Source organism: Primulina tabacum, chromosome 1, assembly GCF_025594145.1.
Source record: "Primulina tabacum isolate GXHZ01 chromosome 1, ASM2559414v2, whole genome shotgun sequence".
Lineage (NCBI taxonomy): Eukaryota > Viridiplantae > Streptophyta > Magnoliopsida > Lamiales > Gesneriaceae > Primulina > Primulina tabacum.
This window is the reverse complement of record NC_134550.1, coordinates 46468397-46612214: the sequence shown is the minus strand read 5'-3', so window position 1 is coordinate 46612214 and position 143818 is coordinate 46468397. Positions and strand designations below refer to the sequence as shown.

Here is a 143818-nt window from a genome sequence, read left to right as displayed (position 1 = left end):
CAAATCGAGCTTTTCTATAATAGGTTGAATGGTCCGACACGTACAATAGTGGATGCAGCGGCAGGTGGCACAATCTTTGCCAAATCTCCTGCTCAAGCCTATGACTTGCTTGAGCAGATGACTATTAATAGCTACCAATGGCCATCTGAGAGATCATGAATTCAGAGGACTGCTGGAGTTTATGCTGTGGATCCTATCACATCACTCACTGCACAAGTATCAGCATTGACTACACAGATAGCGACTATGAATAAAGTGAGTACATCAAACACTGAGGGAGCATCGTTTATTGTTGAAGAATCGCAACCTCCTGAAGAAGTGCAATACATCAACAATAGGAATTTTGGAAGCTATGGAGGATATCGAGGTAACCCTCTCCCTAACACATACCATCCTGATTTGAGAAACCATGAAAATTTCTCTTACGCAAATAATAAGAATGTATTGAATCCTCCACCGGGGTTTAATACATCAAATGGGGAAGGGAAGCTATCATTTGAAGACTTGGTTGGAACATTCGTTTCTGAATCTGGCAAGAGGATGGCTAGAACTGAGTCTAGACTTGACAACCTTGAGACACACATGGCCAATATTGGAGCTTCTTTGAAAATCCTGGAGTCGCAAGTTGGGCAGATAACGAAGCAACTCACGTCTCAACCATCAGGTGCATTACCAAGGACTGCAGATCCAAATACGAAAGAAGTGAATGTTGTTTTCATACAACATGAGGAGGTTGGAATGATAGAAGTAGAAGAGAAAAAAGTGGATCATAAACCCGGCTGGGAAGATAAGCCGACTCCAAGCAAAGGGGATCGAGGTAAGAAAGGTAAGAATTATGATTTTGATCAATACATTGATATTTTTTTACTTCCCTATCCCCATAGATTTTTACAATTAAAGGCTGAATTTCAAAAGAAAGAAGGTCTTGAAAATCTCAAGAACCTACACTCTAACATTCAATCTGCAGAGCAGGAAGAGGTGGCATTTACTGGAGAAGATGATAAAGGAAAGAAAGGAAATCTTCCTCAGAAGCTGCAAGACCCCGGGGAATTTATTGTACCATGTGAAATAGGGGGTCAATTAGTGAAAAAAGCTATATGTGATTCAGGAGCAAGCGTGAATATAACGCCAAGTTCTCTCTATGAGAAACTTGGACTAACCAGGATAAAACCCACAGAATTAAACTTGCAGCTGGCAGATAAATCGGTGAAGGTGTCATTGGGCAGTGTGAAAGATGTTGAACTTAAGATTGACAAATTGAAAGTTTTAGCAGAATTCGTGGTACTCGATATGGAGAATAGTCAGGACGTTCACGTCATTCTAGGACGACCATTATTGGCTGCTGTTGGAGCCATCATTGACGTTAAACGAGGAAAGATGACCATGGAAGTTGAAGATCAACTGCTGGCAATAAGGACATCCAATAAATCATACGACCCATCATGAACAGGATTAGTGACAGTCGGGCTGGTGACAATAAACCAAGCGCTATGTGGGAGGTAACCCACATTTATTTATTTATTTATTGCATTCGTTTTGTTTTTATTATTTTATTTCATTTCCTCAGTTTATTAATTTTAACTTTCTCTATTCAAGTATTAATTTGCATTGTGTTATTTTTGCAGGTATTTAAAAAAAAGAAATATTCGAAAAGCTTATGAACAGTGAGCGTCGCGCGACACAGGCAGAAGACTCCGCGCATATGCGCGATTTATTTTCGCGCACATGCGCGACACAGGCAGAGGACACGGCGCATATGCGCCACTCAAGGCATGCACATGCGCGACACAGGTAGAGGACTCGGCGCACGTGCGCCACTCAAGGCGCGCATATGCGCGATATCCAAAGGCGAAATAAATTTTGAGGCAGTGAGTTACGCGCATATGCGCCGCTCCAAGGCGCGCATATGCGCGCAACCTAATTTAAAGAAAAAAAAAGGGCATCGCGAATCATTTTCTCAGAACAAAACACAGCCGCACCCTCCTCAGCAAGACATCAGCCGAACACCTCTCTGAAACACCACACCTACCGCCGCCACCTCTCACGGAAAGCCGCTGCCGCCACAATCTCCGACCACGTCTCCTAATTTCGGTCATTTTCTGGTACAAGTAAGGGTTTTAACCAAATCTTGTTCAATTCTGCGGCGTACTTGGAATCTTGTGTTTGATCTATTTGGGGAGTGTTTGATATCGTCAATTTGTTACTTCTCGTGGTTCTAAAGTAGTTTGTGATTGAGTTTGCACGTTCTATTGTTAACCGGATTAGTTGGTGGGTGAGATTATATCTGCTATACACATTGGGGTGCGATTACCAGATTTTTGCTCTTCAGTTGTTGAATTAAGTGTGTGGGTGTGGTTTTGCATTATTAATTGATATGGCGCCAAAAAATAAATCAAAGAAGGGTGCTTCGTCCTCCGCAAGTTTTGATACGCACCGATTTTGGAATGAGGAAGCCCAGCAAATTTATGAGAGCCCTATGACTCGGTCTATCATCCCGGAGAGGGGATTCAATTTATCGATTCCACGTGGTGTGATTGTGAATGAACTGGAACGAAGACAATGGGTTGAATTTGCTCACCCTCCTCTAGATGCTGTGATATCAGTTGTGCGGTAATTCTATGCTAATCTGCGGATACTTCATGACGAGTCGAAAGTATTGGTGAGAGGTAAATTGGTATCGTTTGACTCTCAAATGATAAACATGATCTATCAGATGCCTAGCCTCGACCAAGACGAGTACAGTGAGTTTCTGGAAGAGGGAGTTAATTATTCAGAGGTAATTCGGACAGTATGTCAGGCAGGTGCTGCATGGAAAATGAGCTCGAGTGGTCCAATTTCTCTAAAGAAAGCCGATATGGGCCCCAATGCAAGTGCGTGGACATCGTTTGTGTTGTCCCGGGTTCTCCCATCCTCGTACTACCACGATGTAACCAAAGACAAAGTTGCACTTGTCTTTGCTATTTTGATAGGCAAATCTGTTGACTTGGGGAAAATAATTTATGGATCGATTATGAGAGCCGGCACAGGGTTAGCCACGGTCGCCCGCCCATGCCCTCATATTGTTATCAAGTTATGCAGACAGGCCGGCGTGTCATGGTCGCCTGATGAGCAAGTGCTTAAGCTGAAGGCCCCCATTGTTGCCTTCTTTGGAGTTGTCTCTTATATTCCCACGAGTATCCAGATGAAGAGGATCTCCCATAGCCACATATTTCCACCACCACCACCACCACCACTTGAGGTAGCTCGACAGCGCAGGGGAGACCGATTTTGTAGACTTGAGACAGAGATGGAGGACCAGAGGAGGTTACTAGTTGAGCAGCGCCAGGTGCTGGATTCGCTCCAGCACCGCACCTACCATTTCATGGGATATATGATTGACTTTACTGTCATGCTTGCTCAGCGGTTTCCACCTATAGGTCCAGAGGATCCGACGTTTCCCCAGCCACCGGTTTTGCAACCACAGTACCCTGGAGCCCCTTACCAGCCCCCACCCCAGAACATGGACGAGGATGACGACGATGGTGACGGCGAGCACTGACACTCTTCGTGGGAGGTACGATTGTCCCATTCTTTCTTGTTTATACATTGAGGACAATGCATACTTTAAGTTTGGGGGGTGATTTGATTTGATTTGATGTTTTGATGTTTTAATTTTGATGCTTTAAAAAAAATAAAAAAAAATTTTACTTTAGTTTTTATGTCCATTTTTAGTCGTTAAATTGTTTTGTTTTCTAGAGTTGTGGACTTAAGGTAATAACCAAACAATGATGAGAGTTGACCCGAAACACATGTTGTTCCATGATTACGAATCTAAATGCATGCTATATTTACTTAACCGTTTACACATTAATTCACGATTGCTATGATTGTTAATACATTCGATGTCAAGAGAGTGTTCATGTGATTTGTGAATTGGAATGTATGAATGGACTCCAAAACCTGCATGTTGATTACTTGTTGTTGAGTTACATGTTCACTAACACAAAAATAATTCAGGCAATCTTTGAATTATGTTGGGCCTGTTTTTCCTTCAATAATTTGTCAATTGTTAGCCCTTTGAGCCTAAATGAGAATGAGATGTGTGATTTGTTCGGTTTGAATACCCGAAAACATGATCTATCTGTGTTTGTTGATTGGTAAATTGAAAGTAGTTTAGAACTTGGTTTGGCACTCTTCGAGGCGAGATACGGGTATTGTGTGACTTAGGGATGATCTAGGCAATTTTTGGAACGTTTGAGCCTTTCAAGCCTACCCATAACATCATATTATACCCTAGTGTCCCATGTTTGGGGTTAATGAAAATCGAATGGAGCATGCCAAGGCACACAAAAGCCCCCATTCGTATCAATTCTAAATCCCTACGTCAACTACCAATTTCTGAGCATATACATTAATACCTACCAAAAACTGAGAGAAAACGAACCTGTATATCACTACAAAAGTTCTTCTCCTTTGTGCGCGTATAATAATATCATCGAAAAAAGAGGAAAAAGACGAAAAGAAAGAAATGATGTTCTATGGAAAAAAAATGTTGAGAAAAGGGAGAAGGGAAAAGTTGAATAAAGAATAAAAGAGTATGACGTAGTGATGTGAAAAAGAGGACAAAATGGTGAATATGTTGTGGTAAAGCAAGTGGATGTGAAACAAGAGGAATGAGAAGCGTGTTGAAAAATAAATTGGTTTGTTTCTCTCATTTTTTATTCCCTATCTTAATTTGTTGCCATTAACCATAGCCTAACGTTATAAGCTTAAAAGACCTATTAACCAAGTCACATGTACCCAATATACTAGTGGAGAAGAGTTGCCAAAGTTAAGCTTATGGACACTTGAAAAATGCCGTCGATAAACATAGAATTTGATTGTGTACATGTGCGCATCTCATGATATTGAACTTTGTTTGGTTAATTATTGTCTTCAGATTACCATTTTGTTTAGCCAAATGTTACCCTATAAGTCATGTTGATTTGTGAAGGTAAATGTGTGCCTCAATGATTTTGCTAATTACATGTGTGTCGAGGAGTCCATAATTTTATGCGATAAAAAGTTATGAACTTATTTTGGCATATGAAGTGGGTAAACGAGAATAGCAAAACACACACGCACATGAACTGTGAGTAATGTGGCATGTGTTTGATTCAATATGATGGGGACTGTAATCTCTGAGGCTAGTGGTTATCCTTTTATTCCACAATTCTTGTTCGGTCAGTCAATTTTTTTAGGATGTGTTGAGTCTAGTCTAGTTAATGTTTTATTTATTTTTATTTTGCTCGGGACTAGCAAAAGTTCAAATTTAGGGGGATTCGATAAATGCACTTAAATTATCCTTATACTTCATATAGATTGTTAGTCTTTTTGGACGGAATTATGCGCATTTGTTGTTTTTTCGTGTGATTGCGAGAACCTAGGTAAGGCTGTCATTTGGGCGCGAAGGCAAGTGAAAATGGCACCTAGAAGAAAAACATGCAAGAAGTTCAGCTCTGAAGGCAGTGAGACTCGCACATATGCGCGAGTAAGAGTCGCGCATATGCGCGAGCGATGCACCAGCGAAGGAAACAGAAGACCCCGCGCATGTGCGCGGAGCAAGAGCGCGCATATGCGCGAGAGAAGAAGCTCAGCTTAGAAAGAGGCGCGCATATGCGCCGGTCTTGGGTGCGCGATGCGATTTCCAGAAATCGTAGGTTTCGACGTGGGCTTTATAAGGAAATTAAGATTCGGAAATTTGGGGCAGCCGACACAGTAGAAGAAAAAAAAGAGCGAAAAGGTCAGAGCACACAGACGACGAAACGCGAAGAACAGAGATAGAAGACGCTAGATCCAGACACGGAGACACACTTTCATCTATCGCCAACACGTTCCTAATTCGGTTCTTTACTTTTACGTTTTTAATGAATACAAACAGGTTTTGTATTAATTTAGATTCGAGTATGAACTAATTCTATTATCTAGAGATTGACGTAGTCGAGGTTGAACCTATGCTATTGACGTTTTGAATTTTCATTGAATTAATTCATCGTGTTTATTTGTGATTTCTTGGTTTTAATGTTGTTGGATTACTGGCCATAATTCGATTGATCAAATAACTGAGATCTAACACTCGACAGAGGGGATTGTAATTAAGACAGGGGAAATTGCATCGTCAGATGTTTATAACGTGCACAAGACGTATAACTCTGGTGAATCCATAAGAGAACCTTGTTTGCATTTATTACGTGTTACATGATTTTGAATGGACATATTAAAATCGGTAATTGGTAATACAGTTATATTTATCACTTGAAAAAGGGAATAGAAAATATTGTGAGTTCTTGGTTGATAAATATGGTGCGATTTAATTAAATGTTAGTCTATTTTAATTTAGCATAGGGGAGATTCGACAAAATCATATCTCTAGATTGCTTTACCCACTGACTCTCGACTGCGTGCATAAGATTTACATAATTTGTTCTTTTGTCTGAATTGATTATAAACCATCTCATTGATTTTTTTCTAAATAAAGTTGAACTATGTCAATTATGGTAATTAATATACAGTTTTAAATAATTACTCCTCGTGGAATCGATATATGTACTCTAACCAGTACTAAAACTTGACACCGTACACTCGCGGTAGTGAAAATACGCAACAACTTCAGAGCTCACCTCATCTTGGCTACGCCAAGTTTATAAGGATTTTCACCCGATCTCAATTCAGGAGTTTCATAGCTCACCTCATCTTGGTTACATAAAGTTTATATCGGTTTTCACCTGATCTCAGTTCAGGACTATCAGAGCTCACCTCATCTTGGTTACGCCAAGTTTATAAGGGTTTTCACCCCACCTCAGTTCAAGAGCTTCAGAGTTCACCTCATCTTGGTTACGCCAATTTTATAAAGGTTTTCACCCGATCTCAGTTCAAGAGCTTTAGAGCTCACCTCATCTTAATTACGTCAAGTTTATAAGGGTTATCACCCTATCTTAGTTATGGAGTTTCAGAACTCACGTCATCTTGGTTACGCAAAGTTTATAAGGTTTATCACCCTATTTCACTTCAGGAGCTTCAGAGCTCACCTCATCTTGGCTACGTCAGGTTTATAATGGTTTTCGCCCCTTCCACCCCCCCCCCCCCTAGGGCAGGAAATTTGGTGACGTCGTAGCATGTCTCACCAAAATCACGTTGGACATGTGTTTATACCGACCTCAGCTCGGCAGGAACTTTATTACTCACAAGGTTAATATTTCATTAATTGTTGGACCGAGCTCCAAAAGCCTAGCCGACCACTCTCAGTGTGACCTCATCAGGTTAATATTTTATTAAGTGTTGGACCGAGCTCCAGGAGCCCAACCGACCTCCCTCAGTGTGACCTCACCAGGTTAATATTTTATTAATTATTATGCTGAGCTTCCAGAGCCCAGCCGACCTCTCTCGGCGGGATGGTTGGATTATTATTTTATTAACTCTTGGTCGAGCTTCCAGAGCCCAGCCGACCTCTCTCAGTGGGATGGTTGAATTATTATTTTATTAAGTCTTGGGCCGAGCTCTGGACCTCTCAGCGGGGTGGATTATTGTTTTATTAAGTGTCGGGCTGAGTTACCAGAGCTCGGCCGACCTCTCTCAGAGTGACCTCAATGGGTTATTATTCATTGTCTTAGGGCCCCCTAAATATGTTTTGTCGACCTCTCACTGAAGACAATAACATAAATTAAATACAATTCAACGGAGGCTCAGTACAAAAAAAATGATGATATATATATGCAGATTTTCATACATCAGGTGGAAGATTTTCTTATATCTGTTTCACGCATAGGAAATTTGTCGAGGTGCCCTCTGGGGAATACCTGACGGCATTGAACTGATCCATGCAACCATTAAAGCCCAATTCCAGGAAGCCGAGGGCCTTTTCGTCAATAATGTCCCCGAACTCCTCTGAATTCAGGAAAGCCTCTTTGAAGACCTCCAAGCCCTTGTCCATATCAGCTCGGGCAGAAGCAGCGTCCTGCTGAGCCATGACAAGTTCCTCTCGGATAGACCTAATCTCTTCTTGAGAAGCCTCGAGGCGGACCTCAGTCACCCGCAGCTCGTTCTTTAACTTCAGGGCCTCAGCTGCAAATCCCTAGCGCATCTCACCCTCCTTCCTCTTAGAGTTGGCCTGTTCCTTCTCAAGTGCCGAGATGAGGTCCGCGAGCTTCCTCTCCAGTTCAACCGAGGTCGCCTCAAAGTTCCGGGCATCATTTGAAGTCTGCTTCCGGATATTGGTGGCTCGGAAGGTCACCTCGACATTTAGCAGAGCTGCCTGAATTGAAGATATATGTTAGCAAATGACAAGATTATGAAAAGATAATTTATGTTAACAGGTTCAGCTAGAGTCTTGAGGGACGTTACCTCAGCAGTGGCACTGTTGGACCTTATGACAAGATCAGACCAGCTCAGGTCGTGGAGGAACTCCGCATCGGCAGTTGAGGCGACGGCCCAACCACGATCTGAAGGTCTTTTCGATACATATCATAGAGGTTGGAGCGAAAGCGGAGGACCCGAGAATGGTTGTCTGGCCTGATCTGTCAGAAGGGCACAACATCAGTCTGGATGGATCCGAGCTCCCCACTACTTGCGGATTGAACATGGGGACGAGGTGTGCTCGGGGCTCTGAGTTTTTGGGACGAGTTCACGGGGGCCTCTGGGGCCTCAACTATCGTCACAACAGGGACTTGTTCCCTGTTTACTTCCACAGCAACTGCCTTGCCCTTGTCTGCACGAAAGGAGCTGGCCTTCTGCTGCCTACGGGCTTCAGTTTTCTTGATGAAAGCATTCATGACTCTATTACCTGAGACAAGAACAGAAGCTCGGTCAGACCAAAAAAAAAACAAAAAAAAAGCAAAAAAACAACAGCAACAAAGTGTGGGACATGTAGGGGCCGAGCTGAGTTTCATACCCTCATTGCCCTGGGAGAGACTTTGGCTGAAGTGAGCCCATAATAGCACAAGAGGTCCTCGGCTAAAAGGGTAGGAGTATGGAAACACCGACCCCTTGATGGCCCTAAAGGGCCCAAGAAAAGTGAAGCTCTTGCGGAAGCCCGGAGGAAGAGAAGGGAGCTCGGGGAGGGCGGCTCTCCATTGAGAGCTGATGTCCCACGAGTCAGAGGGTTTGACGGAAAAAGTGATTTTTCCAGAATTTATTAGAACTCGGAGCACCCTCGAAGAACTGGAAATTGGGGTGACTGATAAATAGAAGGAACCCTCTTTTGACCTCTTGGAAAGGTAGAAATGAGAGAAAGAGAGAGGGTCAACCTCAAAAGTTAAGGCTTTGAATAGAACGATAAAATTTCATAAGGTACGGAAAGCATTGGGGTTAAACTGGCCGAGGTGGGTCTAGTAGAACTTAATGAGCTGTTGAAAAAAAGAGGGGAGAGGAAATCAGAGGCCACCTTCTAGCTGGTCTTCATAGAAGGTATAGTAGACAGGAGGGGGATCACGAGCCTTCTCCTCAGAATGAGAGAAGGCAAATTCATAATCAGAAGGGGCACGGGAGAGAGCTCGGAGCCGACCCTCGTCTAAGGCATCTAACCATGAAGGGCAGAGCTCGAACCAAGGATCATAAGTCCTAATTGGCTTCTCAGGGTGATAGGGACCGAGCTGGTTCCGGACTGCACCATCATCACCAGTAGAGAGGCGGGAGCTAACCCCTCGGTCTCAAGACACTCACTTGACCCAGAGGCAGCCTCCGCGAGGGGATCGTACTGATCCACCTCACGGAAGATCTTCTCGGAGGTTGACTGGTAAGGACGGTTTGGAGAATTCATAAGAAGGATACCTAACTGGAGATTAGGAGATCGGGAAGGGGGGGTTGGGAAATTCCTTTTGAAGGTCGGAGCCGAGGTGAAAAGATGGAAATGTAAAAGTTGAATGAAAGGGGGCAGCCGGTATTTATAGAGGGACCAGGAGGAGATCGGACCGTTGATTTAAAATGTATTGAAAAGCCAGGATCATCTCGAAATGCGTGAAACTAGTCGTTTGGATGATAAATGATAGGTGACGTTTCATATTTAGGGTGGAAACCAATGTGGCCAGAACTTTGCCTATCAGAACCATCACCAAGAGCTCAGCACAGCAAAGCAAAGAACTTTGCCTCTAAGTTCAGAACAGCCAAAGGCTTTTCCTTTCAAGATCAAAACAGCTTTGAACTTTGCTTCCTAGCTCAGCACAGCAAAGGACTCTGCCTCTAAGCTCAGGGCAGCCAGCTAAGAACAGCTACGGGACACCGAGAGTTCAAAAAGCCACGAGCTTCTGGTCTACAACGTCAGCTCGACTCGATGGGGGGGACTCGTGATACCCCTGGACTCGATAGCCCAGAAAGGTAGGGAACCAGTATTCAGAAAGTCATGTGAGGTCATCTTCATGATAGAGCCCCGACAAGAGGTCATCTCAAACGCGCGAAGCTGGTAAGAGAGCATGCCGGAGGTCATCTCGGCCGACCTCCAGACGCCCGTAATTGTGACACATAAACCGGTGGCCGACCTCCCATGCCGATCTCACAGCATGTCCCGAGCTGACATCCTACATGATGGCATCTCGTCGATTGAAAAGGTTTTGGCCGAAATCTCGAGCCGACCTCCCATATGATCCAAATTGTAGACGGGCTCCGGCCCGTGAGAGCTCCTACATAGACACTAATGGGTAACCCAAAATCCATAAAGATTTAATCTAATTTCGTCCAAGATTCTTAGAATCTAGACCTACCAAATCAGGACTTTATTATTCTCCTATAAATAACAGTTTACATTCATTTTTTATTCATTCATATACTCACTCACTCTACACGCACAGTATTATCTTTGTTTTATATTCTCTGACTTGAGCGTCGGAGGGGCTACGTCGGAACAACCTTTCGGCCCCCTTCTAGCGTTCTTGTTTGTGCTTTCAGATTTCGAAGGTCCGATCCGAGTTCCCCAAATGAAGATCCCACCTCCCAGCCACCATCCCGGATTTCAGCAACATTACATTAGATATTTTATTAAATATTATAAAATAACAAAAAAAATCTTATCTTTAATCTCGAATAATATATTTTTCACATGTTATCACAAGCTTTAACAAAATGTGGACATATATTTATCTAGGAGTATCAATTCGGGTAGGTTAGGTCGGGTTGAACAATAGTACTATTCAAAAATTACTTAACCCGAAATCAACTCAACCCCGATCCAGCCCGAAAACTCTCAACCCGAACCCAAACCCGATCAACCCGATTAACCCGATTTTGAATTTTTTTTAAGAAAATTAAAAAAATTAATATTTTAATTTAAACACATAATAACAAAATCTCGTTCATATATATGATTTAAATTTGAAATTCTAATTGTAGAAAAATAAAGTATATTTACTAAATCAAATAAACAATTGTTTAAAAACAAAAAAATTTTAAAATAAATATTAAATTATGAAATTTTATGATATAAATATATAATAAATATTTTTCAGACATATAATGTATAAAAATGTAGTCAATATTTATTAATTATATTTTAAAAAAAACTAAAATTTTTGGTTCAATCCAACCCAACCCGATCATTTTTTTGGGTCCAACCCGACCCGAACCCAAACCCGAAAACTTCAAATACAAACCTAATTTTTTTCGGATCGTGTCGGGCTAGTGGGTCGTGTTTGATTTTGACACTCCTATATTTATCCAAATTTTGTGCACTCCATATTTTTAGGTGTTTTGTAAAACAAAAAAAACAAAAACAAAAACAAAATTTTGTACCTCCCTACTAAAGCTCAGGATACTCTATTTATTGAAATTTTAGAATAAAGAATAGTATTTTTTGTTATTTTATATTATATGATAAAAAATTATGACTATTTTTTAAAATATGATAAAATTTGGTTGTTAAAACAAATAATAATTTCATTTATATTTTATTAACTTTGTGTTATATTTATTTAAAAACATTTTTTTATAATATGTCGATTTCGATAGTTAAAACACATAATGATTGTATTTGAATTTTTGAGGCTTGAATCAAAATTTTATAATAAAAGGAAAGTGATGTATCGAGGTAGTCATGCCAATCATTAAATTAAAAAGTAAAATGGATTCCTATTAATATTTTTTAGAGTGTATTTAGAACTCCGGCGAAAGTCCAAAAGCAAAAAACAAAAAAAAATCATAATTACTACACAAAAACTAAACTTTGAATATGTAGTAATTAGTGGATCAAAATCCAATATATTACAAATTAATATACCAAAAGGTTATTTTCTCTTTCATTTAATTTATTTGTACTTTGCTTGTGTTTCAGATTTGTTTTGTTTCAAATCATTGTATTACTTATTTTAACCATTTTCTTTGAAAGTTATTAAGGTTATATTGAATGAGAAATATTGTGATTAAGATCTTATTTATCTATTAATAGTCTATGTTTATACTGTTGTTTATGGTTTACCTTAAAACTTGAGAATAACAATGAAAAATTTAAAGTAATTTGAGTTGAGACAAGTGTTCAACACTCTTTTCTTGAGAAGAATTTTGCCCTGTCTTGATGCTCTGATTATGGAAATTCTTCCCCAAAATACAACTCCTTGCAATAATATCACTGTAAATTGAAAGAATAATAACCAAAAAATAGAGTGTACTTTCTTTTAAAGAAAGAAGAATAAGATAAGGCAAAACTTATGCAAACGTGTGGAAAAAACATGATGATCAAAATTTTTTTCTTGTTGTCTTTGATCACATATTTATAGATTTCAATAATTAGAAACGTGTTATTTCATTTAAGAGGTGTCCATTCATCCAAAAGTTTGATGAAAAAAAGTCAAGGGACACCATTTAGATTTAATATATAATGAAAACTTGCAACTTTCTGTCAATCAGTGTCGCTAGGGGATTTTTTCAGGGCACGAATGGCACTTAGGTACCCCTCGCTGCTTGGGGAACTTCCTCGCAGCTTTTCAGATGCACATTTGAACATTTTGTTCAGTCGAGTTTTTTCTTTTCTTTTTTTTTTCTTAATTTTATTCATTAAGCTTAAACATTCCAACAATCCTCCAAATGAATGAAATTAATATATGAATGCACGTAATATCGAAAGGGTGTATACACAAAAAATTATTGCACCAGGATAGGTGGCTTTTGGCATTGAACTTGACGTCTTGTATTTGATATTTTCAGGGCATAAATTGAATTTAATGTCTTGAACTTCTTAGTAGTTTATGTAAAACTAGACAACAGTACCTACACGATAAGTTTTTTCCTTATCATTTCCATTTGATTCTTTATCGGTTGTGTTTGTTTTGACTATAGAACACTTTTTGGTTTCATAAGTATTTCATTGAGGTCGTTCGTTCTCATACTTATATAGATGGTATCCTTTTTAAAAGTATCATACTATACTCTTCTTTTTATAAGCTAAGGAACCATTAAAAGTCCTATACTTAACTTCACTATATTGGTAGACAATAACACTCGTCGTCCTAGGAATGAAAAGTGAAAAGTTCTCGAGTGTTAACTCAAGTTTTCATAATTTAATTTCATTCAGATATGTGATATTTTATCAACAGAAAATTGCTTGGTTTTTTTATACAACTAGAATGCACGTTCTTCTTCTAATTATTATTATAACGTAAATATATTTGATCATGTTTTTTCTATTTTATAATAATTTCATATGATGATTTAAGATAATTTGATCGGTTTTTTGTCAATCAAGAGATATTCTTTAACATGATATTGTATTGTTTCTTTATTTTTCGAGTAATTAAACTTTATATAACATATGTTCAACTTATTTTCTTTCCCCAAATTGGATATGTGAAATTGTTTAATATATTTTCAATTATCACTGTGTTAAGTTGATTTTATTTAAATAAACTACGTATGATTCTTATGGTTTCTCTATATTTAAAGTTTTATTTTTCAGATTTCAAATCTGTTTTTTTTTTCATTCAAATAAAAATGTATATATAATGATTATTTTATATTATTATTAAAAAATTATAATTTTGAGTTGTCAGTTGATAAGTTTTTTAATATAATTGATTCAATAAAAATGTTGAGAAATATGATGTATTTCAAAATAAAAAATATATAATTATTTCTTGGTTCTTAATTAACTTCATTCCTTCCTTTTTTTCCTTTCATTTCATTTTAGTTTATGATTCTAAATCAAAGTTTGTACCCACGAATAATTGGATTACGACGTCGAAGTAGATGTCATTTCTTAAAAATAAAAATCATACAAGTAAAAAAATTAATTTATATTTTAGATTTTCTATATAGATATGTGTTCATCTATGTTCATCTTTCTCACCTTTTACTATTTGTATTTAAACAAGATAAGATGAACTTTTATCCCCTGATTTTAAATAGTTAATTTATTATTTATTCATTGAATTTTTATTATTATAAAACAAAATTATCTAACATCTTTGAAGGAAAACTGAAATTACCATAATTTGATTTTAGAGTGATGTATAACCTAAAAATATAAGGTAATGTAGACCAGTTTTTTATGATTGTAAATTGTTTATATGTGTCCAAAGGAAATAGTTGAAAATTTATTTAATTACGAGTTTAGTTCATTTACAGGGAACATATATGTGTAAACTAAAGAGAATCAAATAAGAAACATCACAAGTTTTATTTCAAATTAGACAAATTAGTCACTAAAAACAATGATGTTTTGTCAATGGTGGTGAAAGATATGGAAAAACCAAGTGAGACTTCAAAAAACCAAGAGGAAATAAAATGGAGTAAGACTCGAATTGTCAACGACTCAAATAAACAAAATAAGGTCATAAGAAAAAAAAAATATCAAAGAGATTAATCAACATCAAATCTGATGATAAAAAAGAAACATGAAAATAAGATATGATTATGAAACTGCTGAATTTAATCGAACAAACAAGTGGGAAAAATTTTTAAAAAATTGAAAAAGATATTGAACGATTCCAAAATCAAACAAAGAAAAATTTGTATAAATTAACGGTGGTTATTTGAAATGATAGATAAATTGTGAATAATAATTGTTATTGAATAATATGTGAAAATTTATGTATCTGCATTGATTTGTAAATTTGCGACCAATATTCATAGCACTCAAATTCGTTACCAGCGTCCTTTGCTACCGGTTAACATAAAACTGTAACAAAGAAATGAATCTATCTATGTTAAAGGATGTATTGAAGTCCAAGCAGAAGCAGTGTACAGGCTAGTTCCCTTCCATCCTAGCCTTAATGTTCCATCTCTCTGCTCAAGGCTATAGCCATGTGCAGGCGGAAACATGTTCAGTATCAGCTGTGCTTGAGCCAATGAATTTTTGCTTATTGGTATCGGGATAAATCCATTCGTCGAAAGTTCGCTCCTCCAGTGCCTGAACTTGTTCTCCCCAGTTCTGGCTGGGCCCCCTATTGCCAGCACGTTGTTGATCTCCCCATGTAAGAGGCTGTGCTCCACTTTATGTCTGGCTGGATTGTCTTGGGCCAAGAAATTTCCCAAAGAGTCGAAAATGGTTGAGTAATAGTGAAGGGAGCTAACAAACCTGTCTAAAAATGAGCCCTCGAATGCAATCTCTTGCTCCACTAGTGTGATCACTCGGGGGCTGAGCCCCTGGAGGAGTCTCAGTGTCTTCCAGTCTTGCCCGGTTGTGTCGTATAAAGAGTGCTGCAGCCAGTGCACTGCTAATGCTTCACCTCTTCTCATATGAAGCTGAGAAATATCTGCTATGTCTCCACACTTCTTGTCTACTGGATGGAACTCAAAGTACATTCCGAGGCGCCTGGCGAAATTGGAGAGCTGATTTCCAGTCTCAACCAGTAGCTCCATCGAGCTCCCCAGACAGGTCATACGCACGTGAGGTGGGCCCTCAGCCCGAGTAGCCAGAATATGAAACAAGGCTGGCCATTGCAAGCCTTGCATAATATCAAGATCGATAATATGAACCTTGTCGTGGTGATGCAATGCCTCCAAGATTGCCTGGTTTGAAGTAAAATGAGCAAACTTTACAAATGGGGAAATATGGTTGTACGCTTGGAAGGCATCATGCGGAGAATTGAAATTGACCAGAGGTGCCCCCAGCCAAGAGTTGATCACCCTGCTAGAAATAGCCATTGCGAAATAGGCAACAACTCTTTCTGCACAGGAAGAACTATAAGGGGAAGCAGTTTGCTTAAGTTCAAGCAACATTCCGTGGGCTTCACCAAGATTATCCAGAGATATAGCAGCAGCACATTCCAACAAAAGACCAGGTAACTTTAACCCCGATTCATCGGCTGATCTAGCATTGATCATAAGCCCTTTACCGCTCTCAAAACCCAAACCCTTTTTATCTTCCTCAATCTGATGATCAGTGCACCATTGATGAGAATGGTGCCGCATGAATCCCAGGCTCTCACCAGAATCCTTTTTTGTTCCTTTTTTTGGCTGTAACTCATCAAACAGTACTGACGCCACACCCGCACCATCCTCCACCTGGAAGTTGATGGTTTCGTTTTCATATTCAGTCAAGTCTTCGATAAGCTGCTTAGTGACATGCTCAACCCATTGAGACAATTTGTTTCTCTCCGAAACGTTATCAGAATCAATCCCAGACATGGCATTACTGGGGGAGTTCATCTGCTCCTGATGAGAGCCTCCTCCAAGCATCAGAAAAAAGCAAAGAAGTGAAAAATGCTGGGGGAGGATGCAAATGGATGTGCAGGCAAGTATTTGAAGTGTGAAAATAATATAAAAATGAGCAAGGAATTGTCCCTGATGAGAAGAATTTGAGCTAGCAAGTTAAGATATTCCAATAGCTTGGCCGGCATAGTAAAGACGGATATATGGAGGTAAATAGCTAATTGCCAAGAACACGTCAGTTTAATAGTTATTTTTTAACTATTTAATCATGCAAATGTTTTTTTTTTAAGATCATAAATAACACAAAGTAGCATATAAGCTATCAGTATTTTCTTTTCCAATTACAATAGCGTGGGTTTTTTTTCTTTAAACGTGAGATCGATTATGTCACTACAGCACTAAAAATGTTGCAATCAGTATATAAAAATATGTTGGCAACGATCAGTCATTTTATATACTATACGGTTGAGCAAAAAATCTTAAGATTAATTATTACTGTGGCTAAATATGCGTCATCACTTATCAGAAATACAACTCAATGTACATGCTATGTATATGTCGCCAAAAATACCATTAAGTTACAAGAGAATAAACGAAAAATGTATAATCTATAATAAATAAAGTTATTTATTCGTTTATTAACGTGTATGCATACATAATGCAAGTGCCACGTTACCAGTAACTAACATACATTTACATCAGAGAGGAAACAGAAATTTGTCTAAAAGATTCAGTAAGATATCCATAGGTGATATACCAACTGACTTGTATAAAATTCCATCTATGTTCTGTTTTTAGTACATTACACTGCTGTTTGAGAACTAGATTAAAAAACAAGAACTACTTACAAGTAAATATGTGATTCTCACTCCTAAGTGATGGCTAAGAAGATAAAAGACTGGATGGGACAACCATTAGAAAACAAGAAAATTAAAGGTACTTTTTCATATCCGAGCCACACGTTGCATCAGGCTCAATTTGTTCAAATTTGTTGATGAACGAACCGCTACTCATAAACTAACAAAAAACAGTAGCATATTTTTGGAAGTCGATCACCACAATAAGATCAGCTAAATATACTCAGCCTTATCACTTCATTTCTCAAAGACATCATGTTGCGAGGAAAGAGATCTGCAAAGCTTCTTGGGACTTGATGATTTTTCTGCCTCTTATGATTCTGACTCTTCCTCTGTTGTAAAGATGAATACAGAAATGAGATAATAATAGGTCAAGCTTGACAATCACAGAAAAGTTGATTTTTACAAATGTACTACCATATTTGGATGCATAGATATTAAATGTGCAAAAAATAAGTAGATAAAAACACATGCATACCAAATAGTGACATGATTGTTGGCCTCTTTGACTTGGTATTTTTTTTCTTTATTTCCGCTGGAAAAAACAAGATCCATCATAATTCATCCTAAGATTTACACAGAATGAGTAAACAATTGAAGGTACTGAAGACAAAAATATAATAAGCTCCAGCCCTGCGAAAAAAATGACATCCAAACACTATATTAGAGAGAGAGAGAGAGAGAGAGAGAGAGAGAGAGAGACCCATTCCAGGCGTTTGATAGTCATTCACTATTTCAAAGTTCTTGTAAGTGTAGCCGACAAAATTGATGTCTTTGGAAGAAAGCATCTGGAAGTTGAAAAAGAAAATAAGCCTCAGTCCCGTCTCAAAATGCGTTTAAGACTGTAACAAAGCCAAGTCAGATAATAAACATAGCCCATATTTAAAAATTTGGAGAAGAGTATCAGAAACGGGCATGTGAAGAAATAATCATGGAATTTGCCAGACAATTAAGCAGGCTGCAAATACGCTGAACATGTTTCAACTTTCAAGCAAAAAAATCAATACCAAAAAAGTCAAAAAACAAAAGTTGTTAAAGCTGTGTGCCAGTTTGACTTCCATATCCACTTAGGTTTAACTTACTTGAAACCAGCCTTACATTTGTGAAGTGGAATTAAAACTGGAAACCCAAAATCAAAGTCAAGGATAAGAAACAAACCGATACTTTGAGGAATAATCATTGTAAGCCTAAACTTCCGACTGCCTTAAACTTCCACAAATGAAGGGACACATCACATCTCAAAGAAAGCCTGGTTTATTTTTTACCAATTATCATGTGCATTTTGACCACAAAAATTTTTTGCTCTACTCTGAGGTACAGCAAAGAATACAGAACTTTGCCTCAGTCAAGTATCCAGACTTCTAAAATAAAACAACAGACTACTTTTCCGCAATAAAAAGAACAAACTCAACAAATTTCAGTGATTTTCACTCTTCAGCATCACATCTGGAGCAAACCTTGTTTTGAGAAAATTCAACATCTGAATTATATATCTAATAAACATTCTTATTCAGATCTGACAGGCTCTAAGACCATTCCAACAAAAATGATAGTAGTTACAAGTCTCTCAGTAGGCAAAAGAAAAAATCTTCCAGTCAATATTTAGAAGCACTATAATGTGTTTTTATGATGTTATGGAGTTTCCAGCACAAGTACCTTTTTCCAGGGACCAGATTTTGATGATGCTTGATATTGGTGCTCAGACTGCAGCTCCCAAAAAGTTGAGATCAACTAGATATATATTTCACAAAAATATCCATATTTCAAAAATGCTACAGTGAAAAGAAATCAATACCTCGTCAAACTTCTCAAAATTTTGGGTGTCCAACTCATCATTGACTTCAGGAAGGAATGCAGCTTCCATATTATATATCTTGTCCCAGTTAATGCCCATAAACCAAGGATGGACCTAAATGTGCACACAATTATCATAATATTCCATGGAATCAATCCAGTGATCAGAAAACATGGTATAGAACACACAGCACAGTACCTTGATTTCACCCGCACCATTTGAACCAAGCCTTTGGTTGACATTGCAAAGTAGTTTACTTATCAGGTCTTTTGCTTCTGAAGAAAGTTTAGCTTCCTCAGGAAATTTTAAATGTGTTCTCCAGTTTACTATCTGCACGTACAAGCAAGAAATCACATTAACTTCACACGTGCTAATAATAATAATAATAAATGAAGTGTAACAATCAGAAATCACAATGCAACCCAAGAAGGCAAACATGTAAGAATAACAAGTAACTTTGATCAAATTTCATGAGAGAGAAGTTGGATATGAATGAAAAATTATTGATTCAAGGTAGCATTAGGTTGCCAGTTTGCCATAAATAATGCAACAAAACAAGAGCACCAATTACCAAAGAAAAATATAAACACCAAGTGAACACGAAATTATCAGAGTATATATAGCAAAATTTACTAATCCAGATATTCTGGAAAAAACAAATGAGTAGCCAAGTTTTCATGCAACACCCCAAACAGTTGGGAGGCCATTCTCTCATGTTTGACAAATTAAAAGAAGAAACCGGAATCTACCTTTCGACAAGTTGTCATAGGGTCGTCAGAATAGAAGGGTGGATACCCCACAAGCATTTCAAACATGATAGCACCAAGGGACCACCTGCACAGCGAGGACAAACCTCATTTCCCAACAACTGATGGCTTGAAATCAACTTCTCACTCTCTCGCCTAAAAAGCTAGAGAGGAAGGGGCCTGTTCTGAGATCTCACAAAGATTAAAAAAGAAATAAAAGAGAATGGTGGTTGCACCAAGGGAAAGGAGCAAGCTAGGAAAATTATTTTCTGAAAACACAACAATAAAACAGCAAAAGCAGGAGTGTAGAACTTCCCACAAGCAGGAGTATAGAACTTCCAACTATATTAGTTTTTAAAAGTTCTAGAGCAAACTCGCCCAAGCAATCAAAATCATTTTACTTACCAACATGCAGATTTAAGATATCGTTATTCTCTAAAAGGGGAAACACAAGAAAAATGAATGCAAGATCTCGCTACTGCTAGCAGAAGAGAGCTAACCAATCACATTCCAGTCCATAACCCTTCTTTAAAAGAACTTCTGGAGCAATATAATCAGGTGTACCCACAGTGGAATAAGCCTGAAAGACAAAAATTGATATGATTAAAAGAAAACATGGCTCCAGCCTCCAACTAGTCAATAATCAAGAGAAAAACACAATGAAAACTAAATGTTCAACATGCCGGATGGTGCATAGAGCACATGCTATTCAAACAAAATATGCTACTATCCAGCAACATTGAAATATAGTTGAAGAACAACGAAAACCTATTATTGCCTTTTGTCAAAATGAATCTTACAAGCATTCTCCTATTTTTCTGCCAATGTTGTAATTGCTCTTGTTGTGTGCGTTTTCGAGCTGCAACGCGTTCATCACTTCTTGAAGTTCCACCAAAGCTGTCTCCAACTGAAAAGTCTTCTTGAAGAGTACTACAGTCTAAAGGCTTGCAGAGTCCAAAATCTGATAATCTTAAATGACCATATCTATCAAGCAGCAAGTTATCTGGCTTGATATCTCTGTAACAAATCAGATGTTTTAAAAAAGTCAGAAGAACTGGAGTAGGTCAACAAGAACTGTGAGAAAAACTTAATGCTCCAGAAAAACTATAATTTAAATCAAACATATACAACCTATGTATATAATTGTGTTTGTGGATAGATTCAATGGCTAAAACTGTCTCCGCTACGTAAAATCTGGCCTCGTCTTCAGTCAAGGTATCTTTCCTCATCAGTAAAGTCATCATATCTCCACCAGGTAAATACTCCATGATAAGATACAAATATTCTTCATCTTGAAAAGAACAATATAGCTTAACAATGCAATTACTGTCCACCTCAGCAAGCAGATTCCTTTCAGCTTTCACATGTTCAACCTAAAAAATACACTATCTGAGAACCAGTGATACAGTAAACATTACAGCAAAACCATCATTATAAAACCACAAGCAAGTACCTGGCCTCTACGAAGCATTTCTGATTTCTTAAGCTTTTTCATCGCATACACATGCCCTGTAGTCTTTTCCCTACAAACTCTAACCTGTATTAAAAATCAAGTAATGTAACTAATTGGATTCACTTTGTAGATCCCCCAAAACATCTGATTCATCAAATAAGTTTACATGGATCATGGCTTAGATGGGTGATTGGGATCAAATCAACACCCCAATTTAGCTCCCATACCATATAAACTAGTCATAAACAGTGAAGCAATCAACTAAAGCAAATTAAGATAGCTATGATAAAACTATTTTATTATAAATCTTTACCTCCCCAAAAGCTCCTTTTCCAATCATTGTCAGTAATTCAAAGTCATCAGCACCCATTTTGTGCCTCTGAAGGCGCATATATACAGTTTCCTTCTTCTCTAAAAACTTAAGCTGGTTATTTTGATCTTCCTCAGATACATCAGCATCAGCTAACTTCTTTTCAAGTAAATTACGCCTGATACACACAAAATAAAGGAAACAACTTGAATCCAGAAACAGAAAAGTGGAACCATCTACCAGCAAATAATAGGAAAAAAATATAACCACAAAACTCATCATGTCACATATAAAGTCCAAAATGAATTCTTCTAATTCAAGGTACTTCAATTAGAAGTAATGAAAAATATCAAGGCAGACAGTTTTGCATTATAAAATACAACCTTAATCGTAAATCAGTTATGTTGTCCCAAAAAGAGGCTAGACATGTAAATATATTGTTATATTGTGGCCCTCCATGATGGGAAAGTACTAGCATCATTTGCTCCATGACCTAAGCATGCACAATTTTCAACTGCTATAGGCATGTTTTGTATATTAAAACCAAAAAATATCATCTCGCTGCTATTTGCAGTTTACTTTTCCAGAGTTTTTTTTGCTTAACTTTTTATTTATCCTCGATTTATCTAGACTTTTCCAGATTGTTATTCCGATATGTGCTTGAAAGTCGAAACAATAGATTATAATTTTTAACGAGCCCATTGCTATGCTATTCCAGTAACAACTTTAATAGTAGTATTTTATAATGAAGTTTGAGCCATTGCATGGAATTTAAACAAAAGGAAAGCCAAACATAAAGCAAAGGACAACTTTTAATCACGTGTCACCATTCAAGACAATAATCAACCTAAATCATATGAAGAAATGTAATAACGACCGTCAACAAATGCGTCCTGATTTCAAAATTGCAATTCAAGATAATGCTACCTTCATGCATTTTAGATGCCATAACTGTAAATAAATTTAATAGTCATGATGTTGTTGCAGAAGTTAACAACAGCAACCAGTAAAGGGAACCCAATAAGATGCATGATGTTACAATAAAATAAATAATACATTTATGATATCTTACCGCTCTCTTCTTTCCTGAAGATTTTTCTGCTGCTCCTTATAATGGTTTTCAATATATTGCTTCGCCGCAGCAACCCTCTGTTTTGTGAGATTTGAGGCTTCCTCAGCCGAAAGGGGTGCTGGATCTTCTCTTGCACTACCCATTGACTCCTTTTTAATGGATGACTTTGAGCGATCTCTTGGTTGAAACTTCTGGAACCAACTCTTCGCTGAATCCATTTATTTCCTACCTCAGCTTAATAGGTGATTTAAACACAGTTCTTCGGCCAAGTTTCCCATACTAAAAATCCACCATGCTCAACCACCAAACGCAAAACCTAACGACCAAACCCCAATTACAGCGCTATGATGTGTACGACGTATTCCATACAAAACAATAACAAATATTATGACACCATGCTAGAAATGCAGAAAACTAGTTCCAACAAAAAAAATAGTTGTACTATCTCTACATATATGACAAAACGGAATATTGAAGCAAAATAACCTTGGTTAAAGATTGTTTTTTGAAAATTAACCGTAATTAAGTATATTTGACACTCAAATACACTTGAGGGGGGTTATTTCCAAAAACAAAGTTTGATCAAGGAACAAATTTTGTAACCACGATAATTACACGGGACTTTTAAATTTCTAATCTTCCCGCCTTATTTATTTTAACAAATAACCTCCTTTTGCTAAAAAAAACATGTAATACAAACCGCTGCATCATGTTATTTTAACAAACGAATTTCATTTTTAGATATACATGTGAGAGAAGGTTATTATTCAAAATTTACCCTAGTTACACACTAATGCCTCATACGAAAAAAATTCAAAACCTTACCTATTCAAAATACCATTTAGAATCTTAGATTTAAGATCTATTGCTATCTTAAAAGGTATGAATGTTTGGCAATTATGAAACCATTTTATTTGTGCCCATACTATATCCAAACAATACTCCCTAGACACCATATGCCCTATGATGAGAATTTTTTTTACGATCGACGTATGAGCTTATGCATCCTAGGGATCAAATTGGTCTATCATACATCGGGACACACACCATATATAGCACATATTTTTGGATATGTATGAACCTGTACATGTAACGATAATATAATAGACACAAAATAGCATTATGAAATCATAAGGTGAATATGAGCGTAGCATGGTCAGCACCCATTTTACAATTTTTGCATAGAGCCCTTCAAATTGCGATTTTGAAACAGACACACAACAAATGCATAATTGTAATATCTTAATTAAAAATAATTCGCAGATATTGGATATCATGGTGTTCTACTCCTGAAAGTTATCACTCTTTAGTTTGTGATAGTTTCCTTCAGAGCCAATTATGCACGCAGATCGTGCAAGCGGCAATTACTAAAATATAGGCTGCGTAGAATCCCGGCTCATTATTTCAGAACAGAGAAGAAACTAAAACAAGAAAGTATTAACACAATATATAAACTACAGGGGGGGTCCTATCAACACCTCGAACTCGAAAATTAGCGGTCTTCAACAACCCTGCTGAAAACCCACGTAAAGTCAACGGATTAAAATCCACACTGTCCGAACAAAATCGAGGATACATGATTCGTGTTCCATAAGACAATTTTCAGGAGAATCAGATAACAAAATCTGGAGGGAAAAAAAAGGTACGACGAACAACAAATTCTGAGGAAAAAAAGCAGAGCAAATAGGCAGAAAGATCGGCGTACCTCCAAATCCGAAGATCGGCTAAATACAACCTTGCACGTATATTATTTTAATTTTTAAAACTCAAAAAAGAAAAAGAAAACCCACGAATGAACGGATGCCAATCTGCATTGAATGAATCAACGAAGCACTGTCCCGGAAATAATAATAGATTATTATTGTTATTTATTTTTTTTTGAAACAATAATTATTATAATTTATTAATTAAAAAGTTAAACGTGGGAATGATTTAATCTTAGGTTAATTTAATTTTGAGTTTATATTTTTATAAAAATTTACAAATAATATTTCGTGAGAAGTTATAATTTCTTGTGAATGTTATAAGAATTTAAATGAAAGTATAAGAAACTAAATAAGAAAGTAATATTTAGAACTCATTTAAAATACTAATATCAAAATTTTATAGTGTTTTTCAATTAATCATACGATCAACTTCAACTACGTTGTTTTGTGTATAAAACGGTATGTGTCATGTAAAATAAAGTAAAAATTTATGTGAGACGGTCCCACGAGTCATATTTTGTGAGACTGATTTTTTATTTGGGTCATTCATGAAAAAGTATTACTTTTATATTAAGAGTATTACTTTTTATTGTGAATATCGATAGGATTGACTCGTCTCATAAAAGACCTACTTTCGACATATCGATTCGTTAAAATGATATGACCGGAATTATAACAATCAAAATTAGTTAGATTCGTCCGGTCCCATAAAACAGATAAATTGGTTGATAATTTTCCAGTATATCTACTTGGTTGGTGGGTTGCAGGCCGGCCCTAACCTTGTGACTTTAAATGGCAATTATTTTCATCAATTAGTGATCTTATTTTGAGACAATGCAAGTCAATCGCTCTCTCTCTCTCTCTCATTTTTGTCTCAATCAATATGGGAACCTATGTGTGCACTTCACCGCACGATTAGGGGATATTTTTATTTTAAACGGTGACGATTGTCTATCATTTTCCAAACATTCCTTTGGAAATTTTGTGGTACTGAATAACTTAATTATGATATATTTATATTTAATAATTATTATTGTTATGATTAATGAAGATGCATTTCACGAATCTTTATCTATGAGACGGGCAATCCTACCGATATTCACAGTAAAAAGTAATACTAATAGCATAAAAAATAATGTTTTTTCATTGATGACCAAAATATCTCACAAAATACGACCTGTGGGATCGTCTCACACAAGTTTTTGTCTTATAGAATTGAGCCAATCATTCTTTGTGGCATCCCTCATGACATATTCATTAATTTTCCAGAATGGACATGGTATTTCATTTTGTTAATGTTAATTTTAGGGCAATGAAACTCGTGACTAGTATCTTTTAATTGTACAGTGATTAAACCTCTAACCCAACGTAGTGAACTGTAAATTACGTTAATCAAATAAATTACTATAAGCAAACTTATGTGTCCAAAAAAAATGTTAGTAGAGTAGTGGTAGCCATTACCATTTGCCCAACTTTGTTAATATTAATTAATTAATGAGTAGGAGACCATCAGTTGTTTTCATGAGCAGGAGAAACGTCGCCACGAATAAACTTGATCTTTACATTGTTGATTTTGCAAGTAAAACGATCACCTGCAACACACTCTACCCACCAACTGAAATTGATCAGATTTTAGTAGAATCTCAAAACAGGAAACTAAAATATATGATTTTGTGGTTCGGTAGGAGACAGTGTTTGGTTGGCATTTAAAATTCCTTTTTTAGCACCAAATTTTACACTGATTTGCTGAGCGAAATACACGAAGTGAGTCGACTCGACTCAATGCATTATGTTAAATAGTACAAAGTGTAGCAAATAGGATTGAAAGACGAGGCAAACTCTTAGCATTCCAGGTAAATAAAATCAGAACAATCAAGTATATATGTTCGTGGGCAAGTGTTATTTCCCCAATTTTGACATTTTGCTTCAGATTTCCTCGTTTATGTACTTTAATACAACAGTAACAAAGACATTGCTGTGTCATGATGCCAAATTTGTCAAAATGCTGCCCAGCCGGTTGCAGAGGTTCTAGTAGACCCTGGATCAGCCGCGGAAGGGAGGCTTTTCTGCATAAAAGACAATAATAACTGATAACGACATGAAATGTCTTGGCCGACTATGTTTCTGAGTGAAATAACGAAGCAGATTCAGTTAGTTTAAGCATTAAAAATTAAAAAGTGCCAGATACAACAAGATCTTGATAATATTGCACCAACAAAAACAAAACAAAAAACTCATAATTCAGAGAAATCGACATTTAAAAAATCTCACACAAATTCATTATGCATCGTATGTCCAAATCTGGTGTAGGTGGGAGGAAATTTAGCTTGGAATATGTGCTTGTGACATTGTAAAATTGCTTATAGAGAAAAATAATAACACACAAACCATGCCAATTCGAACTATAAATCAGAACATTGAAAATATTACCTCAAGATTAGAGAAATCTGATAGAGGATCATTTGAATCCCTAGCATTGTCCTTGCTTCCCTTCAGAGCAGACATATGACTGGCAGATGCCATCCTAGCAGCAGCAACAGGATCATTAGGTGGTGGAGGAAGAGGAGACCTAAGTTTCCCAGCTCCACTGGGCGGGGGAGAAAGACCAAGAGTTTTAGATTTTCCAGTTCCAATAACTGCTCCAGACAATCCTGCGGCAGAAAGCATGCCCGTTCCACCGGATGGCTTATTTTTCACATTTATTCGAATTGTTTCACCTTCCTAAAGACCAAATAACACAATATTTGGTCCATTTCAATTGAGAACAGGGAGACAAAATGATCGATACAAATGTAATGGAATTCAAAAAAAAAAAGGAAATTTCAGGAAAAAATAACATGATAGGAGATTGTAGAATGACCGACTTGTCTTGATAAATATGTAGAATGACTCCTATGTGGATTAGTTAATAAATTGGTAGTGATTAGTTTTCAGCATAATAATTCTAGAAATTATTTAGTCCCGAGAAAGAATACGTAAAGTCACTGTGAAAATTTGTATTTGTTTTAATTTGATGATCAATAATAATAATAATAATAATAAAATATCTTATTGGAAGTTTAATTTTTAAAAACACTAATTATTCGTAATACTATTTTATAGAAGCTGAGATGATTATCTAATGGAGATAACTTTGCTTATAGATTTTGATCTTGGCCAAAGATTTCTGATTTAATCTTCACGATTAAGCTAAATACCTCAGCTACGCACACTTATATTTCGACATTATTTCACAAAAGCTCAACAATAATGAATTTGGATGCATATTGTTGTTATTGGTGCTCTATTGATCTTTATATGTTGGAGTTCTATATTCGGTTATGCTTTGGTGATATTCTGGTTGATATGTAAGTCATGTAATCACATGTTAGTTTCTATGTGAGGATGCATGCGAGCCACCTCTTGGTTCACGTAGGTCAAAGTATTGCATGATGGGGTCCAATTGTGGATGTTGTTATGTTCTGTCTGTCATGTGATTCACATCTTGGTTCCTGCATGCCAAAGTGCTGCATGTGGGGAGCATATGTGTCACATCTTGTTTTCCTATAGTCAAAGTGTTGCATGATAGATATTCTGATCTGGATTCTGTTATTTTGTTATTCTTGAATTCTTCTTATATGCATGTGTATTTATTATTTGTCATTATCATTGAGATCAAATTAGTGGTTGGATGCAAGATTGTACTGAATAATTTTGGTTTCAGGTAATACGTAAAACATATAAAAGAGGTCAATGAGGATGAGGATGACGTGGAAGAGAATTTGTAGAGCTTGGAGACTTGAGTTCTTTCATTTTGAGTTTTTTTAGGATTCGTAGATTATTTCTTTTCAAATCTTTTGGCTAGTTCTTAGTGAGACTGATTTGCTATTCATTGATTTAACTGAGAGATTGACACAGTGATTCTTCCGATAAATAGATTATGGATATTTTAAATTTTTAGGCCTATAGGTCGGTTCGATCAGTTATCAGTATAATAAAGAGGACTTAAATTACGATAAATTATTGCATGTGTTTTGAGTGTGTAAATCCGGGCCTTACATTTGAGGAGAAACATTCAGAAAAACACACACAGACAAAGTTATATTTAACAACTATGCGACAATGTAGAAGCCAGCTAACACACACAACTGCCGGAACTAAGAGATACTAGCAAAAAATCGGCCATGACACAAAAGTTAAGCTTGCAAAAATGTGGTTGACAGCTGACTCAATAACAAGCTAAAGCATGCAAGGAACATTTCTTTAATGCCATCCTTCAATCAATGCATTCTAAGTTTTCATCGCACAATCAGCTTATTCAGAAATGTCAAATTCAAGAATTCAATAATTATATATCTATACACAGTATTTCCCTTAAAGACGTAGCTAATTAAACTTTCCATTTTGCAAGAAAATAAAAGGATAGAATTCATAAACATAAACATACAACAGTAAGCTTCAGTAAGTAACATACCGCAAAATAAACTCACCTTCAATCTGTGAACGGCGGGATGAATATCAATATTCCCCTCCTCAGCCCCTTCCCCACTACCACCACCGCTCCCAGGTTCATCCCCTTCCCTCTTCACGTACTTCTCATGATCCGACAACGCGACATTGAAATCAAACGCTTCGTTCCTCTCATTAAACCCTAAACCTATGAAGGCATGCTTCCCACCCCCATCCTCGATCATCAAAACAAAATATCGGGACGAATCCAGCACCGATTCAACCGCTTTCTCCCTCTGCCCCGGGTTCACGAAGCAGGCGGCGAATAACTCAGCTGAATTGGGATCCTCAAGCCGGATCTCACATCGATTTTTACAGGAAACGACGCGGAGACGACCCGACCAGATCTTATCGGACTGCAGCCACTCGCCGCACTTGTAGCCACCGCTGGAGGGTCGGGGAGGGATCTTGAAGACGGAGACTTCGCGGACAACGAGGAGGGTGTGCTCGAAGGTCTCGTCATCATCATCCTCGTACGACATGGTAGTAATAGTATTCAATCCAGTCGCATTGAGCTGAGTTCAGATCAGAGGTTTTTTATCCTGGCGAGGAAGCCCAGGGACGCGTGTGAAGACAATGGAATTTTTTTTTTACCCGAGCCATTGGTTGGTTCAAGTGGACGCAACAATTAATTATGTAGTGGATATCATGTGAGACGGTTTCACGAATTTTACAGATCAATATCACCGATATTCACAATAAAAAATAATACTCTTAGCATAAAAATTAATAATTTTTCATGAATGACTCAAATAAGTGATTCGTCTCACAAAATACGACCCGTGAGACCGTCCCACACAAGTTTTTTGCTTTAATTATGGAGAAGGTCTCTTGTGAGACGGTCTCACGAATCTTTATCTATGAAACAGGTCAACCCTACCGATATTCATAATAAAAAGTAATACTCTTAGCATAAAAAATAATATATTTTCATGGTTGACCCAAATAAAAGATCCGTCTCACAAAATACCACCAATGATACCGTCTCACACAAGTTTTTGTCTTAATTATGATATGATTGTTGATTGATTAATTTTGAAAATTTTATATTATTTATAATAATTTATTTTTATTTTTTTAGGATTTTGGTTGAGGTTTTTCATCGACAATATCCCATTTGATGGCATTTTAGATATGGTGGAATGGACCAGCTTGTTGGACATTGTGAACCATTCTTGCAAGGTGAATTACACTAGATAAGTTTTCTTCGTCCTATTTAAATCTACCAACTCCAAAAGATGGTGGGCGAAAATAATTGTGGATTGTTGACGGGTATAAAATCCTGATCCGATAACCAAAATCCAACTTAAATGAGTCCGGGATCCACGACCCGAATACTTGACTGTTGACGTAGACTATTTTACCCTCGCAATTTTTGGTTCATAAACCTAATTGGCTTGGAAGAAATCTCGCATCAGGGTTCTTGGTAAAAAGTGGTGGCTTGGAATCGGGTACGAGACCTCTGAAGTTTTCATCTTTATTTTCATCGATAAGAAATCACACTAGAATTGCACTGCGAAAGTCTCGAGCTTTGTTGGTTGAGTTTTTACGGTTTAGGGTTTTTTTTTTTTTAAAAAAAAAAGAGAAAATGGTACTGATTTGCTTAGTGCAGGCGTAGTTTGGTGAAGATTTATCTTCAATTTTACATCAATGAAAACGGAGACAAAGTTTACACAACAAAGGTTTGTTTCAAATCGATTCAGTGTTCGTTCTGTTTGGATTCTGTTCATCTTTTGTACTAGTGAAAAGATAAAGCTTATTCATGTTTGGAGCCTGATGGACTGTTTGTGCCACTATATCTCTGTGCAGAAGGAGTCGCCTTTAGGTTTGGCTACACAATCTGCTCATCCTGGTAATGTTGCTGAATCCATTTTAGGCTTTGATTCTTGTGTGATGGGGGAAATCATTCAATAATGGAGTGCTTTGAGTTTTTTTTTTCCTCCTGTCATCCTAGTGTAATGAAAAACTATCAACTAAATTCTTGTCTTTGGCGACATGATTCTACTGGTATTCTGACTTTGTTGAATGAGACATTCATGTTTATCGGTAAAATATGTTCTATTTGTATATAATTATTCTTGAGCATGAAGCATGTCAACATAAGCTGAGCTGAGAATATAGATTAGAAGGGGCGAAACAAGACAGGACTTGACATTCCCATTTATATGCAGTTCGTCTTTGTTATGTCGAAAACTTTTTGATTGTGCTCTGTTTTTTGCCCCCTGTGATGCAGCACGTTTCTCTCCTGATGACAAATATGCAAGACAGAGGGTTCTTCTGAAGAAACGCTTCGGTTTGCTACCAACACAACAGCCACCTCCTAAATACTGAGTCTTTGTTTTGAAATGAAAACATTTGGTATTTTATGTATTAGATTAGAAGTGTGAACTAAGACCTCGACTGGTAAAGGTTAATTCTGGTTCAGTTAATGGATTATTTTGCATATATTTTGACCCATTAAATTTTATTTTGATGCTTTAGTGAGGTGGTATGCACAAGGAGTATGAGTCGTATTGCTAAAACATTTGGTTCAAATCCGCTTAGTATTGCATGAAATGATTTTGATTTTGATTAGTTTCTAAATTGTCCAAAATCGGATCTTTTAAGTTATCACATACATCTACTTAAAGTTCATCAAATTTTATCCTCCTTTGGTTTTGGAATAAACATTCGTTCCTCTTTTTCTAAATTACTAACATCAAATTGCGATATTTGTGAAGAAATGAAGTAGCTTAAAACTCGGGATCTGTAGAAACTTTATTGTTCATCTATTGTTGGAAAGCCAAACATTTAGTTAAGAGTAATGGACTCTAATTTGATCCATCATTTCTTTTATAATCACAAAAACATGTATATGGAAAATCAAAGTATAGGTTTCTTGTGAGAAGATTTTATGGGTCATTCATGTATATATTTACAATAAAAAATAATATTTTTGGTATAAAAAGTAATATTTATTCATGTGTGATCTAAATAGAAGATTTGTCTCATAAAATTAATCAATTAGACCGTCTCACAAGAGTTTTTGTGAAAAATATACCAAAGAGTTTAAGAATTTGATGATATGGAAAAAATATGTGAAATGGTAGTCAGTATTCTAAATTGCGCCATAGACGTTAGGCGGAGGCTAGCCGCACCGATAAGGTGCTAGGCGGCGCGCCCAGGCCTGCCTAGGCGGAGGCTGGGTCTGCCGCTAAGAAGCTCATTTAAAAAAATAAAATTCTGGCCTCCTAGGTCTGCTGTTTTTCTTTCTTGGTTGCTGCATTTCTTTCTTTCTCGTTATTTGGTTTCTATTTCATTGCACTCCTCGTTCCAGAGAGGCACTATCTCGTTATTTTCCAGAGGCACTCTTCGTTCCAGACAACTGCTGCGTTTCTTTCTTTCTGGTTATTTTCCAGAGGCTCAAGTTATTCTTTCTTCTCACTTTCTTGCATATATTTTTTGTCCCTGATTATTGTTCCAACAATGCATCAAGGTGTTTCTTCTATAACAGACAAATGAGTTGCTTCTTAGTCGAAATTCTTGATAAAACATTGCTGGGAATTTTGTGATTTGTATAATTCTGGGTTAAAGAACTCAACATCATCTTGCTGTTGATGATTTTTTCGTGTATTTTTCCTCCTGATGATGATTATTTCGTTTATTTAGCTAAATTGCTGATGATAATTCTTTCGTGTTTTTTTCCTAAAGTGTAGATGGTAAAGACACATTGATTGAGAGATATTTTAACATGTATTTGAATTCAACACAATGTCATTCAAACATCTTTAAGAACTTGCTTCTGTTTTCTTCCTTTCATACTAAATGGAAACCGATTAATGGCGCTTAGTCCCCGCCTAGGCGTTAGGCGCTGGGCTAGCGCCCGACTGACACCTAGCGAATTCTAGAACCTTGATGGTAGTTATATGTGTCCGAAAAATTTAATAAAATACTGAAGTTTTTATGCCAATTTTTATTGAACGAATAAATGATTTATATTTTTATGTATTTATTTAACATAACTACAAACAATTAACTGAGAAGATTTATGCTGTGTCCTAAAAGGTTCGGTCGACCCTACCCCTGCGGGCACTGCCTGCAGGGGTCGATCCAACGGCTCGGATTTTTTCGAGCCAATTTTTTTTTTTTTTTTACATGGAGGTGGGCCCGGATCACTCATGTGGAGTGATCCGGGCCGTTCATTGCCCGTGCAGGCACTGCCTGCACGGGTAGGATGAAACAAACCGTCCTAAAATGGTCCTTTTTGTTTAAACATTTAACTTACTTAATTCTGTCTGAATTTTTATTTTATCTTTGATTTAATATTTTACTTACTTTTTTATAATTATTATTTTTATTCTATCTACTTCCGTATATTAAATTAAAATTTTTACGTTTCGACCAAAATGTCGTCAGGTTATACCTATTTGGTTATACAAATTGTTATTTACTATTTAACAACGAAATTGAAATAGGTGGATCTGTCACAGATTCCTTCTACGACGTTTAACACAATATTTATTTTGTTTTCTACCTAAAGACGTAGAATAACATATTTAATTTGTAAATAAATTAAATAACAAATGGGTAAGTGCCTAGTACTTATATTCAGACATACATATTATAATATCAATAACTTCTTATAACGGAAGAGATAATTTGTTTAGTTATTTATTATAGCTAGAAATATAATACACATAAAATAAAAGAAAAATCTTACTTAGTTTGTCTGAGAGAAAATTGAAGAAAATATTTGAGGCCTTCAAATTTATTATGTCTCGATATATAGAGGTCTTTGATGGATTTGAAATCCGAACTTCAGACTTGATTGATAGCTTCACATTATTGTTGTTAGTTGTTGTAAGTTATTGCTGACTCTCGAGTAGCTACTTGTAAAGTGCTTCGCTTTTCTTTTGGCTACCATTTTGGTAGTTGTTGAGTTGTCCCACTAATGCAGTGGTTGAATCACATGATTTCTTTAAATTTTTCAGGAAATATTTTATTTTCTATTGGTCCAAAAGGAAAACTTAATTTTTTGGTCCTTCGTCACTTTGATTTGTCTTTGCAATAAGCTTCTGGTCAGATCTTGGCAGAAAACATTTCCCGAATTCTGGCTTTTTTTGGTTTGGGCGTTCTAGGCAGATCCCTTCTAACCCTTCCGATGTGAGCAATGTTACATAATCTGACGAGTATCTTTGCTTCGCAGTAGCATGCTATTCGAAAAAATATTTATTTTCTTTTCAAATATTTCTTTTTCAAATCATGTAGTGTTTCATATCATTTTATTTAATAGGAAAGAAATGCCGAAAGGTGACAAGTGTTTATTTCAATTGTTGTGGATTTGGTCACATGAAGAGGGATTGTACTAACTTGGATGATCAGATTGGAGTCGAAGACTCTATGGTAGGGTCTTTTAGTGGAAAACAGTCTGAAGCCACTCTGCACCAGAAAGGTTTCCTGTTCAAGGTTCTCGTCATGGAGGGAAATAACAATTATCTCAGCAATGCCTACGAGTCCAAGGGCCTAAACCAATATCAAGCTGAGGAGGAAAACGAGAGAGTCATTACAAGTCATTTTCGTTTATGTGGTATTCGTGCCTATGTATTAATTGACATTCGGTTATCACATTCATTCATAGCATTAATGTTTGTTAAGAAGTATCAACTCTCCTATGTGTCATTAAATGGTTTAATGACGATGTCTACACTTATGGGACAAGAAATTTTAACTAAGAGGCTGATCGTAGACTGCATGTTAGAGTTTGAAGAAAAATAAATGTTTGCCAATTCGATGATATTGGTCATGGAAGATTTTTATTGTATTATGGGAATTGACTTATTGACTATGTATGGAGCGACTGTAGATTGTTATCTATGTCTTGTTCAATTTTGTCTAAAACAAGATGATATTTGGTTCTTCTACGGTGAGAGAGGTATTCGTTCATATGGTATTCGTGCCTATGTATTAATTGACATTGGGTTATCACATACATTCATAGCATTAAAGTTTGTTAAGAAGTATCAAATCTCCTATGTGTCATTAAATGTTTTAATGTCGGTGTCTACACTTATGGGACAAGAAGTTTTAGCTAAGAGGCTGATCGTAGACTACTTGTTAGAGTTTGAAGGAAAATATGTGTCTGCCAATTCGATGATATTGGTCATCGAAGATTTTTATTGTATTATGAGAATCGACTTATTGACTAAGTATGGAGAGACTGTAGATTGTTATCTATGTCTTGTTCAATTTTGTCCAAAACGAAATGATAGTTGGTTCTTCTACGATGAGAGAGGTATTCGTTCATATGGTATTTGTGCCTATGTATTAATTGACATTGGGTTATCACATTCATTCATAGCATTAATGTTTGTTACGAAGTATCAACTTTCCTATGTGTCATTAAATGTTTTATTGTCGGTGTCTACACTTATGGGACAAGAAGTTTTAGCTAAGAGGCTGATCATAGACTGCTTGTTAGAGTTTTAAGGAAAATATGTGTCTGACAATTCGATGATATTGTTCATGGAAGATTTTTATTGTATTATGGGAATCCAATTATTGACTAAGTATGGAGCGCCTGTAGATTTTTATATATGTCTTGTTCAATTTTGTCCAAAATGAGATGATACTTGGTTCTTCTACGGTGAGAGAGGTTGACCTTCAATGCTAATAGTGTATGTTGTAAAGGCACATCCAGCTTTAGCGAAAAGAGGGGATGAATACCTCATTTATTTTGTAGACATATCGAAAGATGTAATTGACGTGAAGAACATTCCAGATTTTGATGAATTATCTGATGTTTTCCTTGATTAAGTTCCTTATTTCCTCTGAAGAGGGAAGTAGAATTTGATATAGAAATGGTACCAGGAACCTCATCTGTCTCCAAAGCGCCTTATTGGTTGGCACTTTTGAAGATGAAAAAGTTGAAGCAACAGTTACAAGATCTTCTTGACAATGGCTACACTAGAATCAGTGTGTCTTCTTGGAGAGTACTAGTGTTGTTCGTTAAGAAGAAAGATATGTCTATGCGGCTTTGCATATATTATTGACAGTTGACAGAGTAACAATCAAGAATAAATATACATTACCACATATAGATTACTTGTTTGATAAACTATAACGGAATTCAGTATACTCAAATATCAATTTACGGTCTGGATATCATCAGCTTTGAGTTCATAAACGTGATATCCATAAGACTGCATTTCGAACAAGGTATGAGCATTACGAGCTTTTAATGATTCCGTTTTGTTTGACGAATGCTCCAACAGCATTTAAGGATATGATGAACCGAATATTCCAAGAGTATCTTGACAAGTTCATTGTTGTCTTTATTGACGACATATTGGTATGTTCTATGTGGTGCCCAAAAACTAGTACACGTAAACCTCATGCATTATTAAATTTATTTATTTATTTAATTAATAATTTAAGCAATGTATGCTGTGTGTTAAATTATTTTAAAAGCATATATTAATTTTATTATGCAGTTTTATTCTATGTAAGATGTTTTCATGAGTTTTATCTTTCAGAAGAATATTGGATGTCGAACCAGGAAAGGAGACAGGAGACGATTAAAATATTAAAAATTTAAGTTATATTTTTATTTTAAGTCAAGAATAGTTTTTTAAAGGTGTTATAAATTTTAGCATCTTTAGGGCTAAATTTAATTTATCGAGTGGAATAGAAATGTTAAATATTTTAATTAACAAAATTCAAAAGTTTAGGAATATTAAATACGTTCACTCGAAATAAATATTTTAATAATTATTTTTATGACTTAACTAATTAAACTAGCTAGTATTTAATTAAGGGTAGAATTTAAAATTTGTAGGATCCTTAATTTCAAAAGTTGGAAGGCTAAATTAGTAATTTAAATTGTAAAGACTTAATTAGTAAATTTAATTAGAGTTATAATTAAACTAAAACACCTAATACATATCTTAAGTAACATATAAAAGAAATTTACCCTAACACACATTCAAACCCACGTCAATCACACATAACACACACTCTCTCTGAAACACAACACAACTCTCGGCCATTTTCTTTACAAGGGAAAGGCTTGGAATTTTTTTATTCCTTCCACAACAGCCTAGCCGAACATTGCCATCATCATCCTTGATAAATTTAGCCGTTTTTCGAGCCATTAAACATAGCAAACTGTCTCCGTTTGGCCTCTGTATTCCCACACATTCGTTTGTCGATTATTCGTGTGTTTTAATATAAAGACATGTCTAAACTCTTCTTTAACGCATCAATCATGTTGTATATTGATATTTGATGATAAACGTGCACGAGAAACAATTTTATATGGCTGCATATGAATCAAAATCGGTTTTAAAAGAATTTTGGACTTTGGTGCATGCTAGTTCACGTTTTTCTTCCAATATTGTGGTGTGTACTTCAGCTGGACTTCCTGTGTCGGGCTGGAGCTGCTGGCTAGGTTTAGGGCTGAGTCCTAAGGTTGAAGTAAGGGGCTAGCCTGGTCGGGTTCAAGGCTGGCCGCGCGTGAGTTGTATATGAGGGATGAAGTTGTTCAATGCTTGTAGGTGGGGCTGTAGGTGGTTCGCTGGTGAGGTCCAGTGCATGGGTTGTTTAGGGGCTCGTGGATATGGTTTGGGGCATGTCCTAGGGTACTAGGGTTAACCTAGATGGGGTGGTTCATGGATTGGTTGGTTGGTTAGAGAGCAGAAGCCAAAAGCGCGCAGCTGTGCACAAGAGGGCTCACGTGAAGGAGCTGCACCGTTGTGGCTTGTTTAGGGATTGGGCTGTGGGTCTGGGCAGGAAAGGGCTCAACCAAGGGCTTAAGTTGTGTCTAGTGTTCGAGTCTAAGGCTTGGTTCAGGTCCGGTTCGCATTGGTTTAGGCATGGACTCTTACGTCATATTGCATTTCAAGGGGATGTTACTCATGTTTATTTTGGGTCTTGGTCATGGTTCGGGGATGTTTTAGGGGCTTGGACAGTAGGTTAGGATGTTGGATAAGTATGGTTCGAGTCCCGAGTCGTTCGGTAGATCGTAAGCTATTTTATTTAATTCGGGAATCTTACGCGTCCGAATGCATCTATGGGTCTAGTTTGGTTATTTAAATTATGATATAGGGGGAAGCATGTCCAGGGCGTTCCAGCAAAGTTCACGATTTTCGTAAATATGTATCCCGTGCAAAATAACTATTTTTGAGCTATGATAATTGTCTTGTGTCCATATTATGTTACGGGTTTGGAAGCCGGAGAACGTGTCTGGGGATCTTTCCAACCTCTTTGGAGGATTATGTTATGTTAGGGAGCGGACATCCAGTCCAAAGGCTATGGTGATCCCTATCGGTCTAGTACTGCAGTTTAGTTTGATCAAACGATTTATGTGTATCAGCCACTTGCATTGAACAAAACTCTACGCAAAATTATTTACGTTTACGATTATGCATGACAAGTATGAAAATATGATTTTAGGATTTTTATGAAATTTTTTATGCAGGAAAGTCGCGTTATACATATTTATACTTATAATATTTTATGTACAAGTTAAGTTTAAATTGCATTGATTTTTATTACGTATTATTCGTTATTTACGGTTTATGCATGCAGAGTCATTAGACTCACTAGACTTGATCAATGTTGTTGATGTAGTTGAAGAGAGGGGAGGCGGTGACCAGTGAGCAGGCTTGGGCCAGTGTTAGTGCAAACCCGAGGACCTTGTAGTTTAAGTTATATTAGCTCTCACGTTTTTAAACTATTTACTCTGACTATTTATCTATTAGTATTGGTGTCAAAAAAATTAAATTTATGGTTTTTGTTAGACTATTTTTAAATTAAATTAGTATTTATGGATTTTTAGATTAATTGGATATTGGTGATTTGTTTTAAATGATGAAATTTTAATATTAATTTTTTTAGTATGAGTGGTAACCATTATTTTATTTTAAAAGTTATACTTTTAATAAATTATTTAATAAGAAAATTTTAAATTTTTCCGTAAATATCAAAGTATTAATATTTTAAGACACAGTTCTTCACACTCTAGTAGTCTTAAAGAACATGCACAACATTTAAGGATTGTGTTGTTAACATTGAGAAATCACCAACTGTATGGTAAGTTGATCAAGTACGAGTTTTGACTCATTAGATTTGTCTTCTTGGGATATTTCATATCCAAAGAAGGGATATTAGTGGATACTAGCAAGATCGAAGCAATGTTGAGTTGGGCAAGACCTGAATCTACTCAAGACATAAGAAATTTTCTAGGTTTGACAAGTTATTATCAGAGATTCATCTCAAGATTTTATCAAATTGTCAAGCCACTTCGAGTGGACACGGTATTGTGAAAATGTTTTCATTAAACTGCGCAAATGACAATTGCACCAGTTTTAGCTCTGCCATCTAGATCAGGAGGATACATTCTGCATCGCTTAAAGGACTTGAGTGTGGTTTAACCCAGAATGGTCATGCGATTATACCCATAATGGTCATATGATTGCATATGCATGTAGATTGTTGAAGAAGCATGAAGAGAATGATCCACTTCATGATCTGGAATCGGCAGCGGTTGTGTTTGCTTTGAATATTTGGCGACATTATCTCTACGAAGAGATATTTGAAATTTTTACGGATCATAAGAGCTTGTAGTATATCTTCAGTCAAGAAGAGTTAAATATGGGCGTAATAAGATGGACGAATTTGTTAAAGGAATATGATTGAGAAATAAAATACCATCCAGGATCAACGAATCTAACAGCTGACGCTCTTAGTCCCAATGTAAGATTATCTACACTTCCGACAAGTCTCATCTCAAGTGTAATCCAAGATTATTGTCATCTAGTTTTCAATTACGTCAAAAGAAAATAACGGAAAACATTTGACTAACGAGCATTTTATCCGAACTGTCGTTGTATGTCATATTAAGAGAAGCTCAGTTTTCTGACCCCGAAGGTGAAAGTCAGTCAAGTTAGCTAACAGAGACAACACATCTGGCTTTGTGTTTCAAACAGATGAAACCTTGTGTCTGTCAGGGAGAATCGTAGTTCCAGAAGATTCTGATTTGATAGACGATATTTTATCTCAAGCCCATAAGAATAAGTAGAGTATACACCCTAGAACATGAAAATGTATAAGGATTTGAATACCGGGTTTTGGTGGAAACGTATAAAGAGAAGTGTTTACCAGTTTGTAATCAAGTGTTTGATTTGGCAACAAGTGAAATCTATGAATGGAAGTGGAAGCATATGACGATGAATTTTGTCACACACTTGTTGTTTTCTTCCAAGAATTGTGATGTCATTTGGTTAGTTTTAGATCTACTGATTAAGTCAGCACATTTCATTCCGTATAGTTGAGAATTTAGTTACGATCGCATGGCAAGACTATACATCCAATATATTTTTAAATATCATAGTGTGCCAACAAGTATAGTCAGTGATAGAAACCTACGCTTTACCTCAAGGTTCTCGAGATGTTTTCAGAAAGCATTGGGAACAACATTGATTTTGAATACTGTCTATCATCCAGAAACTGATGATCAGTCTGATAGGACTATTCAGACACTCAAAGCTATGCTACGTGCTTGTGCTATGGATTTTGGACCAACATGACATGATCATCTCCCGTTTGTGGAGTTTGTATATAACAATACCTACCATATCAGCATTTGTATATCTCTATTTAAAGTATTATATGGTAGACGTTACTGTATTCCATTGTTTAGGGACGAAGTAGGAGAACGCCAAGTGAAAGGACATGAATTAGTGCAACAAACGATTGACCAAGTGGAATTGATCAATAAGAGAATTAAAATTGCACAAGATCGTCAAGCAAGTTACGCGAATACCAAGTGTATACCCCTACAATGTAGCCGAAGGAAAAAGTATTCTTTTAAGTTTCACCATTCCACAGGGTGATAAGATTTGAACTTATGGGAAAATTAGCCCCAAGATTCATCGGACCTTTCGAGATCTTGGAATGTGGTGGGAATTTGACATATCAATTGGCCTTACCGCTGTATTTGTCTAGCATTCACATCGTCTTTCATCTATCATTGCTACGAAGGTATGTAGAAGATGAATCACACATTCTTGACCCGACAGATGTTCAACTTGAATAATACTTGACTTATGTCGAGCAGCTCTCTTAATTCTGGGTAGGAAAGAGAAGAAGCTCAAAAACAAGACCATCTGTAACGACCATGGGCAATCCCAATCTTGGGCTCCCTCGGGGGCCTTGTCCCGTCTTGGGTTCCCACAGGGGCCATGTGACATGTTTATATGACGTTTTAGTAGTTTTCTACTTACATGCATTAAAAATTTATTTCTAAGGATTATTCGAGTTGTGATCGAGGAACGGAGACCGATGACTGAAAAACGTGAAATGTTTTTATTAAATATTTTTTTTAATTATTTAAAATATGGTTGATGCTTTTTCATATTTTTGAAAATAAGGGGTTTTGAGGTGATTTTATACGCCGGTACGTAAATTTTATCTGTGTTGGTTTTTCAACAAAAATACAAACGTATTGGCAATCCGGCTAATAAATTCACAAACTTATGTAAACAAAATTATTTTTAAAATTTTAATTAAGCACTAATGGGCCTAATTTACCTACTTAGTGGGCTTAAGCCTTATTAGTAACTTAATTAATTATTTAATGTCCAAAACCCCACCCTTAATCCTTCATAACTCATGCCACTTTCAGCAATTCTCTCCCACAATATTCACGGCACACACACACCTTATTATTCAAGAGAAAAGTCGAGAACTTCAAAGGAGAATTCAGCCTAGGGTCTTGTCGTCCTTCTTTACCATCGTCAACGAGAATTCGTGCGTTAAATATGCAAAGGCACGCATATTTCTTGCTTTCAAAACATCATCACACCATAATAAGTTTTTATGTATGAATTGTATGAAAAAACAAGTGACACTTTTGTGTATTTTCGTTTTTGTATATCACATGAAATTTCAAGCATGATTTTGATTCAAACTTGTGTTGTTTACATTTATAAAGTGGCTGCCATGATTAGGGGTTGTCTAGGGGATGTTTTTACACGAGTAGAGTCCTAAGAACACCACCCATAGGCTGCACAACACGAAAGAATAGAAGCTGGGACCAGGTTGCTGTCATGGGGGTTTGAGGGTTTCGGTTTTGATCATGGGGGCTTGGCTTGGTCTTGGCTTGGGGCCAAGGCTCAGCTAGGGTCATGTTTAGTAGATGAAGAGTCCTAGCATCGAACACCAGGGGCTGAGAAGAGTCCTAGCCAACAAGGACTCCCACCCGAGAGCCCAAGGGGGATCGCGCATGGGCTGCGCAGACATCAAGGGAAAAAGAGGCTCGGCCAGGGGCTCGCGCTGGGCTAGGGTGACTCTTTGGGGTCCTAGGTGAGTACATAAGGGGTTGGTTCAGGGTCTAGGTTGGTTGGCTACGTCCTAAGAGAGCATGAAGAGTCCTACACCTAAAGGGGTTCTCGGCCATGCCTGTAGCTGAGGTTGGGGTTTTGTTTCCGAGCTAGGGGTCTGGTCCTTGGGTTCCAAGGGTCCAGAAGGGTGTCCAAGGGGGTTGGTCAGGGCTTGGTCCAGGATGGTTCGAGGGTGGCTCGTGAAAATCGATCCATGGCTCGGGACTAACTTTTATGGGTCAAGTTAGGGTTTTCCTTTGTTAAAAAAATTGAAACACGGCTAACGAGGGTCGAGTCATGGTTCACGAAGGCTAAAATAATATAAAAAGTCTAATTTTTAAATTTAGGAATTTCATATTAAAGTTTGGAATTTTTTTGGGATAAAAACGCCTTTAAAACGACTAATTACGAATTAATTAAAAAGCATAGTATTTAAGCTAAATAAAATTATGAAAATTTTAATTTAGGCTTAAATAATTATTTGGGACATGTTAGAGTCAATGAAATTAAAAAAAAGTCAAAAACATAAAATTCTACGTCTAGGGATAAAACGATAATTTTACACCCGAAAATTTGTAAACATCATGACAGTGCTCTGATTGCTTTTTATATGTTAATATGATTATTTTAAATGTTCATGGATACGTATATGTTAAAATGTTATTTTTAAAATGTCTATGGATTTCATGAGTTAACGTGGACATTTAAAAGACATTTTGCATGCTTGGTTTAAAAGAAAAACGTTATATGCATGTTTAAATTCTATAAAGTGATGAAAATATGAAACATTGAAGGAAGCGAAGTAATTGTGACTAATACGATGATATGTTGGAAATATCGTGAGGGTTATTGTAACGTACTGTATTTTGAACTACTTGAAATTTTGCGGAAAAATAAAAATTTTCTTAAATATGAAATAAACTTTCAAATTGCGATCATCCATAATCCGTTCTAAAAAATAACTGCAACCAAACGTTCGAAATTTAAAATTTTGCTAAAGCATTTGACTAAACATCATGACAGTAACATAAAATCAGAGTATTTGAACATTTCATAAATTCTTAAAATATGGCGGTCCTCGGGTTTAGCCTCCCGCTCAGTCCAAGCCAGCTCACTGGTCCCCACCCCTTGTCTCCTCAAATTCATCCTCACCTACATCGATCAAGTCTAGTGAGTCTAAAGACTCAACATGTATAAACTGGAAGTAACGAGTAATACGTAATAAAACCACATGCATCTTTAAAATAGAGCATACATACTTGAAACTTGAACTTGCATACTTAAAAGCTTGAACATACATACATAACATAGACGTGCAATCAACGTAAAGCTTTCTTAAACATACTTGCATACTCGTACATACGTAAACTTCATCATTGTGCGTAGAGGCATGTTTCAAAGCAAGTGACCCATACATAAATACGCCTTATCAAACTAAACCACAGTACTTGGCTGACAAGGAAGATCCACTGCCACATACATGAGATCCCCATTCATAATTTAACGGGTGGATTGGTCCCTGATCATACTTTACCGCTTTCCAATCCTGATCTAAACCCGTTCATAATTTAGCGGGGTGGATTGTTCCTTGGTCATACTTTACTGCTTTCCAATCCCATACATAATTTGGTGACAAGACATTTAGCATACCTCAAAACTTAAAAGTATTTTCTTTGCACTTCGAACATGCTTACTTGGCGTTGAGGGATTCGTTGGATCTCACTTGGGGTCATTGCTGCACATACTATCGTGAATTTCAACACTTAACTTGCATAGCTTAGACGTAGGTATTCCTGCTCACCATCGAAATAAATAAATAGTTTATGACATTCTAGATTACTCATGACTTGACCTCGTTTAATTATCGTACTAAACCATGACATATAACCCCAAAACAAATCTCAAAGGGAAGCCTAAACTATTCCCAAACAGGAGGTACACGGACCCCGTGCCCAGGTCCGGCTCTGGTCCGTGTAGGCTCTGGAAAGACAGTCCAAAAAGAAGGAAGGACATGGACCCTATGCTAGGGTCCGTCTAAGGGTCCGTGTAGACACTGAAAAATGGTACTTCGGAAGAAACAAGGGCACGGACCCCGTGCCAGGGTCCGTGTAGGGGTTTGGCTAGCCTCGGGTAAAACCAATCATGCGGAAATTTTTATATTGTGCTTAATTCTCCCAACTCAATTTAATGGACTAAGAATTGATACTTCGAGACCCCATCTTAGGACGCTACGGTATTGAATCCAACCCGTGCCAACAATCCAACAACCCCAATGTCAGCAATCAACAACAAAACGACGCAAATTCCAAAATTCGACATCATTATCTTCCTACGACTTCTATTGTCTCCCAAGCCATCCCCGACTCAAAATGAAACCTCAAATAGTACCTAAACACATCCCACATCATGTCTAAATGCAGTAGTGATGGCCTAGCGATGTCCAAAGAAGCCTGCAACTCAAACACTTCAAGAACACATCAATAACATATTTTTCAGAAAAAAGCAGTTTGAGCAGTCCCACGAAAACAATCATAACTCACTCAATTTTTATCAAAATATTTCTAATTTTATATCAAATCGAAGGTATTGAAAAGTTCTACATTTCATATGTTAAAATTTTTCCCAAAATATCGACCGAAAAATCGCAGTAATTCAAAATACAATAAAAATGAAATTCTGAGATCTAAAAACGTTGCATAGATTAATCAAACAATTTTTCTGCTCAAACCATTTACATCACACATGGATTTTCTCGCATAAAAATATCGCAACACATAATATGACTAGATCGACGCATGAAAAACAGAATATACATGCCTGTTAATGTTTAAAAATCACGATACGGCGATATCGAAGCGGAAACGGCGCGAAGCTTGATACGGGACGAACGTGACACTATTTTTCTTGAAGAAAAATCAACAAAAACTCGTTGGAAAAGTTCAGAGAGGGGCGGCTGCACTCTTACTCTAAGAACCCTAATATTTTCTCTCAAAATCTGAAATAGTATGTAAGGAATTGTGTGTGTGTGTTTTGTGTGATTAACGTGTAAGTGTGTGTGTGGGTGTGTGCGTGAGTTAGGGGTGTAATTTAGGGAAGTAAATTGCTTAATTAGTAATTATCAAGATAATTAAAATACTAATTAATTATCAAATTAATTAAAATATTAACCCCTATGAATCTTGAATAAAATATCCTAGCTAAAAAAAATGAAATGTACAAGTGCTATACCTTTAAAGTTTGAAATCATAAAACTCACCCAATAAATAAATATGGCTTTTAAAATGATAAAACTAAATAAATCTTTTAAAATGCCCCAATCTAACTTAAAATAAAACACCACATTTAAAATTTCCAAAATCGTCACCGGTCTCTTTTCCTCGATCCCGCATCGAATAATCGCCTGAAACATGAAACTCGAGAAAACATTTTAACGTGCATCACATAAACATAAATAATTTAAAACAATGCAATTTAATTAGTTCATGCATCGTTGTAAATCATTTTAAACTTACATAAATAATTTAACAATTAAATAAATGCATGGGTTATACGTGTACTGATTTTGGGCTCTACAGTTATGGTCCCAGTGGGAGCCCGACGATCGTGTTTCCGTGGATACGAATATGTATACGATTATATGTTAATATGTAAGGCTAGGGCTCGGTTGACCGGTGAGATTGTTGCTGATGTCCCTGCCACCCAGTATTGTGGTTACATGTAGATGGATTCATCGCCCAACACGTAGACGTAGATGAACACGAAAGTCAATATTAACGATCTGAATTCAACGAAAAGGAAAAAATAATACGTATATGTTGATGATAATATGTATATGAATATGTTGAGGATGATATGCAAATGTTTATGAAAATGTTCATGTTTTGAAGTTTATGCATGTCATGAAAATGTTATTTTTACGTAAAAGTATTTTCACTGTTGCTTGTGGTTTTATACGTATTATTTGGTATCAAGAATATGATGTGTTGGGGATCGAAGTAGAGTTTAGAGGGGGGGTGAATAAACTCTTTCCTTTGATGATAGTTTTTGCAAAGGGTGCTAGAATCCTGTTAGAGATTGTAGTTGTTCTTGTTCAGGCGTAAGTCCAGCAAATCACAAATATAAGTGCAGAAACGATCCGATGGAGTAAGGTGAAAAACAGTAATAACAGTAGGCAGTAGAAGAGTAGTTGTTTCTGGAAGTTCGAAGATAAAATCTTCTACGTCTCCCTCTTCTTCTGTTTCCAGAAGGTATCACTAAAAGATTTTGGATTTTACAGTACACACTTATACACACCCACTTCAGCATGACTTATCTTTTGCCTACTGAAACTCTTAATAACTCAACACAATATAATTCAATACAACAAGGTTCTGGAAAAGACTATTTTTCAGATTACAAACTCTTCTTCGAAAATTATCGTAACGTGTTTTGCTTGAAGAGGTGAAGAAACATCAGTACAAAATGATCTCCAAAGATCAGATGTAAGATATGAAGCGTGTACTGCTTTTCTGCAAGTTGAGCTTGAAAGATAACGATTGGTTTGCGGTTGCTCAAAGTAACGTTGGATAGATAATATCTTTCTTGATAAAATAATTAGCGTTGTTCTTTAAATGGGTTTGATCCATATATATAGATAACTTGAATCCAACGTCTATAGTTAAAACGGCTTCTTTGACTCTTGATAGAAACAACTTTATTGCTTAAAAAAGTTCCTGCAAAAAGACTACAAAACAATCAGTCTTGTTTCATACCAAAATAAGTAGTGCATATTAAATGAATTTGTTCAGCATTAATGAAGCATTTAATACTCGTACTTTATAAAGTAACGGTAACATTTAAGATCGAGTAAAAGCCGTTAAATACTATTCTAGTGAAGCCAAGTTCTGCTTCTGTTTTTCTAAGCCGTTGAGTACTAACTAAAGTACTACTTTAAAGCGAATCGATAGCTTCTGCTTTGTATTGACTTCTGGTAATTGCTATTCCTACTGATTTTGATTCTCATCACCACAACTAAATTAAGTCTATCAATTTCTCCCTTTGTGGTGATGCCAAAACCTAGAAGTTAGTAGCGATGAATAATAAAGCAAATACCAATTAAAACTAAATGATTAATAATTAAATAAATAGTTGAACGAGGTTCATAAAGCGGAAAGAGATTTTAGTCAATTGTTCCAATATTTCGGAACAAAGCATCCTCATCCTGAGGATCTTGATTTCTGAGGGATGATTCTGCTTGATGTCCTCCAGTTCTTCCTTCTGCTTCTGTTCTGTTTTCTGTTTCCTGTTTCCCCCTTTTTGGCATCAGTAACCTGCACTCGAGTGAGTAAGAGATCCACTCGTTCAGTAAGAGAAACAATGCCATTGTTCAGTATCTCCAGAAGTGGTGTGTGACTCGAAACTTGTTCATTCAGAGCCTGAATCGATTGAGATTGAGACTCAATCTGAGTGTTGATAGTTTCGAGTCTAGAGTCCATTGATTCAACTTTGGTATAGACAGAGTGAAGAGACTTGTCATGAGTAGAGATTCTACGAAGAAAATCAGATTGACCAACCACGAGGTCAGCGTGGCTTTTCAGGATTTTAGTTCTGAAAAGGTCGGATCCAACCTCAAGTTTTGCCAATGATTCTGCTGTGTTGATGACATACTTCGTGACTCGTTCTCTGAAATTTGTGGTGGCATAGACCTCACCAGCATGTGCATGAGATAACTGCTTGACGATCTCTGAGATTCTGTCAATATTCCATCTGAGTGTGTCAATTCAAACTCAAGATTGAATTCTTCTTCCTGTGGAGATGGGCTTCTGGCGAGCATTTGTTCGTTGATATCAGTAAAATGTGCAATGTGAGCAATTTGAGAGGGTGAGTCAGTAGGAAGGATAACCAAAGCAGTAGAAGAAACAGGTTCTGGTGGAGCAGTAGTGATAGCAGTAGACTGTTCAGCAGAGGATCTTTCAGCAGCAGCAGAAGATTCAGGAAGTGCTCTTTCTTCTGGTTGCTGGGCTACTAAGACCTCCAACTGTTCAGCGGCTAGAACTTGATCATACAGAATAACTACCATTTCTTCTTGATGTTCAGAGGAGAAGATCTCCAAATTCGGTAGTGATGGAGCTTGGGCATCTCTGAATCTGCTAGTTGTTGAGCTGCTAGAGAAGTTTCCGGTTGGACCAGGTCAACAGCTCGGGTTTCTTTTGATGCAGCAGAGATACCAACAACAATAGATTGAACGACTTCATCCACTGAATCCAGTTCACGGACAGAGATGAGAGGAGAGGATTGAGTAGGCAACTTTGGGGAGGCAGGGGTACAAGAAACCTTAGCTTCTGGAGGACCTATAGTTCTTTCCTCAACTGGCTTACCAAGTTCTGGAATGATGCCTACTGAATATGGTACATGATCTGTTAGAGTAGGTGCCCGTCGAGCCAAGTGTTGGCCGAGGGTTCATGTTTAAACTCTATGTATAAACAATCTTTATTTTAATAATATTTGAAATTATTGTTTTGGCACATCTTTATCTGTATACCCATGCTAGTTGCATAGATAAAGTTCTTGAATATTCAAATAGTAGAAAGAATATGAGATGCTCATATGATGAGTATCATGAAACTCATATTTGGAATACTGTATTTTCTAAACAGTTCCTAGTCGATTCAGCCGCCGCTAAGAAGGATATAGGCCGCTCGAGTTTGAGACTAGTATCTGCGATGTGAGTACCATGTTTCATTGGTAGGGGACATTGTGATGTCCGAGCATGCAGATAGGTGCTCCTGGTAGAGTGCACTGAACAACCCTCCATAAAGGACTTTCCAAGTGGTTCTCACTTATCGAGTGGAAACGTCTTAGTTTCTGGTTGTACACCATTAGTCCTTATGACCCGGGACAACATTGAGACTCTATATGCTAGCATTGCACTTTGACTTGTTTACCGACTCTCATGGGGTCATCAGGTGGCAAGGTTGGGTGTTTTGTCGAAACATATAGGAGTCGATGCATTGTAGTCGGGGATTCACCGCTTACCTTCGGGTATGGATATCCTATGTGATCTCATGTATATGTAGTATGAAATCTCTGATCAGAGTATGGTGGTAATTATGAAAGGGGTTTCATAGATTACACCAACGATGCAACTACGACATGACACATAGAATCGGTTCATTGACTACTCTCGATATACCAATGGTTGTCGAATCGGTCGGGATATATGAGTTGAAGGGACCGTACTGTACGCTAACCATAATTGAATGGTTCTTGCAGGCACTATCATTTGATACCTAGGGAATCATGTAAGCGATGCTGCTAGGCGTTTAACATGATTGGTTGGATATTATCAGACTTGCGTTCTGACATTCTTATCATCAAAGAGTTGATAAGTAAGAATGGAGCAATTGGGGTATGATCGTATAAGGACATGTTTAGTCCGAATCACATGGAGATATGAACCGACGGATAGTTGTATCAATGAACGATTGAGGGTCACACAAGTGCTAACTTTTTAGATCCCGTTGAGAAGTATAATAGTTCAATGTGTTGAACGGCTTATAAAGGAGTTTATAAGCATAACTAAAATAGAAGTATGACTTCTATAAGGAGAATATAACTTTTAATTTGAGGAAGTGTTCCTAAATTAAAAGTTGGCCAAATGAGTAATGTATTTGAAAATTGTGATTTTCATATACATTAGTATGGACTAAATTAAATTAATTCAAGTGTTGAATTAATTAAACACTAGTGTGGACCTAGTAGAGTCCAAATAATTAAATTAATTCAAGTGTTGGATTAATTAAACAACATTGGGCCTCGTAGAACCCAATTAGAAATAATTATTAAACTAGTGGGCTTGAGTAAAATCAAGTGATGGTTAAATGGTCTCAAATGAGTTTGAGACATTTAAATAAAAGTCCATGGGCCTTGTAATTGTTCCAAGCCCAAGTCAAAAGGCATGCAAGGGAGATGAAAGGTTGGGAGACAACTTTTTTCAATGTCCAAGGCATGTCATGCTTTTGGGACAACACAACATCTTTTTCAAACACCAAGAAAAGTCTCTCCTACACTCCATACTCCTCATGGCCGAAATTTTGAAGTTCTTTTCTCCTCCATTTTTGCTTCTTCACTTGTTGAGAAAAGCTTAGACTTCTCAATGAAAAATGCCCTAATTTTTCTAGTGCAAAATTAGGGTGGTTCTACTTTGTTAGTGGTGGACCTAATTTTGAAGAAAGGAGTCCAAGAACAAGGAAGCTTGTAGATAGTCTTGTCATTCAAGAGCTAAGGTGTTTACACCTTAGTTGGAGCCATAACATCAATCTTTGAGATTGATAGGTATTTTTCAAAACACCCTATGTATGACATATTTTGGTGTTTTGTATTTGCTACACACTTTGTTGGGTGCTCGGTTTTCTTGCTCTTGAAAATGTATGATTTTCGGTTTATGAAACTTCCGTTGCGCAACCGGCACCGTAACCGATCCCCTTTCAAGTGGTATCATGAGCTAAGGATACTATTTTGTGCAGCATATACATAATATTATATTGAGGACAATTTCTAACCGCATGAGATGAATTTTTGCAACAAAATCAAAGCCAAGAAAATGGGATTTTCGGGCAGCCCGAACGCCCCATGTTTTTTAAATAAAAAAAAAATTTTGTTGGCCGGAATCCGGCGACGGAGCTCCGGCGGCGGTGATGACGACTAGGGTTTCCAAAAGTATTTTGGATTATCAAAGTGTCATGGGCCTTGATGTTGTTGGGCCATTAGATGGCTAACATATTTGTGAAATTTAAATGGGCCAAAATGTTTTTGGTGAAAAATGATTTTTGAGCCCTTAAGTTTAAATTTACAAAAGTTGCAAATATTTTCTCATGAAATAAATAATTAAAGTTGGACTTTAATTATTTATAGTAAATTGTGATTTACAAGAAATTCGGTTATAAATAAATTAATTGAAAAGTACACAAAGGAGTTTGTATACTTTGTTAATTTAGTTTATAATCGTGGCGGTTAGTGATTGGATCATGATATATAATATTTGATCAATTAATTATTGTGATAATTAATTGATGGTGTATTATATGTGATATTATGCATGAAAGATAATCAAAAGCCCAAGCCCAATTTGCTAGGTGTATGCTAGGATATTTTGTGTTGAATGATTGTACTAATTATCAAATTTAAAGTGGGCTTGGTTTATTGCCCGTTCCCACCCCATGAGATGTATCCCTATTTGCCATGGATATTTATTTGTAAATATTAGTATAATGGAAGATCAAGATTGAAAGATGGTGTGAGAGCCCAGCCCAAATTAAAGCCAAGGCCCAGCCCAAAGTGGAGTAAGTTAAATAATAAGTAAAATAAAAAAAAAAAAATTCTCGTCACTTTGACCGTCCGTATCTTTGCCGTCGGTGCTCATTTTTCGAAAGTAAGCATAGTTTTGAAATCCTCTCGACGAAAGCTTTCCGTTGATACCACTTTTGATAGGAAAAATCGAGATTCTCGAAAACCCGCCACCCTATCTCCGCTGAATCGTCACCGTACGTCGCCGGAGTTCGGAAATTGATTGAGGGCTTTTGTTCTCTGGGTCATAAGCTTCGTTTTGGTATATATATTGAAGTATAATTTATTATTCCAGAAATTGTTTAAGGGTGCTCCATTTTTGGTTAAATTTGATATCAATAAACGTTGAGTTGATTCAAGGTATTGAACAAATTTCAAAATATTTAATAAGGGATTTTTTAATTAATGAGATGAATAAATCGAGTATCAACTAGTTCGATATTTTGCGACGATAAAATAGAAATAATTGATTTTAGGTATTTTAATCGAATATTGAGAATTTAGAAATTTAAAATGCCTAAATCGTTGAAATTGGATTTTTAGTGAATTTAAATGGTTCTGGAATTTTTATATGATGATAAGACCATTTAAATTAATATTCAGGTGATTTGTCTGAGTTGGCATTTACCGGACTTTCTTGAGGATTTAAGATATTTTGTGGTAATTAAAGTTAGTTGAGGTACCCATTAACTGTTTTATTATGACGTCTATATGATGTGAAATGACGTTAAGTACTTTGTAATGAGTTGTGGCGTGCCTTATGTGCTTCTGTGAATACGTGATTGCATTCATGCATTTATTTGAGTTGATACTATTAGTGCATAGCATTTCGAGCCTTGACTTCTTTGATTGCTATTGATATTGATCTATCGAGTTGTTGCGTCATCGATGGAGTGGGTGGGTAGGATTAGCACTCCTGATGACTTGCATGAGGACTGAGCGGGTCGCTCCCGTACCCTCGATGCTACGTGCATGGATGAGCGGCGGCATGATATTACGTTGCTGCAGTCCTGGCACGGGTGGCCACTGTTACTGTTGCTGATGCGTTTCATTTGGACTCCGCTTTGGTATCCATTATTTTGTTGTTACCGACACGCATTGAATTGCATTTCATTGTATTTTACTTGATTTTATTTCATGTCAGTTATATTTGTCGTAATATTACTGGTTCATCGTACTGGGGCCCGACCCCTCGTTTCTTTTTATGCTGTGGTTGTTTTTGATGCCATAGCAGGTTATCCAGGAGGATTTGACGCGTCTGGTGGAGCGTCAGGTAGTGGTGCCCAATCGTCGAGTCATGGTTGAGAGTTCCCAGATATATATATACTATATTATGGAGTTATACATTTACCGTGGAGATGCCCCGTGTAGCTGTACTGTTATTTTTACGATGTTTTGTATTGATAGTTGTGTGATCGAGCCTTGCCGGCTCTATATGTGTTTAGTCCTGGCCAGTGTGGCTATATGGTTGTGAATTGATGTTATGACTTTATTTCGAGTATATAAATGTTGTTTGTGTGGTTTGGAAATTTTTGGGATGTCCTACTTACGGGAAGGTCATGTCGAAATTTTTATTGGCCCAAAAGGAAAATTTTTAATCGCTTTCGCTGTTTACATTAATAAATCCTGATTGTTTTGTCATTAAAGATTAATCAGGAGCACGGGCCCCCACAGTTGGTATCAGAGCCTAACTGGGATATGCTCGAATTAGAGTCTAGGGCACTTGAGTCGACACAAATAATATGATTGTGCATGTGTTTGACTATTAGCTCTTATTTGAATTATTTGGTGTGATTTGCTTGAATTTACATGCGTTAGAACGACTAGCTGATTAGGCATGGTATGTAATTTCGAAATTGCCTATAACTTTCTTTTACATGTTATCTGCCTGTGGATTTAATCCTCGTGTCTTGCAGAATGGCACCTGGAGGAAGAGGTAGAAAAGGAAAAGAAATAGCGCAAGAATCTGAGGCGCAAAATGTTCGAGGACTTGCAGATATCATTAGAGGTAGACGTGGTCGACCTCGAGGACAAGTCGCTCAAAATGTTGAAGAACCTCCTCGACCTGAAAGACCTGGAGCTAGACAGGTAGCGATAAAGCAAGAAGTGGAACAGCTGACACAGAAAGTTGGAGGAATGCAGTTAATAATTTCTCAGTTTCAAGAATTACGTCCTCCAAAATTCTTTGGCAACGAGAGCGGAGAAAAAACAGCAGGCTGGCTGAAAAGTATAAATCATCTATTTAATTTGTTGGAGTATTCCCAAGATATTAAATTGAAGCTTGCCATCTACCAACTTAAAGACCGAGCACAACTCTGGTGGGAAGCCACAGAGGAAGCAATGAAGGACTCTGATGAAATTATTACTTGGGATGCTTTTCGTGCTCACTTTACCCAAGAATATGCACCACCATCATATTATGCTGCTAAAGAAGAAGAGTTCAATCAGTTGGTGCAGGGCAACACATCAGTGGTGGAATATGCTTCACAGTTTTCTGCTCTTTTGCCCTATGTTCCACATGTTGCTAGGAATGATCAGGCTAAACTATCACGTTTTCTGCACGGGTTGCAGCGGACTGTTCATACTTTGGTAATGACTGGATCGCCTAATACGTATATTCAAGCAGTGGAAAAGGCGAAGAAAATTGAAGCAAGTTTGCTCAGAGGAGACCCACAGCCAGGTCCATCATCTGTTTCTAAGGGATCTGGGAGTAGCATGTCAATGCCAGTGGATTTACCTCCATATCAGCCTGTACAGTCATACCAACAACCCAAACAGCAGAGGTACAAAGTAAAAGGAAAGCAATTCAAGAAGAAGTCTCAATCCAGCTCTTCCAGTTCAGGCAGTGCACGAGGGGGAGGTTCTGTTGGGTCGTCTAGCACTGTGCATTGTGATCAATGTGGTGGTCGACATTTTAGTTCCCAATGTGTAGGAGTTCAGGGGACTTGTCATAATTGTGGTCAGGTTGGACATTATGCCAGGGTATGTCCTAATGCAGGGAGACAGCAGTTCCAGCCACAGCAGCTTGGTCAAGTTCCCCGTGGACCAGTCTTTAGACCATATGCTCCTACTCCATCATTTCAGCAGTCCAGTTACCCACCTCCCAGAGGTCCTATTCAGCAGCCATTTCCAGGGCCACAGCAAGCCCAAGTCCATGCTTTGACTCAGGACCAGGCTCAGGATGCACCAGGAGGAGTGATTGCAGGTATTTGTTATGTTTTTGATTATCCTGCACGCATATTGATAGACACAGTTGCATCTCATTCATTTTTATCTGCTGCATTTGTTGATGAGCATGAGATTGCTACTATTCCTTTGTTGGATACTGTGTCAGTTGCTACTCCTTCCGGTGTATATTTGATGTCCCGTGAGATAGTTTTAAACTGTGTGATTAGATTTGAGGGTAATATTATGATAACAAATCTAATCAAATTAGCCATGACTGATTTTGACTGTATTCTGGGTATGGATGTGTTGACGAATTATCGAGCCACTGTGGATTGTTTCCATGGAGTTGTCAGATTTAGACCATATTATGGCAGCAAATGGAATTTTTATGGTTATGATTCACAGTCTCGAATTCCATTAGTATCTGCAATGGAAATGTTCAGGTTGTTGTCAATCGGCAATGAAGGATTTTTTATCTAAGCTCTTGATGCAACACGGGAAGAACGATTGAAAGTTTCAGACATTCCCGTTGTCAAGGATTTTCCAGATGTATTTCCTGATGAGATTCCAGGCTTTCCGCCTCAAAGGGAAATAGATCTTAGCATTGAATTAATGCCAGGGACAAATCCTATTTCTAGAGCACCATATCGTTTAGCTCCAACAGAGTTGAAAGAACTCAAGGAACAGCTACAGGATTTACTGGAGAAAGGCTATATTAGACCCAGTATGTCGCCCTGGGGAGCTCCAATATTGTTTGTAAAGAAGAAAGACGGAACGATGAGAATGTGCGTCGATTATTGGCAGTTAAACCGGGCTACTGTGAAGAATAAGTATCCTTTGCCGCGTATTGACGACTTGTTTGATCAGTTGCAGGGTAGTTCTGTGTATTCCAAGATTGATCTTCGTTCCGGATACCATCAGCTTAGAGTCCGAGAGGAAGATGTTCCTAAGACAGAATTTCGGACACGTTATGGACACTATGAATTCCTAGTCGTGCCGTTTGGTTTGACTAATGCTCCAGCGGTTTTTATGGATTTAATGAATCGTGTGTTCTGGGAATTCATAGATAAATTTGTTATCGTCTTTATTGATGACATCTTGATTTATTCCAGATCAAAGAAACAACACGAAGAACATTTGAAATTAGTTCTCCAAACACTCAAAGAAGCGCAATTGTATGCCAAATTTTCTAAGTGTGAGTTTTGGTTGGACAGAGTTTTATTTTTAGGCCATGTTATATCTGCACAAGGAGTATCTGTTGATCCTAGTAAAGTTGAAGCTGTTATCAATTGGCCTAAACCAACCAATGTGTCTGAGATTTGAAGCTTTTTGGGATTAGCTGGGTACTATAGGCGTTTCATTGAATGATTTTCTAGAATAGCTAGGCCTATGACCCAGTTGACACAGAAAGATCGACGTTTTGTATGGACTGCAGAATGTGAGTCTAGTTTTCGGACTTTGAAAGAAAAATTGACCATATCTCCAGTGCTAGCTTTGCCTTCAGGCTCAGGTAGATTTGTTGTCTGTACAGATGCTTCCCTAAATGGACTGGGTTGTGTTTTGATGCAAAATGGACGAGTGATTGCGTATGCATCTCGTCAGTTGCAGCCACATGAGACTCGATATCCAGTTCATGATTTGGAGTTAGCTGCCATTGTGTTTGCATTGAAGATATGGCGTCATTATCTGTACGGAGAACAGTTTGTGATTTATTCTGATCACAAGAGTCTGAAGTATCTTTTCACACAGTCCAACTTGAATATGAGACAGCGTCGATGGTTGGAATTACTTAAGGACTTTGATTGTGAGATTCAGTACCAACCAGGGCGAATGAATCAAGTTGCAGATGCTTTGAGCAGAAAGGTTCAGCCTAAAATGTTGACATCTTTGACTATTTCAAAGGTTCATGAGCATTTGGGAACTTCAGGATGGACTTATCAGTCTAAGAGGGACTACTTTATAGTTTCATCTATACAAGTTGAACCACAGATTGTTTCTAAAATCAAAGCAGCACAGAGACTTGATCCACATGTTCATAGATTGAAAGAATTGACTCAGACAGGTCAATCAGACAAGTTCAATGTTGCTTCTGATGGATGTCTACGCTATAATGGTAGACTTGTGGTTCCAAATTTGATAGACTTAAAAGAAGCTATACTTCGAGAAGCTCATTGTAGTCGACACAGTGTTCATCCTGGAATCAGAAAGATGTATCATATCTTGAAATCCCATTACTGGTGAGAAAGTATGAAGAAAGAGATTTCTGACTTTGTGGCTAGATGTTTGACGTGCCAACAGGTTAAAGCTGAGAGAATGAGACCTGGTGGTATGTTACATAGTCTTGAAGTGCCACAATGGAATTGGGAGCACATTGCTATGGATTTTGTGACACACCTACCTCGTTCTAATCGTGGTTGTGATGCGATTTGGGTAATTGTTGATAGATTGTCTAAATCAGCCCATTTTATTCCTTATGATCGTACTTGTACTTATAAGAAAATGGCAAAAATGTACATCGATCATGTGGTGAGATTGCATGGTGTGCCTGTAACCATAGTATCAGATCGTGATCCCAGGTTTGCTTCGAAGTTTTGGGGTAGTTTGCAATCAGCATTGGGTTCAAAGTTGGCGATGAGTACTGCATATCACCCACAGACAGATGGTCAGTCTGAGAGGACCATTCAGACACTCGAGGACATGTTGCGAGCAGTCGTGATGGATTTCAGGGGTGGTTGGCAGGAATCATTGTCACTTGTTGAGTTCTCTTACAATAACAACTTCCAAGCAACCATCGGAATGGCACCATTTGAAGCCTTGTACGGTAGAAAATGTAGATCTCCGATATGCTGGGAAGATGTAGGAGAAAGACAGATGTCAATGCCAGAATTTATACAAGAAATGAAAGATAAGGTTGAAATGATTAGAAAAAGAATGAAAGCAGCACAGGATCGTCAAGCCAACTATGCTAATAAAAGGCGTACGCCTTTAGAATTTCAGGTTGGCGATCAGGTTTTCTTGAAAGTATCACCGTTTCGTGGTACTATGAGATTTGGGCGCAAAGGGAAGCTAGCTCCGCGTTATATTGGTGCATATGCGATTGTTGAGAGGATTGGCACTTTGGCTTATCGTTTGGATTTACCACAGAGTTTGTCTGCGATACATGATGTGTTTCATGTATCTATGTTACGAAAGTACGAGCCGGATCCTTCTCATGTCTTGAGGACTGATGAGGTGGAGTTGGATAGTTCCCTTAGCTATGTTGAGCATCCAGTGCAAATTCTTGATCGTAAAGAAAAACAACTTAGGAATAAGACGATTCCACTGGTTATGGTGCAATGGAGTAGACAAGGGAGAGAAGAAGCTACATGGGAATTAAAGGCTAAAATGCGTCAGGAATGGCCTCATTTGTTTGAAAATGTAATAACTTATTCCATGTATTTTGATTTCCCTATGTACTATCAGTGGTAAATGTTTATAAACCACTTTTGTATAAATGTTGTGTATACTAGATTTCGAGGACGAAATCTTCTATTAGTAGGGGAGAATGTGAGAGCCCAGCCCAAATTAAAGCCAAGGCCCAGCCCAAAGTGGAGTAAGTTAAATAATAAGTAAAATAAAAAAAAAAAATTCTCGTCACTTTGACCGTCCGTATCTTTGCCGTCGGTGCTCATTTTTCGAAAGTAAGCATAGTTTTGAAATCCTCTCGACGAAAGCTTTCCGTTGATACCACTTTTGATAGGAAAAATCGAGATTCTCGAAAACCCGCCACCCTATCTCCGCTGAATCGTCACCGTACGTCGCCGGAGTTCGGAAATTGATTGAGGGCTTTTGTTCTCTGGGTCATAAGCTTCGTTTTGGTATATATATTGAAGTATAATTTATTATTCCAGAAATTGTTTAAGGGTGCTCCATTTTTGGTTAAATTTGATATCAATAAACGTTGAGTTGATTCAAGGTATTGAACAAATTTCAAAATATTTAATAAGGGATTTTTTAATTAATGAGATGAATAAATCGAGTATCAACTAGTTCGATATTTTGCGACGATAAAATAGAAATAATTGATTTTAGGTATTTTAATCGAATATTGAGAATTTAGAAATTTAAAATGCCTAAATTGTTGAAATTGGATTTTTAGTGAATTTAAATGGTTCTGGAATTTTTATATGATGATAAGACCATTTAAATTAATATTCAGGTGATTTGTCTGAGTTGGCATTTACCGGACTTTCTTGAGGATTTAAGATATTTTGTGGTAATTAAAGTTAGTTGAGGTACCCATTAACTGTTTTATTATGACGTCTATATGATGTGAAATGACGTTAAGTACTTTGTAATGAGTTGTGGCGTGCCTTATGTGCTTCTGTGAATACGTGATTGCATTCATGCATTTATTTGAGTTGATACTATTAGTGCATAGCATTTCGAGCCTTGACTTCTTTGATTGCTATTGATATTGATCTATCGAGTTGTTGCGTCATCGATGGAGTGGGTGGGTAGGATTAGCACTCCTGATGACTTGCATGAGGACTGAGCGGGTCGCTCCCGTACCCTCGATGCTACGTGCATGGATGAGCGGCGGCATGATATTACGTTGCTGCAGTCCTGGCACGGGTGGCCACTGTTACTGTTGCTGATGCGTTTCATTTGGACTCCGCTTTGGTATCCATTATTTTGTTGTTACCGACACGCATTGCATTGCATTTTATTGTATTTTACTTGATTTTATTTCATGTCAGTTATATTTGTCGTAATATTACTGGTTCATCGTACTGGGGCCCGACCCCTCGTTTCTTTTTATGCTGTGGTTGTTTTTGATGCCATAGCAGGTTATCCAGGAGGATTTGACGCGTCTGGTGGAGCGTCAGGTAGTGGTGCCCAATCGTCGAGTCATGGTTGAGAGTTCCCAGATATATATATACTATATTATGGAGTTATACATTTACCGGGGAGATGCCCCGTGTAGCTGTACTGTTATTTTTACGATGTTTTGTATTGATAGTTGTGTGATCGAGCCTTGCCGGCTCTATATGTGTTTAGTCCTGGCCAGTGTGGCTATATGGTTGTGAATTGATGTTATGACTTTATTTCGAGTATATAAATGTTGTTTGTGTGGTTTGGAAATTTTTGGGATGTCCTACTTACGGGAAGGTCATGTCGAAATTTTTATTGGCCCAAAAGGAAAATTTTTAATCGCTTTCGCTGTTTACATTAATAAATCCTGGTTGTTTTGTCATTAAAGATTAATCAGGAGCACGGGCCCCCATAGTTGGTATCAGAGCCTAACTGGGATATGCTCGAATTAGAGTCTAGGGCACTTGAGTCGACACAAATAATATGATTGTGCATGTGTTTGACTATTAGCTCTTATTTGAATTATTTGGTGTGATTTGCTTGAATTTACATGCGTTAGAACGACTAGCTGATTAGGCATGGTATGTAATTTCGAAATTGCCTATAACTTTCTTTTACATGTTATCTGCCTGTGGATTTAATCCTCGTGTCTTGCAGAATGGCACCTGGAGGAAGAGGTAGAAAAGGAAAAGAAATAGCGCAAGAATCTGAGGCGCAAAATGTTCGAGGACTTGCAGATATCATTAGAGGTAGACGTGGTCGACCTCGAGGACAAGTCGCTCAAAATGTTGAAGAACCTCCTCGACCTGAAAGACCTGGAGCTAGACAGGTAGCGATAGAGCAAGAAGTGGAACAGCTGACACAGAAAGTTGGAGGAATGCAGTTAATAATTTCTCAGTTTCAAGAATTACGTCCTCCAAAATTCTTTGGCAACGAGAGCGGAGAAAAAACAGCAGGCTGGCTGAAAAGTATAAATCATCTATTTAATTTGTTGGAGTATTCCCAAGATATTAAATTGAAGCTTGCCATCTACCAACTTAAAGACCGAGCACAACTCTGGTGGGAAGCCACAGAGGAAGCAATGAAGGACTCTGATGAAATTATTACTTGGGATGCTTTTCGTGCTCACTTTACCCAAGAATATGCACCACCATCATATTATGCTGCTAAAGAAGAAGAGTTCAATCAGTTGGTGCAGGGCAACACATCAGTGGTGGAATATGCTTCACAGTTTTCTGCTCTTTTGCCCTATGTTCCACATGTTGCTAGGAATGATCAGGCTAAACTATCACGTTTTCTGCACGGGTTGCAGCGGACTGTTCATACTTTGGTAATGACTGGATCGCCTAATACGTATATTCAAGCAGTGGAAAAGGCGAAGAAAATTGAAGCAAGTTTGCTCAGAGGAGACCCACAGCCAGGTCCATCATCTGTTTCTAAGGGATCTGGGAGTAGCATGTCAATGCCAGTGGATTTACCTCCATATCAGCCTGTACAGTCATACCAACAACCCAAACAGCAGAGGTACAAAGTAAAAGGAAAGCAATTCAAGAAGAAGTCTCAATCCAGCTCTTCCAGTTCAGGCAGTGCACGAGGGGGAGGTTCTGTTGGGTCGTCTAGCACTGTGCATTGTGATCAATGTGGTGGTCGACATTTTAGTTCCCAATGTGTAGGAGTTCAGGGGACTTGTCATAATTGTGGTCAGGTTGGACATTATGCCAGGGTATGTCCTAATGCAGGGAGACAGCAGTTCCAGCCACAGCAGCTTGGTCAAGTTCCCCGTGGACCAGTCTTTAGACCATATGCTCCTACTCCATCATTTCAGCAGTCCAGTTACCCACCTCCCAGAGGTCCTATTCAGCAGCCATTTCCAGGGCCACAGCAAGCCCAAGTCCATGCTTTGACTCAGGACCAGGCTCAGGATGCACCAGGAGGAGTGATTGCAGGTATTTGTTATGTTTTTGATTATCCTGCACGCATATTGATAGACACAGTTGCATCTCATTCATTTTTATCTGCTGCATTTGTTGATGAGCATGAGATTGCTACTATTCCTTTGTTGGATACTGTGTCAGTTGCTACTCCTTCCGGTGTATATTTGATGTCCCGTGAGATAGTTTTAAACTGTGTGATTAGATTTGAGGGTAATATTATGATAACAAATCTAATCAAATTAGCCATGACTGATTTTGACTGTATTCTGGGTATGGATGTGTTGACGAATTATCGAGCCACTGTGGATTGTTTCCATGGAGTTGTCAGATTTAGACCATATTATGGCAGCAAATGGAATTTTTATGGTTATGATTCACAGTCTCGAATTCCATTAGTATCTGCAATGGAAATGTTCAGGTTGTTGTCAATCGGCAATGAAGGATTTTTTATCTATGCTCTTGATGCAACACGGGAAGAACGATTGAAAGTTTCAGACATTCCCGTTGTCAAGGATTTTCCAGATGTATTTCCTGATGAGATTCCAGGCTTTCCGCCTCAAAGGGAAATAGATCTTAGCATTGAATTAATGCCAGGGACAAATCCTATTTCTAGAGCACCATATCGTTTAGCTCCAACAGAGTTGAAAGAACTCAAGGAACAGCTACAGGATTTACTGGAGAAAGGCTATATTAGACCCAGTATGTCGCCCTGGGGAGCTCCAATATTGTTTGTAAAGAAGAAAGACGGAACGATGAGAATGTGCGTCGATTATTGGCAGTTAAACCGGGCTACTGTGAAGAATAAGTATCCTTTGCCGCGTATTGACGACTTGTTTGATCAGTTGCAGGGTAGTTCTGTGTATTCCAAGATTGATCTTCGTTCCGGATACCATCAGCTTAGAGTCCGGAGGAAGATGTTCCTAAGACAGCATTTCGGACACGTTATGGACACTATGAATTCCTAGTCGTGCCGTTTGGTTTGACTAATGCTCCAGCGGTTTTTATGGATTTAATGAATCGTGTGTTCCGGGAATTCATAGATAAATTTGTTATCGTCTTTATTGATGACATCTTGATTTATTCCAGATCAAAGAAACAACACGAAGAACATTTGAAATTAGTTCTCCAAACACTCAAAGAAGCGCAATTGTATGCCAAATTTTCTAAGTGTGAGTTTTGGTTGGACAGAGTTTTATTTTTAGGCCATGTTATATCTGCACAAGGAGTATCTGTTGATCCTAGTAAAGTTGAAGCTGTTATCAATTGGCCTAAACCAACCAATGTGTCTGAGATTTGAAGCTTTTTGGGATTAGCTGGGTACTATAGGCGTTTCATTGAATGATTTTCTAGAATAGCTAGGCCTATGACCCAGTTGACACAGAAAGATCGACGTTTTGTATGGACTGCAGAATGTGAGTCTAGTTTTCGGACTTTGAAAGAAAAATTGACCATATCTCCAGTGCTAGCTTTGCCTTCAGGCTCAGGTAGATTTGTTGTCTGTACAGATGCTTCCCTAAATGGACTGGGTTGTGTTTTGATGCAAAATGGACGAGTGATTGCGTATGCATCTCGTCAGTTGAAGCCACATGAGACTCGATATCCAGTTCATGATTTGGAGTTAGCTGCCATTGTGTTTGCATTGAAGATATGGCGTCATTATCTGTACGGAGAACAGTTTGTGATTTATTCTGATCACAAGAGTCTGAAGTATCTTTTCACACAGTCCAACTTGAATATGAGACAGCGTCGATGGTTGGAATTACTTAAGGACTTTGATTGTGAGATTCAGTACCAACCAGGGCGAATGAATCAAGTTGCAGATGCTTTGAGCAGAAAGGTTCAGCCTAAAATGTTGACATCTTTGACTATTTCAAAGGTTCATGAGCATTTGGGAACTTCAGGATGGACTTATCAGTCTAAGAGGGACTACTTTATAGTTTCATCTATACAAGTTGAACCACAGATTGTTTCTAAACTCAAAGCAGCACAGAGACTTGATCCACATGTTCATAGATTGAAAGAATTGACTCAGACAGGTCAATCAGACAAGTTCAGTGTTGCTTCTGATGGATGTCTACGCTATAATGGTAGACTTGTGGTTCCAAATTTGATAGACTTAAAAGAAGCTATACTTCGAGAAGCTCATTGTAGTCGACACAGTGTTCATCCTGGAATCAGAAAGATGTATCATATCTTGAAATCCCATTACTGGTGAGAAAGTATGAAGAAAGAGATTTCTGACTTTGTGGCTAGATGTTTGACGTGCCAACAGGTTAAAGCTGAGAGAATGAGACCTGGTGGTATGTTACATAGTCTTGAAGTGCCACAATGGAATTGGGAGCACATTGCTATGGATTTTGTGACACACCTACCTCGTTCTAATCGTGGTTGTGATGCGATTTGGGTAATTGTTGATAGATTGTCTAAATCAGCCCATTTTATTCCTTATGATCGTACTTGTACTTATAAGAAAATGGCAAAAATGTACATCGATCATGTGGTGAGATTGCATGGTGTGCCTGTAACCATAGTATCAGATCGTGATCCCAGGTTTGCTTCGAAGTTTTGGGGTAGTTTGCAATCAGCATTGGGTTCAAAGTTGGCGATGAGTACTGCATATCACCCACAGACAGATGGTCAGTCTGAGAGGACCATTCAGACACTCGAGGACATGTTGCGAGCAGTCGTGATGGATTTCAGGGGTGGTTGGCAGGAATCATTGTCACTTGTTGAGTTCTCTTACAATAACAACTTCCAAGCAACCATCGGAATGGCACCATTTGAAGCCTTGTACGGTAGAAAATGTAGATCTCCGATATGCTGGGAAGATGTAGGAGAAAGACAGATGTCAATGCCAGAATTTATACAAGAAATGAAAGATAAGGTTGAAATGATTAGAAAAAGAATGAAAGCAGCACAGGATCGTCAAGCCAACTATGCTAATAAAAGGCGTACGCCTTTAGAATTTCAGGTTGGCGATCAGGTTTTCTTGAAAGTATCACCGTTTCGTGGTACTATGAGATTTGGGCGCAAAGGGAAGCTAGCTCCGCGTTATATTGGTGCATATGCGATTGTTGAGAGGATTGGCACTTTGGCTTATCGTTTGGATTTACCACAGAGTTTGTCTGCGATACATGATGTGTTTCATGTATCTATGTTACGAAAGTACGAGCCGGATCCTTCTCATGTCTTGAGGACTGATGAGGTGGAGTTGGATAGTTCCCTTAGCTATGTTGAGCATCCAGTGCAAATTCTTGATCGTAAAGAAAAACAACTTAGGAATAAGACGATTCCACTGGTTATGGTGCAATGGAGTAGACAAGGGAGAGAAGAAGCTACATGGGAATTAAAGGCTAAAATGCGTCAGGAATGGCCTCATTTGTTTGAAAATGTAATAACTTATTCCATGTATTCTGATTTCCCTATGTACTATCAGTGGTAAATGTTTATAAACCACTTTTGTATAAATGTTGTGTATACTAGATTTCGAGGACGAAATCTTCTATTAGTAGGGGAGAATGTGAGAGCCCAGCCCAAATTAAAGCCAAGGCCCAGCCCAAAGTGGAGTAAGTTAAATAATAAGTAAAATAAAAAAAAAATTTCTCGTCACTTTGACCGTCCGTATCTTTGCCGTCGGTGCTCATTTTTCGAAAGTAAGCATAGTTTCGGAATCCTCTCGACGAAAGCTTTCCATTGATACCACTTTTGATAGGAAAAATCGAGATTCTCGAAAACCCGCCACCCTATCTCCGCTGAATCGTCACCGTACGTCGCCGGAGTTCGGAAATTGATTGAGGGCTTTTGTTCTCTGGGTCATAAGCTTTGTTTTGGTATATATATTGAAGTATAATTTATTATTCCAGAAATTGTTTAAGGGTGCTCCATTTTTGGTTAAATTTGATATCAATAAACGTTGAGTTGATTCAAGGTATTGAACAAATTTCAAAATATTTAATAAGGGATTTTTTAATTAATGAGATGAATAAATCGAGTATCAACTAGTTCGATATTTTGCGACGATAAAATAGAAATAATTGATTTTAGGTATTTTAATCGAATATTGAGAATTTAGAAATTTAAAATGCCTAAATTGTTGAAATTGGATTTTTAGTGAATTTAAATGGTTCTGGAATTTTTATATGATGATAAGACCATTTAAATTAATATTCAGGTGATTTGTCTGAGTTGGCATTTACCGGACTTTCTTGAGGATTTAAGATATTTTGTGGTAATTAAAGTTAGTTGAGGTACCCATTAACTGTTTTATTATGACGTCTATATGATGTGAAATGACGTTAAGTACTTTGTAATGAGTTGTGGCGTGCCTTATGTGCTTCTGTGAATACGTGATTGCATTCATGCATTTATTTGAGTTGATACTATTAGTGCATAGCATTTCGAGCCTTGACTTCTTTGATTGCTATTGATATTGATCTATCGAGTTGTTGCGTCATCGATGGAGTGGGTGGGTAGGATTATCACTCCTGATGACTTGCATGAGGACTGAGCGGGTCGCTCCCGTACCCTCGATGCTACGTGCATGGATGAGCGGCGGCATGATATTACGTTGCTGCAGTCCTGGCACGGGTGGCCACTGTTACTGTTGCTGATGCGTTTCATTTGGACTCCGCTTTGGTATCCATTATTTTGTTGTTACCGACATGCATTGCATTGCATTTCATTGTATTTTACTTGATTTTATTTCATGTCAGTTATATTTGTCGTAATATTACTGGTTCATCGTACTGGGGCCCGACCCCTCGTTTCTTTTTATGCTGTGGTTGTTTTTGATGCCATAGCAGGTTATCCAGGAGGATTTGACGCGTCTGGTGGAGCGTCAGGTAGTGGTGCCCAATCGTCGAGTCATGGTTGAGAGTTCCCAGATATATATATACTATATTATGGAGTTATACATTTACCGGGGAGATGCCCCGTGTAGCTGTACTGTTATTTTTACGATGTTTTGTATTGATAGTTGTGTGATCGAGCCTTGCCGGCTCTATATGTGTTTAGTCCTGGCCAGTGTGGCTATATGGTTGTGAATTGATGTTATGACTTTATTTCGAGTATATAAATGTTGTTTGTGTGGTTTGGAAATTTTTGGGATGTCCTACTTACGGGAAGGTCATGTCGAAATTTTTATTGGCCCAAAAGGAAAATTTTTAATCGCTTTCGCTGTTTACATTAATAAATCCTGGTTGTTTTGTCATTAAAGATTAATCAGGAGCACGGGCCCCCATAGTTGGTATCAGAGCCTAACTGGGATATGCTCGAATTAGAGTCTAGGGCACTTGAGTCGACACAAATAATATGATTGTGCATGTGTTTGACTATTAGCTCTTATTTGAATTATTTGGTGTGATTTGCTTGAATTTACATGCGTTAGAACGACTAGCTGATTAGGCATGGTATGTAATTTCGAAATTGCCTATAACTTTCTTTTACATGTTATCTGCCTGTGGATTTAATCCTCGTGTCTTGCAGAATGGCACCTGGAGGAAGAGGTAGAAAAGGAAAAGAAATAGCGCAAGAATCTGAGGCGCAAAATGTTCGAGGACTTGCAGATATCATTAGAGGTAGACGTGGTCGACCTCGAGGACAAGTCGCTCAAAATGTTGAAGAACCTCCTCGACCTGAAAGACCTGGAGCTAGACAGGTAGCGATAGAGCAAGAAGTGGAACAGCTGACACAGAAAGTTGGAGGAATGCAGTTAATAATTTCTCAGTTTCAAGAATTACGTCCTCCAAAATTCTTTGGCAACGAGAGCGGAGAAAAAACAGCAGGCTGGCTGAAAAGTATAAATCATCTATTTAATTTGTTGGAGTATTCCCAAGATATTAAATTGAAGCTTGCCATCTACCAACTTAAAGACCGAGCACAACTCTGGTGGGAAGCCACAGAGGAAGCAATGAAGGACTCTGATGAAATTATTACTTGGGATGCTTTTCGTGCTCACTTTACCCAAGAATATGCACCACCATCATATTATGCTGCTAAAGAAGAAGAGTTCAATCAGTTGGTGCAGGGCAACACATCAGTGGTGGAATATGCTTCACAGTTTTCTGCTCTTTTGCCCTATGTTCCACATGTTGCTAGGAATGATCAGGCTAAACTATCACGTTTTCTGCACGGGTTGCAGCGGACTGTTCATACTTTGGTAATGACTGGATCGCCTAATACGTATATTCAAGCAGTGGAAAAGGCGAAGAAAATTGAAGCAAGTTTGCTCAGAGGAGACCCACAGCCAGGTCCATCATCTGTTTCTAAGGGATCTGGGAGTAGCATGTCAATGCCAGTGGATTTACCTCCATATCAGCCTGTACAGTCATACCAACAACCCAAACAGCAGAGGTACAAAGTAAAAGGAAAGCAATTCAAGAAGAAGTCTCAATCCAGCTCTTCCAGTTCAGGCAGTGCACGAGGGGGAGGTTCTGTTGGGTCGTCTAGCACTGTGCATTGTGATCAATGTGGTGGTCGACATTTTAGTTCCCAATGTGTAGGAGTTCAGGGGACTTGTCATAATTGTGGTCAGGTTGGACATTATGCCAGGGTATGTCCTAATGCAGGGAGACAGCAGTTCCAGCCACAGCAGCTTGGTCAAGTTCCCCGTGGACCAGTCTTTAGACCATATGCTCCTACTCCATCATTTCAGCAGTCCAGTTACCCACCTCCCAGAGGTCCTATTCAGCAGCCATTTCCAGGGCCACAGCAAGCCCAAGTCCATGCTTTGACTCAGGACCAGGCTCAGGATGCACCAGGAGGAGTGATTGCAGGTATTTGTTATGTTTTTGATTATCCTGCACGCATATTGATAGACACAGTTGCATCTCATTCATTTTTATCTGCTGCATTTGTTGATGAGCATGAGATTGCTACTATTCCTTTGTTGGATACTGTGTCAGTTGCTACTCCTTCCGGTGTATATTTGATGTCCCGTGAGATAGTTTTAAACTGTGTGATTAGATTTGAGGGTAATATTATGATAACAAATCTAATCAAATTAGCCATGACTGATTTTGACTGTATTCTGGGTATGGATGTGTTGACGAATTATCGAGCCACTGTGGATTGTTTCCATGGAGTTGTCAGATTTAGACCATATTATGGCAGCAAATGGAATTTTTATGGTTATGATTCACAGTCTCGAATTCCATTAGTATCTGCAATGGAAATGTTCAGGTTGTTGTCAATCGGCAATGAAGGATTTTTTATCTATGCTCTTGATGCAACACGGGAAGAACGATTGAAAGTTTCAGACATTCCCGTTGTCAAGGATTTTCCAGATGTATTTCCTGATGAGATTCCAGGCTTTCCGCCTCAAAGGGAAATAGATCTTAGCATTGAATTAATGCCAGGGACAAATCCTATTTCTAGAGCACCATATCGTTTAGCTCCAACAGAGTTGAAAGAACTCAAGGAACAGCTACAGGATTTACTGGAGAAAGGCTATATTAGACCCAGTATGTCGCCCTGGGGAGCTCCAATATTGTTTGTAAAGAAGAAAGACGGAACGATGAGAATGTGCGTCGATTATTGGCAGTTAAACCGGGCTACTGTGAAGAATAAGTATCCTTTGCCGCGTATTGACGACTTGTTTGATCAGTTGCAGGGTAGTTCTGTGTATTCCAAGATTGATCTTCGTTCCGGATACCATCAGCTTAGAGTCCGAGAGGAAGATGTTCCTAAGACAGCATTTCGGACACGTTATGGACACTATGAATTCCTAGTCGTGCCGTTTGGTTTGACTAATGCTCCAGCGGTTTTTATGGATTTAATGAATCGTGTGTTCCGGGAATTCATAGATAAATTTGTTATCGTCTTTATTGATGACATCTTGATTTATTCCAGATCAAAGAAACAACACGAAGAACATTTGAAATTAGTTCTCCAAACACTCAAAGAAGCGCAATTGTATGCCAAATTTTCTAAGTGTGAGTTTTGGTTGGACAGAGTTTTATTTTTAGGCCATGTTATATCTGCACAAGGAGTATCTGTTGATCCTAGTAAAGTTGAAGCTGTTATCAATTGGCCTAAACCAACCAATGTGTCTGAGATTTGAAGCTTTTTGGGATTAGCTGGGTACTATAGGCGTTTCATTGAATGATTTTCTAGAATAGCTAGGCCTATGACCCAGTTGACACAGAAAGATCGACGTTTTGTATGGACTGCAGAATGTGAGTCTAGTTTTCGGACTTTGAAAGAAAAATTGACCATATCTCCAGTGCTAGCTTTGCCTTCAGGCTCAGGTAGATTTGTTGTCTGTACAGATGCTTCCCTAAATGGACTGGGTTGTGTTTTGATGCAAAATGGACGAGTGATTGCGTATGCATCTCGTCAGTTGAAGCCACATGAGACTCGATATCCAGTTCATGATTTGGAGTTAGCTGCCATTGTGTTTGCATTGAAGATATGGCGTCATTATCTGTACGGAGAACAGTTTGTGATTTATTCTGATCACAAGAGTCTGAAGTATCTTTTCACACAGTCCAACTTGAATATGAGACAGCGTCGATGGTTGGAATTACTTAAGGACTTTGATTGTGAGATTCAGTACCAACCAGGGCGAATGAATCAAGTTGCAGATGCTTTGAGCAGAAAGGTTCAGCCTAAAATGTTGACATCTTTGACTATTTCAAAGGTTCATGAGCATTTGGGAACTTCAGGATGGACTTATCAGTCTAAGAGGGACTACTTTATAGTTTCATCTATACAAGTTGAACCACAGATTGTTTCTAAACTCAAAGCAGCACAGAGACTTGATCCACATGTTCATAGATTGAAAGAATTGACTCAGACAGGTCAATCAGACAAGTTCAGTGTTGCTTCTGATGGATGTCTACGCTATAATGGTAGACTTGTGGTTCCAAATTTGATAGACTTAAAAGAAGCTATACTTCGAGAAGCTCATTGTAGTCGACACAGTGTTCATCCTGGAATCAGAAAGATGTATCATATCTTGAAATCCCATTACTGGTGAGAAAGTATGAAGAAAGAGATTTCTGACTTTGTGGCTAGATGTTTGACGTGCCAACAGGTTAAAGCTGAGAGAATGAGACCTGGTGGTATGTTACATAGTCTTGAAGTGCCACAATGGAATTGGGAGCACATTGCTATGGATTTTGTGACACACCTACCTCGTTCTAATCGTGGTTGTGATGCGATTTGGGTAATTGTTGATAGATTGTCTAAATCAGCCCATTTTATTCCTTATGATCGTACTTGTACTTATAAGAAAATGGCAAAAATGTACATCGATCATGTGGTGAGATTGCATGGTGTGCCTGTAACCATAGTATCAGATCGTGATCCCAGGTTTGCTTCGAAGTTTTGGGGTAGTTTGCAATCAGCATTGGGTTCAAAGTTGGCGATGAGTACTGCATATCACCCACAGACAGATGGTCAGTCTGAGAGGACCATTCAGACACTCGAGGACATGTTGCGAGCAGTCGTGATGGATTTCAGGGGTGGTTGGCAGGAATCATTGTCACTTGTTGAGTTCTCTTACAATAACAACTTCCAAGCAACCATCGGAATGGCACCATTTGAAGCCTTGTACGGTAGAAAATGTAGATCTCCGATATGCTGGGAAGATGTAGGAGAAAGACAGATGTCAATGCCAGAATTTATACAAGAAATGAAAGATAAGGTTGAAATGATTAGAAAAAGAATGAAAGCAGCACAGGATCGTCAAGCCAACTATGCTAATAAAAGGCGTACGCCTTTAGAATTTCAGGTTGGCGATCAGGTTTTCTTGAAAGTATCACCGTTTCGTGGTACTATGAGATTTGGGCGCAAAGGGAAGCTAGCTCCGCGTTATATTGGTGCATATGCGATTGTTGAGAGGATTGGCACTTTGGCTTATCGTTTGGATTTACCACAGAGTTTGTCTGCGATACATGATGTGTTTCATGTATCTATGTTACGAAAGTACGAGCCGGATCCTTCTCATGTCTTGAGGACTGATGAGGTGGAGTTGGATAGTTCCCTTAGCTATGTTGAGCATCCAGTGCAAATTCTTGATCGTAAAGAAAAACAACTTAGGAATAAGACGATTCCACTGGTTATGGTGCAATGGAGTAGACAAGGGAGAGAAGAAGCTACATGGGAATTAAAGGCTAAAATGCGTCAGGAATGGCCTCATTTGTTTGAAAATGTAATAACTTATTCCATGTATTTTGATTTCCCTATGTACTATCAGTGGTAAATGTTTATAAACCACTTTTGTATAAATGTTGTGTATACTAGATTTCGAGGACGAAATCTTCTATTAGTAGGGGAGAATGTGAGAGCCCAGCCCAAATTAAAGCCAAGGCCCAGCCCAAAGTGGAGTAAGTTAAATAATAAGTAAAATAAAAAAAAAAAATTCTCGTCACTTTGACCGTCCGTATCTTTGCCGTCGGTGCTCATTTTTCGAAAGTAAGCATAGTTTTGAAATCCTCTCGACGAAAGCTTTCCGTTGATACCACTTTTGATAGGAAAAATCGAGATTCTCGAAAACCCGCCACCCTATCTCTGCTGAATCGTCACCGTACGTCGCCGGAGTTCGGAAATTGATTGAGGGCTTTTGTTCTCTGGGTCATAAGCTTTGTTTTGGTATATATATTGAAGTATAATTTATTAATCCAGAAATTGTTTAAGGGTGCTCCATTTTTGGTTAAATTTGATATCAATAAACGTTGAGTTGATTCAAGGTATTGAACAAATTTCAAAATATTTAATAAGGGATTTTTTAATTAATGAGATGAATAAATCGAGTATCAACTAGTTCGATATTTTGCGACGATAAAATAGAAATAATTGATTTTAGGTATTTTAGTCGAATATTGAGAATTTAGAAATTTAAAATGCCTAAATTGTTGAAATTGGATTTTTAGTGAATTTAAATGGTTCTGGAATTTTTATATGATGATAAGACCATTTAAATTAATATTCAGGTGATTTGTCTGAGTTGGCATTTACCGGACTTTCTTGAGGATTTAAGATATTTTGTGGTAATTAAAGTTAGTTGAGGTACGCATTAACTGTTTTATTATGACGTCTATATGATGTGAAATGACGTTAAGTACTTTGTAATGAGTTGTGGCGTGCCTTATGTGCTTCTGTGAATACGTGATTGCATTCATGCATTTATTTGAGTTGATACTATTAGTGCATAGCATTTCGAGCCTTGACTCCTTTGATTGCTATTGATATTGATCTATCGAGTTGTTGCGTCATCGATGGAGTGGGTGGGTAGGATTAGCACTCCTGATGACTTGCATGAGGACTGAGCGGGTCGCTCCCGTACCCTCGATGCTACGTGCATGGATGAGCGGCGGCATGATATTACGTTGCTGCAGTCCTGGCACGGGTGGCCACTGTTACTGTTGCTAATGCGTTTCGTTTGGACTCCGCTTTGGTATCAATTATTTTGTTGTTACCGACACGCATTGCATTGCATTTCATTGTATTTTACTTGATTTTATTTCATGTCAGTTATATTTGTCGTAATATTACTGGTTCGTCGTACTGGGGCCCGACCCCTCGTTTCTTTTTATGCTGTGGTTGTTTTTGATGCCATAGCAGGTTATCCAGGAGGATTTGACGCGTCTGGTGGAGCGTCAGGTATTGGTGCCCAATCGTCGAGTCATGGTTGAGAGTTTCCAGATATATATATACTATATTATGGAGTTATACATTTACCGGGGAGATGCCCCGTGTAGCTGTACTGTTATTTTTACGATGTTTTGTATTGATAGTTGTGTGATCGAGCCTTGCCAGCTCTATATGTGTTTAGTTCTGGTCAGTGCGGCTATAGGGTTGTGAATTGATGTTATGACTTTATTTCGAGTATATAAATATTGTTTGTGTGGTTTGGAAATTTTTGGGATGTTCTACTTACGGGAAGGTCATGTCGAAATTTCTATTGGCCCAAAAGGAAAATTTTTAATCGCTTTCGCTGTTTACATTAATAAATCCTGGTTGTTTTGTCATTAAAGATTAATCAGGAGCACGGGCCCCCACAGATGGTGTCCTTGATGATTATGAAGATCGAAGACATGTAAATATTGGAGGCTAATGTAATAGTTGCATTTGCATCCCTTGCATTTCCCTAGGATTGGACCTAGGCCCGTGTTTAGCTCACACGGGTCATTAGTATTGGGGCAATTGATCATCCTTGTTTTGTTTACTGTTTATAATATATGCATGATATGTTATAAATAATGAGTATGTGCGTTATTATTATGATAATAACAAAGTTGCATGAATCCGGCAAAAATACGATCAAACATGGCGAGCTTTTGAATAAAATTAATGATGAGACCTTTCAAAATTAAAAACCCTCATTTTGAATAAGATTCAAAATTAATATCAAGCCCGAAAATGAGAATTATAAAGTTGTTTATAATTTCCATGTCTTCCATCGACAATGGGTGCATGATGAACGCTACCCGTGCTCGGGGCTCGGCTCATATTATTGGAGGAGCCCTGGGTGCCGGAAAGCTGTGACATCCATTGACATGGTGATGTGAACTACGTGGAACTCCCATGATTTCGGCTCATATTATTGAGGGAACTCATGGCGACCGTCCATTAAGGTTCAACATCGATGGGTAAGGCTTGACACGCAAAGATGAACAACATCATATTATTGAGTCCTAATCAAACGTGAGACAAAAGTTTACGTAGAGGATTGCATGGAGATGCAATTGGAAACTACCTTTTAGGAATTGTGATTGGCTGATATTATTCGGGATCATAATTCGCTAATTGGATCTTGCGTACCTATTGAGGAAATGAGTTTTCCGTTTTCACTAGAGGGTAGTGAAAGATGTCAAAATAGTGAGAGTAAAAATTTATGAAGTAAAAGTCCATACTTCATATCTTACTAAATATTTTAAAATAGTTATTAACATTTATCTGTTTTACATTTCAATACTTTTTGACAATGTCTTTGATTCGCAATCCGCTATCTGTAATACTCGACAAACACGTATTAACCGGACCTAATTACCTCAATTGGCTAAGAAATCTAAAAATCGTCTTGAATTCGGAAAGGATAGCGTATACACTTACTAAGTCGCCCCCTGTTGAGGCTCCAACTGACTGCACTCCTGAGGAATTGCAGACTTACAAGGAATGGTGTGACCATGACTTGAAAGTCAAGTGTTATATGCAGGCTTCTATGAAAGATGAGAAGTCGGTTCTTTATGTGGGCTTTTCATCTGGTACGAGGACTGGTCCACCTGGGAAGGGAAAGAAGCGTTCTTTCCAACGCCCCAAGAAGAACGAGCCCTTGAAGAGGCAAGCTCGGAATCCCGTTGTGGCAGCCACACCAGTAAAGGCTGACAAGACTGCTGATATTTATCATCACTGCAAAAAGCCTGGACATTGGAGGCGTAACTGTAGAGAATATCTTGCCCAGAAGAGTTCTGGAAACGGTATGTTCTATATTGAAGTAAACATTTCAATTAACTCTACTTCTTGGGTATTGGATACCGGCTGTAGCTCACATCTCTGTAATGATTTACAGATGATGGGAAGAAGTAGGAGACTTAGGGAAGGTGAGACCTTCTTGAGGTTGGGCAATGGAGCAAGAGTTGTTGCCAAGGCCGTGGGAAATGTTTACCTATTGTTGAACAATGATTTTAAGTTGATTTTGAGAGATGTTTTGTTTGTACCAGATTTGGTGAAAAACATTATTTCCATTTCTATGCTTGATAAAGATGGATTTTCTTGTTTATTTAGCAAAGGTGTTTGCAACATTTACAAGAATGAATGTTTAGTTGGTACTGGAGAACTTGAAAACGATCTCTACACCATAAAATTGAAAGATATTCCACTAAACAATGTCCAAGTAATAACAACAACAAACAAGCGAAAACAAGATACTCTAAATTTGGCACAATTGTGGCATGCTCGATTAGGACATATTTCCCTAAGAAGGATGAACAAATTAGTGGGAGTGGGCATATTTGATATGTCTGATATTAATGCTCAAATGACTTGTGAATACTGTCTAAAAGGAAAGATGACCAAAATTCCCTTAAAGGCCTTGTGGAGCGAGCCAAAGGGTTATTGGATTTGATCCATACCGATGTGTGCGGTCCACTTAGCATCACCACTAAGCATGGACATGCCTACTTCATCACCTTTACCGATGACTTTTCGAGGTATGGGTATGTGTATTTGATGAAATACAAGTCTGAAGCCTTCGAAAGGTTCAAAGAATTCAGAAGTGAAGTAGAGAAACAGTTGGGACGAAGCATCAAGACACTTCGATCGGATCGAGGTGGTGAGTACTTGAGTGCCGAGTTCCAAGAGTATCTTAGGGAGAATGGGATTCTGTCGCAGTGGACTCCGCCTGCTACACCACAGTTGAATGGTGTTTCAGAGTGTCGTAACCGGACTTTGATGGACATGGTTCGATCTATGATGGGGTTCACGGAGTTGCCGCCATCTTTTTGGGGATATGCGCTTGAGACAGCGGCACTGTTGTTGAACAATGTCCATTCAAAGGCAGTTGATGAGACACCATATGAGATATGGATGGGTAAGCCTCTCAAATATTCTTATCTTAGAATATGGGGGTGCCCTGCTTATGTGAAGCAGGTAGTGGGAGATAAATTGGATAGTCGATCCATTTTATGTTACTTTGTGGGATATCCAAGGAATTCAGTTGGATATTATTTCTATCATCCCCAAGAAACAAAGGTGTTTGTTTCTAGGAATGCAACCTTTTTGGAAAAGGATTTTCTATTGGATAGAAAATGGGAGATGATAGAACTCGAAGAGGTTCGAGAGACACCCACAATTGAAGAACCCACACCCGAGGAGCCAAGAGAGGAGATACAAGCTCCTAGAAGATCCGAGAGAGTCTCGAGACCACCTATGAGGTATGGTCTGCTTCTTGAAGAGGACCATGATGAGCCTAACCATGGATGTGATCCAAGGACCTTCAAGGAGGCGTTATCTGATGCCGATTCATCCAAGTGGCTTGAAGCAATGGAATCTGAGATGAATTCCATGCATTCGAACCAAGTGTGGAATCTCGTGGATCCACCTGAGGGAATTGTTCCCATAGGGTGTAAATGGATTTACAAGAGGAAACTTGGGGCGGATGGGAAGATATTGACCTTCAAGGCGCGATGGGTGGCAAAAGGATATACTCAAAGACAAGGAGTTGACTTTGAGGAAACCTTTTCTCCAGTTACAATGTTTAAGTCCATAAGGATATTGCTAGCCATAGCTGCATGGTATGACTATGAGATATGGCAGATGGATGTCAAGACAGCCTTTCTTAATGGGGATATTAATGAAGAGATTTACATGTCTCAACCTGAAGAGTTTACATCTGTCGGAAGTGAGCATTTGGTATGCAAACTTCAGAGCTCTATTTATGGTCTAAAGCAAGCATCAAGGAGTTGGAACCTTAGATTCGATAGTACAATCAAAAATTTTGGTTTTACTAAGAATCCTGAGGAACCCTGTGTGTATAAGAAGGTCAGTGGGAGTGCTGTGACATTCCTGGTGCTTTATGTTGATGACATTCTACTCATTGGGAATGATGTAGGAATGTTGCAATCAACTAAGATATGGTTAGCGAGTAAGTTCTCGATGCAGGACTTGGGTGAAGCATCTCTTGTATTGGGAATACAGATCTATAGAGATAGATCAAGAAGATTGCTTGGTCTCACCCAGTCCACATACATTGATACCATCGTGAAGCGGTTCTCGATGGATGAGTCCAAGAGAGGACATATACCAATGTGTCATGATGTGTCCCTATCCAGATCTATGTCTCCCAAGACTGATGCAGAGATAGCGGCGATGACACGCATTCCGTATGCATCTGCGATTGGTAGCATCATGTATGGGATGATATCTACACGTCCTGACGTGGCTTTCGCACTAAGTGTAGTGAGTAGATATCAATCGAACCCTGGTCTTCCACATTGGAAAGCTGTGAAAGACATCCTCAAGTATTTGAGAAGGACCAATAAATTGTTCTTGGTCTATGGGGGTGGAGAACTGAATTTGGAAGGCTATACCGACTCTAGCTTCCAAAGCGATATCGATGACTCGAAGTCAACCTCTGGGTTTATATTCATGCTCAATGGTGCTGCTGTCTCTTGGAAGAGTTCCAAACAAGACAGTACAGCGGATGGGTAGTTGGCTCTAGTGCAAGTGGGAGATTTTTAGAGTAGGTGCCCGTCGAGCCAAGTGTTGGCCGATGGTTCATGTTTAAACTCTATGTATAAACAATATTTATTTTAATAATATTTGAAATTATTGTTTTGGCACATCTTTATCTGTATACCCATGCTAGTTGCATAGATAAAGTCCTTGAATATACAAATAGTAGAAAGAATATGAGATGCTCATATGATGAGTATCATGAAACTCATATTTGGAATACTGTATTTTCTAAACAGTTCCTAGTCGATTCAGCCGCCGCTAAGAAGGATATAGGCCGCTCGAGTTTGAGACTAGTATCTGCGATGTGAGTACCATGTTTCATTGGTAGGGGACATTGTGATGTCCGAGCATGCAGATAGGTGCTCCTGGTAGAGTGCACTGAACAACCCTCCATAAAGGACTTTCCAAGTGGTTCTCACTTATCAAGTGGAAACGTCCTAGTTTATGGTTGTACACCATTAGTCCTTATGTCCCGGGACAACATTGAGACTCTATATGCTAGCATTGCACTTTGACTTGTTTACCGACTCTCATGGGGTCATCAGGTGGCAAGGTTGGGTGTTTTGTCGAAACATATAGGAGTCGATGCATTGTAGTCGGGGATTCACCGCTTACCTTCGGGTATGGATATCCTATGTGATCTCATGTATATGTAGTATGAAATCTCTGATCAGAGTATGATGGTAATTATGAAAGGGGTTTCATAGATTACACCATCGATGCAACTACGACATGACACATAGAATCGATTCATTGACTACTCTCGATATACCAATGGTTGTCGAATCGGTCGGGATATATGAGTTGAAGGGACCGTACTGTACGCTAACCATAATTGAATGGTTCTTGCAGGCACTATCATTTGATACCTAGGGAATCATGTAAGCGATGCTGCTAGGCGTTTAACATGATTGGTTGGATACTATCAGACTTGAGTTCCAACGTTCTTATTATCAAGGAGTTGATAAGTAAGAATGGAGCAATTGGGTATGCTCGTATAAGGACATGTTTAGTCCGAATCTCATGCTGATCTGCACAGCAAAACCAGAACTTTTTCAAACAATCATATCCGTCATGATTTTGAAAAGAAATCGACTCCAGTCCACCTTATACCCAGAATTGATGGCAATCATCACTTGAACTTTTTCTTTGGTCAGTCGATCAAACATTCCGGCTTTCACCAGCAGTGCTTTTGTGACAATGTCAGCGAGCACTTGAAATTCCATTTTAAAAGCTTCTTAAAACAGGATAGAGAAAGTTCCTCTCCAGAAGCTTAGAAATTGAGTAGGGCAATAGACATTTTCTCCTTAGAAATGCCAGAAAGTTCAGAGAAACCAGAACAAGGCAGAAAGAAAGTAGATCCCAATAATGCACCGTCAATGGAAATAGATGCGTTCCCTTGAGAATAGATGATTTTTCCTTCTTGTACAGTTGCCTTGGCATAGAAATCCAAAAGAGCAGTTTTGTAGATCACGGCAGGTGCTTCCAAAAATTTTCTGAGTCCGGATTTCTCAATAGCTTGAAACATCTTGACAAGATGTTCATCCTTGATAGTTAGGACAGAAGCAAAGTTAACTTGATAAGCGTTCAAAGTGTAAGCTCCGGCCATTTTTGTAAACAAGATAAATTTGAATTAAGATATGTAAGAGAAATGTGAGCAAGAGAAATCAGTAGCTGATAGGCAAAAGTCTGGAAGCGTAAAAGTGAAAAGAAATGAAAGAGGCCGTTAATATTAAAAAATGTACAGCCGTCAGTGAAACATAAGGACACCTATCAATATGTTTGCGGTTGAGTATTTGAAAAGTTAAACAGAGGATGTCAGAGAGACTAATGATTTTAGAACTTTGAAAGGTAATAAAAAGAGTGGGCTGTCCAATTGGTTACTGAAAATATCCAGAAGAGGGTTTGTCGTTTTATGATAATATCTACTAGAAGTCATAAGGTGCTGAAATATTTCCAGCACTTGGATATAAAACCAGTAGACATATTGTTTTATCGAAAAGACAATCACCCTTTCTGCTTCTGACAAAGCACGAAAATAAGTCTGAAAACGATTATGTTCCCCTTAATTAATGCAACTAATAAATGTGAAGATACGATATCTGAGAGAATGACAGATGATTCTTGGTATTTGTGTATGTGGATGGATGTCTCTTTGGCTTCCAGAGACTCTATATAAGTGCCTGCAATTTCACAAACTAAGTCATTTATACTTTTATCAAATCAAATCAAATGGGTAGAACAAGTAAACTCTCGGAGTCTTCTCCGGAGTCTGAATCAGCAGAGGAGATCCAGAGGCAATTTCCAGCGTCTCGTAATAAGATGTTTGAAGACATCCTTTTTCAAGATATGAAGACTTGGAATAAAATCCTCAGTTTATAATATGAACAATCAGTTAGATTGTTCGAAATTATTAGGACTAGGCTGTGGAATCACCTTTTCCACAACCACAATCATTCGAAGAGAGGGGTTTCCAGCAGTCCTTAGTTAGGTTCCTGCTGAAGTACTTTGCACTGAAGTACTTTGCACTGAAGTACTTTGCACTGAAGTACTTCATTTTGCTGATATCAACAAATGTAGTAGATAAACATATTGTAACGCATCTGTTCTTATGAATGAAAAGCTCATTTTGTCATGTCTTTGTTTATCTACTGCTTTTATTGAAATGTAAATGTAAATAAGGGATAAGAAAAACTCAGTCTGAATAAATCAGAAGACATTTCGGTTGACTTGCGATTCTTCAACTTATTCAATATTAAATGTGACATGTCTATAAGATAACAACAAGCGGTAAGTAACACCAATTCGATATGTCTGATTTAAGAAATTTCAGTAGTTACACGATGTTGTATCCTTATTCTTCTGCAAATAAATCAATGTTAGTCAAATAAAAAATAAACTGATAATCTTTAACAGGATGATAACACCAATATAATCAAGTTAAATCAGTTAAACCGAGTATATTTCGAAAATAAGTGCACTTATTCTCAGGTAGAGGTTTTGTAAGGATGTCTGCTGCCTGTAAATCAGTAGAAACGTATTCCAGACAAATGTCCTTCTTCTGCACATGATCTCTAATAAAATGATGTCTGATGTCAATGGGCTTTGTTCTGGAATAAAGTACTGGATTTTGCGTGATTGCAATAACATTGGTATTGTCACAGAAGATAGGTGATTCAGAGGCTTTAACTCCATAGTCTTTGAGTTGTTGTTGCATCCACAGTATTTGAGAACAGCAGCTTCCAGCAGCAAGGTATTCTGCTTCTACAGTAGATGTATCTATGGAAGTCTGCTTTTTACTAAACCAGGAGATCAGCCTATCACCAAAGAATTGACAAAAACCACTTGTGCTTTTCATGTATAGTTTGCAACCTGCATAATCAGTATCTGAATATCCAATAAGATTAAAAGAAGAATCATTGGGATACCATAAGCCAACATTTTGAGTTCCCTTTAAATACTTCAGTATACGTTTCGCAGCAATATAATGAGATTGCTTGGGGTTAGATTGAAATCTTGCACAAATGCAAACAGCAAATAAAATATCAGGTCTACTGGCAGTAAGATACAATAGTGAGCCAATAAGACCACGATATTGAGTTACCTCTACTGGAATTCCACTTTCATCCTTATCAAGCTTGGTAGATGAGCTCATTGGAGTGGAAGCAGCAGAGAATGCTTCCATACCAAACTTTTTCAGTAGCTTCTTGGTATACTTAGCTTGATTTATGAAAATTCTAGTATCAAGTTGTTTAATCTGAAGTCCTAGGAAGAATGTTAATTCTCCCATCATACTCATTTCGAATTGTTTCTGCATCAATTTGACAAACTTTGCACACAGTTTGGGGTTAGTTGACCCAAAGATAATGTCATCAACATAAATCTGCACTAATAGAATGTGCTTATTCTTGATTAAAGTGAATAAAGTCTTGTCTACTGGCCAATTGTAAAATCATGATTGACAAGGAATTGTGAGAGGGTGTCATACCACGCTCTAGGTGTCTGTTTTAAACCATACAGAGCTTTGTGTAATTTGAATACATGATGTGGTGAGAAATGATCAATAAAACCTGGAGGTTGTTCGACGTAGACCTCTTCTTGTAGTAGACCATTTAGGAATGCACTCTTCACATCAATTTGATAAACTTTGAAATTCTTAAAATCAGCAAATACTAAAAATATTATGATATCTTCAAGCCTTGCTACTGGTGCATAGGTTTCATCATAATCTATTCCTTCTTCTTGTCTGAAACCTTGGGCCACCAGTCTTGCTTTATTTCTGATCACAGTGCCTTCTTCATTTAGCTTGTTTCTAAATACCCATCGGGTTCCAATTAGATCTTGGTGAGATGGTCTAGGTACTAGAAACCAAACTTCATTCCTTTTAAATTGATTCAATTCTTCATGCATGGCTTCGATCCAGCTAGGATCCAAAAGAGCTTCTTCAATTTTCTTTGGTTCATCCTGAGATATGAAAGCAGCATGCATATATTCATTAATCATTTGCCTTCTGGTTCTCAAAGGAGCTGCTGGATTTCCAATAACCAAGGATGGAGGATGTGATTTTCTCCAGATGAAAGGGTTTAAAGAAATTTCTTCCTGGTTTGATGTATTCGAAATAGGTTTAGCCAAAGCAGTAGCCGGTTCTGGAATGTTCACTTCTGGTAAATCTTGTGTCTGAACAACTGGTTCTACCAGAGGAATGTCTGGTTTTGGATTTTGGACATCATTGATTTTTGGTTCTGCATCGTCTTCACTATCCAGTTCCAGATGAATCATGTCTAATCTGTTACTCAAATTAGACATATTAGAAATTTCAGGAGCACTACTGTCTTCATCGAAGACAACATTAACAGATTCTTCAACATTGAGAGTTCTATTATTGAAGATTCTGAAAGCTTTGCTTACTGCAGAATATCCAAGAAAAAGTACAGCATCTAATTTTTAATCAAATGCAGTCAAATATTTTTTACCATTATTGTGCACAAAGCATTTGCAACCAAATACATGAAAGTAAGATACACTAGGCTTACTCCCTTTTCATATTTCATCTGGAGTCTGATTGTGCCTCTTTTTTATCATGGTTCTGTTTTGTGTATAGCATGCGGTGTTGATTGCTTCTGCCCAGAAGCGCTGAGAGATGTCTGCATCTGCTAGCATTGTTCTAGCAGCTTCCTTAAAAGTTCTGTTTCTTCTTTCAGCTACTCCATTTTGTTGAGGTGTTCTGGCAGCTGAATATTCATGATAAATACCCTGTTCATCTAAATACAACTCAAGAATATTGTTAGTAAACTCAGTACCCAGATCACTTCTGATTTTAATTATGGAAATTGATATTTCATTTTGAATCTTTTTCAGAAGCTTGATCAGGAGGCTACTGGTTTGATCTTTTCCAGTAAGAAATATGACACACGTAAATCTAGAAAAGTCATCAACAACAACAAGTGTATACTTCATTCCCCCTAAGCTCATGATAGGGATTGAACCAAAAAAGTCCATATGCAATAATTCCAAACAACTTGAAGTTGATTTACTACCTTTGTTCTTGAAGTTAGATCTCACCTGCTTGCCAAGTTGACATGCAGAACAAATATGATTCTTAACAAAGTTAATATCAGGTAAACCATCAACTAAATTCTGCTTCTTGAGATTGTTGATTGAATTGAAATTCAGGTGATTCAATCTCTTGTGCCATAGCCAATGTTTATCACTAAGAGAGGCAACTAAACATGTAGGAACATTAATGAGATCTGTATTCCAAGAAACTTTGTATGTGTTGCCTTCTCTTTTTCCAGTTAATACAATAGATTCATCAGCATTTTTAACTGTGCATGTGTGCTTCTGAAAATCCACAGAATAACCATTATCACACAGTTGACTAATGCTAATCAAGTTGTAACAAAGATTCTCAACCAGGAGTACATCATTAATATTTATGTTATCATGGATAACCTTACCCTTACCCACGATTTTACTTTTTGAGTTGTCCCCAAAAGTTATCTTTGGTCCAGCACAACTCATTACTTCTGAAAGTAGATTCATTTGTCTAGTCATATGTCTGGAACAGCCACTGTCCAGGTACCATGTAGAATTGCTGATGTTGGTTTTCTTCTTCTGTTTCTGCAAACACAAATTTTAGTATCTGATACCCATATCTATTTGGGTCCAAGCTTTATCAGTCCTTTAGGGACCCACATTTGTACAATTCTTGGTGACCTTGTACTTCGGGTATCCAAAGAGGTGTGTGCAACAGAAGGCATGTTATTTCTAACACTATGCATCTTAGAATGTTGTTCTTCCCTTCTATTTGTGTTGTCTGGCATGTATCTCTTCTGAACAGGTCTAGAATTATAGTACTGGTAGTTTTTAACCTTCATAGAGGGTTGTCCTCCTGTGTTGAATCCTCTACTGGATTCAGAACTCTGGTGAACTCTCTCCTTAGGTTCAACATAACCCAGACCATAATGCTTCCTTATGTTCATCTGATTTACATTCCTTTCAACTCGAACAGTTGGTACTTCTGGTTCATATACCACACCGGATTTAACAAAACGAATGTATTTCTTGCTTGTATCCAGTTCTGGTTTGGTACTGGTTTCAGAAGTGCTTTCATTATTGTTGAATCCGAGACCACTTCTGTCTCAGGATTGCTTCTGCAATTCTTGCATCTTTTCCAATGAAGCAGACGACTTATTCCATGCATTTACCAGAACAGACAGCTTATGATTTTCAGATCTCATTGTCTGGTAATCTGCATTTACTCTTTCATTCTCAGTTCTCAACTTACTCATCTCAACTTTTAAATCATTGCAGCTGTTCTCTTGTAAACAAGTGAACTTACTGACTTGATCCTTTAAGTTTAGATTTTCAATCTTAACTTCCTCGAATGATTGAAAAAGTCTCGAGTACTCTCCCACCATGTCATGCAGTGCTTTAATTAAATCAGTTCGTGTAAATTCGTCAGAGTCAAAGTCTAGTACCTCTCCAGATGTCGAGGTTGGTTCGATATCCGCCATAAGACATTTGATCTCTTCTGCATCACTTTCGCTAGAATGACTTTCTGAGTCAGATGACTCAGTACTAGAATCCGCCCATTTAGACTTGCTTTCCTCAGCAATCATCGCTTTTCAGTCTCTTCTGAATTTCTTGTCATTCCTCTTGTATTCCTTATTCTTCTGGTCATCTTTCTTGGGCTTTAGACAATCAGCAATAAAGTGACCAATCTTTTCACAGTTAAAACACGCCATGTCACCAGGTGATGAATCCTTCTTGAAGTTTCGATTAGGGCTTTGGTAGGCTCGGTGATTCTTTTTCATGAATCTGGAGAACTTTTTCACAAAGAGAGACATAGCATCATTGCTGATCTTTTCAGAAGTGCTCTCAATAATGGAAGAAGGTGAAGCTAGTGGAACAGCTGTAGCAGCAGCAGCAACAGTAGCAACACTAGCAGTAGTAGCAGTAAGAGCCTTGGTTGGTAGATTTGTGGAGGGCTCTTCTCCGCTTCTCACTTCTAGCTCGAACTCATAGGCTTTCAAGTCAGCAAACAAGTCATGTAACTCCAACTTGTTTAAATCTTTAGAGACTCTCATGGCCATTGTTTTAACGTCCCATTCCCTGGACATAGCTCTCATTACTTTGAGTGCTATTTCCCTGTTGCCATATTCTTTCCCAAGGGCTGTCAGTTCATTAACCAGGCTGCTGAACCGTTCATCAAACTCATTTAGAGTTTCTCTTGCTTTCATTTTCAGATTTTCAAATATCTGCATTGCTACAGACAGTTTATTTTCCTTTACTGCTCATTTCCTTCACATATTTGAATGAGTTTTTCCCAAATTTCTTTCGCGGTAGAGCACATCTTGATCTTGCTGAAGGTGTTCTTATCAAGAGTTTTATAAAAAATGTCCTTCGTGACGTTGTCGAGATTGGCTTTCTTTTTATCTTCGCCAGTCCATTCACTTCTTGGTTTTTCAACCATTTGTAGCGCACCATCAGTAACAACAATAGCTGTATTAGGCTTTAAAATCTTTAATGGACCATCTGTGATGACATACCACATGTCATTATCTTGAGCTACAAGGTGAGCTTGCATCCGGATCTTCCAGTCATCAAAGTCTTCTTTTGAGAACATGGGAACCTTGCTAAAATGTGCCATAACTGTTGTAAACTTTTCAGAACAAGAGAAATCTGCTCTGATACCACTTGTTGGGGATCGATATAGAGTTTAGAGCGGGGGTGAATAAACTCTTTCCTTTGATGATAGTTTTTGCAAAGGGTGCTAGAATCCTGTTAGAGATTGTAACTATTCTTGTTCAGGCGTAAGTCCAGCAGATCACAAATATAAGTGCGGAAACGATCCGATGGAGTAAGGTGAAAACTAGTAATAACAGTAGACAGTAGAAGAGTAGTTGTTTCTGGAAGTTTGAAGATAAAATCTTCTACGTCTCCCCTTCTTCTGTTTCCAGAAGGTATCACTAAAAGACTTTGGATTTTACAGTACACACTTGTACACACCCACTTCAGCATGACTTATCTTTTGCCTAATGAAACTCTTAGTAACTCAACAAAATATAATTCAATACAACAAGGTTCTGGAAAAGACTCTTTTCCAGATTACAAACTCTTCTTCGAAAATTATCGTAACGTGTTTTGCTTGAAGAGTTGAAGAAACAACAGTACAAAATGATCTCCAAAGATCAGATGTAAGATATGAAGCGTGTACTGCTTTTCTGCAAGTTGAGCTTGAAAGATAACGATTGGTTCGCGGTTGCTCAAAGTAACGTTGGATAGATAATATCTTTCTTGATAAAATAATCAGCGTTGTTCTTTAAATGGGTTTGATCCGTTTATATAGATAACTTGAATCCAACGTCTATAATTAAAACGGCTTCTTTGACTCCTGATAGAAACAGCTTTATTGCTTAAAAAGGTTCCTGCAAAAAGACTACAAAACAATCAGTCTTGTTTCATACCAAAATAGGTAATGCGTATTAAATGACTTTGTTCAGCATTAATGAAGCATTTAATACTCGTACTTGATAAAGTAACGGTAACATTTAAGATCGAGTAAAAGCCGTTAAATACTTTTCTAGTGAAGCTAAGTTCTGCTTAGTTCTGCTTCTGTTTTTCTAAGCCGTTGAGTACTAACTAAAGTACTGCTTTAAAGCGAATCGATAGCTTCTGCTTTGTATTGACTTCTGGTAATTGCTATTCCTACTGATTTTGATTCTCATCACCACAACTAAATTAAGTCTATCATGATGTGTTGAGTCTTTAGACTCACTAGGTGTGAATGATGCAGGTGAGTATGATAATAATGTCGAGGGAGGCTTGGATGCCTGATTTGACTGGACTGGAGGTGCACATGACCCGAGGACTAGCGCTTCTATTTTCCGTATTTACGTTTATGATTATGTTAAATATTTTATGACTATTTATTTATGCTTATTGAGAAATTTTTGAGAGCTTTAGTATGAGCTACATTTTTTAAATTTATTGTTTTTGGGGTTTGGTAAAACGTTGGACGATTTCATGTTTTGAAGATTTCCTTTGACTTTTCAAATACTAGTTGGTTGTTTTATTTTTTTAAATGGTGGCAAATTATTTTATATAATTTGTTTAAAGGTCGGCCGAATTATGAGAGTTAGAAAAAAAATTCTAGTAATTTTTAAGCAAAACGAATAGCAGACGTTTCAGTTAGCCCAACTGGTACCAGGATTGCTGCCAAGACCTATATAAGTTCAGGAGGTCTTGGGTTCTAATCCTGGGAAAGTAAAAGCTCCAGTGCCTGGGCTGGAGAAGTTCTATGAGTAATGACGCATGGGAAAGCCAGTGAGGAAAAATACCCCAATGGAAACCCAAGAGGGACAAGGCCCCCGAGGGAGCCCATGGTCGTTACACCATCCCACTTGTTTTATTTCAATGGCAACGCCAATGTACCGTCGGGGCAATTTGGGAGTTAGAGAGTCATGGTTTTATCTTCTCTATTTGATGTAATAAGAGTTCGGTGCTAAAAAATTGCGATAACCTCCTCCCGATATTCTATTGTTAGAACTGATTTGTTGTTCCAAGATTAGGATTCTTGTTTGAATATCTTTCAACGTTCCAATAATTTTTTTTCCCAATGATTTCTTCAATTTTTCGTGGTATAAAATATAGCTGGTTGCCATAATTTTGCACCATATTTTGAATTTCTTTAAGATCTCCCGAGACTTTAGTGGAATCCAGGTCTATTTCTAGGAATATAATATTTTGAATCATATTTTGTTTTAGTAATTTGATAAGTCATATGTTCCTGGTTGTTCATGATAGCTAACATTTGTCATATTTCATTGTTTTACATATTCCAAAACATTGGAATAAAACCTGAAATTAATATGCAATATATGTTCGGATCCATAATTTGATAATTATCTCATCCTCGACAAGATAAATTAATTAATAACGATAATTTATATGTATGAAATAAATGAGCGTACGTTCTGATATCATTTTCACACACTTGTATAATAATAATAATAATAATAATACTACCATGGTTATTTTGGGTATTTTTGAAAAATATTTATATCTAAAAGACCAACTTGAGCAAATTATTAGAATGATAAAACATAGAAATTCTAAAGAAAGTGGATCAAATTGAGATTTTGTTAAATATTAAAGATCAAATTAGATTATGCGTGTATCAATTTTATGCAGAACACGCATCATCCGCTAGGATATATAAAATCCGAAAAATTGGCTCAAATATTTGGGCAGAGAAGGGAAAAAATCTGGAGAGTAGAGAGAGATTTGAGCTCGAAAACAAGAATCAAGAGAAAAGGCAAGAAAATTGAGATAAGAGACAACAAAAGTCAAGACTTATCCAGAAAGAGGTTTTATTTGATTGTAGTAATTTGTGTGAGCCAGAAAATGGGGGATTTACAGCCGTCCACAGGCCGCAAACGCCCAAGATATCAAGAATCCGGAGAGGAAACTGACCCGGAAAATGTGGCTGATTGTTCAGGTTTTTCCTTCCGAGGTGAAACAATATACTTTCCTTCTTATGCTTTATTGTCTGTCCGATTGTTTTCTTCCTAAACTTTCTTGGACTCATTGTTATGATATCGTTTGATTTTGCGTACTTTGCTTCACAGAGGAGGATTTCTCATTTAATGATACTCTGGTTGCTCTTCAGATGATGCGAGCTCAGTTTTCAGCTATTGAAAAGGTCTTTATTTACTCTCACGTACAATATTGAAATTTTGGAAGTTTAATATATTTACTCTTTTATGAATCTCTTCAAGGCAGTTCAATTTTATTTGTTTGCAAAGCTTCCAATTTTGGAGTTCTGTGTGTATTCAGGTGTCTGTTCAACCTTTTGTTTTGCGGTCACAGTTGTACAGCAGCATAGTGGATAGGACACAAGTGGACCGAGATTTAGAGGTTAAGTAGCTTGTTTAACATTTACATTTTCTTATAGATATATTTTTTTCTTGTTGGAATGTGATTATTACTTCAATTGTTTACTTGATTCGAGGTATGTTTTAATGATTGAAATCATGCTTCACTGTTTTATCTCCTTATTTATCATTACTAATGATCATGCATTATTCTCCTAAAAGGAACTGTATTCCAAGATGGTCTTCTTATGGGGTGATTATCGTGCGCACACGCTCAAAGTCCTGTGGTTGTGATGAATGCACATAGTTTTAAAAAGGCTAATGGAAAACAAAATCATAATCACCCCATAAGAAGACCATCTTGGATATTGCCATACAGAAAACTTTAAAGTTCACTTCTCAACTAAATGTTCTTTGTTCACCTTTTTCTTTATTTTACTCTATTCACTAGGTTCATGATTAATGGATGTAATGGTCCTTCTTGTTTTATTAATCCTCTGCAGTCCTTGCGAAGGGACAGAGTGTTGCGTGTATTTAAGTTAAATACTGGACAGGATGATCATGCCATAATGTTTATGGATGACTACGTGAAACAGGTTGGTTTTTTTATTTAGATCCTTCTGGATTCCTTTTTTCTAATCATAATTCAACAGTTAATGGTGTGACTTGTCCATGCCTATTTTTCCTCGAGTCTTTAAATTTTGTACATGGAATTGGTGCTCTTATGATTATAGGAAAATACTTAAATATGTATGTTTTCATTCTCAAATAACTGTTGTTTCTGATAAATTGTAACCTAAATGCATGGGATTGGGTTATGAATGGCGTGCATTTTGGGTCATTCCAATTTCTTCCTTTCATGTATCTTTTATTCTTAGAACATTGATCCCGTATTGTTATTTCATCTTTCCGGAGGAGTTTGTGGAGCCTAGAGGTTCCATGATTTGTTATTTCTTCGTTATTTTATGAATCATGTTACAAAAGTTTGGAAAAAATTGTGCATTGTATCTCATCTAAGCTTATAAAACAGACTCAATTCAAAAAATAGAAGAACCTGTATTTTTAGAACTCTCCCTTCAGACTATTTTTCTTGGGTCTTTACTTGCCCAGTGATTTGTTCCTGTATGAGTATTGTTTGAATAGTTGAAATTTGTGCTGTACGACCGCTATCACATTAGAAGATATGTTGTTGTCTTGCATATGAAGAATCTTATCCTTAACGATCAAAGATTGACAGAGGTATTTGAACTGTTTTAGATTGAAGGTGTTATGAGAAGGTTGGAAGAAAAGAAGAAAAATGATGTCACCGTTTTTGAGTGGTTTAAAATGCATGTGATACAATCCAAGTTGGATACTAGCATTGAGCATGAAGAACTTGTGAGTATTGTTTTCCTTGAATAAATGTTCAAATTTATAACTGTGCTTGAAGCAGCAGCTTGTATATCTTTTGCAGTGCTCGCTTCTGTCATTGGGTGGAGTGGTGAAAGAGGATCACATCACTCAATTAATTAACACTGGTCTTCTTGTGAGTATACATACACTTCACTTTTCACGAAAGCAGTACTGCTTGTGTCCATTACGTAGCGGCTTCGAGTCTTATTTAGACGATTTACTTCACCTGTTTCTTCTTTTGCATTTGCCATATCGAGAGAGGGATGTGTACTTGTGTTTGGGTCTTGGATTTTGTTGGAAAAACTTGAAATTAATTTGTATTTCTTTTCTAGGTTTGCCAACTTATCGATCGAAACATGTATTGGTTTTCAATTCCGAACATTGGTTCAGTGCTCAAAGGTCTCTCACAGGTATTGCTTATTGCTACTCATCACATTTTTGGGGTTCATATTTAAGATGCAAAATTATATTTTATCTGTTCATTTAGTCATTGTTTGTATCCACGAAATAGTTGGTTCGAGTTGCACAACATTGAGCCAATGCTATGCACACTATGAGCTGTTAGAAATGTGGAAATCCATACTAAAGATTCACATTATTTTGAAGGGAAGGAAGGAGCTTTTGTCTTTACTGAATCGTAAGCGATACAAAGAGATGCTGTTGGCTACTTTGGAGAAGAAGCGTCTCCAACTTTCTCCTCTTGATATAAGATTTCATCTTCGAGATCTGATTGGTTCAGGCCACCTGAAAACCGTCCAGACACCCAGTGGATTGGTGGTTCGGGTTGCAAAGGATTAAGATGAAGGCATAAAAAAAGGGTCTACTTTTGTTGCACTTTCATTTTCATTTAGGTGCCTTTTATCGAAGACTCCTCATTCACGAGTGCTTGAGTGCTACATCTGCAAGGGAAGAACAATTCTGGTAAGCAGATGTTCGGAGAACTTGGAACTGGTAAGCTAAATCATACAACTCTGCACTCGGGCCTATGTAATAATTACAACCTCTGACCGCTCATCGAGCATGTCCATTATGGGGAAGATCTTTCGAAACTCTCGTGGACACGACTCTTCCGGGTCACCACATAATTCTTATGGATTTTATAGTGTCATTTGTTCAATTGTCTTGATCACAACAATGTAGGATGCGTCAAAATCAGGACCAATCCACCCTTTGTATACTGTAGATATTTTCTTGACAAAGTCAATATATTTATTTGATATTTTTAAATGGGTTTTTCCTTTTCTTTTTGATTAGTGGATTATTATTATTATCATTATTTTTTAGTTTTGAAGATCGTTACAATTGAATCTCGAATTTAGGCTACGGCCTTCAAATAATCGCATCGATTACTTTTGTCATTGTCTTATTGACAGGCATCTTAAGGTACACCACCTTAAAAAAAGTATTGGTGCTGTTTATTTCTCTATTCAGCGTTATTATCAATATGGTGTTTCGTATGCATAATTAATACGTAACAGGATTACGTTTAATCGCAATAAATGTTTGTTGGTCCGTATATCACTTCAAATCATATCTGAACTTTCATAATTATTGCATTTTATGGGTAAAATTTTTATTTTTACGACTAAATTTTGAGTAAGTCTTTTGTGAGACGGTCTCACGAATCTTTATTTGTGAGACATGTCAAACTTATCGATATTCACATTAAAATCTTAGCATAAAAAATAATATTTTTTCATGGATGACCCAAATAAGAGATCTGTGTCACAAAATACGACCCGTGAGACCGTTTCACACAAGTTTTTGCCTTAAATTTTTTGTAATCCAAACTTTTTATGAACAATTTAGGTATTGTTATACGCGAATACTTAAAAATGTTTATATTATTGATTTAAGTGGATTAAAATCAATGGAATAGAAAGTATGAAACAGGGAATACAGACCCTACAAATTCAAGAATTGGGGAGAGATGCAAGTAATTATAGGTATCATTTTGATTTAAATAAGCACTAAAAATTATAATTTGCCGAGTGAGGTGGATGGAGCGGATCCAAAGCAGAAGCGGGTAATGGTCCACTGTACCCGACATAAGTAACAGGTTTGCACGTGAATGGACTTGGGATGCACCGGATTCGGACTTTGTTCCGAATTCAATTGACCCCACTTTGCGTCAAATCGGATTGACCGTAGGATTCTCGTACTAGCGATGCTTTATTTTTTGTTATCATTTTACTGTGAAATATAACTATGCAAAAAATGGCAAAAATTTATTGGTAATATCGATAGGGTTGACTCGTCTCATATATAAAGATTCGTGAGATTGTGTCACAAGAGACCTATTCGCAAAAAATTAGGTGTCTCGCGAATTTATGAGATAATATTTTTGTGATTTTTTATATGTCGAGTTTAATCACGGTAAAATTTAATTATATTTGATTTATTTCTTCACATTAAATTCTAAGCATTGAGTGCATTATCAACAAGAAGTAATAACACATGAGTACTCTCCCTCAATAATATATCAGTGGTCCGATGCACGTGATACATGTTAATTTATACAGTTAGAATATTTATCATATATTTTTCATATAAGATAAATAAACATATTTTATAGATTTTCAAAGTGAATGAAATTTGTTACATCAAAATCAGTTAGTGTATTATCCTCATATTTTATAATATAGTATAGTATATTATAATATAGTATTATATTGATATAAATATAGATATATACCAATATCTCTGATGATAATGATGACAACATATAGATAATTTAAATGTTTGTCCATGAAAACATTTAAAAATGACTTAATAGGAAGTTCACATGTACCCTATATAACTTTAATTTTATGAGTCTAAACGATTAGACAACTACAATTACTTGAATATATATTTTTAAAATAAGTAACAGATTAATTATAATAATATTTTCTATATATATTGGTACTCATGGAAATTTATGGTCCGATTCCAGTAAGTGTCACTAGTCCAGACGCATGTTTCGAGATTGCCCTGAGCCTGAAATCACGAATAAAACCATTAGAAGGGGGACCAGGAGGGTGTCTTGGCGTAGCCCCTTCGATGCTCAAGTTAGAGACTGAGGATATAACTGCTGAAAAGCTATCTATTGAATCCCTGAACTAAACACCTAAACCTGGTATTTATAGAGAAATACCTGGGCCCGTGGCTTGGGATGAGCCAGGGGTAGTGGGCCCATCCATGGGGTATCATCTATGATATGTGTCGATTCGGTTCATATTTAGAGTGAAAAATATTACTTTTGACATAAAGAATAAATATTTTTTTAGAAAACAAATTGAATAAGAGATCTACCTCACAAAATAAGCTGTGAGACGATATCATATGAGTTTTCGTGAAGTTTATAATAGATGGTATCATGTATCAGCGCAACAGTAATATAAGAGTTTTTTGTTTGCTATATTACCAAATTAAAATTTATTCCTTAAAATATTAATAAAATTTTACAAAAATTGTGTGATTTTTTTGTTATAATGTATATATATATACTATTTTATTAAGTTTGAGACACTTATAGTAACTAACTTTGATGTCATGGTCTGTTTTAATAATTATATATATTAATAAAATGTTAAAATTTTATTGCAAGTTATATGTAGTTCAGCGGATAGAGTCATTGTTTCTTGGTGTTTAGGTTATATGTTCAATTTTTATTGAGGTCATTTTTTTATTCTTTTATTCTTCAATTTATTTTTTAATTTATATATCAAAATTACAATGTAGTCCATCATTATTTCTTATAATTATATTTTGATCCCCATTTAAATATAAATCGAATAAATTATAAAAAAGTTGCGTGCATTGATGTACTAATATATATTATAAATATGAGTTGAGAGTTATTACATCTGAAATAAAAGTATATAGGGAGAGTGTAGACTCAGTCTATACGATCAAACATATAAGCAGTGACCCTAACTAATGTGTAAGCCGTTTGATTTGCTGATCTATTTGAACAACAAAATTACAACTTGAAAAATAATGAGCTAGACCCTTGCAATATTCAACTATCAATCCAAAGCTATAGTGGATTCTAACTTTGATCATTGAGAGCCGCAACAACCACTTTGACACCAGTTTCAAATATCACATGCACCACTAGTAGTACAGAAATAATTGTTCTAATATGAACCTCGATCAATATATTAATTTTATTTGAGTTTACACCTAAAAAAATGTTAATTTAGCGACTGATACCCCCATAAGGATCCGGGTCATTGAGGACCCGGGCACTATCCTCAAGAACCCGGGCACTACGTCTCTTCCCGAGCGTTTACCGAAGAAGCCTGTCTCTCGCGCAATTAACCAGACATTTTCTCTTCTGCCCGGGATCTCATATAATTACCCGGGTAATCGACTACCCGAGTTACATCGAGAGTTGCACCACACTCGAGTATGATTGATACATGCAGTCTAATATGTCATAACAACTTGGGCTTGGAGTGTCCTAGAAGCCACCAGAAGCTATAAGTATGGGCAGCCGACTTGCCATACTTAGTAGGTGGCATGAAAATCGAGGTACATACCCCATTTTTTACTATAAATAGCAGGTATTAATGTCATTAAGGAGGTCTGAAATCTTTCAACTCTCAAGCATTACACATATTTTCTCTCAAATATTGCTTGTGTATACCTGAAAAGCCTGCTGACTTAAGCATCGGAGTGACCACGCCGGACACCCCTCCGGCGCCCATTCACGATTTACTTTCTTATTTACAGGTACTGTCCAAGCCATTATCTTCACTCAAAATTCCCAAAACACAATAAATTGTTGATTTGATCCGTTGGAGCTCCTTATCCGGCTCATCCATTTCAAACATATCACATCATTGGCGCCGTCTGTGGGAAACTTGAATTCAAGACGTTGATATGGCTCGTACAAGAAGAACCAACCAAGATAATTCTCGCGCCCATGATGATGGAGGGCAGACTTCAAGACAAGCCGGTGTTAATAACACTGGACCAAATCTCATTACTTTAACCCCGGAGGAGTTACAAAAGATTGTATCTGATGCCATAAAGCAAGCTATGGCCAGGAAAGAAGTATCTCATCATGTTACACCGTCCGGGGATAGATAGGGGCATGAGCAGGAGCAGGAGATGAGGGAGGATGAGATGGGAAGAGAAGACAAGAAATCTAGCGCCGGGTCCAAATCTCCTACCCTGGCAGAAGAGTTGTTGGAGTTGAGACAAAAGATGAAGGTGCTGGAAGGACAGTTGGAGAATCAGGGCACTTCCCGGGCAGTTCCTAGGGGATGCCCGTTTGCTGAAATCATTGTCCGGGAACCTCTTCCCGGGAACTTTAAATCAGCCAAAATAAAGGATTAGATGGCAACGCAGACCCAGAGGAACATCTGGCCAGATTCGAGAACATGGCCATGCTACACTGTTACACTGATAGAATCAAGTGTAAAGTGTTCCTGACAACATTGGTGGATTCGACTCAAAGGTGGTTCGAAGGTTTGGCCCCTCAAAGTATTAGTTCTTTCAGAGACTTCCAAAAGATGTTCTCACACCATTTCAGTAGCAGCAAAAAGTACAAGAAGACTGCTTTTAGTCTTTTCGAAGTCAAGCAGAGCCCGGAGGAAGAGTTTGAGGGCTTATATACGAAGATTCAACAGAGTGGCTCTGGATGTCCCGACTTGTGCCACTGAGACAAAGACTACTGCATTCACCCAGGGCCTGAGAGAGGGTGAGTTTTTTAAATCATTAACTAAGAAGGTGCCTGGGGATTTTGAGGACTTATTGTCCCGGGCAGAGAAGTATATTAACATGGAAGAGGCTCAGAAACAGAAGAGGGAGGCTGTTAAGAAGGAGAGAGGAGATCGGGTGTCTAAGGCCGAGGAGAGGGGGCAAAAGAGGAGTAATCCAGGGCATTTTTCTCAGTACGTGCCTCTGAAGATTGCGCGAGAAAGGGAAGTACAAGAATGCAGTAGAGACCTGGCCCCGGACCATCAATTATCCTTGCCAGAAAAGAGAGGATTTTGCACCTTCCACAAAAAGTGTTACCATAACACTGAAGATTGCAAAACATTAAAGGGAAATTATGTCTCATCTTCCATTCCCGGACCCAGTCACAACAACAGAGAGCCGAGATTGCCACCTTGGACATCTAGGCAGCCAGGGTCCAGCGCCCGGGGAGGAGGTATGAGGAATAGTCCGAGATGAGAGCCCGGAGAGAAGAAGAGAGCCCGAGCTTGAGAGAAAAAAAAATTCACCCCCTGCTACGGGATTGATAAAAATGATATCGGAAGGCTCTACTGACGGAGACTCCAACCGAGCGAGGAAGTCGAGGAGTAGGAGGGAGTGTATGGAGGTAGAAGGAATGAGGAAGAACGAGGCGGTCATCAGTTTTGGCCCCGAGGATTTAAAGAGAGTGAATCTACCCCACAATGATGCCTTGATGATCCAAGCCCGGGTGGCAAATTATGACATTCTGAGAGTCTTTATTGACTCGGGCAGCTCTGTAAATGTAATTTTTAAAGATGCCTTTGTGCAGATGGATTTGTAGGGCTATCACTTGGAAACTGTGGAAACTGCCCTCTTTGGCTTTGCTGGCCATGTGGTCTACCCGGAAGGGGAGATTATCTTACCACTAACCCTGGGCTCCCAGGATCTCAAGAAAACGGTGATGACTTCTTTCACTGTGGTAGACTCCCCATCATCTTATAACATCATTCTAGGGAGGCCGGTCATGAATGAGCTGAGGGCTGTGGCATCTACGTACCACCAAAAGATAAAGTTTCCTGTGGGAGCCAGGGTGGGAGAAGTCCAGGGAGATCAGCCATCTTCTCAGAAATGCTATGTGGAAGTGGTCCGGGCGGATCAGAGCAAATCCAAGAGGGAGGAGAAGAAAACCAGAGTGGATGTAGCAGGAGGAAGAGTGGTGGAAAAAGGGGAAGTGCATTTTGTAGCAGAAGAAGAGCAGGAGATAGTAGAAGTCGGACCAGGCCAACAAATCCGGGTGGCTCGGGATCTCAGTACATCCACCCGGGTTAGTTTAATCAACTGTTTAAAAGCTAATATCCATGTATTTGCCTGGTCCCAACAGGAGCTGACAGGGATTTCTTCCTTAATATCGGAACACCAACTGAACATTCTCCCGGGATCTCGCCCGGTAAAGCAAAAGAAGAGACACTTTGGTCCTGAAAAGGACAAAGTTATTGATGAGCAAGTAAAAGAACTCCTGAAGGCTGGCCACATTCGAGAAATTCAATTCCCTTCATGGCTCTCGAATGTGGTCTCGGTGCCCAAGTCTACCAGGAAGTGGCGCATGTGCGTAGACTTCCGCGATCTTAATAAAGCTTGTCCCAAGGATCATTATCCTCTGCCCCGCATTGATCAATTGGTGGATTCCACATCGGGCTTCGAATGGCTAAGCTTCATGGACGCGTACCAGGGGTATCATCAAATCCCCCTGGCCAAGAGTGATCAAGATAAAGCCAGCTTCATCCCCTCGGGAGGTACATTTTGTTATATTGTAATGCCTTTCGGGTTGAAGAATACAGGGGCTACTTACCAGCGTCTAATAGACAAAGTCTTCGAGAATGCAGTTGGGGCGAAATGTGGAAGTCTATGTGGATGATATTCTGGACAAAACCCGGGAGGTTGCAAGCTTTATTAGTTGATCTGGAAGAAATTTTTGTCACTCTCATGCAGTACGGGATCAAGCTTAACCCTGCCAAGTGCATCTTTGGCGTAAAGAGTGGCAAATTCTTGGGATTCATAGTGACAGTTCGGGGGATCGAGGTGAATCAGGAGAAAGTCAAGTCTGTGCTGTGCATGCCATCTCCCCGATCTGTCAAGGAACTACAGAAGTTGACCGGGAGGATTGCTTCCCTCTCTCGATTTATTTCCCGGTCAGCGCATAGAAGTTATCCTTTCTTTCAAGTTTTGAGGAAGGCCCAACAGTTTGGATGGGATGATAAATGTGAACAAGCCTTCCAGGACTTGAAGATTCATCTTGCAGAACTCCCTGTATTGGTGAAGCCGGAGCCCGGGGAGAAATTATATGTCTATTTGTCTACTACGGAGTATGCTGTCAGCTCGGTTTTAATAAAAGAAGAAGGCTCTGATCAAAAGCATGTTTATTATGTCAGTCATACTCTAAGAGGACCCGAGCTCCGGTACAGTGAAGTAGAGAAGATTGCTCTTGCCTTGGTCATGACTGCCCGGAAGCTACAGCCTTACTTCCTGTCACATCAAATAGTTGTTCTTATCAATAGTCCTCTTGGCAGGATCATGACTCACTCTGAGGTGTCCGGGAGTATGATCAAATGGACAGTAGAGTTGGGGGAGTATGACATCGAATACAAACCTCGGATGGCCATCAAAGCACAAGCTCTGTCAGATTTTTTATCCGAGATGATCCAACCCAATGAAGAAGAAGTATGGAGAGTATTCGTGGATGGGGCGTCTAGCCTTGCCGGGTGCGGAGTAGGGGTTGTGATAATATATCCCCCGGGAGAAAAAATTAAACTAGCACTGAGGATTGACTCCTGGGTAACCAACAAAGAGGCCGAGTACGAGGCTGTTCTGGCTGGTATTCAAGCTGCCCGGGAAGTCGGGGCTTCCCGGATTATTGTATATTCAGATTCGTAACTCATCACTCAACAGATAAAGGGCGTGTATGAGGCTAAGGATGACAAGATGCTAAAATATTTACAGCTCATCAAAGCCCGAACAGAAGTTTTTGCAGATTGGGGGATTGAACAAATACCCCGGGAAGAGAATAGTGAGGCGGATACTCTGGCAAAAATGACTGCTTCTTTGTCAGAGGTAAGTACCCGGGAGGTCTTGCATCCCGGTTGATCCTTTCTACTGAGGAAGAAATGTTATCAGAACCAGAGGAATCCTGGATGACACCTCTGATCAAATTCATGGTAAATAATGAGTTACCCGAGGGCAGAGCCCGAGCTCAGAAAACTAAGAGACAAGCTCCCAGGTTTGTTCTCTTAAATAATATTTTGTACATGAGATCATTCCAGGGACCTCTTTTGAAATGCTTATCTGAGAAAGAGGTGGATTATGTACTCCGAGAGATTCATGAAGGATGTTGTGCCGAGCACCTCGGAGGAATGTCTTTGGCCCGAAAAACAATGCTTGCTGGTTTCTGGTGGCCAACTTTAAGTCAAGATGCTGCGCGGGTGGTCCAAACTTGTGAGGGCTGTCAACATCATTCAAATTTTAAGCACAACCCGGCTACTCTCATGAAGCCTATTTGGGCATCTTGCCCCTTTGATCAATGGGGCACCGATATCGTGGGTCCTTTCCCAATTGCCCGAGCTCAGAAAAAATTCTTGTTAGTAGCTGTGGACTACTTCTCCAAATAGGTAGAAGCCGAACCCTTGGCAAAAATCACTGAGCAGGAAGTATTAAAATTTCTATGGAAGAACATTGTGTGCCGGTTTGGAGTGCCCAGAAGACTAATCTCAGATAATGAGAGACAATTTCAGGGCAAAGAAATTATATCATGGTGTCGGGAGATGAAGATCACTCAGTCTTTCACGTCTGTTGCCTATCCTCAAGCTAATGGCCAAACAGAGGTAATCAACAGAATCATTGTACAAGCATTGAAAACCCGACTTCAGGGCAAAGGAAAGGACTAGGTGGAGGAATTACCCAGTGTTCTCTGGGCTTACAGAACTACTCCTAGGGCACCTACTCAAGAAACTTCTTTTAACTTGGTATATGGTTCTGAAGCAGTCCTTCCAGTAGAAATCGGGCAAACTTCTTCCCGGATAGCATCCTACCCGGATGACAATGACCAGAGCCGGGCCATGAAATTGGATTTAATAGAAGAAAAAAGAGACCGGGCATTCATTCGAATGGAAGCATACAGGAGCCGGGTTATGAAATCATATAACAAAAAAGTCCGAATCCAAGACTTCGAAGTAGGGGATCTAGTCATGAAAAAAGTCAAACCTTCTGGGGAAGTTGGGAAGCTGGAAGCTCGGTGGAAAGGACCGTACAAAATAACTCGGAGAGTCAGCTCGGGATCTTTTTATCTAGAAGATACGCAAGGACTCCCTCAAAAGGCCTTGGAATGTATTTAATTTAAAAAAGTACTATGCATGACAGATTTAATTATTTGATGGATGAAATAAATGAAGATATATTTTCTCAGAGCATATTCTGAATGCTTCTGTTATCGTATCCCGGGAATTACTAGGCCCCGGCCCAAGGCTCCGCACCTTGGTTCTTAAAAGCCCAGGGCACTACCCCTGGCTCGAGGCACCACACCTCGACCATTCCCAAGTCCCGGGACATGCTCCCCGACCCAAGGCTCCGCACCTTGGTTCTTAAAAGCCCAGGGCACTACACCCTGGCTCGGGGCACTACACCCTGGCTCGGGGCACCACACCTCGACCATTCCCAAGTCCCGGGACATGCTCCCCGGCCCAAGGCTCCGCACCTTGGTTCTTAAAAGTACAGGGCACTACACCCTGGCTCGGGGCACCACACCTCGACCACTCCGAAGTCCCGGGACATGCTCCCCGGCCCAAGGCTCCGCACCTTGGTTCTTAAAAGCCCAGGACACTACACCCTGGCTCGGGGAACCACACCTCGACCATCTGAGATTTCGAGATATGCTTTCAAACTCAGTTTAAATCTTTTGCGTCTCGAATGTTTTACTTTTATATTATCTGGAAGGGAAGCCTGGGTACTTATGGTAAGTCCCCGATCAGTTCTTGTACACTTAGAAATTTCTGATGACTTATCAAATATCTCGGTTATTATGAGGACCGGATGCTGAGTATTTTTCAGAAAAACACAAGAGCATTAAAAGGAAAGAAAGATTGCATTAATAAAAGCCCGGAGGCCTAAAAGTTACAAACAAAAGCAAATGAAAGAAGAAAAATACAAGTACAAATCCTAGTCTATATCTACATGTTCAGGCCCGGGCTGCTCTTCTCGGTCCGCCTCCTTCCCCTCCTCGCCATCCTTGGGAAGGGATGCAATGGCCAGACCAAAATCAGGAAAATTTTCCTTATCTTGGGGCAGGAGTCCGGCTTCCTCAAATTGTTCCCGGCATTTTTCAAAGCCGGTCTGAAATAGAGGGTAGGCCTTGTCTACCACGGCCTTCTTAAACTCGGGAGATTGGAGGAAGGAAGCTTGGCATTTGCTTTTATTGTACTCAGCCAAGGCCAGGGCGCTCTCAGCTCTCTCGGCCCGATGCAATTGCACCTCTACCTGTTCAGAAAGGGCATGAATCCTCGATTCCAAAACAGACAGAGAGCCTTGCAGACGTTCCTCTCGGACAAGGCCTTCATTGACGTCCTCTTGGGCCTTGTCCAAGGCCGAGCGCAATTTAGCCACTTCCTCCTCGTGAGCGGCTCGAGCCCGGTCTAACTCCTCTTGTAGCCTCTCTTGATTATCTTGGAAGTAGCGGGCTCGCTTACCAGAGGTAGTGGCAGCCCCGCCAACCTCCTCGAAAGCCGAGATCAGCAGGTGAGCGGCCTGTTTAAAAACAAGAACAATAAGAATCAACAGTGATCGGAGTAAGAAAAGATTATAGGGACTAACAAAAACTTACCGACAAGAGCTTGTTCGAGCCCTCGAAAATTTTGGCAGAGGCACGAGCATTCTTCAAGCAAGCCTCCTCGTCAGGAGTGAGAAGCTGTTTGAAAATCTTCATCCCCCGTGCCGAAGGCCCCTCCTCAAGAATATTTATTCGGGGAGGCTGCTCGAGGAGAGGAGGTTGTTGAGTGGTTTGTTGCTCAAACTCTAGGAGAGGAGGCTGTTGGTCAGATCGTTGGAGGAGAGGGGTGGTTGACCGGGTCACAGGAGAGGAGCTTTGACCCACCTCCCGGCTGTCCTCGGCCAAAGTATGCTTCGGGCTTGTGATAGCCTTTTGCTTCCTTTGGGTCAGAGGGACGTGGTCTTCAGGGTCTTCCTGGGATGAATCCCGGGTCACCCCTTCTTGTTGGGCCTCTGCCCGATTCAACTCAGTTTGCCAGGGCTGCCTGCTCCTTGGCCTATTTCTTCTCAAGGACAGCTTTCCGGGCTGCCATTTTCTTCTTTTTGGCTGCCTTTTCAGCCGCCCATTTTTTGGCGAAGGCCTCCTGCATTTTTGAGTTATCTGCACAAGAGTAAGAAGAAATTTCAGCACAAATAGTATGAAACTCTAAAAACAAGACTAGGATACCACGAATTACCGGGTTGAGCGCCCGAGACAGCAACCTCGTCAATCACCCTGTCCAAAGGGTCCTCAGCACGGGCACTCAACCCGTAGGTAATTAGGTTCTCATCTGAGATAAGAATAGAAGAGGAGTACTTCCGCCTCTCCACCAAGGTTTGCCTCACAAGGAAAGGCTCCTCGAATTTGTAGGACTGGGGAATGGTAGGTTGTTGGGGAAGGGAAGGGAGAAACCCGGTCAGACAGGAAAGAGGACCCGGGAGTTGAAAATAGAAAATTTTCCTTTCCATCCCTTTTGAGAGGAAGGGATGTCATCAAGGAATCAGGCATTTAGCCGGGCAGTCAGGGAAAATGCATTGTCCCCAAGCCGGCAAGAAAAGAAATAGTGGAGAATAAGGGGAGTGATGAGATAATTATTCATCTTGAAAAGGACATAGGCCGAGGCCATAATCCTGAAGGAATTAGGATGGAATTGGTTAACTGGTACGCCAAAGAACTTGGCGACCTCAATATAAAAAGAGGGGATAGGAAATCGGAGACCATTTCGGACTTGGTCCCGAAAGAAAGTAGTATACCCGGGAGGAGGGTTATTAGCCCTATCAGAAGGCTCGGGTACTAAAATGGAGAAAGAAGAAGGAATAGACCCCAAAGATCAGAGTTCCTCGTCCGCCCTCGAGCGCAAAGTGCTGCTCATTGAGGAGAACCAAGGAGCCCCCGGGATCTCAGTGGAAGGATGGTCAGAAGCCCGAACTTTTCCCTTACCTTTGTCCTTTCCAAGAGCTCGGGAAGTGCCCGAGGATAAGGGTTTTGAAGAAGAGAGATTGGTTGGAAGGATTTTCAAGGTTTGGGTGATAGAACGGCTGGGGGGAGACGGAGGGGAGTCAGAGCGCAGTGCGGTGGACTCATTGCTAGGAGAGCCTCGCGCATTGGCTCCAGAGGTAGAAGAAGTAGAATTAGACATAATCGTGAGAAAGAACTTACGATTTAAAAGAGAGAAAAGTTGGTGATTGAAGCGACAAATGATCGTCGGAGTTGGAGGAGCTGGCACGGAGGAGGTTCGAGAGCAAAATTTGCAAGGGTTTCGCCGAGATTTTGAAATTGCAAGTATTTTTTCTGTAATAGGAGGCCTAATATATATAGGTGGTGAGAATAGATCTCGGCCGTTTACTTAGGTTCACGTGGACGATCAGGATGCACATCGTAAATTGTACCAGACAGACGAAAGGACATATACAGTTATCGAGGCGTCAATCTTATCCATCTCGGAATATGGAACGTTTTTTTGGCGGGAATTTAATGCTGATTCGTGCATCATTATGATACCACATCATAACCCGGGAGAATTGAGGCCCCGTCATTTTATTTTATAGCCCGGGAGATTTGAGGCCCCGGCATCTTATTTTATAGCCCGGGAGATTTGAGGCCCTAGCATCTTATCAAAATCCCGGAGAAGATTAAAGAAACAACGTACGTCAATTAAATATTTTATTAAGAAAATATTCAATGCCATGTTATGACATCCATTATCGAAGATACAGAGTCTTGCCACACAGTTATCCAATCGGTCAATTCGTGAATCCGAAGATTGGTAAAGGACTCAGCAGTTAAGATCTTGTTCAGCTGATGTCATTCCTTCCACAGCATCGCATGCAATAGAATTTGATCGGTGGCAAGATTTTCAACTCGATCTACTTCAAACTCTCGCTTATATTTCCTCGCTACTGCTCTTTGTGCACGATTAAAAGCCAAACCATTTTGGTGCGCGTTGTTAAGATCTTGAATCTTGTACCAGGTAGACATGACCTTTACCCAGATGTACTCTTCAATAGTCCTCTTCAAATCCTCCAGATGAGGACGTATTTCACTTGTTACTTGAACGTGCGTACTACTGCAAGCAGTGGAATCACTTGAACTCGACATATTGGACTGATATTCACATTTCATTTCAATCATCTTATTTATAGACAAGTGGCATTTAATATTGAAGAAGTCAAAAGGTCTTAAACCAGGCGAAATGCCTTCTCATTTATTCAGGAGAAAGGAGCCAATCGCAGCCGTTGATCTATAAACACAAACTTTCAAGATGAATTGTTGGAAGTTGAGCCGAACAGATGAAAGGACGCACACGAATATCAATGTGTCAGACTTATCGAGTTCTCGGAATATGAAACGATTTTCGGTAATATAAATGCTAACGCATGCGTCATAATGACACCCCTTGGACTTCCCGAGAATACTAAATGAAAAATATTCAAAACCCGGGAGATATAGGACCACGACACCCCATCACATCTGTGGAATATTTGAAGAGCTAATGCTCTTATTTACTCTGGGTTATGTTTTTACAAAACTACAGGTATGACTGATCGGGACAACGAGTCAAGCTCTAGCCCGACTATTTTAGGGATGGGTGGTGATACCCCCATAAGGATCCGGGTCATTGAGGACCCGGGCACTATCCTCAAGAACCCGGGCACTATCCTCAAGAACCCGGGCACTACGTCTCTTCCAGAGCGTTTACTGAAGAAGCATGTCTCTCACGCAATTACCCGGACATTTTCTCTTCTGCCCGGGCCAGCATCATAGCCTGGGATCTCATATAATTATCCGGATAATCGACTACCCGGGTTACATCGAGAGTTGCACCACACTCGAGTATGATTGATACATGCAGTCTAATCTGTCAGAACAACTTAGGCTTGGAGTGTCCTAGAAGCCATCAGAAGCTATAAGTATGGGCAGCCGACTTGCCATACTTAGTAGGTGGCATGAAAATCGAGGTACCTACCCCATTTTTTACTATAAATAGCAGGTATTAATGTCATTAAGGAGGTATGAAATCTTTCAACTCTCAAGCATTACACATATTTTCTCTCAAATATTGCTTGTGTCTACCTGAAAAGCCTGTTGACTTAAACATCGGAGTGGCCACGCCGGACACCCCTCCGGCGCCTATTCACGAGTTACTTTCTTATTTACAGGTGATGTCCAAGGCATTATCTTCACTCAAAATTCCCAAAACACAATAAATTGTTGATTTGATCCGTTGGAGTTGCTTACCCTGCTCATCCATTTCAGACAGATCACATCAGCGACGATGTTCAAAAATCAATCGCTAAATTTAGCGACAGTATTTCGAATTCCTTAGCTAAATTGAATTTTCCCACGGTTTTAAGAAAATCGTAGGCAAATTAGCGACAATTTTATCGAAAGCTTGTAATATAAATCAACTTCATGAAATTTCTCATTTATAGATTTATTTATACAATCAATGTTGGGTCAATTTATTTATATGGGCTTATATGTGAATAATTATGTAATGTGGGTTGTCTCGCGTTATCACTTTCACTATTCTCTCCCCCATTAAGAAAATAGTTCTGATGAGAAACTAAAAGATTCTCTCAAGGAAAGAGCGCGTAGATCTGGAAGATCAAGACACGTTCTAAAGAATTCAAGATTATGGCTTCAGGTACGCTTCCGTTTAAGTTTTCACTCAAATTCTTGATGATTTATCATGATGGATTCTGCGGTTTATGGGTTTTCCCCAACAAGTGGTATCAGAGCCATTCATGTTTGAATCATTGAGATTTGTTTAAAGTTTTGCATATTATTTGGATCCAGATCTGGAAAAGAAAATTTTGTTTAAAACTTTTTGTTATGGCTCCAGATCTGGAAAATATATTGATATGTTTTCAGATCTGAAAATATTTTGATATGGTTTCAGATCTGAAAATTATTTTGGTTTAGATCTGAAATTTTTTTGATATGGTTTCAGATCTGGAAAATATTTTGGTTGAAAACCAAATCTTTTAAAGTTTCAGTTTTGGTAAAAAGATTTGGTTGTAAATTTAAAAAGGGATTCGGGTCGGGTCGCCAAAGTGACCTCTTTTATGGAAATTAATTTTATTTCGAAATACAAAAGGATTTTAGGTATATGTGATTTATATGAATATTGATCGGCCCAAAGGAAGGTTAATATTTAATATAATTACATATGCACTTGTGGTGGTAAACATGTGATATTTGTTCGGTTTTTTCATGTGAATAATAAATCGACCTAAAGGAAGGTTGTTATTTGACATGATATTTACTGTCAATGTTTGACTGCTGCACCAGGATATCACTTACAAGTTAATCTTTTGTCCAAAGATGAAACATTAATGGAGTGCACGATATTCTGTTAATGGGGTTTACATTATTTGAATTTATTGATTATTTTATTTGGATATTTGGTTGAGCATGTATATTTTGTTTTTTTTTTGTTCTCTGTTCAGATTTGACTCCTGCAAATATTCATTCCAACATAAATTCTATTCCTATGTTAAATGGCTCGAATTTTAAATTGTGGCAAGAGAATTTATTGATAGTTCTCGGAGTCATGGATTTGGACCTTGCGATAAGGGTTGACTCTCCTCCCGCCATTACGGATAAGAGTAACTCTGATGAAAAGAGGGAGTTTGAAAGGTGGGAGAGATCGAATCGCATGTGTATGATGATCATGAAGAGGGCCATTCCAGAAATATTCAGGGGCACAATGTCTAGCGACATTGCTACGGTTAAGGCTTTCCTTCAAGACCTCGAAAAGAGGTTTGCTAAAAGTGAAAAGTCTGAAATTGGTACACTTTTGGCAAGCCTCGTTTCAATGAGGTACAGGGGTAAGGGCAACATCAGGGAGTACATTATGGAAATATCTCATCTTGCTTCAAGGTTGAAAGCACTAAAGCTTGACCTCTCTGAGGACTTGCTGGTGCATCAAGTTTTGATATCTCTTCCTCCTCAGTTTAACCATTTCAAGGTGAGCTATAACTTTCAGAAAGAGACTTGGTCTCTGAATGAGCTCATCTCGCACTATGTCCAGGAAGAGGAAAGGTTGAAGCAAGACAAGACAAAAAGTGCTCATTATGCCTCTACCTCGAAGGTTAAAGGAAAGAAACGAAAGGATAAGGAAGCTGCGGATACACAGCCTCCGAAGAAACAACAGAAGAATCCTAGTGATTCTCAAAGTTCTGGTTGTTTTTTCTGTGGCAGTGATGGGCATATGAAGAAGCAGTGCAGTAATTATCACGCTTGGCGTGCTAAGAAATGTATGCTTCTGAATATGGTTTGTTCTGAGGTTAATTTAACTTCAGTGCCTAGACACACGTGGTGGATAGATTCTGATGCAACAACTCACATCAGTGTGTCTATGCAGGGTTGCCTGGATTGCCGAAAACCAAGTGATGTTGAAAGATTCATCTATGTTGGTGACGACAACAAAGTTGAAGTTGAGGCAATAGGAAAATTTAGATTATTGTTAAAGACTGGAATATATTTGGATCTTTATGAAACATTTGTTGTGCCGTCTTTTAGACGGAATTTGATTTCCATTTCTGCATTGGACAAATTTGGTTATTCTTGTTCTTTTGGAAATGGAATATTCAGTTTGTTTCTCGATTCAAAATTGGTTGGTTCTGGTTCTTTATCAGGATACGATAATCTCTATTCTTTGGATGTTATTGCTTCATTTAATGAATCTCTGCAAACAAGTAGAGGCACTAAAAAAAATTAACCAGTGAGAATTCAGCTGCGTTATGGCACAAAAGATTGGGTCATATCTCTGAAAAGAGAATAAGGAGACTCGTGTCAGACGAAATTCTTGAACCTTTAGATTACACATATTTTAATAATTGTGTTAATTGTATAAAGGGAAAACAAACCAACAAAAGGAGATTTGAAGCCAACAGGTGTTCAGGCGTCTTAGAACTTATACATACTGATATTTGTGTATCATTCCCTTCGGCTTCTTGGAATGGTCAACAGTATTTTATAACGTTCACATGACGATTTTTCAAGATATGGCTTCATTTATCTCATTCATGAAAAGGCACAATCATTGGATGTGTTCAAAAACTATAAAGCTGAAGTTGAAAATCAACTTGGCTTAAAGATTAAAAGCGTTAGATCTGACCGTGGTGGTGAATACTATGGTAGATATGACGGTTCATGTGAACAACGTCCAGGACCTTTTGCTAGATTCCTGGAGGAATGCGGTATCGTCCCATAGTACACTATGCCGGGTTCGCACACTATGAATGGTGTTGCTGAAAGACGAAACAGAACGCTTAAGGACATGGTGAGGAGTATGATCAGTCATTCTACCTTAGCAGAATCACTCTGGGGAGAAGCACTAAAGACCGCAGCATATATCTTTAACAGGGTTCCAACTAAGGCAGCGACCAAAACCCCTTATGAACTTTGGACGGGTAAAAAGCCCAGTCTTAAGCATCTTGACGTTTGGGGATGTCCAGCTGAGGCAAGGCCTTACAAGCCTAATGAAAAGAAACTGGACTCAAGGACGGTTAGTTGTTATTTTATTGGATACTCTGAAAGATCCATGGGGTACAAGTTTTATGATCCCACGAGTAAGTCGATTTTTGAGTCAGGAAATGCCAGGTTCTTTGAGGATGTTGAGTTTGCGGGGGGAGATAAAGTAAGGGATATTGTCTTTGAAGAGGAATATGTAAATATTTCCATAGGTGTCTTGGACATTGATCAGGATCATATTCCTCACTTTGACCAAGACACAATACAGGAAGACAATATTTGAGATCCTCTCATTCCAAATGAACAAACTCAAGCACCTCCAGAACCTATGCCATTAAGGAGATCCACTAGAGAGCGGAGAAATGCAATGCCAGATGATTACATTGTATTCTTCAAGAACATGAGGCAGACATTGGATTGATGGAGGATGATCCTATTAACTTCCGTCAAACCATGGAAAGTTCTAACTCTCAAAAGTGGAATGATGCCATGAATGAGGAGATAAAGTCCATGAAGGACAATGACTTATGGATCTTGTCCCTTTGCCTAAAGGTACAAATCCCATTGGTTGCAAATGGATATTTAAAACCAAGAGGGATTCTAAAGGCAATGTGGAAAGATATAAGGCTCGTCTTGTCGCTAAAGGCTTTACACAGAAAGAAGGCATTGATTATAAAGAGACTTTCTCTCCGGTTTTTTCGAAAGACTCTTTAAGGATTACAATGGCTTTGGTGGCGCATTTCGATCTTGAGCTTCATCAGATGGATGTAAAGACTGCGCTTCTAAATGGTGACATTGATGAAACGATTTATATGGTGCAGCCAGAAAATTTTGTATCCAAAGACACAAATAATATGGTTTGCAAATTAAAGAAATCCATCTATGGGCTCAAGCAAGCATCTCGACAATGGTATTTCAAATTTCATCAAGTGATCATCTCGTTTGGTTTTGAGATGAATTTGGTCGATGATTGTGTGTACCATAAGTTCAATGGGAGTAAGCATATTTTTCTGGTTTTATATGTTGATGACATTCTGCTCGCTAGCAACGATATAGAGTTGTTGCATGAAACCAAGAGATTTCTAGCTAAGAATTTTGAGATGAAGGATCTTGGTGATGCATCTTTTGTACTGGGTATTCAGATACATCGGGATCGTTCTCGGGGTATTCTTGGATTATCTCAGAAAGGCTATATCGAGAAAGTTCTCAAGCGATACGGGATGCAAGATTGTAAACCAACGGATACCCCAGTGGCTAAGGGAGACAAATTTAGTCTCAAACAATACCCAAAGAATGATTTTGAGGAAAAAGAAATGCAGAAGGTTCCCTATGCATCTGCAGTGGGGAGTCTGATGTATGCTCAGGTTTGTACACGTCCAGATATTGCGTACGTGACAGGAATGTTGGGATGATATTTAAGTAATCCAGGAGTGGAACATTGGAAAGCAGTCAAAAGGGGTTTACGGTACCTACAGAGAACAAAAGATTACATGCTCATATATCAGAGGTTGGATCAGCTTGAGATCATTGGGTATACTGACTCCGATTTTGCTGGATGCCAAGATAGTATGAAATCTACGTCGAGCTACATCTATCTCCTTGCTGGAGGTGCCATTTCCTGGAAGAGTACTAAACAGTCACTTATAGCCTCTTCCACCATGGCAGCTGAGTCTGTAGCGTGTTATGAGGCATCCAATCATGGAATATGGCTGCAAAATTTTGTCACGGGACTGCGCATTGTTGATGGCATTGAAAGGCCACTAAGATTACATTGTGACAATAAATCAGCAGTTATGTATTCCAATAACAACAGGAGCTCGACGAAGTCAAAACACATTGACATCAAGTTTCTGGTTGTTAAAGAAAGAATTCAGAGTGGAAAGTTGTCTATTGAGCATATCGGTACAAACTCCATGGTTGCGGATCCGCTTACTAAGGGACTACCACCCAAACAGTTTCATGAGCACACTGCTAGTATGGGTGTTATGTCAATTGAGAAAATCCAGTTTTAGTGGGAGTTTGCTATTTTAAATGCTTTTCAGTTGTAGACATTTTCAGTTACAGTTATGTAAATTTATTTTCTGCTAGAAATAAATTTCAAGTTAAGTCACACTCTGATTATGATTTAAAGTTTGATCTCAATAAGGTTAAAGGGAGGACCAGTTGGAAATAGGCATATTACGGTCACATTGCATGAAATTTCCATGCTACACATCCACTTCATGATCCATGTCATTCAGTTGTGTTGGCATAAGTGACCATTGATGGGTTTAGTTACCTTGAGTGTAGCGAAGGCTGCTTTGATCCTATGTTGATGTGATTGATGGACCAGATTGGTTATAGATGCATTTCGGAATGACAACAATTTTGAGCTCATAAGGTTATTTTCACAAACATAATTATAAAGTTGCACATATAGCCCAAGTGGGAGATTGTTGGATCAATTTATTTATATGAGCTTATATGTGAATAATTATGTATTGTGGGTTGTCTATTAAGTTAAGCCCAAAATAAAGTGATCAATTAATGTTTCGGGTTATTGGGCTTTAATGTATCTAATGGGCTGTGAGCCTTTAATGTGTAGAGACATAAGTGTAATTTCTGTTTTTATGATGGACTAAAATAGAAATATCAGAAGATATTGATAAATATTATCTATAAATATGGGTCATGGTCCCCAGATCTCGCGTTATCACTTTCACTATTCTCTCCCCCATTAAGAAAATAGTTCTGAAGAGAAACTAAAAGATTCTCTCAAGGAAAGAGCGCGTAGATCTGGAAGATCAAGACACGTTCTAAAGAATTCAGGATTATGGCTTCAGGTACGCTTCCGCTTAAGTTTTCAGTCAAATTCCTTGATGATTTATCATGATTGATTCTGCGGTTTATGGGTTTTCCCCAACAATCAAAGCATGCATGATCAATTGAATTATTCGAAAATTTCTGGCTATTCAATTATAATCAGCACATTTTATTACTGACGATATTATAGAATTTAAGCCATTGGATCTTAATATTGACATCTAACTCATCTTGTAATATCCAAAACTTTATTAAGACCAAACCTATAGTTTATATATAATGTATTTATTATATGGAAAGTGATATGATGCTCATCTATCGTGTCCACCGTCAAAGTCATACTCACCTATTGAATGTAATAAAACGTATAAAAAAAGTACATCTAATAGGAGATTATCACCTCAATGGTAGACACATAGATGAACACGGTGGGTGAATATCATATCAAAATTGTCCATTTTATTATATATCGTAGCAAGATTTATTTATATTATTACTATAATATCCTTCATAATTTTGAGATATACTGAAATGATCTGCCTTTAATAAGTTATTAAGTGAAATTTTTAGTTTTGATATTATATTTTAGTTTGTTATGATTTAGGTATTCTATTTTATCCAATTTCAGTTTTAATAGTATATTTTTCAATTTTTTTCAATTTTACTCTTTCTTAATTGGCTATCCTGATGTGCAGACACCAACAAAATCATGTTAGTGTCACGTCAGTGCCCCATCAGCACCGTGTACTAAGGATTAAAAATTAAAAATAGAAAGGAAAGAAATAGCAGATTAAGACTCAAATTCAAAGCTAAAATACATGTATAAAGTTGCAGGTTTAATTAATATTAATAATCATTTTCTTCATACCACGGGAACAATTTAATTCCTCAACAAAAACAACGTACAAGTATACATATTTTTTTTAACTACATTAAGATTTTTGTCGGGAGGATATGATAAAATGCTAAAAATAGACTTCTTAAGTAACGAACCAAAGAAATCCAAGAATATCCTAATAATTTCAAATAAAAATTCTAAGAAATTATGCACACTAATATATTATTCCCACGTATATATTATGGTTTTGTATATACATACACGTAAAAAGGCAGTAAATTGAAAATAATATTTTTAGATTGAGACAAAAATTAAATTAAATTTGCATAAATAATAATTGAAATAAGTAGTGACTCCTTATTCTTATAAATTAATTAAGCCATCTACAAAATGATCTCTGATCACACACACACACACACACACGTACGTGTGTGTGGATATGGCTGATTATATGCTTGTTGTCGGCCAAATTGGTGAAACTTTATATTATATTTCTAAAAAGATTAATAAGTTTTTCAAACATGTCAAGCTCGCTTTAATGATAGTATTCCATGTTCAACATGAAAAACTGTCATAAATGTTGGAAGAAATTAAAAAGAAAGAGATTGAATTTTGTCTTTGTCCTTTTCAATGGACGGATATCTAACTATAGATTTCTATACGCGAATTTTCAAACAAAAAAAATTTTAAAAAAAAACCATGTGCCTAATCTAACTACATGGTACAGATTCTTTAAACAATTCAAAAGATTGAATGCTACAATTTTTTAACAAAGTGTACATTATTTTCTTGTTTAATTAGTTTCGTAAAGGTGAATGGGATGAAAGGGTTTTCGTCTCAAATTTATTTTATATATATATATATATAAACTGAATCTACTTGAGTATATTGTTATCCCATTAAAATTGCATGCAAAAGGGAATTCAAATTCGATACGAAAATATATAATAAGTGCATGCATGGTATAAATTTGAGGTGGAACACTTCCAATTCACATGTTCAAACAGGCAGAAGTTTTAATTATTCAGACAGTAAAGCTGGTAAATTAGTTGAACAGACGAAAATGAAAGGAGCGAGTACTGTTACTTGTCTGAAACTACTGATAATGATTTCTATCACTGCTTCGGTTTTACTAGTTTCAAGGAAAGCAACCCGCAATGATCTTGATTGATTAACATCCGTTCTTGATGAAACTGGATGAAAATTTAACCCTAAGATGGATCTAGAAAGGAAGTACAGAATGTAAAGATCGTTGTACGATCATCGAAATTGGCCCAACAGTGATGGCAGATTTCTTCTTGTTTTTTTGTTTTTTACCAGGAATTCATCATGTTCATAATTATGAGCCTTCATCTGGTGCTTGCGGCTGGGCTGGTGGCGGCGTGGTCAGCTGTTGTGGCGGTCGCTTCCGCTTTTTCTTTTCATAACTAACCCCTCTGGCTTTTGATTGTAGATCACGCACCTCTCGGAGGTAAAGACGTACAGATCGACTTCCGAAAGGGTTTGTCTCCGTCTTGCCTCCATTTTCCTCGTAAGCGGCACGGAGACGGCCGATGAGTGCGTCGAGGCTGCCCCAGGCCTGGCGGAGCGGGCAGGGGCAGGGGGCAGGCGGGTGGGGATGGCCGTAGAACGGGCAGACTTGGTTGTGGACTTTGGTTTTGCCGAACTGGTCGAGGTATCGGAGGAACTCCAGCACGTGCGCGCCGCTGCAGCGGCTGAGGGAGAGTGGCGGGCGGTGGTTGCGCAAATACTGGCCGAATGTGTTCCAGTCTCGGCGTTTCTGGTTCTCGTAGCGGCTGACTGTGGAGCCGGAAGACGAAGCTCCGGCTGAGGAGGAAGTGTTGTTGCAGGTGTTCATGCTGTTCTCGGAGTTGGAGTTTTCCATTTCTTGTAACGACGATGAATCCATAAACCAACAGAAATCCAATCAAGAAACCAAGAATAATCTTCAACTTAAGGCAATATAATATCTAATACCCTCTCAGCTTGCTTCCTGAAGAACAAGTTAAAAGAAAGACTTTATCCAGATCAACACCACCAGCTTCAATATTTCTCCTCATATGGTTTCAGAATTGCAAATCAAAGCAAGAAAGAGAGAATACGCAACAATTAATCAACCATTTACTTATGCATTTGACATGATGATAAAACCTAGACTTTTCCAAACACAGAAAAGGACATTGAATTCAGCACTAAAACAGAAAGCTCAGTAGAGACGGAAGAAAATCGGGTTTTTATATCATGATTGATACATCAGGAGACAACCATTTTTATGGAGTAAAGATTGATAGGATAGATGAAAGATAAGATAGAAGAGATTGGTGGAGTAGTGTTATTATACTTTGTTTGAGCAAATACTAAAGAAACGATGGGTTGGTGCATTTTAAGGATGAATTTTCCGAAAATAGGGGACTCTCTGTCACGGAATTTTCATATATTTCTCACTGAACTGTTGTTCATGCTCATGGGAGAAAGAGACTGTTGAATGCTAGGGTTTTATGTGGAAATGGAAAGAGGGAGACAGTGGGTGAAGATGCAGACAAGAAAATAGGTAAATGTTAAAACGGGTAAATTTTTTGAACTTTTATCTCTCTCTTTACAATTTGATTTTAATTACTTTTTAATTTAAATTACAAACTAACCTGGTACTTCAAGGAATATTTATATCAAAAGGGTAAAATGCTTTTTGACCTTTGCGTCAAACAATTAATTTAAAAATTATTTCCCATCAAACAATGAAATATATATATAGATGCAAGATTTCTCGATTTTACGGTATCGTTTTGTGAGAATGATGAGATCGATATCATTTCATTATCTTTTTCCGGTTAAGTTTTACTATAAATATGGAAGCCAAAAAAATAGTTGTATTATCATTTTTTATCAGTTTATCTTTTCATATCGCCGGCTGAACGATGACTAAAGATATCGCCACAAATAGTTGAGTAGGTATCTTGTGAGACGGTCTCGCGAATCTTTATTTGTGAAACAGATCAAGCCTACCAATATTCACAATAAAAAGTAATACTCTTAGCATAAAAAATAATATTTTTTCATGGATGACTCAAATAAGAGATCCTGTCTCACAAAATACGACTCGCGAGATCATCTCTCACAAGTTTTTAGCCAAACAGTTTGGTTTTCAATTATTTTGGTGACGTTTAATTATGAAAAAGTTTGAAAGAGTCTGCGTCTTTTTTTCATTAATTTAAATTTTTGCCCGGAGGCTGGATTCTCACTTCTGGTGTATATATATCAAATTCAAGATTTTCTTTTTAATAATCTTTACCATCTAATTAAGCTCCATATATATACGTTTTTAATTTTTTAGAATGAGCTTTAATTAATCTCTAATTTTAATGAAAGTACATGCTTTGTGTCGTTCCGATCCTTTTTCATGACAAAAATGGTCTTAAATTTCATCATCAACAATTGTCAATCCATCTCTCTTTTAATATTATATATCATGTCAATTTTTTTTAATAAAAAAACTATAGTTTCCATAAATTTACTGAAAAAATTCACAGGACTAACTGATCCTTATATTTTATTATATAAAATTTAATATTAATTAAATAAATTAATTAATAACATCACTACACTAAACAAGGGACAGAAAGAATATGCACTATTTTTTAAACTAACATATTAATAAAATAGTAAATATTTTCATCTGTTCAGTCATAAAATAAACTCAATTATAAAATTTTAAAAAAACTACACCTTTCAAATTATAATTTCAAACAATTTAATGTCGATAACTATCTTACATCAATAAATATCATCGTTTTGTGGACAATATTGATTGAGCCTCTCACTTTTAGGGGAAAAAAATTAAATAAAATCAATATATATATATATATATAGTATTTGCTGTTTGTACCCTTGATGCGAATTTATTTTTGTTGCCTAACTTATCCTAAGACTAAGTTACAAATTTAAATGCAGCACTGTGGCAGTCATGGTGGAAGACTTGACAACAGTGTGGATTTCTATAAAAAGAGAGTGAAATCAGTTCCTTTCTCGAGAAATCTGATACATAATATGAAGGTGTTGAGTTAACAGGAGGATAAATGGAACCTTTTTTTTTTTTTTTTATTTTGCCAATTCTCAAAACCATTTTCAAGAAAGGTGCTTCGTCACTTTCCTCCCAGCTATATTTTTCATCAAATTTTCTGTCAAACAAATTATTAGGCCAGTTGGTTTTAATTATTGAATCACACACAAGACTTCTTGATATTGAGCGTTTCTTTTCCAAGTGCGATTTTAGTTTTTGGATCATCAACAAGTGATCTCGACTTTCATTAAAATGCGATACATTCGCAGAAACTCGAGGAGAATTTCTCTATATGGAATAAAGATTAAACCTGATTTATTTAGCTTTTTCATTTAATGTGATTTAATTAATCTGAAATACCAGTACTGTTTTTTTTTTTTTGAGCATTTAATTGTGTATTATGGTCAAAGATGAAGACTTATGTAGCGCTTTGCGTACACGCGATTGGCCTGTCTCATTCGGAAACAGACTCATCCCTAACTAGATATATTTATTTTAAATTATTACGTTTTCCATTTTTTTATATATAAAAATTCTCCGGTCAGCATGTTTTGCGATTTTGGCTCTTTTGTATCGTGAAAATTCTGCCTTGGTATCACAATTTTAGTTTTTTCATTGGAAATATTGATACGATGATGTATACGTAACTGTCATGTCGATATCATATGGAAAAATGACAAAAAAAAATCAATATAAAAGTAATTAATTAAAACTGAAATTTGACGATATAAAAGACAAAAAACACAGATTAGACAATAAATTTTGAAAAATAATACATTTGTTATGAAATAATTCAAACAATCTTTAAACCATTATCAATTGATTTTGTGTGTGGTGATGGGGGTGCTAGAATTAATTGATTTAAGAATATTTTCTCTTAGTATTTGAAACATGAGTTTGCTGATGTCTCAGTTTCTTGAACATACTATCATGGAGAGAGCTCTAATTCTGAGGTGAAAATATTTTGATGTCCCTTTCTTGTGGTACCAAGCCATGATACATTGTATGATCTACTACGCAAATGCATGAATCTGTATAACACAAATAATATGTATTTCTTAAGACAATTTTCAAATTTTTTTAATACAGAATTTATGGTTTTGGTCTTGTAACTTGCATTTTTTTTTATTTATTTTTGATCGCATTATCAGTGAATTCGTGATCTTAATATGCTACCTTGCATTTTTTGTGGATCGATTTAAGTTCTTTTCACCCGGTGTGAATGCATGTGAAATTAGATACATTAACAATATATGTCCTCACATCAATATTTTCGGGTGTCACATTATAATTTTCCTGACGCCACGACAATGTTCCGATAAAAATGACTATATTGAAAAAAATACAAATTAGTAGACTAAGATCGACAACACCGAAAGTGATAAACATGCAAATAACATGACAAAAATGTAATTTCTCTTTTTAATGATACTAAGGTGATTAGATATAGGGGTATTTAACTACAGTTTGGTTCAGTTTTATATAAAAATTTAAACCAAATCATATTTTATTGGTTTTACTTATTGGTTTTACAAATTTTAAACCAAAAAAAATCATGAAATTTCTTTAACCAAACCATGAATTTCGGTTTGGGCTAATTTGGATGACTAATTATGAGTTTATGGTGAAATAGTGCATCACATATTGTAATTTTTTTATAAAATAGAAATTGATATTTGATAAAAAAAAAATTGAATAAACATTTTATTTGACTGAGAACTACAATAATTATAAGAAAAATCATATATTAAAATACTTATATACGTTACATAATTTTATTACTTATAAAGAAACCTAATTTTTTTGGGTTATATATAGACTTGTAGATATTTTTATTTGGATAACATATACAATAAATAAAATTTCAATATAATTAGACTATTACAATACACAGTAATAATAGAATAAGAACTAAAAATCATATAAAATATTCTAATATCCAAGAAAAAGCAAGGTTCTAAAAAGCTTGAAGCGTCCTGTAGCGCGGATGATGAGCTCCAAGTTTTTCAAGCTTAAGCGAGATTAGCACGTGTTTAAGCGTGAAAAAGCGTTTTTTATCTTTAGTGTAATTATAATTTTCTCAAACCGATAATAGATAAAATAATACATAAACATGATAAATTTAAGTCCGATGCATTAATTCTCATATGTATAAAAGCATAAAATTCTCAAAATTACAATCTTTATTTGGTTTTGCAACTAGAACAACTTTAAAAACAAATCGATTGATTAAAAAAAAACTGTTTTTTAGTGTGTTTTTAGAAGCTAAAATTTCCGACTTTTAAATCCACTTTTACTTTTATTTCTATTTAAAAATAAATACAAACATTAATCTAAATGCCAAAACTGTTTTGTTTACTTAAAAAAAACTGAACTTATTGAAATGTTTTTTTTAAGTTACAACTTCTGTATTCAAACTCGCCGTGAATTTAAACTTATAATTATTCATAAAAATGTAATCGATCGCGGAATATGGACGTATGCCCCTAATATCATCGGATGCAGCTGGCGTGATGGTTTCGAAACAATAACGTGTTGCACAATATGTCGAACGATAAAGTACAATAAACTTTATAAAAATCAGTAAACTAAATGCTGAAGAAAACACAGTAGAGCAAACCTTAAAGTAAATCAAATCGAGGCCTGTACGAAGTACAATGTCCTTAAAACAGATTCGTCACATCATGTATGTGCTTCGAGGATCGTCTTGAACGTCTGTTTCCCAGGATACAATGGAACAACCAGCAGTGACGTTAGCACGAGGCACTACTACGGCGAACTGAAAACGTACCTTCGCTTAGGGGTGGGCGCGGGTCGGGTTTTCGGGTTAGGGTATCTGAAATTTCGGGTACCCGACAAATCGAGTAGTAAATTTTACTACCTGACACCAACCCGATAATTTCTGGTACCCGATTATCGGGTACCCGAAATGATCGGGTATTTTCGGGTACCCGACAGTCGGGTACCCGAAAAAACAGTTAATTTTTTTAAAAAAAATTTTGGAAAAAGTATATATATTTTTTGAAAAAATATATATATTTTCACATTTCACAAAAAATCTCTTCATTATATCGAGTTATGATTAGTAAATTAAAAAAAAAACATGTATTTTTCACATTTCACAAAATATCATGTCATTATATCATTTTATGATTAATCATTTGTCATTATATACTAGCCACAAAAAATACATGTATTTTTTAAATGAATAAATGTATGAGAATGCTTGAAAGAGATAAGATTTTCATGTATTTGAAATGAGAAAATGAACACACTATTTATAAGTCCTAAAATGCACACCAAGAGTCATGTAAGATTAATTAACTCAATTAATCTTCTCATTAACTCAATAATATGAAGAGCCAAAACTCTTCAATTAACTCAAGAATATAGAAAGTCAAAAGACACTTCCACAATAATGAGCCACAACTAACTCAAGAATGTGGAGAGCCAAAAAACACTCTCACATTCATGAGACAAAATTTTGATTCAAATTTCCAATAATCCTCCACATGAATGAAAATTGATACAAATCTTGGTGACAAAGTTCTATACCTAAATCCTGCATAGGATAGGTATGTGTTACCCTTTGAAACTTCCCTTATGAAATATATTTGCTTTACTAGCTGACCAGTAGACATGATGTCCTTGAACTGTTCTGCAGTTTATGTAAATTAAGTTATACTTCAAACTAGACTCTCCCTGATACTATTCAGTTCTCATGATTGTGTTCGTTTTGGCCATGAACGCAAGCCTGGTTCTGCGAGAGGGTCTAGAATTGAGCCTTAAAATTCCTTCGAAGGAGCCCCACTTCTCTCTCTCACATAGGTGATTCTATATTCTTCTCATCAGAATCATTAAAAGCCATACACTTATCCTCAACATTCACTGTTTCATAACAGGAATGGGCTAGGGATAACCCCCACAGTGATATACCAAATCATGTGCGATTAGGTTGTCCCATTAAACCTAGTTCTTGGGATCTCCAGTCAGCGTAGGTTGGGTTTTCCTTCACACCAATTTATTCTATAGGCTTGAGCCCCATTCCCCTAGACATTTTCGCAACTAATTCTTTGTTTAATCCCTTGGTTAGCGGATTCGCTATATTATCCTTTGACTTTACGTAGTCAACAGGGATAACTCCAGTTGAGAGTAGTTGTCTAATGGTATTGTGTCTACAACGTATATGCCTAGACTTACCAGTTATACATTTTATTTTGGCCCTTCCAATTGCAAATCGGCTATCACAATGTATATATATAGCCGGCACTGGTTTTTCCCATCCACGAATATCTTCTACGAAGTGACGCAGCCATTCAGCCTCTTCAGCACACTTGTCAAGAGCTATAAACTCAGATTCCATCGTGGATATTACTATTACAGTTTGTTTAGAAGATTTCTACGTAATTGTTGCACCTCTTAAAGTGAATACAAATCCACTTGTAGATTTTGAGTTTTTCATGCATCACTGTATCCTTCAATAAAAGCAGGGTATCTAGTATAGTGCAGCCCATGATCACGAGTGTACCTTAAGTATCTTAGCAATCTGATAATTGCTTTCCGGTGTTCAACTCCTAGATTACTCGTGAATCTACTCAATTTGCTTACTGCATAAGCTATGTCTGGTCTTGTACAACTCATTAAGTACATCAGACTTTCAATGACTCGAGAGTATTCTAATTGAGACATACTCTCACCTCGATTCTTTGATAGATGCTGACTGGTATCTATCGGGGTTCTAGTCAATGCAGAGTCATCATTATTGAATTTCTCAAATATTTTGTCAACATAATGTGACTAACTTAGAATTAGCCCTTCTGATGTTCTATGAATTTTAATTTCAAAGATTACATCGGCTAAGCCCAAATGTTTCATGTCAAATCTTGAGTTCAATAACTTTTTGGTGGATTTGATCATCTTATCATTACTACCAATGATAAGTATATCATCTACGTAAAGACATAAAATGACATATCCATTTTCAGTGTTTTTTATGTATACAAATTTGTCAATTTCACTGAATTTAAATCCACTTTCTATCACGGCTTTATCAAATTTTTGGTGTCATTGCTTTGGTGCTTGTTTTAAGCCATATAAAGATTTCACCAATTTACAAACCTTGTTTGCTTGCCAAGTCGTAGAAAATCCTTCAGGTTGTTCCATGTAAATTTTCCTCTTCTAAATCTCTATTTAGAAAAACTGTCTTTACGTCTATTTGATGTAATTCAAGATTTCGCAATGCGACAATTGCGAGTATCATACGAATAGAGGTTATTCTCGATACATGAGAATATGTGTCAAATTAATCAAGCTCTACACGTTGATGGTAACCTTTGATTACCAATCTGACTTTATATTTATCTATGGTTCCATTTGATTTCATTTTCCTTTTGAAAACTCATTTACAGCCTAGTAGTTTGTTTCCCAGAGGAACATTTACTAATTCTCACATATGGTTTTGTAAAATTGAATCCATTTCGGAATTGATACCCTCTTTCCACAAAGGTCCCTCAGATGAACTCATTGTTTCCTTGAAGCTTTGAGGTTCACTTTCCATCATGAAAGTGATGAAATCCAGACCAAAGGATTTCTCAGTTTTAGCTCTCTTGCTACGTCTAGGTTCAATATCTTGATCAAGCTCTTGTTCTCTTTCGATTTCCTCATATAATCTTTTGGAAGAACTTGGTTCTTCTTTAAATTTGCATGGAAACATGTGTTCAAAGAACGAAGCATTTTTTGATTCCATTATCGTATTCTTGTGAATATCAGATATTTGAGATTCGTGACAAGAATAAGCGCTGCTGTTTTGAGCATATCCAATAAAAATGCAATAAACAGTTTTTGGTCTTATCTTTACTTTCTTCGAAGTGGGTACTGCAACCTTCGCAAGACACCCCACACTCGCAAGTATTGGTAGGAAGGTCTTCTACATTTCCATAACTCGTATGGACTTTTATCTTGCTTCTTTCGGGGCACCTTATTTAAAAGGTAATTCGCTGTTAGAACAGGTTATCCCCACACGTTTTGTGGTAAATCAGAACTTAATAACAATGCATTCATCATTTCTTTCAAGGTGCGATTCTTTCTCTCTGCAATGCCATTTTGCTGAGGAGAATAAGGTGCAGTTCTTTCATATTTGATATTGTGTTGAGTACAAAACTCAGCATATGGTGATTCATATTGACCTCCATGATCACTTCTTAGCACCTTAATTTTCTTGCTAAGTTGGTTTTCAACTTCACTCTTATATTGGACAAATTTGTCAATAGCTTCATCCTAACTTTTAAGGAGATACACATAACAAAAATTTGTGATATCGTCAACAAAAATAATGAAGTATTTATTTCTACCACGAGTTTGTACACCTTTTAAATCACATATATCACTGTGAATTAGATCAAGTGGTTCACTATATTTTTCAATTGTTCGAAAAGATGATCTCGTTAGTTTTGCTTCAACACTAGTTTCACATTTGTGTTGTTTATCAATTTGGAATGCATGAATGCTTTTCATGTTAATTACTCTATGAATTGTATCATAATTAACGTGTCAAAGTCTACCATGCCACAAACAAGAAGACTCAAGCAAGTAAGTAAAAGTATTAACTTTGTTAATCACATGCTTAATAGCCATTACATTGAGTTTGAATAATCCATTACAAACATAACATTTGCCTACAAACATTCCACTTTTCGACAAAACAACCTTATCTGACTCAAAGACAATGCGGAAACCATGCTTGTTAAGAAGCGACCTGGACACCAAATTCTTGCGGATGTCAGGTACATACATCACATTGTTAGAGTCAGTTCTTTTCCAGATGTCATCTTTAGAACAACTTTTCCTTGACCCTTAATTTCAGAAGTAGCGGAATTTCCCATGAAAAGCTTTTCCCCATTCTCTGATTCCTCAAGAGTAGCAAACATCTCATTGTTCGAGCAAACATGGCGAGTGGCACCAGTGTCGATCCACCACTCCCTTGAGTTCGAACCCACCAGATTAACTTATGATATTACAGTATAGAGATTCATGTTCGAAACCTCCTGAGAAATGTTCTCTACCACATTTGCCTCTCGGTTTCTCTTCGGATTCTTACATTCAGAGGCCTTGTGACCCATATCATCATAGTTGTAACATTTTCCAGATAACCTTTTCTTCGAAATTCCTCCCTTGGGTCTCAGGTTCAACTTTTTGTTGGAGGTGGAAAATGTTATCTTTTTCGAGCTTTGATCATGCTCAACAACATTTATCTTAGCAGCAACAGGAGAAATAATCGTCTTTCTGAACTCTTGTTGTCTTCCACGATGCAAAGTCAAACAATGAGCTCTTCAACATTCATCTCCTTTGCGTTTGTGTTCCAAATAATTTTGAAATCCTTCCAAGCTGGTGGTAGCTTTTCACTTATAGAAGCCACTTGAATGATTCGATCAAAGTTATCCCCTCACCGTGAATCTTGTGAAGAATCACTTAGAGTTCTTGAACTTGGCTAATAACCGGCTTTGAATCCACCATTTTAAAGTCCAGAAAGCGACCAACAAGAAACTTCTTGGCTCCTGGCATCCTCGGTTTTTTACTTTCTGTCAAGGGATTCCCATAGCTCTTTAGCCGTTTTCTTTTCGCAAAACACGTTGTAGAGCGAATCGGCTAATCCGTTTAGCACATAGTTTCGGCATAAGAAATCAGAATGATTCCATGCCTCTACCGCACTAACATATTCAACATCTCCCTCACCCTCTTTGAGTTTTTGAGCATCTTCAGACAGGAATCTGGCCAGGTTCAACATCGTCAAGTAGAACAGCATCTTCTGCTGCCACCTTTGAAGTCCACACCAGTGAACTTCTCAGGTTTTTCGCCGTGAGTAGCCGGCACAGCAACAGCAGCAGCACGTGGGGCAAATTGAGGCGTCACAGTGGCATGAGGGACAACATAACCAGTTTCCTTCAACACGTCTGTTTCAGTAGCCATATCTGAAACAAACCATGTAATGAGTAATTTATTTTAAGTTTGTTGCACAATATGTCGAACGATAAAGTACAGTAAACTAAATGGTGAAGAAAACAAAGTAGAGCAAAGCTTAAAGTAAACCAAACCGAGGTCTGTACGAAGTACAGTGTCCTTAAAACAGATTAGTCTCATCTTGTATGTGCTTCGAGGATCGTCTTGAACATCTATTTCCCATGATACAATGGAACAACCAGCAGTGACTTAGCACGAGACACTACTACGGCGAACTGAAAACGTACATTCACTTTATCACTAAAATTTAGTGGAGGACAAATGGAAAGTTAACAATATGAAATGTATGAGAATGCATGAAAAAAATAAGATTTTCATGTGTTTGAAATGAGGGAATGAACACACTATTTATAAGTCCTAAAATGCACACCAAGAGTCATGCAAGATTAATTAACTCAAATAATCTTCCCATTAACTCAAGAATATGAAAAGCCAAAACTTTTCAATTAAAAATATGGAAAGTCAAAGGACACTTCCACAATAATGAGCCACAACTAACTCAGGAATGTGGAGAATCAAAAAACACTCCCACATTCATGAGACATAATTTTGATCCAAATTTTCAACATAACGTCCATGGAAGTCCGTCCGGTTAGACTTTGATCTAACATGGATGTATGCCCCTGATATCACTAACCATATATTGTTGAACGGTGTACCCATAGGAAAATTTACAAAGCACGATGGATTTGAATTTTGAACATATGTGCAATCTATGTAATGAACAAACCAACCACAAGGCAAGAACATCTCCGCAGACAAATGTGCCAATAATAGTCACAAAAGACAGCAAAAGAAAAAATGGAGTGAATCTTCTTATTTCACGATCTCCCTCTTGCCACGGCACTCCCCCGTTGATTCCGGAAGTGACTAAGAAGCTGTTGAGCCTGTTTGAAACAATAAAATGAAGAAGAACTTACATTTTCGAGCTCATAAGCTATGTATGTCGATTTGAGTATCTAGCAGTAATATGAGATAACTGGAGCTCTGCTGCATACATACCTTTTCTTTAGCTCTTGGAGTTCCAGATTGTGTCAGTGCAACGAGGGGTGGAACAGCTCCTTCTTGCAAAACATTCCGACAGTGTTTGCTACTGTTAATGCACAGCTGCATCAGCACGAAAGCGGCGTTCTCCTTTCCTCTTTGAGTTCCTGTATCAAGAACCTCCACAAGTGATGGTAATCCCCCCTTCTCGAGCAATAACTGAAAACCCATCTTCGATAGTGGACAAATTGGCGAGAAGAGCTACAGCTTTATCGGCCATTTCTGTATCCATCAATGGAACCAAATGCTTTACAGCTCCTGCCTGAACGATGCGAGCCTTGTTTTCATGAAATATAGATAAGTTGAAAATGGCAGTCGCAGCATCTTTCTTTCCTCTGACAAAACCTGTTCCTAATAGATCAACCAATGCCTTGATTGCACTTGATCGACCAATCTTCATCCTATAGTCATCTAAAAGTGAGGCTAAAAAGAGCAGCTGCGGCATTCTCTTTGGCCTCTGATGTTCCAGTTCTCAAAACGTGGATAAGTGGTTCTAGAGCACCTTCTTCTCCAATCTTGGCCTTGAGCTTTTCATTAATCGATAAATTAAGAATTGCGGTGACCGTTTGTTCCTGGATTAGCTCCTTATCAGAGTTTAACAATGAGATTAATGGGGAAATTGCCCCGCATTGACCTATAATGAAACGATTCTCCACATTATACTTCGCAAGAAACCGTAATTCTCCAGCAGCAGCAGTTTGCAATTCGGTTGATTCGCTCTTCAAGTCTTCGACCAGTTTTTCGATGTGGGAAGTAGAAGTCAAATCATTAAACCCTGCCTCGGACGATAATGATGGTGTCCTCAACGAGTCTCTATGATTTCCGTTCATTGCCAAGCTGGGACACTGCTTCCCAGTTAAAGAAGATTCCCTCAAAATTTTATTTGAAACTGAGGAAGTGGGACAAGCAGATGTTATATCCCCTGATTTTTCACTTGCATCATCTTTCTTTGTGGATATTCCTGAAATTTCAGTTGATTCTGTCAGGAGATACTCGATGCTTGAAACAGCGCTTGATGCTGATTCACTCCGACTGTGTATAGATGAATGTTCCGGGGACGATTGATCGAATTTCTCAGACTCCTCTATGTCAACACCGTTTTTTTCTTCAATAGGTCGAGAATTGTTTGATCTTAAAGATGAATTTTTCATTTGCACTGAACACTGGAGACCATCTTGATTACTAATTTCTTCTGAATGAAGTTCAACTGAGACGATATATGGAGGGTTGCTGGAGAGCTTTACTTTATTTTCATCACACCAACTCAAAAGAAGAGCTTTAACTGTATAATTGGGAACAAGATTTTTGTGAGAGAGTTTCTTATGAGTAATAAGGCAAATCTCTAATCCATGATCAAGCCATTTTCTAATGGCACCACACTCGTATGTTTGGCCAGAGGACAAGAGTACAGGATCCAACATGAGTCCCAAAGATAAGGGACAGCGGAAATATGGAGGAATCTGAATACCGTGTATGTCTTCAACATTCTTGCGAACCATGTAATCACGAATATGAGTCATAAGCTGAGTAGCCCGAGAGATTTGATCCGAACCCCTTTTTGTTCTATTGTCTTCCGCTTTCTGTTTTTCCTTTTCCAAAGCAATACACTCACTCAAGAATTCTTGTTTTGATCTCAAGTTGAGGGACTCGATAATTGCCAAAAGATGTTCGGTGCCAAAAATATCTCCTCCTTTTTTGCTTTTAACAATCACATCTATATATTCTGAAACTTTTGCGAGATTCAAATTATGAGATTCCTGCATACAGAACTAAATTGAATCTAACGTTAGGCATTTTTTAGTAAACTGAAGATGCCAAAACAAAAGGGAAATAACCGATCAACAAGCTTCCCATAAAGAGAGAATTAAATGTAGTTGGTACCTGAGCGCAAGATAGACTCAAGTGGTTGGTGATGACACAGATATTTTGTATAAAACACAAGATAGCTTGACTATGGAAATCTGAATTGTAATCACCAAGGGCTTACTTTCTAGTACCTGAAAGAAATAACGGGAAAATGTTAAGATAATTTTTTTGAGAGAGCACATGTGCCCAACTTTTATAATACTCCAAACATCTCCATATTCTTCTTTGAACTTTATATGGTGATACTGATTCGTGGTTGTCTACAGAAGGTTACAGTATTCATTTCCGATGATAAATCTGAGATTGCTCGAAACAAAGAAAACTATGAAAGCCACGTCAAGTTACTCACACAAAGAATCTTGCTCATTTTCAGAGACCATTTTTCAAGTAACATTCTAGCCCCATTGACAGCAGAATCCAATTCTTCACACACTTTAGCTAGAGATTCGTCGAAAGTATCTTTACAATCGGCGATATCATCAAGTACTGGCTTCAAGAAAGATGCTATACTTCTGTATTCCTCCTCGACTGGAATTGTCCCAGAGGCACAACATGATACCAAATGAATGAACCGAGATATACTGTTAAGAAGACTTCGTAATGATGTCAAGTCCATTGACCTGTTTACATTACGACAGAAAAAAGACCGATAGAATCAAAAGGTGGGAATCAAAAAGCACCAAGAGCATGCATTTACATAAAATCAACTGACAAGGCGGAAAAGGAAGAGAACACCGAAAATGTCTACCAAAATGCATGTGAGCAACAATTCACACACTAGAATTTCACCAAAAAGTTCGTTTTCAGGTTCAAAAAATACTAAGAAACAAATTTACCATAACAAAGAATTATACCATCATAATTTCCAGCAAACATAAATATAAAGAAAATAAACCACGGTAAAATGAAACGCTAAGTAATCAACAACCACCGTGGGAAAGAAAACAGTAAATTCTGCATTTACCAACGACAAGCAAAAAAAAAAGTCGATTATATTTGGAAAAAGAAAACTTTCAGGTGATCACAAGATCTTCTCTTTCACCTTCGACACCGATGAGACCTTGCCCACGACCACACCCGAGACTCCTGCTCCTCCAAATCCCCCTACGACAACCCAATCATCTCCTGGCATCGCGGATAATCCTCCACTTCGTCAGTCCACTCGTGTTCGTAAGTCTACTCGACTACCTGATTTTGCTTACTTGTGTTATTCTAGCTCTTTCGCTTCATTTGTTGCCTATGTTCATCATCTCTCTGAGCCTTTATCCTATAGCGAAGCGGTTGGTAATCCACTTTGGCAGAAGGCTATAGCTGAGGAACTGACTGCTCTTCATCAGACTCATACATGGGATTTGGTTCTGTTGCCACCAGGAAAGCACACCATTGGCTCTCGTTGGGTCTACAAGATCAAGACCAAATCTGATGGATCTATTGAACACTACAAAGCTCGTCTTATTGTTAAAGGTTACTCTCAGAAGCATGGCATGGATTATGAGGAAACATTTGCCCATGTTGCTAAAATGACGACAGTTCGTATTCTAATTGTTGTTGCTTCTGTTCGTCGATGGAAAATTTCTCAGATGGATGTCAAGAATGCCTTCTTGAATGGTGATCTTCACGAAGAAGTTTTTATGGCTTCTCCTCCTGGTGTTGCTCACCAACCTGGTGAAGTTTGTAGACTTCGTAAGACTCTTTATGGTCTCAAACAAGCTCTTCGTGCTTGGTTTGAGAAATTTTCTATAGTGATTACTTCGCTTGGGTTTATTCCTAGTCATCAATTCATCATGATTCCGCATTATTTGTCAAGTGTACTCGTGCATGTTGTATACTTCTGTCTTTATTATATGTTGATGACATGATAATCACCGGTGATGATATTGATGGTATTGAGGCTTTGAAGTTTGAGTTAGCTCGCTGCTTTGCTATGAAGGACTTAGGTTTGCTACGTTACTTTCTAGGAATTGAGGTTGCCTATTCTCCAAAAGGTCATCTTTTATCCCAGTCAAAGTACATAGCAGATCTTTTTGAGTGTGCACGTCTAACTGATAACAGGATGGTTGATACTCCTCTTGAGACCAATGCTCGGTACTCTCTGTCGGATGGACCTTCTTTGCCAGATCCTACCTTATACCGTACTATTGTTGGCAGCTTGGTTTATCTCACTGTGACTCGTCCAGATATTGCGCATGTTGTTCATGTAGTAAGTCAGTTTGTCACTGCACCAACTACAGTTCATTGGGCTGCTGTTCTTCGCATTCTCAGGTATCTTCGGGACACTCAGTTTCAGAGTCTTTTGTTTCCTTCTACTTCCTCCTTAGAGCTGCGTGCTACTCTGATGCTGATTGGGCTGGTGATCCCACGGATCGTAAGTCAACCACTGGTTTCTGTATTTTTATCGGAGATTCTCTTATCTCTTGGAAAAGTAAGAAACAAGTTGTTATCTCTAGATCTTCTACCGAAGCCAAGTATCGTGCTATGTCTTCAACCACTTGCGAGATTGTTTGGTTACGTTGGTTGCTTGCGGATTTTGGTATCCTTCTTCGTCATCCTACTCCATTATATTATGATAATCAGAGTGCAATTCAGATTGCGCGCAATTCAGTTTTTCATGAGAGGATAAAGCACATTGAGATCGATCGTCACGTCACTCGTTATCATCTCCAGCTTGGCACCATCATGTTACCTTTCATTCCTTCTTCTCTGCAAATAGCTGATATGTTTACCAAGGCACATTCTGCTTCACGCTTCCGTTTTTTGTCTGACAAACTCTCCATGCTTTTAGCTGTAGCATCGTGAGTTTGAGGGGGGATGTTAGAATATATTATTGTTAGCTCTCAAGTGTAGATTAGTCATTTTACTCTTTTTGTGTTTACCTTAGCTATATAAACATATTTCTTTGTATTCTTTATCCAGTTTGACAATACTACAACTTGAACTTTTCGCTCATTCTCTATTTCTTCGGTAATAAAACTGGAAAATGTCACTCGATTATGTTTACAGCATCATATCACATTAGGAGTCATTGTTATCCACAAAACTTCGAAGCAATAATATCAACATGGCACGTTTCATTAGTGGTGAATTATTAGAACTTGTCACATGTAAACAAACTAGCACTCCACGAAGCCAATCTGCATTGCGCAAAAATATGACACCACACATATTGACAAAAGAGTGTGTCTTTGGACACTAAGCAAAATTCTACTGAAAAGAAATAAGAAAAATTTAAAACACAAAGGGAAATGGCCTATTAAAAAAAAAAAGCAAAAAAAAAACATCTAAGCCCACTTCACAGTTGCACACCGCCGACATTTTTTCAAATCTTATTATCTCGTTCCAAGCCAAGAATGATAAAATTTAGTAATACAAGCAGCATCTGGAAATTTGCTTAAGGGGGAAAAAGCGACACTTGTGAGAAGAAACCAACAGAGGAAAGGGAAATCTTCATAGTCACTAAAAAGTGATTTTAAATACGGTGTCTAACATCCCGATAAATTTGCGTCCCCTAAATTCCTCTTGATCCATGAAAAAAGAAGTGAAAGAATGTGAAAGTTGGATTAAAAATGTACCTCTGCAGTATTTATTTCATCGAGTCTAGACACTTAAACGAAGGAAAAGAACTGATCTTGATGAATTCCAGGTGGGGTTTGTAACCCCGCTTCATAGACCCCGACTGCTAATTGTGTTTTTCGAGGAGTCGGGGTTTAAGACCCCGACTCCTTGACCGCTACAGTAACCACCGCGAATCTCGGGACAAATGTCTGATTGAAATATATTCATTGAATCATCTTTTGTTTTTTTATGCTTTCTTCCCACTATATATGTATAACTTACATGACTAATAATTCATTCGTCCCACTATATATGTATAACTTACATGAATAATAATTCATTCGTATTGACATTGATGAAGATGCATTCGGCGATGATGTGGTAGTGTATTTTATAGCTGAATGTTGGTTATATATAAAGGTATTTTTTCTTCAACATTTTGTTTCAATTTTATTTACATGTACTAATTTATCTCTTTATTTAAAATAAATTTTGGTGCTCTGTAAAAAAATCCGAACAAGTTAGATGAAGCATTTTTTTCTCCTATGATCTATAAGTGAAGCTTTTATAGATGCTTATTATTTTCTACATGATTTTCTTATTGTTGATATTATATTATTTATATGTAGTTTATAATATTGTTTAAAGAAAATGAGTGCAATGATTAATTTGTTTAAACTTAATTTTGCAAAGTTAGACGAAGTATTTTTGTTTTCTATACTCTGTAAGTGAAATTTTATAGATGCTTATTAATTCTACATGATTATCTTATTGTTGATATTGTATTATTTATATGTTGTGTGTGATAAACACCTGACCATCTTCCATAAGATCAAGTATCTCACGTATAATACGTACTGAGTGGGTAGATGTATGAGTATGACTAAAATGACGAGCCCACCTAAACAAACAAACAAAAGTAATTTCAAATATTTTTGTAACTCAAATGCTAAATTGATTTGCAAAAATTTACCTTGCACCATAAGGAGCAATTGGAAGAATTGTATCATAGTCGTTATCATTTACATCGGGGGCTGCAGGAACAATATGGCAAAAACCATGTACATCAGAACTAAGCGATGTCATCCTGCTCCATGCCCAAACCTGCATTAAAGAAAGCACCATTAACAAAGGCCTACAAATTATTTTTGGCTTACAAAAATTGTAAAATTATTATAGACAAAATAATAAAGCTACATGTAAGATCAACAAAAGCCCACAAATTATTTTCCTCCCTATAATTGATGATTTACATAACTCGTGATACAAGAAGGATAATACAGCGCTTCCCCAACTATACCTACTCACCCGTGGAATATTAAGAAGTAGCTGCAAATACATAAGACTCACAACACCACCACGAGAATCAAGGAACATGCATCCTCCAATTACCATCAGGGCAATACATCGAGTATATTGCACCACCTCCAAGTCTGAACTGTCGTTGTCAATCTGATTTTCTCTGCAGTGTGTGTCTAAAACAGATATCGATAAGCGTCCTCCAGTCACTAAAGATGCAGTGGGTGCAAAACCTAGTAACTCGACACATTTTTGACGCCATTCTTCAGCCGTGTGACTCATGTCGGTTCTCGTTACAGGTTGACCCTTAATATTCAAACCCCATATTATTTCAACATCCTGGAGTGTGACGGTGGCCTCACCAACACGTAGGTGGAATGTATGAGTCTCACGTCTCCACCTCTCAACTAAAGCTGTAATTAGATGATTGTCAATAGGTCGAAAGCCACAATCGGAGAACACCATATAACCCCATCTCATTCAAGAGGGTCAGAACACGATTGTGAATTAAGCCCAGAACTATAAAGTTTCGAAATTTTGTTATCCGATCGTCTGACTTCTAAAATGGTATCGATATTATCGCTTGATATTGTTATTGAGATATGAGTCTCCTGCAAGTGAAGGACACTAGGGTCGACCGGTTTGATATATGCCCCCATCTTGTAAAAAATAACAAGAATAATTTATTATTAATTAGAAATAATAATATTCCTTCAAAAAAATAGAAATAATAATACAAAATTATAATTATATTTTTAAAATTACAATATTTTTTTAAGTCCAAAAAGCTAATAAAACATTATTTTGTTATAGTTTTACAATTAATATATTTTTTAAGTGTACAAAAATTAATAAATTTATTTTAGGAAAGTTCAGTATATTTATGTTATGAGAAAAATGCTATAATATTTCTTTATATATATTTACATAAAAATATTTGAAATTATATCATTTATGATATAAAAAAATGAGTAAACTATTTAATTTTTTAAATGTATAAACAATATTTTTAATATTATTAATGAAAAGTTTACTATTAGAAAATTTTCACGTATATATGTATATCAAATTAGTATTTATTTCGTATAACCAATTTATTTTTTGCAAACTTATCATTAAAAGCTTTGTAATTATAAAACATTTCTCTCAATCGATTTTGATAGAATTTTTTTAAAAAAAGATTATAAATAATTATTTGATCTTAGAAAAATTTTGTATTATAAATACTAATATCTTTTTGACTATTTATACAATTTATATTTATTATGTTTAGAAAGGATATATAATAATGAATAGATATTTAGTTAGAAAAATCATATACTGATAAATATTCATATACTGATAAATATATGACAAAAAAATTAAATTATAATTCAAATGTCGGTTAAAATTTGCTACAAGATTTTTATTTTATAATATTTATAAACATTTTTATACTTAAAATTTAATTAATATCACAAAATTATTTTTAATTTGCTCAAAATTTTCATTCTACTGAAAACTAATTGAATAAAAAAAGTTTTTAAAATTTATCAGATTGTATCTAAATTATATTTAATATCCTAATTCTCCAAACTAGTTAATATTCAACAATTAAATTTTGATTACTATAATTTTTCAAGGCATTCGTATCCGTTTTAACATTAATATTTGTCACCATTAAAAAATTTTAACATCTTAAATTGTATTATTTACAAAGTATGAATGATATAACACTAAACATAACAAAGTCATGATAAATTTAATTAAAAATGTTAACAATTGTTGTTTAATAAAAAAATCACTTACTTTGTTGACGAGGAACTCCAAATTATTGATTTTTCAAAAAAAAGTATACCTGCAAAAGAAAAAAAATTAAGCTTCTTGTTAGTTCATCATAAACACAAAGTAAAGAATAAAAAAAATTGGTGTTGAAGAGGAAAAATAGATTGAAATAAGTAAAAAAAAAAGATAGAAAAGAAGAAAAAACTTGCATGCACCTTAGAAGAAGAACATGAGGGAAAGAAATGATAAAAGCAAGCAATTACATGTTCGAGCATCACTGATATTGCAAGTTGAATTCAGTATAGATTCACGGGTGTTCAATTTGGCCATCACGGGTGTTCAATTTGGCTTTATCAGATACATTTGTCATACAAAATGACAAAAAAAAAAATTCAACACTAATCAATTGTAAGAAGTTGTCAGAAAAAAAAATAAAAAGAGGAGTCGGGGTCTCGAAAAACACAATTAGCAGTCGGGGTCTCAGACCCCGACTCCTCAATGAAGCGGGGTTACAAACCCCACCTTATCATATTCTTTTAAAATTTTAAAATCGGTTATATTTTTGAAATTTTTGTTTTAATTTATAATATTTATTTAAAAACCCCAATATATATATATATATATATATATATAATTATTGGGAATGGTGAAAAGTATGATATCCAAAAAAACGGCTTTTTTAAAAAAATATTATAATTTTAAAAAATATATATTAAAATATTACAAAATTTGGTGGTTTGTAAAAATATTACAATCCGAAAATCAGAACTCTGGATTCAATCGTTTTTTTTAAAAAAAAAATTAACGTTTCACGGATTTTTAAAATCCGTGACTTCTGCTTATTTAAATGAGGTGTGCACCCTCATTTTGAATCACCGATCACCGAAGCCGATTCCCTTAGGAGCAATTTTCTTTCGATCACCGAGCATCGAGCACGTCTCTTTCCAGCAGCGGTTTTCAGAATTTTTCATTTATTCATTAGCGTAAGTCTTCAACATTTTTTCAGAATATTAAGAGGTAACGATATTATTTTTATTTATTATATTTATTATTGTTACTTAGTTATAGAAGTTTTAAGTAATAACAATATTTATAATATTAATTATATTATTAGAATTATAATACTATAATTTAGAATTTTTCCATCACCGAGCACTTCATGAACGCATCTTAGTAGTTTTTAAGTAATAATAATAATTATACTTAATTTAATTACAATAATTAAAATATTAATTGTATTATTGGAATTAGAATATGTATAGTTATTTTTAGGTCAATTATATCCTACACCAGGTGAGTTACACCCTTTTTTTTCTTACAAGTGTCTTTATTATTATTATTATTATTGCATTTCACACTACTTTAACCATAATCAATCAAACTAATCATTGAACTAATTTTGTTTCATGTATATAACATGTGTTATATTATTATTATTATTTTAAGAAACCTACGGATTTTAAAATTACGTGAAATTTTAAAACTTATTCTCAATTTTTTTATATACTTTTTTATTTATTGATATGATCTCGCTGAGATAGGTGAGCCGGGTTAGGAGCTCCAACGGATCAAATCAACAATTTATAATGTTTGGGAATTTTGAGTGAAGATAATGGTTGTGATAGCACCTATAAACAATGAAAAGAACTCGTGAATTGGCGCCGGAGAGGTATCCGACGTGGCCACTCCGATGCTAAAGTCAGCAGGCTGAAGATGAACACAAGCAATATTTGAGAGAAAATATGTGTAATGCTTAGGAGTTCAAAGATTTCAGAATGTTTAAATGACATTAATATCTGCTATTTATAGTAGAAAATGGGGTAGGTACCTCGATTCTTGTGCCACCTACTAAGCATGGCAAGTCAGCTGCCCATACTTATAGCTTCTGATGACTTCTAGGACACTCCAAGCCCAAGTTGTTCTGACAGATTAGACTGTCTGTATCAATCACACTCGAGTATGGTGCAAGTTTCGAGGTGTCCCGGGTAGTAGAGTACCCGGATACTTGTATAGGAGCCAAGGCTATGATGATTGCCCGGGGAGAAGAGAAATGCCCGGGTCCTTGGAAAAATGATTAGCATATTGGTTCTGTCTTGGCTATCCAAGTAACAAATCGGGTTAATGATAATCCAGGATCCTTATGGGGGTATCGCCACCCATCCCTAAAATAGTCGGGCTAGAGCTTGACTCGTTGTCCCGATCAGTCATTCTTTGCAATTTTGTTAAAAAATAATTTTAAAGTGAGTAAGAGCATCGGGGGATTCAAATACCTCATATAGGAAATGGGAGACCGAGGTCTGATACAACCCGGGCTTTAGGTACTGTGTCGTTTAGTATTCTCGAGAAATTAATGTAGTGTCATAATGGCGCATGCTTTAGCATTAAATTCTCGCCGAAAATCGTTTCGCATTCCGAAAATCTGATAATTCTGACACATTGATAATCGTGCACGTCCTTTCACATGGCCGGTACAATTTACAAGGCTCATCACGATCGTCCACGTGTTCTTAGATCAATGGCTGAGATCTTCCCATCTCGCTGAGATGGTGAGCCGGGTTAGGAGCTCCAACGGATCAAATCAACAATTTATAATGTTTGGGAATTTTGAGTGAAGATAATGGCTGTGATAGCACCTGTAAACAATGAAAAGAACTCGTGAATGGGCGCCGGAGGGGTATCCGGCGTGGCCACTCCGATGCTAAAGTCAGCAGGCTGAAGATGAACACAAGCTATGTATAATGCTTAGGAGTTCAAAGATTTCAGAATGTTTAAATGACATTAATACCTGCTATTTATAGTAGAAAATGTGGTAGGTATCTCGATTCTTGTGCCACCTACTAAGCATGGCAAGTCGGCTGCCCATACTTTGGGCTTCTGATGACTTCTAGGACACTCCAAGCCCAAGTTGTTCTGACACATTAGACTGCCTGTATCAATCACACTCGAGTATGGTGCAAGTTTCGAGGTGGCCCGGGTAATAGAGTACCCGGGTACTTGTATAGGAGCCCAGGCTATGATGATTGCCCGGGGAGAAGAGAAATGCCCGGGTCCTTGGAAAAATGATTAGCATATTGGTTCTGTCCTGGGCTATCCAAGTAACAAACCGGGTTAATGATAACTCGGATCCTTATGGGGGTATCACCACCCATCCATAAAATAGTCGGGCTAGAGCTTGACTCGTTGTCCCGATTAGTCATTCTTTGCAATTTTGTTAAAAAATAATTTTAAAGTGAGTAAGAGCATCAGGGGCTTCAAATACCTCATATAGGAAATGGGAGACCGGGGTCTGATACAACCCGGGCTTTAGGTACTGTGTCGTTTAGTATTCTCGAGAAATTAATGTAGTGTCATAATGGCGCATGCTTTAGCATTAAATTCTCGCCGAAAATCGTTTCGCATTCCGAGAATCTGATGAGTCTGACACATTGATAATCGTGCACATCCTTTCACATGCCCGGTACAATTTACAAGGCTCATCACGATCGTCCACGTGTTCCTAGATCAACGGCTGAGATCTTCCCCCCACCGCCTATATATACTAGGCCTCCTATTTTCGAAAAAAACACTTTCAAATTCACACACTCTGCGAAGCCCTTGCAAAATTTTTTCTCGAAGTCTCCTCTGCGCAAACTCCTTCTTCTCTGGAGAACATCCGTCGCTGCAACCACCCATCTCTCTTTCTTAAAATCGTAAGTTCTCTTTCCCAACCATGTCTAATTCTACTTCCTCTACTTCTGGAGCCAATGCGCGAGGCTCTCCCTGTGATGAGTCCACCGCGCTGCGCTCCCACTCCTCCTCGTCTCCCCCTCACCGTCGCCTCCTTTCCCATACTTCTCAAAAATAAAAAATTCTTCAAACCAAACCCTCCTCTTCGGGCACCTCCAGCGTCTCTAAAAAGGACAAGGGTAAGGGCAAAGCCCGGGCTTCTGGCCACCCTTCTACGGAGACCCCGGGAGTTCCTTGATTTTCCTCAATGAGCAGCTCTCTGCGCTCGGGGGCGGACGAGGAACTCAGAACTCTGGGGTCTATTCCTTCGTCCTATTCTATCATAATCCCCGGGGCCTCTGATAGGGCAAAAAATCCTCCTCCTGGTTATACCACCTTTCGGGACCAAGTCAGAAATGGTCTTCGTTTCCCCCTCCCTCTCTTTTATATTCAGGTCGCTAAGTTTTTCGGTGTGCCTGTCAATCAATTCCATCCCAATTCCTTTCGCATCATGGCTTCGGCCTATGTTCTATTTAAAATGAATAATCTTCTTATCAACCCCCTTGTTCTTCACTATTATTTTTCTTGCCGGCTCGGGAATAATGCATTTTCCTTGACCGCCCTGCAAAATGCCCGATTCCTTGATGACATCCCTTCCTCACAGAAAGGGTGGAAAGGAAGATATTTCTTTATTCAACTCCCCGGTCCTCTCCCCTGTCTGACCGGGTTTCTCCCTTCTCTCCCAACACAACCCGCCCTTCCCCAAGCTTACAAATTTGAGGGCCACAAATATTCCTCCTCCGTTCTCATCTCCAACGAGAATCTGGTCGCTTATGGGTTGAGTACCCCGGCTGAGGACCCTTTGGACAGGGTGATTGATGAGGCTGCTGGCTCGGGCGCTCAACCTGGTATATTTATTTTATACCTATACTTTATTTTTCAGTAAATTTGCAATTTATACTCACGCTACCTTTTCCATGTTTGTGCAGATAACTCAAGAATGCAGGAGGCCTTTGCGAAGAAATGGGCGGCTGAAAAGGCAAAAAAAGAGAAAAAGTTGGCAGCCCGGAAAGCTGCCCTTGAGAAGAAACAGGCCGAGGAGCAGGCAGCCCGGCAAGCTGAGTTGAACCGGAGGGAGGCCCAGCAAGAAGAGGTGACCCGGGATTCATCCCAGGAAGACCCTGAAGACCACATACCCCTCACCCAGAGAAAGCGAAAGGCTGTCACAAGCCCGGAGCCAATTCTGGTCGAGGATAGCCGGGAGGTGGGTCAAAGCTCCTCCCAAGCGACCCGGTCAACGACCCCTCCCCAGCAGCAACCTAACCAACAGCCTCCTCTCCTCGAACAGCCTCCTCGAGCCAATATCCTTGATGCGGGGTCCTCGGCCAGGGGGCTGAAGATTCTCAAGCAGCTCCTTACTCCTGAGGAAGAGGCCCGCTTGAAGAATTCCCGAGCCTCTGCCAAGCTTTTCGAGGGCTCAAACAAACTCTTGGAGGTAATGTAACACCTCTGACCGATTTCATAAAATAACAGCGGAATTTTTCTAAAATTTATTTAGAGGGAAGGATGATTTAAAATTGACATAAAACATTTATAATCAAAAACATATACATGATCAATCATGTGTTTTATCAAAATACAAAATATTATTTTTGATCATGTCAAAATGCTAACAAAATATCTTCTTCCTTCCATCTCTTGTATGCATATGACCCCGGCTTCAATCAACGTCCTAGCCCGTCACTCTTATCTGCATCACATGAAATAACTGGAATGAGTATAAAACTCAGCAAGTGGAACTCTTACATAACAATCTACATATATCATACTCTGTAAAACATGACTTTGAAATCATTAAATACCATCCAACTCTTGAAACATGAATAACATGGTATAGCATAACAATAACGATGATATTTCTCTTTTCTCTGGTGGATTGATATTTAAATAGTATCTCTGTCTCTGTACCTATATCCCATCGATATAAATCGATACTCTGTTGGGATATAAGTCTATGGTCATTGATCAACTAATTGCATGCAATCTCTGACTATCTCTCTATCAATCCAATAAATCATTTGAACTCTCTTTTGGGCATTAAACCAAACACTTTGCATACTCTTTTCTTTTGTATTCCCTTTTACACAATTGAGACATATAAAGCCTCTCATATACAACATGGTATATCTATACATAATATAAATCAAATGGAAGGGAATAACATGTTAAAACATTGGAACACAATACATATATTATCATGTGAACACAAGAAAATGAATTCCACTTACAACCCTTGGAGCACTTGATTTCCTAAACCTTGATGGTGATCCTACAACAATAAATCCAATAACTAAGCATCAACACCCAAATATTAACATTAGTTGACCATTTAACCCAATACATCAATCACAACTATCAAACCCTAACTCCACCATCTTCAATATCTCAAGAACAAGAATAAAAACCACTTACCTTAGTCCCTTTTCCTTAGAAAGATGAAGTTCCAACTCCGGATTGAAGATTAATTGCTTGAATAAAAGGGACAAAAGAAAGAAATAAGAACCCTAGCCAAGAACCGATGGAGAAGAGAAAGGGAGAAGAAGGAAAATGAGTAAAAAGATGATCCCATCCAATTTTATGCCTTCCCAAACACCAAAACACGATTTTTAACATTGTTGGCCGCCCAGGAGAACATCTTTTTTCCGCCCGAGCGCGGAACTCTTGGCCAGAAATCCAAGATTTTCGAAGTAGGCTCGCCCGGGCGGACATCATTTTCGGCCCGGGCGCCCTCTGCGCACAGCTACTTCAAAGACCGCTTCCGAAACGCCTTTTCCCTTCAGAATTAGGAAAAGTGGTAAACTGGAAAGTTTTAGCCCTATGTCTTTTCTTGAATATTCCCAAAGTTCAGGTCATTTGGAGGTCTGAATAAAAAGTTATACTAAATCTCCCAACATGTGTCACTGGAGAAACGACGAAACACACGACACACTTCGGGGCACTTTTGGCTTATCTTCCACAATGATTTGAACAAAACCCAAAACAAGAAAGTTATAGCCTTATGTCTTATCTTTTAATGGAAGTGGCCTCACCTCATTTGGATCAATATATAAATTATCATGAATTTAATCGTAACACCGCAACTATAACACTACACGTCATCTATAACCAACCACACTATAAATCATAAATCGAAACTCTTAACATCCAAACTATACTTAAACTTGACCAAGTAGTCAATAAACGTATGAAATCTTAAACTGTACTGTTCACCAGGCTTGGATATTACAATCTCCCCTCCTTAAAGAAATTTCATCCTCGAAATTGACGCCACTGCACAAACAACTCAGGATACTTTCCTTTCATCTCATCCTCTGATTACCACGTGGCTTCTTCAATCAATTGATTCCTCCAAAGGACTTTAACAATGCCGATCTCTTTGTTTCTCAACACTTTAACTTTGAGATCCAGAATCTGGACTAGAATCTCTTGGTACGTTAAATTCGGCGTCAAATCCAATGGCTCGTGGCGAAGAACATGGGAAGGATTCGCAATATACTTCATGAGCATGGAGACATGAAAAATGTTACGAACTCTGTCAAGATATGGCGGTAGGGCTAACCTGTAAGCTCGATCACCAACTCTGTCCAAAATCTCAAATGGGCCAATAAATCTCGGACTCAACTTTCCCTTCTTGCCAAACCGCATCACACCTTTAAGAGGTGCTATCTTCAAGAACACATGATCACCAACCTCAAACTGCAACGGCCTTCGTCTGACATCAACATAACTCTTCTGTCTTGACTGTGTTGTCTTCATCCTTTCTTGGATAACAACAACAACATCAGCTGTCTGTTGGACCAACTCTGGACCCAACATCTTTCTCTCACCAATCTCGTCCCAATACAAGGGGGATCTACATTTTCTGCCATAAAGTGCTTCATACGGTGCCATGCCAATCGTCGTCTGGTAACTGTTATTGTACGTGAACTCAACAAGAGGCAATTTAGAATCCCAACTACCAGGATAGTCGATAGTACAAGCTCTGAGCATATCATCCATAATCTGAATAACTCTCTCTGATTGACCGTCGCTCTGAGGATGATATGCTGTACTGAATACTAACCGTGTACCCAAGGCTCTGTGTAAACTCTTCCAAAACTGTGAAGTAAATCTAGGGTCACGATCAGACACAATCGACACAGGAACACCATGAAGTCTCACAATCTCTGATATGTACTCTTCGGCATACTGGTTCATGGAATACGTCATTTTGACTAGGAGAAAATGCGCTGACTTGGCCAACCGATCAACGATAATCCAAATAGAGTTATAGCCTTTCTGCGTTATGGGAAGATCAATCACGAAGTCCATCGTAATATGCTCCCATTTCCATTGAGGAATCGGCAATGACTGCAATGTCCCAGCAGGTTTGTGGTGTTCGATTTTCACCTGCTGACAAGTTAGACACTGTGAAATAAACATGACAATATCCTTCTTCATGCTTGGCCACCAATAGAGTCTACGAAGATCCTGATACATCTTGGTACTACCTGGATGTATCGAGTATGGCGTAGTATGTGCCTCTGTCAAGATGACTCGCCGAATATCATCACCAGTAGGAATACATATACAGCCTCTGAATGTCATTAAACCATCTCTATTCATCCCAAACTCTGAATTACCTCTCTCTTCTGCTCTGGCTCTCATCTCTATCAACTGTGCATCATTGGCCTGCTCTCTACGGATCCTGTTCGTCAATGTAGGCCGAATGATCAACGCTGAAAAGCGAGCAATAGTTCCCGGTACTACCAAAACTATCTCTTTTCATTGCAAATCTAACAACAACGGCTTCTGAATCATAAAACTCAAAGAGGAACTTGACTTACGGCTCAATGCATCCGCTACAACATTCGCCTTCCCAGGGTGGTAACTAATCGTCACATCATAATCTTTGAAAAGCTCTAACCATCGTCTCTGTCGCATATTGAGTTCTTTCTAAGAAAACAAATACTTTAAACTCTTGTGGTCCGTGAAAATTTCACACTTTTCGCCATATAAATAGTGTCTCCAAATTTTCAGGGCGAATACCACAGCTGCCAGTTCCAGATCATGCGTAGGACAATTCTTCTCATAGTCTTTCAACTGGCGGGAAGCATAAGCTATAACCTTTCCACGTTGCATCAACACTGCACCAAGACCCTTCTTCGACGCATCAGTATAAACAACAAAATCTTATGTACCACTGGGCAGTGCAAGTACCGGAGCTATCGTCAATTTATCTTTCAACTCCTGGAATCCACTTTGGCATTCATTGGACCACTCAAACTTCATAGTCTTCCTCGTCAAATTGGTTAACGGCAGGGCAATTTTGGAAAAGTCTGAAATAAAACGACGATAATAACCCGCCAAACCAAGAAAACTGCGTACCTCTGATACAGTGGTAGGGATAGGCCACTTCTGAATCGCCTCGATTTTCACTGGATCAACAGCTAAACCATCCTTTGAAACAACATGGCCTAAGAAAGAAATCTGCTCCAACCAGAACTCACATTTCTTCAACTTAGCATACAACCTTTTCTCTCTCAACAACTGAAGAACAACTCTGAGGTGTTATGCATGAAGCTCTCTGGTCTTGGAATAAATCAATATATCATCGATGAAAACAATGACAAAGCTATCCAAATACGGCTTGAACACTCGGTTCATAAGATCCACGAAGACTGAATGAGCATTAGTCAGACCGAACGACATCACAAGAAATTTTTAATGACCATACCTCGTCCGAAATGCCGTCTTAGGGATATCAGACTCCCTAACTTTCAACTGATAATAGCC

General features: G+C 37.8%; 11 protein-coding genes, 1 long non-coding RNA gene and 1 pseudogene across 17 annotated transcripts in view; 7 read left to right on the top strand and 6 right to left on the bottom strand.

Moving 5' to 3' along the window:
* The window catches only part of LOC142510580 (uncharacterized), a 4293-nt gene extending 2847 nt beyond the window's left edge, over positions 1 to 1446 (top strand). Inside the window, exons 5-6 of the mRNA XM_075619619.1 lie at positions 166 to 318; positions 439 to 1446. Coding sequence (XP_075475734.1) covers positions 166 to 318; positions 439 to 1446 — 1161 coding nt within the window. The remainder of the gene's footprint in view (positions 1 to 165; positions 319 to 438) is intronic.
* Positions 1447 to 15050: 13604 nt separating this feature from the next.
* Positions 15051 to 17156, bottom strand: LOC142545026 (scarecrow-like protein 23). The gene has a single exon (XM_075652014.1). It carries the CDS (start codon positions 16609 to 16611, stop codon positions 15133 to 15135), a length of 1479 nt encoding a protein of 492 aa, XP_075508129.1. The 5' UTR covers positions 16612 to 17156; the 3' UTR covers positions 15051 to 15132.
* Positions 17157 to 17333: 177 nt separating this feature from the next.
* Positions 17334 to 24658, bottom strand: LOC142545009 (uncharacterized). 2 transcript variants are annotated; one of them, XM_075652002.1, is made up of 15 exons: positions 24523 to 24606; positions 24296 to 24331; positions 22818 to 23133; positions 21749 to 21923; positions 21436 to 21519; positions 21114 to 21355; positions 20783 to 20999; positions 20483 to 20562; positions 19986 to 20070; positions 19435 to 19566; positions 19237 to 19350; positions 19098 to 19145; positions 18145 to 18229; positions 17920 to 17976; positions 17334 to 17773 (listed from the first exon to the last, which is right to left on the bottom strand). In XM_075652002.1, exons 3-15 carry the CDS (start codon positions 23033 to 23035, stop codon positions 17754 to 17756), a joined length of 1557 nt encoding a protein of 518 aa, XP_075508117.1. In that variant the 5' UTR covers positions 23036 to 23133; positions 24296 to 24331; positions 24523 to 24606; the 3' UTR covers positions 17334 to 17753. The 2 variants fall into 2 exon arrangements, with proteins under 2 accessions (XP_075508117.1, XP_075508112.1); XM_075651997.1 differs by lacking the exon at positions 24296 to 24331 and having other exon boundaries at positions 24523 to 24658.
* Positions 24659 to 26344: 1686 nt separating this feature from the next.
* Positions 26345 to 29595, bottom strand: LOC142544997 (uncharacterized protein At1g03900-like). Its single transcript, XM_075651992.1, has 3 exons — positions 28993 to 29595; positions 26954 to 27244; positions 26345 to 26589 (listed from the first exon to the last, which is right to left on the bottom strand). Exons 1-3 carry the CDS (start codon positions 29491 to 29493, stop codon positions 26521 to 26523), a joined length of 861 nt encoding a protein of 286 aa, XP_075508107.1. The 5' UTR covers positions 29494 to 29595; the 3' UTR covers positions 26345 to 26520.
* Positions 29596 to 30145: 550 nt separating this feature from the next.
* Positions 30146 to 31456, top strand: LOC142510564 (H/ACA ribonucleoprotein complex subunit 3-like protein). Its single transcript, XM_075619618.1, has 5 exons — positions 30146 to 30193; positions 30404 to 30462; positions 30624 to 30693; positions 30821 to 30863; positions 31245 to 31456. The coding sequence occupies exons 1-5, from the start codon at positions 30146 to 30148 to the stop codon at positions 31340 to 31342; spliced, it is 318 nt and encodes a 105-aa protein (XP_075475733.1). The 3' UTR covers positions 31343 to 31456.
* A 22345-nt stretch (positions 31457 to 53801) lies between these two features.
* Positions 53802 to 59931, top strand: LOC142519051 (uncharacterized). The gene is made up of 2 exons (XM_075621947.1): positions 53802 to 54898; positions 59691 to 59931. Exons 1-2 carry the CDS (start codon positions 53830 to 53832, stop codon positions 59759 to 59761), a joined length of 1140 nt encoding a protein of 379 aa, XP_075478062.1. The 5' UTR covers positions 53802 to 53829; the 3' UTR covers positions 59762 to 59931.
* Positions 59932 to 60373: 442 nt separating this feature from the next.
* Positions 60374 to 66692, top strand: LOC142510548 (uncharacterized). Its single transcript, XM_075619617.1, has 2 exons — positions 60374 to 61661; positions 66452 to 66692. The coding sequence occupies exons 1-2, from the start codon at positions 60374 to 60376 to the stop codon at positions 66520 to 66522; spliced, it is 1359 nt and encodes a 452-aa protein (XP_075475732.1). The 3' UTR covers positions 66523 to 66692.
* A 21752-nt stretch (positions 66693 to 88444) lies between these two features.
* LOC142544961 (uncharacterized) lies at positions 88445 to 91825 on the top strand. Of its 5 annotated transcripts, none has more exons than XM_075651985.1 (8): positions 88445 to 88845; positions 88961 to 89034; positions 89169 to 89249; positions 89710 to 89802; positions 90464 to 90583; positions 90660 to 90731; positions 90931 to 91008; positions 91210 to 91825. In XM_075651985.1, exons 1-8 carry the CDS (start codon positions 88518 to 88520, stop codon positions 91237 to 91239), a joined length of 876 nt encoding a protein of 291 aa, XP_075508100.1. In that variant the 5' UTR covers positions 88445 to 88517; the 3' UTR covers positions 91240 to 91825. The 5 variants fall into 5 exon arrangements, with proteins under 5 accessions (XP_075508100.1, XP_075508093.1, XP_075508082.1 ...); XM_075651978.1 differs by having other exon boundaries at positions 88447 to 88830; positions 89202 to 89249; positions 91205 to 91825; XM_075651967.1 differs by having other exon boundaries at positions 88448 to 88830; positions 91205 to 91825.
* A 15290-nt stretch (positions 91826 to 107115) lies between these two features.
* Positions 107116 to 108780, top strand: LOC142510502 (uncharacterized). The gene is made up of 2 exons (XM_075619615.1): positions 107116 to 107655; positions 108664 to 108780. Exons 1-2 carry the CDS (start codon positions 107116 to 107118, stop codon positions 108778 to 108780), a joined length of 657 nt encoding a protein of 218 aa, XP_075475730.1.
* A 4986-nt stretch (positions 108781 to 113766) lies between these two features.
* LOC142544951 (protein LIGHT-DEPENDENT SHORT HYPOCOTYLS 3-like) lies at positions 113767 to 115244 on the bottom strand. Its single transcript, XM_075651955.1, has one exon. The coding sequence runs from the start codon at positions 114587 to 114589 to the stop codon at positions 114020 to 114022; it is 570 nt and encodes a 189-aa protein (XP_075508070.1). The 5' UTR covers positions 114590 to 115244; the 3' UTR covers positions 113767 to 114019.
* Positions 115245 to 123528: 8284 nt separating this feature from the next.
* On the bottom strand, positions 123529 to 124702 carry LOC142510485 (uncharacterized). The gene is made up of 4 exons (XM_075619614.1): positions 124552 to 124702; positions 124312 to 124489; positions 123834 to 124033; positions 123529 to 123740 (listed from the first exon to the last, which is right to left on the bottom strand). Exons 1-4 carry the CDS (start codon positions 124700 to 124702, stop codon positions 123529 to 123531), a joined length of 741 nt encoding a protein of 246 aa, XP_075475729.1.
* Positions 124703 to 125431: 729 nt separating this feature from the next.
* Positions 125432 to 131226, bottom strand: LOC142544931 (U-box domain-containing protein 3-like; annotated as a pseudogene).
* LOC142544943 (uncharacterized) lies at positions 127450 to 127932 on the top strand. Its single transcript, XR_012820152.1, has 2 exons — positions 127450 to 127582; positions 127694 to 127932. It is a non-coding gene; the product is annotated as an uncharacterized LOC142544943 (long non-coding RNA).
* Positions 131227 to 143818: the final 12592 nt, after the last annotated feature.

What these genes read in the sequence shown, in the direction of transcription:
- LOC142545026 (XM_075652014.1), bottom strand. Translation starts at nt 16,611, where the DNA reads ATGCTTGGAGGAGGCTCTCATCAGGAGCAGATGAACTCCCCCAGTAAT.
- LOC142545009 (XM_075651997.1), bottom strand. Translation starts at nt 23,035, where the DNA reads ATGGATTCAGCGAAGAGTTGGTTCCAGAAGTTTCAACCAAGAGATCGC. An exon ending in ATTTTGAGAAGTTTGACGAG is followed by an intron (nt 19,146 to 19,236) that starts GTATTGATTTCT and finishes TGGGAGCTGCAG; the next exon opens with TCTGAGCACCAATATCAAGC. An exon ending in AATCTGGTCCCTGGAAAAAG is followed by an intron (nt 18,230 to 19,097) that starts GTACTTGTGCTG and finishes TTCAACTTCCAG; the next exon opens with ATGCTTTCTTCCAAAGACAT.
- LOC142544997 (XM_075651992.1), bottom strand. Translation starts at nt 29,493, where the DNA reads ATGTCGTACGAGGATGATGATGACGAGACCTTCGAGCACACCCTCCTC. An exon ending in CCGCCGTTCACAGATTGAAG is followed by an intron (nt 27,245 to 28,992) that starts GTGAGTTTATTT and finishes TTTGGTCTTTAG; the next exon opens with GAAGGTGAAACAATTCGAAT. An exon ending in CAGATTTCTCTAATCTTGAG is followed by an intron (nt 26,590 to 26,953) that starts GTAATATTTTCA and finishes TCTTTTATGCAG; the next exon opens with AAAAGCCTCCCTTCCGCGGC.
- LOC142510564 (XM_075619618.1), top strand. Translation starts at nt 30,146, where the DNA reads ATGGTGGAATGGACCAGCTTGTTGGACATTGTGAACCATTCTTGCAAG. An exon ending in TTGTGAACCATTCTTGCAAG is followed by an intron (nt 30,194 to 30,403) that starts GTGAATTACACT and finishes TCATAAACCTAA; the next exon opens with TTGGCTTGGAAGAAATCTCG. An exon ending in TACACAATCTGCTCATCCTG is followed by an intron (nt 30,864 to 31,244) that starts GTAATGTTGCTG and finishes CCTGTGATGCAG; the next exon opens with CACGTTTCTCTCCTGATGAC.
- LOC142519051 (XM_075621947.1), top strand. Translation starts at nt 53,830, where the DNA reads ATGCAGTTAATAATTTCTCAGTTTCAAGAATTACGTCCTCCAAAATTC. An exon ending in ACCAGGAGGAGTGATTGCAG is followed by an intron (nt 54,899 to 59,690) that starts GTATTTGTTATG and finishes ATGCCATAGCAG; the next exon opens with GTTATCCAGGAGGATTTGAC.
- LOC142510548 (XM_075619617.1), top strand. Translation starts at nt 60,374, where the DNA reads ATGGCACCTGGAGGAAGAGGTAGAAAAGGAAAAGAAATAGCGCAAGAA. An exon ending in ACCAGGAGGAGTGATTGCAG is followed by an intron (nt 61,662 to 66,451) that starts GTATTTGTTATG and finishes ATGCCATAGCAG; the next exon opens with GTTATCCAGGAGGATTTGAC.
- LOC142544961 (XM_075651961.1), top strand. Translation starts at nt 88,518, where the DNA reads ATGCAGAACACGCATCATCCGCTAGGATATATAAAATCCGAAAAATTG. An exon ending in AAGTGGACCGAGATTTAGAG is followed by an intron (nt 89,250 to 89,709) that starts GTTAAGTAGCTT and finishes AATCCTCTGCAG; the next exon opens with TCCTTGCGAAGGGACAGAGT. An exon ending in TAATTAACACTGGTCTTCTT is followed by an intron (nt 90,732 to 90,930) that starts GTGAGTATACAT and finishes TTTCTTTTCTAG; the next exon opens with GTTTGCCAACTTATCGATCG.
- LOC142510502 (XM_075619615.1), top strand. Translation starts at nt 107,116, where the DNA reads ATGGATTTGGACCTTGCGATAAGGGTTGACTCTCCTCCCGCCATTACG. An exon ending in ATTATGCCTCTACCTCGAAG is followed by an intron (nt 107,656 to 108,663) that starts GTTAAAGGAAAG and finishes CTTGGCTTAAAG; the next exon opens with ATTAAAAGCGTTAGATCTGA.
- LOC142544951 (XM_075651955.1), bottom strand. Translation starts at nt 114,589, where the DNA reads ATGGATTCATCGTCGTTACAAGAAATGGAAAACTCCAACTCCGAGAAC.
- LOC142510485 (XM_075619614.1), bottom strand. Translation starts at nt 124,702, where the DNA reads ATGGCTACTGAAACAGACGTGTTGAAGGAAACTGGTTATGTTGTCCCT. An exon ending in CACTGGTGTGGACTTCAAAG is followed by an intron (nt 124,490 to 124,551) that starts GTGGCAGCAGAA and finishes TCCTGTCTGAAG; the next exon opens with ATGCTCAAAAACTCAAAGAG. An exon ending in GGGTCACAAGGCCTCTGAAT is followed by an intron (nt 123,741 to 123,833) that starts GTAAGAATCCGA and finishes TAATATCATAAG; the next exon opens with TTAATCTGGTGGGTTCGAAC.